At 44.6% G+C, this 144179-nt stretch overlaps 1 protein-coding gene and 2 long non-coding RNA genes across 7 annotated transcripts in view; 1 reads left to right on the top strand and 2 right to left on the bottom strand.

The window, feature by feature from the left end:
• LOC135980910 (uncharacterized) overlaps window positions 1–3191 on the bottom strand; it is a 9067-nt gene extending 5876 nt beyond the window's left edge. The window contains exon 1 of the long non-coding RNA XR_010597840.1: window positions 1–3191. This exon is cut by the window's left edge and continues 2438 nt beyond it. This is a non-coding gene — a long non-coding RNA (uncharacterized LOC135980910).
• A 76091-nt stretch (window positions 3192–79282) lies between these two features.
• On the bottom strand, window positions 79283–91287 carry LOC122174165 (uncharacterized). 2 transcript variants are annotated; one of them, XR_006175595.2, is made up of 3 exons: window positions 86467–91287; window positions 80887–81015; window positions 79283–80199 (listed from the first exon to the last, which is right to left on the bottom strand). It is a non-coding gene; the product is annotated as an uncharacterized LOC122174165 (long non-coding RNA). The 2 variants fall into 2 exon arrangements; XR_010597839.1 differs by having other exon boundaries at window positions 79283–81015.
• ZC3H12C (zinc finger CCCH-type containing 12C) lies at window positions 85069–143208 on the top strand. Of its 4 annotated transcripts, XM_042855101.2 has the most exons (8): window positions 85069–85363; window positions 86149–86280; window positions 98623–98749; window positions 113314–114077; window positions 126492–126631; window positions 131728–131962; window positions 133849–133955; window positions 135962–143208. In XM_042855101.2, the coding sequence occupies exons 4-8, from the start codon at window positions 113386–113388 to the stop codon at window positions 137356–137358; spliced, it is 2571 nt and encodes an 856-aa protein (XP_042711035.1). In that variant the 5' UTR covers window positions 85069–85363; window positions 86149–86280; window positions 98623–98749; window positions 113314–113385; the 3' UTR covers window positions 137359–143208. The 4 variants fall into 4 exon arrangements, with proteins under 4 accessions (XP_042711035.1, XP_042711032.1, XP_065437522.1 ...); XM_042855098.2 differs by lacking the exon at window positions 98623–98749; XM_065581450.1 differs by lacking the exons at window positions 85069–85363; window positions 86149–86280; window positions 98623–98749 and adding exons at window positions 101120–106325; window positions 106932–113210.
• Window positions 143209–144179: the final 971 nt, after the last annotated feature.

The raw sequence follows: 144179 nt of genomic DNA, 5'->3' as shown, positions 1-144179 counted from the left end.
TGTCGGCTCAGCCCCTGCACTGGAGGGCCTGAGCCTTAAATTAACTGTTGTCGGCTCAGCCCCTGCACTGGAGGGCCTGAGGCTTAAATTAACTGTTCTCAGCTCAGCCCCTGCACCGGAGGGCCTGAGCCCCGAACTAACTGTTGTCGGCTCAGCCCCTGCACCAGAGGGCCTGAGCCCCGAACTAACTGTTGTCGGCTCAGCCCCTGCACCGGAGGGCCTGAGCCCCGAACTAACTGTTGTCGGCTCAGCCCCTGCACCAGAGGGCCTGAGCCTTAAATTAACTGTTGTCGGCTCAGCCCCTGCACCGGAGGGCCTGAGCCCCGAACTAACTGTTGTCGGCTCAGCCCCTGCACCAGACGGCCTGAGCCCCGAACTAACTGTTGTCGGCTCAGCCCCTGCACTGGAGGGCCTGAGCCTTAAATTAACTGTTGTCGGCTCAGCCCCTGCACTGGAGGGCCTGAGGCTTAAATTAACTGTTCTCAGCTCAGCCCCTGCACCGGAGGGCCTGAGCCCCGAACTAACTGTTGTCGGCTCAGCCCCTGCACCAGAGGGCCTGAGCCCCGAACTAACTGTTGTCGGCTCAGCCCCTGCACCGGAGGGCCTGAGCCTTAAAATAACTGTTGTCAGCTCAGCCCCTGCACCGGAGGGCCTGAGCCCCGAACTAACTGTTGTCGGCTCAGCCCCTGCACCGGAGGGCCTGAGCCCCGAACTAACTGTTGTCGGCTCAGCCCCTGCACCAGAGGGCCTGAGCCCCGAACTAACTGTTGTCTGCTCAGCCCCTGCACCGGAGGGCCTGAGCCCCGAACTAACTGTTGTCGACTCAGCCCCTGCACCAGAGGGCCTGAGCCCCGAAATAACTGTTGTCGGCTCAGCCCCTGCACCAGAGGGCCTGAGCCTTAAATTAACTGTTGTCGGCTCAGCCCCTGCACCGGAGGGCCTGAGCCCCGAACTAACTGTTGTCGGCTCAGCCCCTGCACCAGAGGGCCTGAGCCTTAAATTAACTGTTGTCGGCTCAGCCCCTGCACCGGAGGGCCTGAGCCCCGAACTAACTGTTGTCAGCTCAGCCCCTGCACCAGAGGGCCTGAGCCCCGAACTAACTGTTGTCGGCTCAGCCCCTGCACCGGAGGGCCTGAGCCCCGAACTAACTGTTGTCGGCTCAGCCCCTGCACCAGAGGGCCTGAGCCTTAAATTAACTGTTGTCGGCTCAGCCCCTGCACCGGAGGGCCTGAGCCCCGAACTAACTGTTGTCGGCTCAGCCCCTGCACCAGACGGCCTGAGCCCCGAACTAACTGTTGTCGGCTCAGCCCCTGCACTGGAGGGCCTGAGCCTTAAATTAACTGTTGTCGGCTCAGCCCCTGCACTGGAGGGCCTGAGGCTTAAATTAACTGTTCTCAGCTCAGCCCCTGCACCGGAGGGCCTGAGCCCCGAACTAACTGTTGTCGGCTCAGCCCCTGCACCAGAGGGCCTGAGCCCCGAACTAACTGTTGTCGGCTCAGCCCCTGCACCGGAGGGCCTGAGCCCCGAACTAACTGTTGTCGGCTCAGCCCCTGCACCAGAGGGCCTGAGCCTTAAATTAACTGTTGTCGGCTCAGCCCCTGCACCGGAGGGCCTGAGCCCCGAACTAACTGTTGTCGGCTCAGCCCCTGCACTGGAGGGCCTGAGCCTTAAATTAACTGTTGTCGGCTCAGCCCCTGCACTGGAGGGCCTGAGGCTTAAATTAACTGTTCTCAGCTCAGCCCCTGCACCGGAGGGCCTGAGCCCCGAACTAACTGTTGTCGGCTCAGCCCCTGCACCAGAGGGCCTGAGCCCCGAACTAACTGTTGTCGGCTCAGCCCCTGCACCGGAGGGCCTGAGCCCCGAACTAACTGTTGTCGGCTCAGCCCCTGCACCAGAGGGCCTGAGCCTTAAATTAACTGTTGTCGGCTCAGCCCCTGCACCGGAGGGCCTGAGCCCCGAACTAACTGTTGTCGGCTCAGCCCCTGCACCAGACGGCCTGAGCCCCGAACTAACTGTTGTCGGCTCAGCCCCTGCACTGGAGGGCCTGAGCCTTAAATTAACTGTTGTCGGCTCAGCCCCTGCACTGGAGGGCCTGAGGCTTAAATTAACTGTTCTCAGCTCAGCCCCTGCACCGGAGGGCCTGAGCCCCGAACTAACTGTTGTCGGCTCAGCCCCTGCACCAGAGGGCCTGAGCCCCGAACTAACTGTTGTCGGCTCAGCCCCTGCACCGGAGGGCCTGAGCCTTAAAATAACTGTTGTCAGCTCAGCCCCTGCACCGGAGGGCCTGAGCCCCGAACTAACTGTTGTCGGCTCAGCCCCTGCACCGGAGGGCCTGAGCCCCGAACTAACTGTTGTCGGCTCAGCCCCTGCACCAGAGGGCCTGAGCCCCGAACTAACTGTTGTCTGCTCAGCCCCTGCACCGGAGGGCCTGAGCCCCGAACTAACTGTTGTCGACTCAGCCCCTGCACCAGAGGGCCTGAGCCCCGAAATAACTGTTGTCGGCTCAGCCCCTGCACCAGAGGGCCTGAGCCTTAAATTAACTGTTGTCGGCTCAGCCCCTGCACCGGAGGGCCTGAGCCCCGAACTAACTGTTGTCGGCTCAGCCCCTGCACCAGAGGGCCTGAGCCTTAAATTAACTGTTGTCGGCTCAGCCCCTGCACCGGAGGGCCTGAGCCCCGACCTAACTGTTTTCGGCTCAGCCCCTGCACCAGAGGGCCTGAGCCCTGAACTAACTGTTGTCTGCTCAGCCCCTGCACCGGAGGGCCTGAGCTCCGAACTAACTGTTGTCGGCTCAGCCCCTGCACCAGAGGGCCTGGGCCCCGAACTAACTGTTGTCGGCTCAGCCCCTGCACCGGAGGGCCTGAGCCTTAAATTAACTGTTGTCAGCTCAGTCCCTGCACCAGAGGGCCTGAGCCTTGAACTCACGGTCGCCTGCTCAGCCCCTGTCTGAGGGCCTGAGCCCTGAGCTAGCTGTCGGTTTTGCTCCTCCCCTGCACCGGAGGACCAGAGCTTCTAAACTAACTGGCTGTTTACTTCCAGCAGTAGTGAGTCGGTGTGGCTCCCCTCCCGCCCAGGAGGGTTGAGACCCGGCACGGACCTATTACACGGCGCTTCCTGGGGCAGCTCCTGGTGGCGTGCCTGCCCGCCGACAGGAGCCAGCAATGCGGGACAAGGGGATGGAGCCCTCGCGTGCCGCCGCCGCGCCTCAACCCCCCCCCGCCCCAAGTAGGACACGGAGCCCGCGCGCGCCGCTGCCCCTCCCCACTGCCCCAAGCGGGACACGGGCACGGAGCCCTCACTCCGTCCACCCCAGCGGGACACAGGGCTCTACCACCGCCCCCGTCCTGAGCGCTTTTTGGCCTACTCCCCGCCCCTGGGACTCCTTCCCCATCCAACCCCCCGCGTTCCTTGATGCCCCCCCCGGGATCCCTGCCCCATCCACCCCCTTGCCTGTCCCCTGACTGCCCTCCGCCGCCCCATCCACCTCCTCTCCTGATTCCCCATCCAACCACCCCTTCTCCCTGTCCCCTGACCACCCTTGGAACCCCTGCCCCTGACTGCCTCCCACCGCCCCATCCAACCCCTGCTCCTTCCTGACTGCCCCCCGGTACCCTTGCCCCCATTCAATCCCCCTGTTCCCTGCCATCTGACTGCCCCGACCCCTATCCAGCCCCCCACCACCCCTCTGAACTCCCCTGCCCTCTATCCAGCACCCCTCCCTGCTCCCTTACCGCGCTGCCTGGAGGTGGGTGGCAGCGCTACAGCCGCGCCGCTCGGCTGGAGCCGGGCCACGCTGCCACCGTGCAGTGCCTGGAACACCGGGTCAGTCTGAGCTTGCAGCCCCCCCGCTTCCCGCCAATCAGCTGTTCGCGCAGGAAGCCTGGGAGGGCTGAGAAGCAAGCGGCGGGTTCGTGCTCAGGCCCAGGGAGGCAGAGCGGAGGTGAGCTGGGGCGGGGAGCGGTTCCCCTGCGCGCCCCTCCCCCAGGGGTACCTGCTGTGGCGCGGACGGCTCCCCCCACCCGAGCTCACCTCCGCTCCGTCTCCGCCTCCCTGGGCTTGAGCACGAAGCCGCCGCCTGCTTCTCTGCCCTCCCAGGCTTCCCGCGCGAACAGCTGATTCGCGGGAAGCGGGGGGGAAGGGGGAGAAGCGGGGCAGAGTGTTCAGAGGCGGAGTGGAGGTGAGCTGGGGCCGGGGAGCGGGGCGGAGAGCTGGAGCACCCATGGGGTCGGCTCTTAAGGCACCACTTTTGCATAATGTGCTCAGGGGGATCAGCTGCTCCCTCTGCTCCCACCCAGCTATCGTCCTGGTCACTTCAACTTATCAGTTGTTAAATTTAGAAGACCTTTTAGAACCGGTCCCGCGCAGGACAACTGGTTCTAAAATGGCTTCTAAATTTAACAACCGGTTCCCACGAACCAGCTCCCGCTCACCACTGGAGACTCCCCTTGCCGCTCTCACCCTAGGAGCCAGAGACCTCCCAGCAGGGCTGGTGAGTGTGGCCAGGGAAGGGGGAAGGGTGTGGTGGAGTGAGTGTCTGGGAGGTTTGCGGGGGGTGCTGGGCTGTGAGGGTGTGGAGGCACTGGGCAGTGGGGGAGGTTTGTGTGTTTTGGGGTGCTAGGCAGTGGGGGCCTGTTGGGGGGTGCTGGGCAGTGAGGGAGATCTCATAGACTCATAGACTCTAAGGTCAGAAGGGACCATTATGATCATCTAGTCTGACCTCCCACATGATGCGGGCCACAAAACCTGACCCACCCACTCCTGGAAGAATTCTCTCCCTTGACTTAGCTGTTGAACTCCCCAAATCATTATTTAAAGACTTCAAGTCGCTGAGAATCCTCAAGCAAGCGACCCCTGCCCCATGCTGCGGAGGAAGGCGAAAAACCTTCAGGGCCTCTGCCAGTCTACCCTGGAGGAAAATTCCTTCCCGACCCCAAATATGGCCATCAGCTGAACCCCGAGCATGCGGGCAAGATTCTCTAGCCAGACCGCCTGGAAAAGTTCTCTGTAGTAACTTTTAATATCCCATCATTGACCATTGTTATTGACCTATTGACTAAAATCACTGTATCCCATCAAACCATCCCTTCCATAAACTTATCAAGCTTAATCTTAAAGCCAGAGAGGTCTTTCGCCCCCACTATTTCCCTTGAAAGGCTGTTCCAAAACTTCACCCCTCTGATGGTTAGAAACTGTCGTCTAATTTCGAGCCTAAACTTCCCGACGGCCAGTTTATATCCATTCGTTCTAGTGTCCACATTAGTACTGAGCTGAAATAATTCCTCTCCCTCCCTGGTATTTAAAGAGAGCAATCATATCCCCCCTCAGCCTTCTTTTGGTTAAGGTAAACAGACCTAGCTCCTCAAGTCTCCTTTCATACGGCAGATTTTCCATTCCTCGGATCATCCTAGTGGCCCTTCTCTGTACCCGTTCCAGTTTGATTTCATCCTTTTTAAACATGGGAGACCAGAACTGCACACAATACTCCAAATGAGGTCTCACCAGTGCCTTGTATAACGGAACCAGCACCTCTTTATCCCTACTAGAAATACCTCGCCTAATGCATCCCAAGACCGCATTAGGTTTTTTCACGGCCACGTCACATTGCCGACTCATAGTCATCCTGCGATCAACCAGGACTCCGAGGTCCTTCTCCTCTAATGCGTTACATCCAACTGATGCGTCCCCAGATTATAACTAAAATTCTTGTTAGTTATCCCTAAATGCATAACCTTACACTTCTCACTATTAAATTTCATCTTATTACTATTACTCCAGTTTACAAGGTCATCCAAATCTCCCTGGGGGATATCCCGATCCTTCTCCGAATTGGCAATACCTCCCAACTTTGTGTAATCCGCAAACTTTATCAGCCCACTCCTACATTTGGTTCCGAGGTCAGTAATGAATAGATTAAATAAAATCGGACCCAAAACCGAACCTTGAGGAACTCCACTGGTAACCTCCCTCCAACCTGACAGTTCATCTTTTAGTACGACCCGCTGCAGTCTCCCCTTTAACCAGTTCCTTATCCACCTATGGATTTTCATATCGATCCCCATCTTTTCCAATTTAACCAATAATTCCTCATGCGGTACCGTATCAAACGCTTTACTGAAATCGAGGTATATTAGATCCACCACATTTCCTTTATCTAAAAAATCTGTTACTTTCTCAAAGAAGGAGATCAGGTTGGTTTGGCACGATCTACCTTTCGTAAAACCGTGTTGTAATTTGTCCCAATTGGCATTGACCTCAAGGTCCTTAACTATTTTCTCCTTCAAAATGTTTTCCAAGACCTTGCATATTACAGATGTTAGACTAACCGGCCTGTAGTTACCCGGGTCACTTTTTTTCCCCTTCTTGAAAATAGGAACCACATTAGCTATTCTCCAGTCAAACGGTACCACCCCCGAGTTTATGGATTCATTAAAAATTATCGCTAACGGGCTTACAATTTCCCGTGCCAGTTCTTTTAATATTCTCGGATGAAGATCATCCGGTCTGCCCGATTTAGTCCCGTTAAGCTGTTCGAATTTGGCTTCTACCTCGGATACGGTAATGTCAATCCCCACTCCTTTATTCCCATCCGTCTCGCTTCTACTATTCCTCAGCCTTTCATTAGCCTCATTAATACCGATGCAAAATATTCATTTAGATATTGTGCCATGCCTAGATTATCCTTAATCTCCACTCCATCTACATTCTTAAGCGGTCCCACTTCTTCTTTCTTTGTTTTCTTCCTATTTATATGGCTATAAAAGCTCTTACTATTGGTTTTAATTCCCCTCACAAGGTCCAACTCTACTCAGCTTTTGGCTTTTCTCACTCCATCTCTACATGCTCTGACCTCAATAAGGTAGGTTTCTTTGCTGATCCCCCCCCCCTCTTCCACGCCCTGTACGCTTCCTGTTTTTTCTTAATGACCCCTCTGAGATGCTTGCTCATCCAGCTCAGTCTAAATCTCCTGCCTACGAACCGTTTTCCCTTTCTTGGGATACACGCCTCTGACAGCTCCTGCAACTTCAACTTGAAATAATCCCAGGCGCCTTCCGCCTTTAGATCCCTAAATATGTTAGTCCAATCCACTTCCCTAACCAGTCTCCTTAATGTATTAAAGTTAGCCCTTTTGAAATCGTAAACCTTAGTCTCCGATTTAATTCTGTTAATCTTTCCATTTAGTTTAAATGGAATTAGCTCATGATCACTTGAGCCAAGGTTGTCCCCTACAACCATTTCCTCAACGAGGTCCTCACTACTCACCAGCACCAAATCTAAAATGGCATCCCCCCTCGTCGGTTCAGCAACTACTTGATGAAGGAATTCATCAGCTATTACGTCTAGGAAAATCTGAGTCCTATTATTGTTATTAGCATTTGTTCCCTAATCTATATCTGGGAAGTTAAAGTCTCCCATGATTACACAGTTCCTATTAGTATTTACTTCCCTAAAAACGTTAATGAGTTCTCTGTCCCTATCCAGGCTAGATCCCGGCGGTCTATAGCACACCCCAAGCACTATCCAGGGGAGGCTCTAGTAGTTCTTTTACCCAATGTGAGTAATGCCCAGACAGATTCTGTCTTATCCATTCCATCGCTTATTATTTATTTACAGTTTACCTCATTATTGACATACAATGCTACTCCCCCACCTTTACCTTTGATCCGGTCTTTCCTAAACAGCACATACCCTTCCATACCTGTACTCCAGTCATGACTACTGTTCCACCACGTTTCAGTTATTCCTACGATATCCGGTTTCATTTCTCGGACCAGGAGCTCCAATTCCTCCATTTTGTTACCTAGGCTTCTCGCATTGGTGTATAAACATCTTAATTTATGCCTTTTGGCCTCTCTCACATTCTCCCATTTGATATGGACACCGTACTGCTAGTATGACCCATTAGTCTGGTATCCACGCCCCTCCTCCTTATGTCCAATCTCTTCCCCTTGGCTGTATCTGTTCTTATCTCATTGTCCTCCCTCTCAATGTTATCATCTGGTGTGGAGATTAACTGGACATCTCCCAACCGTCTCCCCCAAATTCCTAGTTTAAAGCTCTTTTGATGAGATGAGCCAGCCTCCCTCCCAGAAGTCTATTTCCTTCCCTACTCAGGTGAAGTCCGTCCCGTGAGAACAGTTTTCTGTCCCCGAAAGCCTCCCAGTGGCCATACATCCCAAAGCCCTCTTTATAGCACCACTCCCTTAGCCAACTATTTATCATCACAATCCTTTCACCCCTTTACTGCCCTTCTCTAGGAACAGGCAGAATCCCACTGAAGATGATCTGAGCCTCGAATTCCTTAAGCGTCTTCCCCAGCCTGGCATAATCTCCCTTGATTCTCTCTAGCGAGAACCTAGCCGTGTCATTTCTTCCTACGTGAAGGATGATCAAGGGGTTCTTACCTGCTCCTTTTAGGATCCTTTTCAGCTGCAAGTCCACATCCCGTATCTTAGCGCCCGGGAGACAGCACACCCTTCTGTTCTCTGGGTCCGCCCTGGTTACAGGCCTGTCCAACCTCCTCAGTAAGGAGTCCCCAATCACGTACACCTGCCTTTGCCTGGTGGCAGTGCGATCTACTAATCTATCCCCTGTTCACCTCTAGTTGCAACCCCTGTCCATTCCTATTTTCCCTTATAGTCCCCCTTACGTCATCCTGTATCCTCCCGGGGCCCAGAATTGGTGCTGTCTCCATCAACTCCTCCCCTCTTTCTATGGGACTAGCTGCTCGTCTCTTTTTCCTCACCCTGCCCCCTTCAGTTACCACCTGCTGCACCCCTTCCTCGTTCTCCAAACACCCAAACCTGTTCCTGAGCTCTATTTCTCCTTCACTGGCCCTCCTTTTCCTTTGCCTGCTTCTCACAGTCACATGCTTCCACTGCCCTTGTTCTCCCCCCGGCATTCCCCCCTCACAGGTCTTAGCCCCTGCTACCACCGTACCCCTGAGCATTCCCCTTCAGCCCCCACTTGCCTTTGCTCCATCAGATGCTCGAACCTCCTTCTAAACTCTATCAGGGTATCTACCTGCATCTCCAAGCCTCGGATCTTTTCTTCCAGCAGTTCCATTAGGCGGCAGTTCATGCACACATACCTCTGTTCAGGTACCGCTGCTAGGACCATGTACATACCGCAGCTGCCGCATGCAATCATCTGCATTGTGTCACCTGCGGCTTGGCTCATGGCTGCTGTTGCCTGGGCCCGCCTGCTCAGCTGTGCCCTCTGCACCAGGGGAAATACAGCACAAAGGGCACCACGCCCTCCTGCCTCCCCTTCCACCTCCTCCAATGGAACTCCCACTCAAACTCCCCTGTTAGCAGCCCTGTTCACTGCCTCCTGTGCCGCTGCTCGCAGCTGTTGCCGCTGCCTGGCTGGGTGGCCGCTTTTATAGGCCCTCTCCTCAGCCAAGCTCCGCCCCCAATCAGGGCTCAGCTGCCCGCCCAGCACGCTCCCCCTACAGGCCTCTACACATACAAGCAATACAAAGACAGATGCAAATACAGGTACTTTCTCCTCCAATGGAACTCCCACTCAAGGATCTGTGTGTGTCAGGGCACTGGGGGTCTGTGTGGGGCATTGTTTAGTTGTGGTGGTGGGGCTGTGGGGAAGGGCACTGGGAGGGAGGGAGGAGAAATCTGTGTGTATTGGGAAACTAGCGAGTGGGGGTTTCTATGTGGGGTGCTGATGTGTATTAAGAGTTACTAGCTGGATTGAGGACTGATAGATTTGGACAGAGTTTATATTGAATGGGCAAATGAAAAAGATTGCAGGGAAAAACAGTAAGGTTAGTTTAGCAGTCTTTGACATTTCGACCAATAAAGAAATTAAAATGCATTTGTAATTACATATCTTATTCTTGGCTGATAATCATTTATTGATATTTTTTAGGAAAATTTTCCATTTAAAACACAAACTTTTGTTTTTCTTTTTTTACTTATGATGTCTCTATCGGAAAACCCATATAAATTGACACAAATTGCAAATTAAAACTTTTTAAATGTATAAGCATTTTACTCACTTGGGCGCATTTGCCTCATGGCACACAAATTTGAACTCTGCTTCAAAAATTTGCACAGAAGAAATTTTTCTTTTACCTTAATTATACTATCTTAGGAGCCCGCTATAACATAGTACCAAGGTTCAATATAAAGTCATATAAAAGTTATACAAAAATCTCTGCATTATGCATTTATCTACAACTGCATTGACTGACTGCTGTGTGCAGTAATATAGTGACCTCTGGACCTACAGGCTTCCACACACCGTCAGTGCCTTGAAAATTTGCTGTTCTCTACTAAGGTTTTTCACTAAACTGGCTGCTTTAATTATTTTTTCATTTGGCCTCAATTTGGCGGGACTGGGATGCTTAGTTTCAAAGTGCCACCGAAGGTTGTATTCTTTCGGAACGGCTAACGTTTCGCGACACACGAGGCACAGTATTTTGTCTTTGGAAATAGTACATAAGTATTTATTCGTCCATTCAGTGTTGAAAACTCTGTGCTCTGATTCTATTTTTCTCTTTTTGTTTTCACTCATGGTATCCATTATGAAGCTCAAGATTTTGTTGAATAAATTCACACACAAGGGAAACAGTCACAGTCACACAGAAAGAGAAGAGATATCTCACGGTGCATGGCACACTAGCAAGGCACTGACAGTGTGTGGAAGCCTGTAGGTCCAGGGGTCACTATATTACTGCACACAGCAGTCAATCAATGCAGTTGTAGATAAATCTCTGCATTATGCATTTTTGTATAACTTTTATATGACTTTGTATTGAACTTTGGTACTATGTTCACATCAGCACATCTTAATACACATCAGCACCCCACTCGCTAGTTTCCCAATACACACAGATTTCTCCTCCCTCCCTCCCTCCCTCCCTCCCAGTGCCCTCCCCCACAGCCCCACCACCACAACTAAACAATGCCCCACACAGACCCCCAGTGCCCTGACACACACAGATCTCCCTCACTGCCCAGCACCCCCCAACAGGCCCCCACTGCCTAGAACCGCAAAACACACAAACCTCCCCCACTGCCCAGCGTCCTCCACACCCTCACAGCCCAGCACCCCCCGCACACCTCCCAGACACTCACTCCACCACACCCTTCCCCCTTCCCTGGCCACACTCACCAACCCTGCTGGGAGGTCTCTGGCTCCTAGGGTGAGAGCGGCAAGGGAAGTCTCCAGTAGTGAGCGGGAGCCGGTTCGCGGGAACCGGTTGTTAAATTTAGAAGCCCTTTTAGAACCAGTTTTCCTGCGCGGGACCGGTTCTAAAAGGGCTTCTAAATTTAACAACCGGTAAGTTGAAGTGACCAGGACCATAGCTGGGGGGGAGCAGAGGGAGCGGCTGCTCCCCCTGAGCACATTATCCAAAAGTGACGCCTTAGGAGCCGACCCCATGGGTGCTCCAGCTCTCCGCCCCGCTCCCCGGCCCCAGATCACCTCCGCTCCGCCTCCGCCTCTGAACACTCTGCCCCGCTTCTCCCCCTCTTCCCCCCGGCTTCCCGCAAATCAGCTGTTCGCGCGGGAAGCCTGGGAGGGCAGAGAAGCAAGCGGCAGCTTCGTGCTCAAGCCCAGGGAGGCGGAGACAGAGCGGAGGTGAGCTGGGGTGGGGGGAGCCGCCCGAGCCACAGCAGGTAACCCAGGGGGAGGGGCGCGCAGGGAAACTGCTCCCCGCCCCAGCTCACCTCCGCTCTGCCTCCCTGGTCCTGAGCATGAAGCCGCTGCTTGCTTCTCAGTCCTCCCAGGCTTCCTGCGCAAACAGCTGATTGGCGGGAAGCGGGGGGGTGCAAGCTCAGACTGACCCGGTGCTCCAGGCACTGCGCGGTGGCAGTATGGCCCGGCTCCAGCCGAGCGGCGCGGCTGTAGCGCCGCCAGCCACTTCCAGGCAGCGCAGTATGGGAGCAGGGACGGGATGTTGGATAGAGGGCAGGGGAGTTCAGGAGGGTGGTGGGGGGCTGGATAGAGGTCGGGGCGGTCAGATGGCAGGGAACACGGGGATTGAATGGGGGCAAGGGTACCGGGGGGCAGTCAGGAAGGAGCAGGGGTTGGATGGGGCGGTGGGAGGCAGTCAGGGGCAGGGGTTCCAAGCGTGGTCAGGGGACAGGGAGAAGGGGTGGTTGGATGGGGAATCAGGAGAGGAGTTGGATGGGGCAGCGGAGGGCAGTCAGGGGACAGGGAAGGAGGTGGATGGGGCAGGGGTCCCGGGGGGGGCATCAAGGAACGCGGGGGGTTGAATGGGGCAGGAGTCCCGGGGGGGGTGGGCCAAAAAGTGCTCAGGACGGGGGCAGTGTCCTGCTGGGGAGGGGGGGCGAGGGCTCCGTGCCCGTGTCCCGCTTGGGGCAGTGGGGAGGGAAGGTGGCGCGCGCGGGCGCCGGTATTGGGTCGGGGGGGGGCGCCTGAAAGCCCCGCCACCGCAGCTCTGATTGGGCTGGACTCAGCCGCCCGCATTGCTGGCTCCTGTCGGCGGGCAGGCACGCCACCGCGGACCGTATGTTGTGCAGGCCAGCTATATGGCATGAACCTGTTAGTCCCTCGTAGATTAGTCCACACTGCATCTACTTCTGCTGTCAAATCTTCTCGTGGCTCCATAGCATGAGAGGGCTAATGCACAGATTCCATCTCTTCCTACAAGGTCACAAAGAATGTATCAGAGATCGGAGGCTAATCAGAAGAAAGGGAAACGGTCAATAATGCCGTGGCTGATGTAATGAACCAGCTGTCTTGCAACTCATCCTGTTATGGAAGGAAAACAGAGATGTGAGAGAAATGAGGTTGCACGGTGCCCCAGACATATATATGGGGCACTGCCAGTTGTGAGAATATGGGACTGAGCAACACTTTGCAATCTCAGTTCAACAAGTCAACAAAACTTACCTCAGCAAAGAAGGCAACTGAGGTGAGCGTGACTACTGGGGCCATTGTCCGCAGATGGCGTCTTATGCTTTTCAGACATGTCGCGAGTATGCCACAAGAGGTTCCGGCGAACGCCGTTCTTTGAGTGGCTCGTAACATCCGAGAGACAATTTCACCAATCAAGGGGTGCAGGCAGCCCAAAGGGAGGCCCCCTATTACATGGGTGCCTCCAGTCTATTCTGACGTTGGGCTCTCGGCCCGTCAAGCACAGGAACGGATCAATGGTGAACAATTGCTATGGCCGACCGTTCGGCTAAGCGTTGAAGAAGAAGTATGGATTTAGGTACCTAACTTTTGACATCCATGTTTGAAAGTGCTGGCCCAAGTGTCTAAAGAAGAGTGAGGTTATATAATGTCAATGGATGGAGAGATAAAGGGTTTTCTTTAACTGTCCAAGGGGAACTAGAGGCCTGGATCATACGAACAGCCATATTGGATCAGACCAGTGGTCCATCTAGCCCAGCATTCCATCTTCTGACAGTGGCCAGTGCCAGATGCTTCAGCAGGAATGAACAGAACAGGGCAATTTATCAAGTGATCCATCCCCATCATCCAGATTCCATCTCTTCCTACAAGGTCACAAAGACTGTATCAGAGATCGGAGGCTAATCAGAAGAAAGGGAAAAGGTGGCTGATGTAATGAACCAGCTATCTTGCAACTCGTCCCATTATGGAAGGAAGACAGAGACGTGAGAGCAAATGCCCTTGGTTTTACACTAACAGTCTTGTCACCTTTTTGTTTCACTGGAGCCAGTAGCCGTCATTCTGCTGAGTACTGGGGTCACTTAAACTCATCCCCAGCTGCCCACATCTCATGGGGCACAATGCAGGTAATTACCACAGGATCATGCAGGCACTGGCTTTGGGGCTGGAGTGGTGGCTCAGCTGACCTCCTCCAGTCACCAACTTCTCTGTGGGAACTCAGGGCCCTCCTGAGTCCCATCGGTGGCTTTGGGAAGGGTCCGGGCCACTCAAGAGATCTCTGTCAGGAGCATTTTCCCTCTCCTCCTGGCCAGTCAAGCAGCAGAGCAGGTTCCTGAATCTAGCTCCTAGGGTCTGACGTGACTGGTTTCTGCCACCATCCCGAACTTGCTGAATGGCCCGTGAGACACTGACACGGACAGAAGAATCCGGATCTTGTTGCAGGCCACTGAGAGCTGAGACAGAGAGAGGAAGCTCAGGTCAAAACACATATCATATTAGCATGCCCTAGCCCCTGCATCATGGGCCTCTGTATCTTCCACAGGGACGGCTCTATGTTTTTTGCCACTCCAAGCACGGCAGTCAGGCGGCCTTTGTTGGCATGCCTGCGGGCGGTCCGCTGGTCACACGGATTCAGCGGCGTTTCTGTCGGTGATCTGCTGGTCCCGCGCCTTCAGCGTACCTGCCGCCGAATTGCCACCAAAGCTGCGGGACCGGCGGTCCTCCGGCAGGCATGCAGCTGAAGGCTGCCTGACTGCCACCCTCACGACGACCGGCACGCTGCCCCCCGTGGCCTGTCGTCCCAGGTACGCACTGGCTGCGCTGGTGCCTGGAGCTGCCCCTGATCTTCCACAGCAACTAACTCCTCCCAGATGCTCTGGACCCACCAGGGCTATCAGTGTCATCGCCATCTGATAACCCCTTAAATCCTCAGTGACATCTGCCCTTGGCAGCACCATCTTCCACTGCATTCTGGGGCATCCACCTCCTTAGCACCATCTCCCTGACACATGCCAGGGCCTCTCACCCTGCCTGGCATTTACTTTCTCCTTCTAAAACCTTCTGGCACCTGGAGATGGAAGTGACGCCTGACATCAGAGAAAACAAAGCTGGGACTGATGTCCAGGCTCTCTCAACAGCTACCTCTGGCCATGTCTAAATTGAACTCAATGCAGCAGCATGGCAGGGGAGTTGCACTTTTTCCTAGACTGGTTCACAAGTGGGAGGGATAGCTCAGTGGTTCAAGCATTGGCCTGATAAACCCAAGGTTGTGAGTTCAATTCTTACGGAGGCCATTTAGGGAACTGGGGTTTAAAAACAAACAAACACTATCTGGGGATTGGTCCTGCTTTGAGCAGGGGGTTGGATTAGATGATCTCCTGAGGTCCCTTCCATCCCTGATATTCCACAAGGAGCATGAGCTCTCCTTCCACATGCAAACACAGCCATGTGGCAACTACTTACACTGAAGTATCAGCTCCTTCTCTTGCCTGACCATGGCGGGCTCTGACCTTTGAACAGTGCAACCTGGAACGTACAATGGAAATGAATCTTGCAGGAGTTTTCACCTCACCTGGGGCTACCTTTTAAAAAATGGCAGTCTTTCCAACAAGCAAAACAGCTTTCAAGTGGTCCCTGGGATAATCAGACAAGTCCACAAGCTCCAAGACAAAGAGGCTCATGTCTTGGAAGACACAGAGAGCCTGATTGCCAATGACTGCAGTCCCACAGGGATTCCAGTGGGTGGAGCAGGAGGGTAGGGTTGTAATTTGCTCCAGGCCTTTTGATATAATCCCCAGCCCAACTGCCTCAAGGGCAGGAAATCTAGACACTAGGATCCCAGGGGGTTAATTCTTGCTGCTAGTGCCCTCCAAGCAGAACACGGGACAACCTCTCAGATAGAAGTTGCTTAAGAAAAGTAGTGGTTACCGATAAAGATGGCTGCTGCCCGTCGTATTGGAGCCTGGGGGCTTTGGAGGTGATCCAGACATTGGAGCAAGATGTCAGATACGTTCTTGAGCTTCAGCACCTAGGAATAGAAACCAAAGAAGCTTCTTGTTGCTGGGGCCGCAGGGTGAGAAGAAGAGAGATTTCATCTGCTTGGCTTGGAGGGGTGGGAAGAATGCAGCTCCCATCTCCATGTATCCTGGGGGCGACCATCTACATGCCAGGCAGTCATTAAATGACCATTTCAAAGTGTCACCAGACACATTGCTGGTGTCTGAGCTGCTGGCAATGCAGGGCTGGAGCCTGGCACTAGAGAACACTGAAGCCCGGTTGTATGGGCTTCATCTGGGGAGGACATTAGAGAGGGTGCAGAGCATAGGAAATACAGTGCAGAAGTGGCCAGTGGGCTGGGGTAAGGTGAAAAATGGGGACATCCAGTTTCCTGCAGGATTCAGAAAGCATTTTTGCCATCAACTGATTCTTTATGTTCTGAGCTTTCACCTCCGTACTGAACTCCTGGCCAGGTCTGCCTGTTCAGATTTGACAGGCACTGGGAGGAGTGGGGGAGCTGGGTGCTTCTAAGAGGAAGCCAGAGTGCAGTATGCTAGTACTAGACATGCAATCAGAGCAGTGAGTGAGGGAACACGTTTCCAGTCCCACATCTAGAAGCAGCACTCACAAGAAGCCGATTGTTCACTTACAGAGTGCTGGCAGATCTTGTCCACCACCTGGGGATGGGTGTGCCAAGCCTTCTTGCTGTTAATCTGCTTAGGACAAGACCATCCCAGGAGCTGAAAACACCCAGCCAAGGCTTTCTGACACCTCTGCAACACAAGATAGGACAAGGAGAGTTTGCATCATGAGAAGAGCTGGAATCTGTGGTCACTCTGCAGTGAAAAGCCAGCTGAAATGATCAATGAGGGAAAGGAATGTGGGGGTCACATGGTATCCTGCAGACCCTGGGTGTCTCTTTGTTCCTATTAGTGGAGGCTCCTGGAGTTTGATCTTCATGGTGGCTGCAGTTCAGTGACTTCGGAAGTGGCTGCTGAGAGACATAAAACATCTCCACTTGTGTGTCCATTGAAGGCCAGGGAACTTGCTTGGGTAAACGGGTAGGGCTGAGATTTTTCACTTTTGGGAGGCGGCTCTGGAGACAGATCTAGCAGGAGAGCTGGAGCAGTCAGGGCCTGCTGCACCAGGGAGCACATGGCAGCGGGACTCACCTTGCCCACGTCAGGGTCCTCGTCCTGTAAGTGAAGGAGCAGTGGGACCAGGCTGTGGGTCACTTCCTCCTGCAGCAGGGGCTTCTGCCTCCTCGTCACTGTCTTAAGCAACTTTGTAAAGAGCATGATGGCAGCAGAGCGCACCTGGGGTCTCACCTGTGATGGACACACAATCATGAGGGGATCTCACCGAGGGAGCTTCACACTCTCCTTACAGGGTGAGCTCGGCACAATGCAAACCACAGATAGGGGCCAGTCTGACTAATAACTCCATGGTCTGCCCACCAAGAGGGCACCCATTTGCAGAAAGGTTTGGGTGGAGGGGCAGACAACACAGGTTAGGACAGTAGTTCCTAAATTTCCCTGGAGGCCTCCTGTAAGTGCTGACTCCATCCACAGTGAAGGGCTCTTTGGAGGGTTTCTTTAATGGGTTCAACACTTTCATAATTTCATAGCATTTAAGGGCCATTCATTCATCTAGACTCCAAAGCACAGGACATTACATTTCACCCCATGACCACTACATTGAGCATGTTAACTTGAGTTAGATTAAAGCATATCAGTCCTCAGGAGACCAAACGGTTGCATGCCACACACAGAGAACACGAGAGACCAAGGTGTCACCAATGCCTGAGGCCCAGGCAATGGCTCGGAACTGATCAGGTCAGATATGCCACCACTACGACTCCAGAGTCACAACACTGCCTGGCTGGGGATGGGCAGGTCAAGAGCCCCTGACTTACAGCATCGAGTAAGGGGATTAGCTTTCTGGCCACGCTGGTGCGCTCACTCCCATCCAGGCTCTGCAGAAGGTTCTGAACAGCTGAGATGGCCTCCAGAATACTCCCATCATCCATCTCATCCGAGCCCCAAAGGATGGCAGGCAGCAGGGCCTTGACTTGTTCCACCTACACACACACACACACACACACATGGGGGGGCTCATCAGATCTCCCAGCCCTCCAGTGAGTACAAGCCACAGTGCCAGGGCTGTGTTTATTCTACCCCGTGGCACCAAGTCAGAGAGAAGCTCCGTCTCCACAGTCAGAGGCGTGGTGCTTTAGAATCGATGGGGATGCCTGACGAGGCAATCAGTGAATCCTAACCCTGTCCCGGATCGTTCTGGTGTAGGGTGGGCAAAGCTGTGGTTTGCTTCGGGGCTTTTCTCTCTTTTCTACGTGCTATTCTTTATTATTATAGCAGATGCTGGCAGCAATCTCCATAGTTAAGGCTGGTACACAGTTTCCATTCTAGTTGCTCCTTTTGATACGCTCCTAAAAACATTCCCTTTTTGGATGGAAATGTTCCATGCTGTCTCCCAGTCAATTGTGATTTTTTCCTGGGGAGATTGCGTCTCTGAGCTGTAGGACAGTTTTTCCACTTACAAACAAACAAACGAAAACTTCTAGCCACCTTCTTTTCCCATGCAGACAATCCCCGAAATGGTGAAACTTGGGGAAAAAATCAAACCTGGCCCAGGGGGAGTCCTAAGTGAGAGCTGAACCCTCTGCAAAGTTTGAGAAACTTGGACCTGATAGTGCAAGGCATTGAAATATCATTTGGGGGCAGGGTCACAAACACTCTTTAAGAGAGTGCTCTGCCTCTCTCAGGGCCAGAGACCTTGGGGCCAGCCAGCCCCATGCATTAATCAGATGCAGCGGAGGAGGAGAGAACTATTTTGGGCTGTCAGGAAGGAAGGGGAAGCAGGAGCAGGGGGGAGTGGCTCCTAGAGTACCCTGGGAGGGAAGGCAGGGGGAATCTGATGGGGGGAAAGGGCCTCCAGGGAGGAAGCCTTGGGAAGCAGTCCTCCTCCAAGAGAACAAAGAACTCCGCAGAGCCTGGGGGCAAAGAGCTTGCAGAAGGGGTGCCCTGGAAGGGGGCCAAAGTTAAGTTTTCTTATGTTTACTAAGGACAGGGTGGAACCTTTGTTGAGTGAGCTCAGAAGAGGAGATGTGGTAATGGCAGAAGATCCTGTTTCTGATTTTTAGTCTGTTGGACATTGTCAGGTTTGATTCTGAGGGTTTTATCTTTGGCCTTCAAAGGCTTGTTTGTCTTAATAAATGAGCCTGAATAAGGGTGTTATTGAACGAGGTATTTGTCAAGTCAAGCCGAGGAGGGGAAAACTGAGGCAGTGCTGCAATGTTGGGTCTTGCCACTGGAGGGGGCTATGAGACAGGGCCTTGTGTGCTTGCTAAGGTCTTTAGACCAATCAAGGTCTTCCTTTGTGACAGCACCAGGAATGGTCTCTCCAAGAAGGAACAGGAATGCTGCTGGGGTAATTTGCATGGGGGAGAATTAGGGTTACCATATCTGAACTTTCAAAGAGAGGACACTCCATTGGGGGGGGTAGCCCCGCCCCCTAGCCACTCCCTTCCACTTCTCGCCCCCTGACAGCCCCCCCAGAACCCCCGACCCATCTAATCCCCCCGCTCCCTGTCCCTGACTGTCCCAACCCCTCTCCACACCCCTGCCCCCCTGACAGCCCCCCCCGAACTCCCGACCCATCCAACCCCGCCCCGCTCCCTGTCCCCTGACTGCCCCCCTTCTCCAACTCCCCGGCCCCCTTACCGTGCCACTCAGCTTAGAGCAGGTGTCTGGCTCCGCGCCCCAAGGAGCGCCCCACCCCGCCCGAGTGCTGCCGAGCGGCGTGCTGAGGCTGTGGAGGAGGGGGGAAGCGGGGGAGGGGCTCTGGCCACCTCTGCCAGCCCCGCCGCCGCGTTCCCTCACAGGCGCACAGCCCCGCCCCCCAGCGCTGCCAGGCGGCGTGCTAAGGCTGCAGGGGATGGGGGGAGCTGGGAAGGGGCTTTGGCTGCCAAGGCCCCAATGCGAGTGGCGCTCGGCCGCCCTGTCACCCGCTTTTTTGTCGATAAATAGCCGACTGGGGGGAAATCCCGACATTTTTAGATTTTTAGAAATCCCCCCGGACGGCTATTTAAAGAGCGAAAAGCCGGACATGTCTGGGGAAACCCGGAGTGTGATAGCCCTAGGAGAATGATAATGTCCACCTGAAATCCAAGCAGTAAAAGCCCATCTAAAATACTCTCCGAGGAAAGATCTGCATTGAGGGGCCGTTGTGATCCCCGTTCCTGCTGGGGAAATGGAGGCACCGAGAGGGTCAGCAAGTCAGCAGCAGAGGTGAGCTCAGAACACTGTGCCTCACTGCCTGCCCAGAATTCAGTCCACTGGGTCACAGCCACCTCGTCGTTTTCCAGTTAACCAAGCCTGGGCTCTCACCTTCCCTGGTTGGGTTGCCAGGATGCCGAGTCCTCTTAGACCAAGTGAACGGAAAACTGGGCTGGGGTGTTTTGTCCACTCCTCGAGACGGTCCAAAGTGTCTGGATGTGGGAGCTTCTTGGCCTCTTTGTAACACAGAAGCTGAAAACAACACAGAGCGAATCAGCAGCAGGGTGCTTACCGGAAAACTTTGTGTGTCGGTTCTGTGGAGAGGCATCATAACCTCCATGTTGTACCGTCCATTGCTATACATCAGCCCCACTTTGTGTGTGACACCCAGTCCTCCCACTGACTTCCTGGGGCTTTGACTGGTCGTTAGCACTAGACTCAGCCATAGGCCTTAGCAGAGCTGCTCTACCCTCCAGGAGAACATGTAGGGCAACAAAATGTTCAGTGACCATTTGTATGGCGGACTCTTGTGCATCTGGGGGTTTGCCAAGAGCAGCCGAACCCCTTGTGGTGACCCTGTGAAGCACAACAAGCCGCTCTGAGATAACGCGAAAGCTGGGACTGAGAAATCAAACCCCTCAGTTGAAATCCTGACCCCACTGAAGTCAGTGAAAGTTTTGCCATTGATCTCAATGGGCCCAGGATTGGACTCTTGGTGAGGAGAGAATTAAACCCCATCCCTTAATGAGTTAGATGAGGAGACAATCCCTGAAAACTGTCAATAGGAACTAGCCAGACAGAAACCGTGGAAATGGGGAGGACAACCTAGCGATGGACTATAGAGCCACCTCATTCCTGGTGATGTGCCTCTAACTAACCCATCCAATAGAGAAGGCTAAAGATTGCTCACCACATTCAGAGCTAATGATCCTGCATCTGGGGGAGCTTTTACCATGATCCTCTCTCCTCCATACCCACTCTCAATGCCCTTCTTTGCTTTTCCTTAGTGACTTCGCAAGGAGGAACCTTTCATGGACCTGCAGAAAGGCTGATGCCGACAGGAGACCCAGCTGCCCTTCGGGAGAGTCCAGGCTGATGCTGTGCTACAGAACCTTAGTTTCTTGGATATTCCCATCAGGCTCCTAATTACAACTTTGGAGCAACCAATGATCCCCTAAAGGATCCATCTCAGATTTTACACTGAGCGTGCTGGGACAGGACTGGGGGAGCCTAGTCAGTGCTGCATGGACACCTCGCAATGTGGACATGACTAATAAAGCTCATCGTTTATGTAGCGCAATAATGAGTCTCAAAGGCTTGATTTAAGGAGTTGCTCACTAATCTAGGACACAAGACCCAATTGCTCTCATCAGCTAATGAAACTTACTTCTACAAAGAAGGCCATCATGGTCAGCCTGTGTTTCTTATCACCTCTGTCGAGGAGCTGGATTACTAGGTCCAGCAGCATCCTTGTGGTCTCAGGGCAAGCATAGTGCACCACAGCTCTGTGACACAAAGCAGAAATACCTTTGTTAGTAAGGGAAGAAGCACATTCTGCAACAAGGGGGTGAGGGGTCAGCTTGGGGCCACATGGCAGCCCAGAAGTGAGGACTGTTTTATTCTGGAATTGCCCCCACTAGCAGGACTGACTGCATGGAAAACGCTTGTGTATTACCTGGCCAGCAGGGTCACCCCACGGAGGTGATCTTGGGGGCTTTGTAGGAGGATCCAGCCTTGCTCCTTCTCCATAACAGTCAGCTCGGAACGGCAGCCAACACAGAGAAGCAGCATCTTTATAGCCTCCACTGCAGAGCTAGATTCAAACAACACACCAGCATGACTGAGTGCCAGGAGCCCCCTCATGGTAGGTCTGTCAGGGAGTGACGGATTCACTTGTGTGTGGAAAGACACACCAATGGTTTAAATAGAGCTTAGGAAGGCACAGGGTCGTGACTGGGGTTCCTAGGCACTATAGTAATACAATTTAATAATATGAAGAAAGAGAAAGAGTTCTGAGCAAATTCTACAGACAATTGCACATCAGCACTAGGGCATGTCAGTGTCACAGAACAGGAGAACTTCAGCCCTTTAATGTCGGACCCACATTCCTTTGACACACTGGCAAATTGGCTCCCACTAATTTCTCCCCATAGCTGCTGGGATAGTCTTTTTACTTCCTCTGCAGTGCATTGGTCGGTATGTCATTTACCACTGAGAGACACCCTTGCAACCTAAGCCCTGCCTGCTAACTCCCTCAGAATTTTATATCACTTATTCCTAATACACAAAGCAGTGGTTATTTCCTACAGGATATCTAAACAATTAGTACTGTAGAGGTGCAACTCAGACTTAAGGCTACGTTTATGTCGCGGAGGTCATGGAAGTCACGGAATCTGTGACTTCCAGAGACCTCCCTGATATTTTCTGCTTCAGCCCCTGGGGCTGTGGGACTGGAGCTGGCAGCCAGTGGGGCCCCGGCAGGGTTCCAGCGACAGGCGAGGGGCTCCTCAGGGTCCCCCTGAAGGTTTCCAGCGATAGGCGACAGACTCCTCAGGGGCTCTCCTCAAGGTCACCGGGGACAGCCTTGCAGGGAGGGGCAGGAAAGAACCCTGAAGCTCCCAGCCACCACAGCAAAAATCACAGACAGCTCACAGCGTCTGTGAATTTTTGTTTATTTCCCATGATGTGCCCATAACTTTTACTAAAAATAACCATGACAAAATCTTAGCCTTACTCATACTCACTGCATAGAGAGGAAAAGATGCTCAGATATCAGGGAAATGAGTGCAGTATAAAAATGACTAGACAGACTTTGGAAAATTGCACAATGAAAGACACTACAAAAAAGTATAAAATATTGTTCACAGTGTTGCTGTAGCCATATTGGTCCCAGGATATGAGAGATATAAGGTGGATGAGGTAATATCTTTTATTGGACCAGCTTCTGTTGGTGGAGGGGACCAGTTTTTTAGCTTCACAGAGCTCTTCTTCAGAGGAAGCTTATCAGTTTGGCCCCTCTACCACCAGAAGTTGGTTCAGTAAAAGATATTACCTCTCTCACCTTGCTTCTGAGATAGTTTTATAATATAAAGTTTCATGGCTTTGCATGCCACACCATGGCATCACTCCTCACCACACCTCCAACTCAGCAAAGCAGATATTATGAGCTACATCCTCAACTGGTGTAAACTGGCATTATGCAGTTTGCTTCAGTGGCACTATGCTGATTTACATCAGCTGAGAATCTAGCCCTGCATATTTTGCCAAAAAAAAAAAAAAAAAGCAATGCCATGTTACATTCGCCCTTGCACAAGAACAACCACATGCACTCTCTGAATTACTTTTATTTTAGATTGAGTGAAATAACAAAAACAAGTAAAATCTCTACTGAGAGAGCAGCATGAGTGTGTGGGCCAGACTGCTCTGTAACAGCAGTTGTTTTGAACTGAACCTTCTCTCCAAAAGGGAAGGCCTCGTCTCAGACACACAAACAGGCTCCTTTGGCATTTAAAGGTGCAGTAAAAAAAAAAAAAAAAAACAGAGATAGCAATTGTCTGGCTACATACACAATACTATGCATAGGCCTGAAAAAAAAGAATTTGACAAAACCCTGGAAGCATCTGTACCTATTACGCCCGCCCACTGCTAAAGGGCCCCCCCAGCCCTTCCCCAGCCTAAGGGGAGGATCCATAGGGCCTGAAACTCAAATGATTACGAGGGACAACTAATGTAAAAACAGGGACAGGAATGCAGTCAAAGGGAACCTGACGGGGACACCAAACAGAGAACCCCGGATAGCGCACATTGCTCCTCAAAGGTGTCAAGGGAGCCAGTGAACGCCGCCCAGAGGAACTCTGCCCGGATACGTGAACGGACAGAGGACCAGAAACAGGCCCCACAGTCACAGGAGCCTCCAACGGCCACTGGAAGCATCTGTAGCGGGGTGGTTACCCCGCTCCTGCACTGAAGGGCTTAAAACAGCCCTGGGAGAGAGCTGTGGCAGGGGAAAGGCTGGGCTGATTGGAAAGCAGCCAGAGCTGTGGCTGGCTTAATGAGGGCCCAGCTGACCCTTATAAGAGGGCTGGGGCCAGAAGCCAACACACACTCTCTCTAGCTACATGGAAAGAGGAGGACCTGGCTACCTGGGAAGCTGAGGAGGGTGCCTAGGGCAGAGTAGTGCTGGGGAGCTCCAGCCTAGCAGAGCTCCAGGCTGCAGGCTGAGGTGAGGGCCCACAAAAGGGTACTAGGGCTGCAGAGGGGCAGCCCAGACATAGGCAGAGGCAGCTGCTCCAACCCCCCTTGCCGATGATGAGTGGTACAGACTGCCGTCTGCCCCAGTGAGAGGGGGCTAGATGATGACTGACAGTTGCCCCTGAAGCAAGGGAGGGATGGGGGTGGGGGTTCCCCAGGGAGGGGAGACCCAGACTAAGGGGATACTGCCAGGGGGCAGAACCCTCATCTAGAAGGGCACTGGGGTCCGGGAGGGACATAGGGCCAGCGGCAGGCGAGACAGCAGCCGGCAGAGGGTGCTCCTGGCTGAAAAGAGCTAATTCCCTGGACAACCAGCAGGAGGCGCCACACTGGTGAGTTGTTGTCCCACCACAGCATCTATTAAAATTATGGCTTCTGTAGTACAGGTAGAGCTGAATGGACAGTATGGGATGTTGGTAGTCCTACCGGCCCACCCTGGTGAATCATAAGCATGTTTGGACAGGAGTTGAATATTGGAAAGCCATCCTAAAAGTGCTGAGAACTTGTTAAATGTTCTTGTCTTCAGGAGCAGGGAAGAGTTTCTTCAAACCAATTGCCACAAGCCAGCCTGTGTGTTATTGTACCAAAGAAGTGGTGGGAGAAACACTGTTTTTGTAAAATGTTGTGAAAGTGAATAGAATTAATTTACCCCCGGTCTCATGAGCAAACAGACATTGGCCAGCTATACTCTAAAGAGGATGCCAGTGTATTTTCAGCTCAGGATGTTCAGTTCCAGATTCAAAACCGCAAACAAGAAAGCTAATGGAGCATCTCCATTCACATGTAACATAAGTATGTAGGGACAAAATTAGAAAGGCCAAGGCACAAAACGAGATCAAACTAGCTAGAGGCATAAAAGGTAACAAGAAAACATTCTACAAATGCATTAGAAGCAAGAGGAAGACCAAGAGAGGGTAGGCCAATTAGTCAGTGAGGGGCGGGGGAAATAATAACACAAAATGTGGAAATGGCAGAGATGCTTAATGACTTCTTTGTTTTGATTTTCACCAAGAAGGTTGGTGGTGATTGGACATCTAACATAGTGAATGCCAGTGAAAATGAGGTAGGATCAGAAGATGCTAAAATAGGGAAAGAACAAATCCAGTCCTATGAGTCTATGTCTACTAGACAGGCTGTGTTGGAGTGTATAAACCCCCTAACTAGGACTGAAGGGGTTAAAGAGCAATTCTGGGCCTAGACAACCCTGCTCATCTGCACCTGCAGAGCATGCGCCAGATGGCACTTTAAAGGAAAGCCAGACAGCTCAGAAGGGGACTGACAAGGCAGGGAAAAGGACTTGCCCAGCAAGCTCCTGATACAGGACTCCGCAGCAGCAGCCTCTCTGGGAAGATAGACTGAAGGTGCAGTTGATACCTTTCCTTCATTACCTTTTTGCTACAGACTGCAAAACTTGGACAATAGAGTGGGAGGTAGGAAGTGGGTCAGCGAGGGCACCGTTAAGGTACTCTTGGGTGCTGGAACTTTGGTAACCCTCACAGGGCCCTGGTCCAGAGGCTGGTAGAGTGGGAAGGTCCAGGCTCCTCTATCAACCCCCCTCCGCATTAAGAAGGGACTAATCCCTAATCACTAGGCAATGCTTCCAACAAGTGTCACCTGATGTAGATGAGGAGAACTTTATATTTCAGTAGTGGGCAAGGATACACATGCTTACCAGTGCATGAGGGGCCCAACCTAACACTCACAGAAGTCAGAGGCAGTCTTTCCAGTGACTTTAGTTATCGGGCCATCGGCTCCTAATCAGCACATATGAAGGCTGAATCTATAAATAACTGAATGTCTGCTATTCTGCATAGACTCCTTCATGTGATTAAAAAAGCTATCATTGCAGCAGATAGAAAATTGGTTACAATTACCTGTGAATGGCAGGTATTCTCCCACTCAATGTGGGAGGAAGAAGGTATAGGATATGGTAGCTGGCTCACTTGTCACAGGATTTATTATGCACCGTTTTTGGAGTGCTTGAACAGACATGGGGCAGGTTTATTCAAATCTTCGCTACTCAACAGCATTAAGCACAAATTGATAAAACTGAAGGACATGGTAACTACCAGAAAGCATGTTGTAATAGATTGGTTATACTCTTTATTTAAGTTATCCAAAGGCACTGACACTGGGATCTCTCTCACACATGTTCTAACTCCCGCCAGTTTAGTTCTGAAAGTTTTGTTTAATTCAGAGATATTCATATGAGTCAGTTACTTCACCTCCTCACAGGGAATGTTCCTATTGCAGTTGCTCCCAGGAGCCAACCATTATCCAAAACACTGACTCAGATTCCACAACTGTGAAGTTAAAATGCAAGACTCACCAAAATGATGAGCCATTTGTGGACTTCAGTATTTATTTCTCTTTTGTTAAATCTTTGAGATGTGTGCTCCCTGATCCCAATAGGCAGCATATGGAACATTTCAACATATGTACTTGCCTACGTTTTCAACAGTGACTAGTGATTTTTGGGTACCTTCGTTTGCGTGCCCAACTTGAGGAGATCATAAAAGGTGTCTGCTTAGCAAACAGTACTGACCCGCATCCTCTGAAAGTCAGGCAAGTGCCTCTAGAATATGAGACAGCAGAACATTCATTTCACAAGAAGTCCTATTGCGTCTAACTATTTTTCCATTGCAGTGAGTCAGTTACGGGAAAGGCTAACTATGATATTAGACGTGGTGATTTGTTGACTCTTTCCTGTCACACATTTTTTTAGAGGATATTAAAACAGGGAAAGAAAACAAAATCCAACAAGAAGACATAATGATAATATAAAACTCCGGATGAGATTGTGGCATAGTATCAGGCACCATGTTTCTCAAACCCAGGCCCACAGGGTTGCTGAACAAGCGCCTCACCCTCTGTGCAACTTTGATACAGGGTCAGAGGAGGGAACTGCAGCTAGTGCCCAACCACCAGAGGCTATACTCACTGACTCAGCAGGGTCAGGTGACTAGCAGCAGACTGCTGAGTGGACACCACCAGGTATAAAGTTTCCTGTTCTTTATCCCACCCTTGTCTGACCAACTAGTTACTAGGCCTGTTGCTGACTAGACTCTGAGCTCAGCTTCCTGTCTCCTTGCCTGGTTCCTGTTCCTTGCTTTTGTTACCACATCTTCTTTCTTTTTCTTGCCCTGACTCTGCTCTAGCCCTTGACGTGGTTCCTGGCTCTGACTCTTTGTTGTGACTTCTGACCATAATTCTGGCTCCACTGGTGGCTCTGACCACTAGGTTAACTGCAACTTTAACACAAGACAATAACTGATAAGTGATTAGCAAAGAACTATGTGATGGTGATACCAAGAACGGTCCAGTCATCTTGCTTCCTAGCAGAATACAAGGGAGTGTCTCCCATGCTAAGCAGAGATAAGACACCCTAGAGAGGTGGTTAAGTAATGGCCAAAAGCAAAGTTCTTTTTGGATTGAAACAGGAAGATGTGATAAAATAGGAGGGAAGAGGGTGATTAACCCTCGGACTTACTATAAATCAAAATAAGAAAACAAAATGATTGACCTTAAGTCTCTGAAATGAGAAGTTGTGTTAAGAGATACCTTTGGATGTTGGGTTCTTCAAGTGAAATATCCCTTATACCCTGATTATAAGATTAGATTGGTTTTCAGTCAGCTGTATTTTCTTTCATATAAACAGACTTACTCAGGTCAATAGCAAAATAGGTTTCTCTGAATCTGATAATACGAAGCTTGTGAAGAATAAGAAGTTTTGCTCATTCCCTAACTTCTAGTTCAATGCAAACTTCTGAACAGAATATTCCACTTGGAAAGTTGGCATTTTCTCTCAATTTATAAGTGCCAAATTATTTCACTATTTGGGGAGGGGGGAATGGAGGAGAGGATATTGGAAACATGTCCTTGAGAAGTAAGAGATTTTATTTGACTGTTACATTGGAAAGATTTTTCAAAATATTCCACTGTAAAAGCTCTTTTGGCTTCAAATAAAAAGGACACAAAATACTGTATTTTCTGGCGTATAAGACTACTTTTTAACCCAGGAAAATCTTCTCAAAAGTCGGGGGTCGTCTTATACGCCGGGTGTCGTCTTATAGGGCGGGTGCTGAAACTTCCGAGCCGGACTGGAGAATCTGCGGTCGCCGCATATGGTGGGGGGAGCTCAAAAACGGCCACGGCCGCATCCCCGCCCGATGACGAGGTGAAGGGGCGCCTCACCGGGAAGGTGTAAGTGAAGGGCGGAGCAAGCTGCAGGCGTCCGGGACGCCCGGGGTATGGAAAAAAGAGAGAGCGGCGCTGTGCCCAGAAAAACACGCCTCTTTCACCCGTCTGGCCCGCCCTTGTATCCTATTACCGTACCTCCTTCTCTGCCTCTCAGATCTCGCTCCTGAGGACTGCAGTGAAGCGGCGCAGGCGCGCATGTGCGAGATCTGAGAGGCAGAGAAGGAGGTAATAGGATACAAGGGCAGGCCAGACGGGTGAAAGAAGCGTGTTTGCGCTACCGCTCTGATAGTCTTGGAGACAGGGAGGACTGGGCAGGCAGGGAGAGCTGACCAATCCAAGCAGGCTTTGTATACAACAACCAGCCAATCGCCGGTAAGGTACATCGCTTGCCGTGATTGGCTGGTTGTTGTATACTGGGTACCACATACAGTACAGCACCAGTATCTGTACCTGTTCATACAGTATAGCACCAGTACATACAGTACAGTATACAAATGTCCAACAGTCAAAACCCCATCATGGCTCCACCAGCAAGAAGAAAGAAATATGAAGCCAGTTTCAAACTTAAAGTTGTAAACTTTGCCATGGAACATAATAACTGCGCTGCTGCAAGACAATATGGAGTAACAGAAAAGATGGTTCGGGACTGGAAAGCAAATGAAAAAGCATTAAAGAGTATGCCAAGGGGTAAGTGTGCATTAAGAAGAGGCACTCCACATTGGCCAGAACTCGAAAAACATGTAGCAGACATGGTGAATGAGCATCGCCAAAACGGTTATGTAGTGACACGAAATAAAATACATTTGTTTGCACTTCAGTGGGCCAAATCTAACCCAGATCACAGCAACAGATTTAAGGCCACTGTATCCTGGTGTACTAGATTCATGGGAAGGCATAATATGGTACTGAGGCAAAAGATGAAAATTGCCCCAAAATTACCTGCAGATCTTGATAGCAAAGTAAATAGTTTCCATCGATACGTAATACAACAGCGCACTAAACATGGCTATGCGTTAAGTAGTATTGGAAATATGGATGGAACTCCAATGAATTTTGATATGGTTGGAAATAAAACTGTCCATCAAAAAGGTGAAAAAACAATTTTAATTAAAACAACAGGACATGAGAAGTCCAGTTTTACAGTGGTACTAGGATGCACAGCTGATGGCGCCAAACTGAGACCAATGATTATTTTTAAAAGAAAAACAATGCCGAAATTCAAGTTCCCTGTTGGTTGTTTTGTACATGTGAATGAAAAAGGCTGGATGGATGAAGAAGGGGTAAAGCTATGGCTTCATAATGTATGGAGCAGGCGACCAGGTGGACTTATTCAAAAATGTAGTCTACTGGTGTGGGATATGTTCAGGGCTCATTTAACTCCCAGCACCAAGCAAATGCTTGCAAGACTAAACACAGATGCAGCAGTTATTCCTGCAGGATTGACATCGTTGGTACAGCCACTGGATGTGTGCCTAAACAAGCCATTTAAAGATCGCATTCAAGAACAGTGGAATGAATGGATGGTTAGCGGCAAAAAGTCATTCACAAAAGGAGGAAACATGCGTGCTCCACAGTTGGATGTTTTGTGCAAGTTTGTCATAAAAGCCTGGAATGATATTGATGCAGAAACAGTCATCAAGTCTTTCAAGAAGTGTGGCATATCAAATTCATTAGATGGTATGGAGGACGACTACTTGTGGCAAGATGAAGAGGAAGCCGAAGCTGAGACCACACCATCTGATACGGAATTCGATCCATACGATGACTGCCTTACAAATGTATCACAAGATGTCATTGATGTACTTATATCAGATGACGAACAGGAGGTTTTGAAGGCTTTTAAAGGGAAACTGTCACGCCAGCAAAACCTGTAAAAATACCGTAGCTTGCAGTTATGATGGGCGTTGCTAACTCGCCAGGGACTTGCCCGGCACTTGCTCTCTCTCTCGTTTGTTATCTTCCTCCTATCATCATCAGTTCCAGTTTGGTTGACAGCTTAGAAAACAAACAGCATCGCAGCTCCCATGGGTTTATTGTCTTATCCTTCCTTTCAGCTTTAGAGTGAATTAGGAAAAGTTTAATCCACTTGCACTGTTTTATGTTTACATGTTTGATGACAAACAGCCTTATGTTTATAAGTGACAGTTTTCCTGCTAAGTACCTGCATGTCATAAGCATTTGAATTAAAATTACCATATTGAAATCAAATCTGATGTTTTTTTAATTTTTTTTTGGTGTGCGTTGGAAGAGGGGTAGTCTTATACGGCGAGTATATCCCAAACTCTATATTTTAACTGGAAAAGTTGGGGGTCGTCTTATACACTCAGTCGTCTTATACGCCGGAAAATACGGTATATATACAAACATTAAAAACCCAGTAGCATGTATATAAATTCTACTTACATTACTTGTCAAAGCCATATTTAACCTTTTAAAGACAATAAAAGATTCATACCAATAAGTGATTCTCCGTGTATGCTTGTGTTGCCTACTAATTTGAAAGAGAAATAAAATGGGAAGGAAGGAGCAAGAATTTTTGGGTATGTCTACACTGCAATGAAAAATCTGAGTCTGGCCCGTGCCAGCTGACATGGGCTCACAGGCCTCGAGCTGTGGGGCTGTTTCACTGAAGTGTAAACTTCCAGGCTCGGGGTTGGGCACTAGGACCCTCCACCAATAGAATGGTACATAATATTTTGCAGTGTAACAGTTTTTGAAGTCCGAAATCAAGTGATGCCTTTTTAAAATAGCTCCTTAAGCACATCCCTATAAATTCTGGTTGGTATCTCTCTCTGAAGAAGACCCAGAGCTTGATCCTGTGAAGTCATGAGCACTTTCTGTAAGACACTGAACACCCCCAATTACAGTGAAATTAAAAGAAGGACTTAGTATGAGCAGGCCTCTATATTAAATTTTATCAAGGGAGGAGCATATAACAGGAGTGGCCAAATTTACTAACCCTCCAAGCCGAATCTTCAGAAGTTTGAGAGCCTCAAGACATGCACAAGCTGCCCCACAGGGCGGCACTTGCTGGGGCGTGGGGCTAAAGCCCTTAGATACCTCCTCCCTGCAGGGAAGAAGCCTCTAGTCCCACCACTCCGCTGCAGGGCAGAAGCCCCAAGCTCCCACCCCCAGTCTATAGGTGGAGAATGGGGGAGATAGCTGGGAGTCTCTGGGGGCCACACTTTAACTGTAAAAGAGCTGCATGTGGCTCATGAGCCACAGTTTAGCCATGCCTGACATATAAGATGGTCCTACCACATGAGGACAGTAAGGGCCGTATCCGCTGGTGCAAATCAGCATAGCTTCATTCACAGGGGTGGTGGATCAGTGGAAAGAGTGCAGATGAGGTGGTTAAAGATGCAGGACAGATGTAATGTATCGCATGACTCTGCAATATATGTGGCTATTGCCACATTTGCAGTGTATAGGCAGTGGTTGCCATTCAAAATTCAGCATTTGTCAGATACTACACAGTTACCACATTTATTTCCTATTCTAAGTATGGGGAACATGGGGCATCTCAGATAATACTGTGATGGCACATGCTGACTTTTTAGTTGTAGCTAGTGTATGTCTAAAGAATAGGTAGAGCTAGCGGAGTCATAAAAATGTTTTATTTGTGAATAATTATTTGAAAGAAAAGACCAAAATTCATAATTAATATAATTCACCATGAATTATTCAACCAGATTAGACAGAAGATATAGGTAATCAATGAAGCAAACTATTATCTACCAAAATAATGCCACTACAACCTCAGCTCTTCAAACAGTCATCATAACCAAATCAGTAATTGTCAGCCAATTTATCCTTGTCACTGTGATTACACACTAGTTTCTGAAAAATTATTGCAATAATTTAACTTGATTAAACTAAAATAAATTATTCTGCTTGAACCAGCACTCATTACTTAGGCAAAACTCCCAGCAGTTTTAATGGGAGTCTTTCCTGAGCAAGGCGTGAAAGATCAGGCCCATAGCAATTTTATTGTGATAGCCTCCTGTATTTGGCAATCATAGATTCATACATTCCAAGGCCAGAAGGAACCATTGCGATCATCTAGTCTGATCTCCTGTATAACATGGGCCATAGGACTTCCCTAAAAAAAAATTTCTTGAGCATATTTTATATTTGTTCCCCATGTACTTATAGATCAGGGATCGGCAACCTACGGCACGTGTGCCAAAGGTGGCATGTGAGCCGATTTTGCCTGGCATGCGGCTGCCAGCTGGGGTCCCGCCGCTGGCCCCACTCAGCCTGCTGCCGGCTGAGTGAACGGAACCCCAGGCCGTCAGGAGGCTGAGCAGCTCCCGGGGGTGTGAGCTGCTGTCGCCACTGCCCTTCCTGGAGCTCCCTGCCTCCCACTGCCTCAGCACTCTGCGGGGGAGGGGCTGTGCGTGCGGCAGCCCGGCAGCGTGTTTTGCCTCCACGTGGAGCCAGCATCTGACCGGCATAGGCATGGTAAGGGGAGTCCTGGGGGGCAGTCAGGGAGCAGGGGGAGGGTTGGATGGGTCAGGAGTTCTGGGGGTCCTGTCAGGGGGCAGGGAGTGGTTGGATGGGGCGTGGGAGTCCCGGGCGCCGCTGCCTTTGCAGGGCTGCTGCCCCCCTGCACTGCACCAGCTCCTCCGTGGCTGGGACTTACTGCTGCCGCAAGCAGGACGCTCTGGCTCTCCAGTGCCTCTGGAAGGCGGCTCCTCCCTGCCGAGCTGCTGCAGCAGCCCAAGCCTGGCAAAGCCAGTGAGTGGACTCGGGGTGGGAGCCACCAGGGTGGGGTGGGGAGGGCTCGCGGGGGGGGGGGGGGCTGTGCACCTTCCAGGGGAGTTCAGGGGGCGGGGAGGGGGGAACCTGGTCTGGGGAGCAGCCCCTGGGCACGGCTGGCCCCTGGGCACGGCTGGCCCCTGGGGTCTATAAAGGCTCGTTGGGATTTGCCCCTCAATGAACTGATGTGCAAGGGGCTAGGGGCGCAAGGTGGAAGTTTCGCCTAGAGCGCAAAATATCCTTGCACTGGCCCTGCCCCAGGGGGTGCGTGCATCCCAGGTTAAGAACCACTGCACTAAACTGATAAGATCTGCACTTTAATTTAATTTTAAATTAAGCTTCTTAAACATTTTTAAAAACTTGTTTATTTTACATACAACAATAGTTTATAGACTTATAGAGAGAGACCTTCTAAAAACATTAAATTGTATTACCAGCACGCAAAACCTTAAATTAGAGTGAATAAATGAAGACTCGGCACACCACTTCTGAAAGGTTGCCTACCCCTGTTATAGATGGTAATCAAGTCACCCCTTAACTTTTTCTTTGGTAAGTTAAATAGATTGAGCTTGAGTCTATCACTATGAGGCATGTTTTCTGACACTTTAATCATTCTCGTGGTTCTTCTCTGAACTCTCCAATTTAGCAACATCCTTCTTGAATTGTGGGCACCAGAACTGGACACAGTATTCCAGCAGTGGTTGCACTGGTTCCAAATCCAGAGGTAAAGTAACCTCTCTCCTCCTACTCGAGATTCCCCTCTTTAAGGTGAGCATTAGCTCTTTTGGCCATGACATCGCACTGGGTGATCACGTTCATCTGATTATGAACCTACAAATCTTTTTCAGAGTCATTGTTTCCCAGAATAGAGACCCCATCCTGTAAGTATGGCCTACATTTTTCATTTCTAGATGTATACATTTACATTTAATCCTATTAAAAAGCATATTATTTGTTTGCACCCAGTTTACCCAGTGATGCTGATCAGTCTTAATCAGTGACCTGTCCTTTTCACTATTTGCCATTCCCCCAGTTTGAGTAATTGTCAAACTTTATTAGTGATGATTTTGTTTTAATTGATGAAAATGTTAAATAGCATAGGACCAAGTACTGATCCCGCAGGACCCCACTAGAAACACATCTGCTTGATGATGATTCCCCTTTACAATTACATTTGGAGACTTAGTAGTCAGTCAGTTTTTAATCCATTTAATGAGTGCCATGTTTATTTTACAGTAGAACCTCAGACTTACAAACACCAGAGTTACGAATTGACTGGTCAGCCACACACCTCATTTGGAACTGAAAGCATGCAATAAGACATCAGCAGAGACAAAATAAAAAGAAAATACAGTACAGTACTGTGTTAAACGTAAACTACTAAAAAAAAATAAAGGGAAAGTTTAAAAAAAGTTGACAAGATAAGGAAATTGCCTCTGAACTTGCTTCATTTAAATTAAGATGGTTAAAAGCAACATTTTTCTTCTGCATAGTAAAGTTTCAAAACTTTCTTAAGTCAATGTTCAGTTGTAAACTTTTGAAAGAACAACATAACATTTTGTTCAGTTACAAACATTCAGAGTTACGAACAACCTCCATTCCCGAAATGTTCATAACTCTGAGGTTCTACTGAATGAGGTTCTACCAAAATGAGGTGCAGTACCGAGTCAAATGCCTGGCATAATTCTAAGTAGATTACATCAATACTATTACCTTTATCAACCAAATTTTTAATCTCTTCAAAAAAGATATCAAGTTAGTTTGACAGGATCTATTTTACATAAACCCATGTTGATAGCAGTGGCGTAGCCAGGTGGAGGGAACAGGGGGAGCAATAATAATAATTAAAAAAAAAGGCGCCACCCGCTGCGGCGCTTTTACTCACCTGGCGGTGCTCCGGGTCTTCGGTGGCGGGCCCTTCACTCGCTCCGGGTTTCTTCAGTGGCACTGACGGTCCCACCGTCAAATTGCCACTGAAGACCCGAAGCGAGTGAAGGTCCCGCCGCCGAATTGCCACCAAAGACCCGGAGTGCCACCGGGTGAGTACAAAGGCGCCAGGAAATCGACAAGGCGCCACTTGTGCTCAGTGGGGAAGCAGCCGTCCCCCCCCCCCAGCTATGCTACTGGTTGATAGGCATTAATTATATTACCCTTAGGGTTACCATACGTCCGGATTTCCCCGGACATGTCCGGCTTTTTGGTGCTCAAATCCCCGTCCGGGGGGAATTTCCAAAGAGCCGGACGTGTCCGGGGAAATAGGGAGGCATAAGCCAGGGTCCGCCCAGCACGATCCGCCGGGTCCGCAGCGCAGCCCAGCTGCCCCAGCTACAATGCTCAGGTGGGGAACGGGGGTGGGCTCGGGCTTCCCTTGTGGGCGGGGACCCCCCGGCCACTGGGGGACCCTTCCTGTGGCCCCGTTGCCCCGCTCAGCTTGGAACCTGGTACCACAGGAGCTGTTTCCGGCGGGGACAGACAGGCCAGGGAACGTGCTCAGCAGCAGGAAGGAAGCTGCGGCCGGGGCTGCAGGGACCCGCACTGCCGAGCGTCTGAAGCCCCCAGCAGGCAGAGGCTGCCGGGTGAGCGGGGGAGCAGGGCAGGCAGGGGCATAGAGGCTGCATGGCAAGTGGAGAGCAGGGGTCTCAGAGGCTGCAGGGGCGGGGGGTGCAGGGACAGGGCAGGCGGGGGGCGCAGAGGCTGCAGGGGCAGGGGGTGCAGGGGCTGCAGGACAAGTGGGGAGCATGGATCACAGAGGCTGCAGGGGCAGGGGGGTGCAGGAGCTGCAGGCAAGTGAGGAGCAGGGGTCACAGAGGCTGCAGGGGCAGGGCAGGCGGGGGCACAGAGGCTGCAGGGGCGGGGGGTGCAGGGGCTGCAGGGCGAGTGGGGAGCAGGGAAGCACTTAGCAACCCCCAACCAAGATCAGAGCGGGAGGGAGGAGGGGGAATGCAGGGTGCTCAGAGGAGGGGGCAGAGTTGGGGCAGGGGCTTTGGGGAAGGGGCGGGGCTGGGGCCGGGGGGTGGGGCGGGGCCGGGGGTGGGGCAGGGGCGGAGTTGGGGCAGGGCCAGGCCCCCGTGGAGTGTCCTCTTTTTTCAGTGTTGAAATATGGTAACCCTAATTACCCTCCTTTAATTATTTATTCACAAATCCTGTGTCAAGCTGTTTCATTAACCTAGCCAGGGATCAAAGTCAGACTGACAGATCTATAATTACCCGGAGCATCCCATTTAACATGTTAAAATATTTGCACAACATTAGCTTTCTTCCAATCTTCTGGAACTTCCCCAGCACAGGTGCTGGAACTAGGGGTGCTGGGGGTGCTGCTGCACCCCTTGGCTTGATGTGGTTTCCATCATATACAGGGTTTACAGTTTGTTTCAATGGCTCTCAGCACCCCCACTGTACAAATTGCTCCAGCACCTCTGTTTCCCCCGTGCTCCCAGAATTATTGAAAATCAACATTAATGGTCCAGTGAGCTCCTCAGTCAACTCTTTTAAACCTCTTGAATGCAAATTATCTAGCTGGGCTGATTTTAAAACATCTAACTTGAGTAGCTGCTGTTTAAAATCCTCCAGCGATTCTAGTGGAATGGAAAGAGTGCTATCATATGACATGACTACATCACCACTGACTTCAACGGACTAACTCCAGGGATGAATGTATTCCTATTCCATCTTTCTCTCATAATTGCTTTCTATGAGCCTGAACCAAAGCCCACAGAAGTCAATGGGTCTCTTTCTACTGACTTCAATGGGATTTGAATTAGGCTGTGTTGGCATCACTCCTCCCTCTTCCCATTTTTTCTTCCTTTGTCTTCTGTTGGTACAGATTTTTACTGCTTGAAATATATTGTGAATTATGGCTACCAATTGTGGAAGCCTGATTCTTTTAGTATTCTGTGTCATGTTCTGCCAACTACTCCATCTGCACTTTCAAGGTTGCAAACAAGAAATTAGCCCTGCTGGAATTATACTGGGACACAGAAAACTGTAAAAAATAATAATAATAATAATTGTAAAGTAGATCAACTGCTGTATTTTAAGATGTATTTATGTCACATACTAATTAGTGCCACATGCAATACTATACTGTGAATTACCGGTATATAGATTTCGCTTTTGTTTACGTGTGTGTGTGTGTGTGTGTGTGTGTGTGTGTGTAAATGTACTGCTTGTAGAGGGGATACCAGATTGACAGCCCCAAAGACTGAAATCCTTTATTTATCCATAGTGATAGTACAAGCTTCCATCTCATCTATGTATTTCAGACTTATGGTGGACAGATCCTCTCTAGGGGTAAGAGTAATTCACTCCCCATGCCCATTCTGTCCCTGGCCTCTCTGCTGAGCCTGACAACAAGATTCTAGTAGCGTTAGTTGTGGGACTAGTTTTTGAAGTGGTTTAGACACTGGGGAGCAGGATTAAGAGCACCAAATTCATGTCATCCAGGCCATCAAAGAGACATTTGATGATAACAGTTTTCAGTTAATATCAGTTGGAACTGGCTATGAACCAGCAACACAGAGATGAAAAACACTGTATTCTAAGTCATCACTCCCCTAAGTCATCAATTTCCCATTAGTTATTGTTCTATTTTTAAAAAAATCATCTACTAACTTATTTACCACTTACAGAAGTATAATTCTCAGGTTTCCAGAAACTACTCTTCCCAGGACTCATTCCAATACTGCCTCTCGTTAGAGACCGGGGTTTTATAAGGCAGAGAGAACTATGTCAGATTTTAAATTAAACTGTTTTTACTATTTTGTAAGAGAGACCTGGTTTTGGTTCTCTATCCTAATTTCTCTGTCAGGAAGCAGAGAGGGATGGCAGAGCCAGGAACTCAAAACACAAATTAAGAAGGGTCTAAAAGCAGAATTGGAATTCAGACCTGTAACAAAGGCCAGGAAAAGAACAGAAAGCATGGCACAAGCACTGGTCCATGATTTTAATAAGGGGATAAAGGCTGCTCTTTTATGAGCCTTTTGCTGTCTGACCAAGATGGGACCACAGGATGACCCCGAAGCCGTTCTGGTGACCTTCGAAAGAGTTCCGCACGTTGCCGGGTGGGCACCAGGCCAGTGGGCCACCCTCCTGGCACCATACCTGACGGGGACGGCGCAAACGGTCTACCAGGGGTTATCCATGGAGGATGCAAGAGACTATACCTGGGTAAAGGCGGCGATTTTAGACACCTTAGACATCAGCCTGGAAACCTTCCGGCAGCGATTCCGGAGTCTGTCCTACACCCCAGGCGCCCGACCCCGGTTGGTGGCCCAGGAGCTGAGAGACCTGTGTCGGCGATGGCTACAACCCGACAGGCGGAACCCCGAAGAGCTCACTGAGCAAATCCTGTTGGAACAGTTCATCCACATCCTCCCGTCACGGGGGAGGGCTTGGGTCCTCCGCCACCGGCCTCCAACTGTAGCGGCTGCCGTCACCCTCATGGAGGACTTCCTGGCGGCGGAAGCCCCCGTCGGGCCGGTTATGCAGGGCCTCCAGGGCTCGATCGCCCCAACCCCAAGAGACGGACGAGCACCCGAGTCGAACCACGGAATCCCCCGTGGAGTCAGGAGCCCCGGTATAGATGTCCTGAGGGTCCCCCTCGGCCTGCCCCCATGGGGCCCGAGACCAGGACTGGCCGCAGCCCGTGGAGTCCCTCTAGGAACCAGGAGGGAGGCTCAGCCCGACCCGGGCGACCCGAAATCGGGCCCTGTTTCTCCTGTGGGAAGCGTGGGCATCTCCAACGGGACTGCACTGAGATGGACTCCAGCTTTGGGCACGTTTGCGCCAGAGAGAACCATGCCCGACCGCCTCAGGCTGCCAAGGTCACCGTGCCCGTAGTTGTCGGAGACTGCCAGACGCAGGCCCTGGTTGACTCTGGCTGTGGACAGACCCTAGTCCGCCAAAGCCTGGGCTTCCTTGAAGACCTCCAGCTGGGGAACATTCTATTGCAGTGCATCCATGGTGACGTTCGACCTTACGCCAGTGCCCGAGTCCCACTGACCGTTGACGGAGTCACACGGACCATGGTGGTTGGTCTGGCCCTGCGACTCGCCTACCCCATGATCTTGGGGTGGGACTGGCCAGAGTTCCCGTGCGTCCTGGGTTCCCATGCGCAGGAGAGCCCCGATATCACCCCAGCCTTGGAGGGGGACTGCCATGAGGACCCTGCAGAGGAGGCTGAAGAGGCGGGACATCGGAGCCAGGAAGGCGTGCCTAAAGACCTCCCACTAACATCGGCAGATGACCCTCAGATCGGGACGGACTTCTGCTGAGACCAGAGGGAGGATCCCACCCTGAGTCAGGCATATGAACAGCTGGCAGCGGTAGACGACACTCTGATTGATCCCGCCCAGGCCAAGGTATGGCCCCGTTTTGAGCTACGATGTGACCGCCTCTATCGGGTGGACCAAGATTCCCGCACCAGGGAGGTCCAAAGACAACTGATGGTGTCTAGGTGCCACCGACGAGCGATGATGAAGCTTGCCCACGACGTCCCCGCGGCCGGACACCTGGGTCAGGAAAAGACCCTCGCCCGGATTCTGTCCCGGTTTTTCTGGCCTGGGGTGCACCAGGAGGTGCAAAATTACTGTAGCTCCTATCCGGAGTGCCAGCTCGCCGCTCCCCCACGGATGGCCCCGGCCCCACTAATCCCCATGCCCATTATGGAGACCCCATTCGAGCGGGTGGCCATGGATTTGGTGGGACCCCTCCCGAGGAGCCAGGTTGGGTTTCTATACATCCTGGTCATTGTGGACTACGCTACCCGCTTCCCTGAAGCCGTCCCACTCCGGAGCATCACCGCCAGGACCATTGCCGATGAACTTGTCAAGGTCTTTGCCCACGTGGGTTTGCCCCGGGAGATCCTCACCGGTTGCTGCGGCAGGTCTGCAGACTCCTTGGGATTAAGCAGCTATGCACCTCTGTGTACCACCCGCAAACCGATGGCCTGGTCGAGCGGTTCAACCGCACCCTGAAAGACATGCTGCGCAAGTTCTCCCCCAAGGACCTGCGCCGATGGGACCAGTTGATACCACCATTGCTCCTGGCTGTCCGTGAAGTACCCCAGGCCTCCACAAAATTCTCTCCCTTCGAGCTGTTGTGTGGCCGTCCTCCGAGGGGACTGCTGGATCTCATGAGAGAGACCTGGGAGCAAACCCCGTCACCCACTCAGGGCCTTCTCCAGTATGTCCTCTAGCTTCAGGGACGTCTAGCGCAAGCCGGAACTCTAGCTCGAGAAAATTTGAAGGCCACACAGGAAGCTCAGGCCCAAACATATAACCGAGAGGCCCGAGTCCGCGAATTCCAACCCGGCGACCGGGTTCTACTTCTCTTACCCTCCAGTGAGTCAAAACTACTGGCCCGGTGGCAGGGGCCATATGAGGTGATCTGGAAAATCGGGCCGGTCACCTATGAGATTAACCAGCCAGACCGCTGGAGAAAAGTCCAGCGGTACCACATTTACCTCCTAAAACCCTGGCGGGAACGGGAAGGCTTCTTAATTAATCCCTGTCCACCAGAGCCCGAGTTAGGGCCCTGGGTTATGCCGACCGAAGACGTCACAACGCCTCAGCTCAGAGAGTCCTTAATGATAGAACAACGAAAACAGACCGGGTGCCTCCTGCAGGCGTTCCATGGGACGTTCACCGCCCAGCTGGGCTACACAACCCTCGTGTACCATACCATTTAGACGGAGCCGGGGGTGGTGATCCGAGAGTCAACTAGACCCCTACCCTATCGTATGCAGCAGGTCATTGAGGAGGAAGTCCGAGCGATGCTAGAGCTGGGCATCATTGAACCATCACAAAGCGAGTGGCGCAGCCTAGTAGTCCTGGTTCCCAAACTGGACAGCACACAGCACTTTTGCATCGATTTCCACCGTGTTAATTCTATCTTGAAGTTCGACGCCTACCCAATGCCTTGGGTAGATGAGCTGCTGGACCGTTTAGGCAAGGCCCACTTCCTCACGACCCTTGACCTAAGCAAAGGGTACTGGCAGATTCCCCTTGATCCCACGTCACAGGAAAAAACTGCTTTCACCACCACCACGGGCCTCTACCAATTCACCCGGATGCCCTTCAGTCTCCATGGTGCCCCCGCGACGTTCCAGCGGCTCATGGACCACCTCCTTCTTCCTCATCGAGAGTACACGGCCGCGTACCTGGACGATGTTGTCATTTATAGCAACCGGTGGGAGAACCACCTGGAGCAGGTAGCGGCTGTCCTGAGGTCCTTACGAGCCGCAAGGTTAACTGCCAACCCAAAGAAATGCCGTATCGGGTGGCAGGAGACCACCTACCTGGGCTACACGATTGGAGGGGGACAAGTGAAACCGCTTGTGGGAAAGGTTCAAGCCCTAGTGGCATCCCCACCACCCACTACGAAGCACCACGTATGCCAATTTCTTGGACTTGTGGCTATTACCGGAGGTTCATTCCCGATTTTGCCTCCATCGTAGCCCCTTTAACGGAGCTTCTCACCAAAACCCGTCCCAGACAGGTGGAATGGACTCCGGAGTGTGATAGCGCCTTCCGGGCCCTCAAAGACTGTCTCTGCCATGAACCCGTCCTGTACAGCCCCGACTTTAACCGAGGGTTCGTCCTCCAGACCGATGCCTCGGAGGTAGGACTGGGGCGGTCCTGTCTCAGGAGGTGGATGGGGAGGAGCACCCAGTTATATATCTCAGCCGGAAATTATTCCCACGAGAAAGGCACTACGCCATAATAGAGAAGGAGGCCCTGGCAGTAAAATGGGCCTGTAACGCCCTGCGTTATTATATCCTAGGGGCCCCCTTCATACTGGTCACTGACCACGCCGCGCTTCGGTGGCTGGCCCAAATGAAGAACAATAATATGAGGCTAACTCGGTGGTACCTGGCACTACCACCCTATGCTTATACCGTCCGCCATAGGGCCGGTAAGGACCACGCGAACGCGAACTTCTTGTCCCACCTCGGAGAGTTGGACGGGTCTGGCCCCGAGGGACGGGAGCCAGCCTTGAGGGGGGGGGGGGGAGTGTAGCTAGGCGGTGGGATACCCCACAGCCCCGCTGAGGGCCAAACCTCCCCTAATACCAACGTGAGTGGAGCCACCGGGTCCGGCGCCTGTCCCTCAGAGGTCATGGTGCTGACCCAAAAGTATAAAAGCCCGCCTGCAGAGCTCAGTGGAGAATAAGCCGGCGGAGAGAGCAGACATCTGTGGCCGGGCTCCCGCTTGGGAGACAGCAGCAGGTCGCGACCGGCCTGCTGACTCACCAGGCCAGCCAAGCCTACCCCTCGCCCGTTACCCTGAGGAGGACTGGCCAAGCCTGCCCCTTTCCAGCTATCCCGAGGAGGGGCCGAGCCTGCCCCGTTCCTGCTATCCCGAGGAGGAGCCGAACCTACCCTTCACTACCTACCCGGAGGAACCGATGCTGGTGGAGAGCACCGAGGACAGTAGGACGACCCAGGTACCATACGAGGGAGAGTGTGGAAGTAGCCCGAGGGCAGCCGACCCCAGTCTGGCTGCAGCACTGCCAGAGCCGATGTCAGTGTGTTGCGGCCAGGATCCCCACTGACAGTAGCGAGTTTCCGCCACTGCTAGGGCCCCGGGCTGGGACGCAGTGGAGTGGGAGGGCCTGCGTCCCCCCTGCCACCCACTCCTTGGGTGGCAGACTCCCCCTTTTCCCTGGCCTAGAGAAGCTGGGTTCCTGATTGACTATTTAATTGCTGCCCCGCCCTGACCTAGGGCCTGGGTTGCTACAACCCATTGACTCAGCCCCTGCTTAAGGGCCTGGGTTCCTGAACTATTGGCTCAGCCCCTGCGTGAGGGCCTGAGCTCCAGACTGCGTTGTTGCTGCCCCGCCCTGATTGAGGGCCTGGGCTTTTTCTGACCTATTGGCTCAGCCCCTGCTTAAGGGCCTGAGCCCCTAACTGTGTGTTTGCTGTCCCACACTACCGCTGGACCAGGACTGACAGCAGACCAGAGCGAGGCGGTGGGATACCCCACAGCCAGCTGAGGGCCGAACCTCGGCTGAGTCTACTACACCCCACCTGTAAAATGGGGATAACTTTTCCCTACCTCGCAGAGGTGTTGAGAGGATAAATAAATTAAAGGTTGTGAAGTGTTTTGAGATCTTCTGATAAGCTCTGTATAAGAAAGAGGCATTATTATTATTCATTGCTCAGAGACCCATTGGCTTCAATGCAACTCCACATGGGCGTAACTAAATTCATGTAATGGTCTGTAGGATTGGGGTTCTACAGTCATAGCAGAACTTCAGGGATGGCAATGGGAGTCACACAGAAGGCTGAGGGCAACACATGGCCAGGTTTAGAGACATCTCCATAACACAGCAGTCTCCCCTTTGTGGTAATAAAATACACTCCTGATTACACTCATGCAGGACACAATATAGATTCCCAATCTTCCTGTTTAGCAGGAAACCTTCACTACCTTCTACTTCACCTTCCACTAGCCTAGCGCTCTCACACCAAATCAGGACCCATTATTTTCCACCCATCTCTGCCCACCTCCACACAGGTCTGGCATGGGATAAGGGGTTTGGAAGACGTTGGGGGCAAAGATACAATTACAAAATTAACCTTGAGGCTTAGGGATCAGGAAGCCCTACCAGAGAAGCCCAAATTTGCTACAACTGGCTTTGACAATCTAATAGCAGAATTTTGCCATTCGATTTGAATTTTAAAAAAAAATCACAATGAAACATTCAGCTGCCAACATTTTGAAAGCAAAAGAAAAGACAGTAACAACGCTACTACATCTGTTGGGGGACCAAATTCTGATAGTGCAGACTTCTCTGTTGCAGAATATAAGAGAAAAAATTATTTATTAAACAGGCCTTGGCGGTGAAAGAATTTTTATAAAAAGATGCTGCTGACTTCTACAGAACTTGGCACTGTCTGCAGATCCATTCACAGACTGATGCTGTTCTTCCCAGAAGTATTGACTTTGATCTTACCCTGCTGTACCTGCTTTCTTCCTGCTGCTGCTTCCTTTTTTCCTCCCTCTGCATCCAGTGCGATAGAACTGAGTCATTTGCAGAATGTTACCACAAAAACAGCAGCAGGTACTTACATTCTCTCATATCTATTTTTGTCTAGAAAAATACAAAAGGTTATACCACTTTTACAAGTTTGCCACTACAAAGATGAACATCCGTTTAAAAGGGTGCTAGATTGTTTCAGTTTGAAATAGATAATTGGTTTTATACAATATGTTTGTATAACCTAACAAGCAAGTGTTAAAGGGGCTTCTCTGGTAAAGGGGAAGGATAAAATTAGTAAAATGTTAGTCAATTTACAATGAGAGCTGTGAGAATGGAAGTGACAGATCACTATTATGCATTTCTAAAAAAGTTAGCAATAGCAGCTCCTATGGTAATTCAGTGAATCTAGAGATTAGAAAAAAACACCTGTTCTGCAGAATTTAAAGAGGCAGATTCTGATCTCTGCTACACCAGTGTAAATTCAGAGCAATTCTATTGATTTCAATGGAGTCTGAAGTCAATGGAGTTACTCCAGATTTAGGTCCTGATCCATAGCCTGTTGAAGTCAACTGGAGTCTTTTCATTGACTTCAATGGATTTTAGATTAACCGTTTATAGTGTAAATGAAATCAGAATCTGGTCCAGAGGATTTTATTCAGATTTATTCTATAGAATATAAAAATATTGTTTGTATGCAGTATGTGTTGAGCATGCTGGACAACAGCTAGGATGCAACTTCTAGTAAATCTCATTACCATGACAGCAAAAGCAATGACCTAACACTGACCTCCATAAAATGAAATTGAATCAACATTTAAGAAATTACTGTATTAAGACTATGAAACAGATATCAGCAAATAACTGGGGAGGAAAAAACCACCACTAAATCACATTTCATTGCTTGTAATACTTTTACTGCGTAGCATCTGGAAGTGTTTGAAAAGAACAATGTAACTGCAATAGAGAATAGCTGTGGTAAATGTATGCTATTTACTGGGGAGATCAGAGCATCGAAGTAACTGGTGACCTTGTGCTGTACATGTTGTAAGTGTTCAGTTGTACCAATAGGTATGTGGTTTCATTAAGCAGGGCAACTAATGTTCCTTTGCTTTATTGTAACCAACAACTTTCTGCTGCTTCAAAAATCATATAGGATTGTGACTAGTGCAGGCTAGTGAAGAAAACCAGTGAGGATTGTATTCAATGGAAGGTTCAAGTTAAATGGACTCTTAACTTTTAAAAGGCCAGTTTAAAGGCAGTCCCCTATAGCAGTGACAAAATCAAATAGGTTTTATATATGTCTAATGAATTTTCAATCTCAGTCACATTTTAATGGGAATTTATCCACAGTACAAAACCCACTACTTGCTGGCAGTCTGAGAAAGGCCAAGAACAGCACAGGCATGGAGCTCAAGCTCTTACTCCTCTAGGGCCTGGTCCACACTAACCCCCCACTTCGAACTAAGATACGCAACTTCAGCTACATGCATAACGTAGCTGAAGTCGAAGTACCTTAGTTTGAACTTACCGTGGGTCCAGACGTGGCAGGCAGGCTCCCCCGTCGATGCTGCGTACTCCTCTCGCCGAGCAGGAGTACCGGCATCGACGGTGATCACTTCCGGGATCGATCCAGGATCGATTTATCGCGTCTAGACAAGACGCAATAAATCGATCCCAGAAGATTGATTGCTTACCGCCAGACCCGGAGGTAAGTATAGACCTACCCAAAAAGCCAGCTGTGAAATGCAAATGAAGTACCGTGTATTATCCAGGTGGAGTGGAGAGGAGCTGTGAGATTAAACAGAAGACCTCATCATCCAAGACTGTCCTTCATGCACTCTTCAATACAATTTTAAAGAGAAGCACTTTTCCACTCAACAGCTAAGAGAACATTATACCTTGCAAACACAAGATTTCAGAGAATGAGTCCAGGTGACTAACATCCACAATAAATGTTTCACATCATTCGAAAGAAGGGGAAATCTGTAATCTCCATTTCTTAATAGCTAAGATTAAACAATCTATCTTGGGAGAAACGCTTAAAATAGCTTTTCAGTTAGCAAAAGAAAAACGAGGAAGTGAAGGTGAAATGTGCATCTCTCAAAATATGTATAATTCCTGCTCTATACATAAGAAGGAAGGAACTGCGGCCAGGGATTGAAGGAGTAAGGATCAAACTATGGATTGCTGAAGGTGGCTTCTAGAAACTCAAATGAAGAGAGTGCTAGATTCACAATTAATTACTAATGTACCAAATCAATGCACAAACTATCAAAATCCTACTCCAGAGCAGGGCTATTGAGGAAAACTGTTTCCCATTTGAGATTAGTTGAACAGAACTCACTTTCAATCAGTTTCCAAACCACGAAATACTGAGCTGTGCCAATTCCTATGGAGGAATGTCAAAGTGAAGGCTTTAATGGGGGTAGCGTATAGGAGAATGAGTGTTCCAAAGACACACAGTGGTTCTGTTCTGAAAAGTAACGGTAGCAATACCCTTGTGGAGTTTCATGTTCATTGTGTCAGCGGTTTCCACATCAAACTTGTTCAGGCTGATCTTTTTTCTTACCTGCTAGCCCTGCAGATTTGACTTGGGCTTTAAAAGTCAAGCTGTAATCTTGCTGGTTTATGCATCACCACCGGAAATAGAGACTCTACGGATGACTGCAGAGGTGCTAACTGAAGGTAGAATTTGGCCCTCCAACTGGAACTTGGTAAACATTAGAGCTGGTTTAAAAAAAAATCACTTTCAATTTTAAAAAAAATCACAAAAAGTTTGGTTTGCAGGACTTGAACAATTTTTCATTGTTTTACTTCCAAACAAAATAAAAAATGATATTCAGAATAGCCAAGATTTTCAACAGTGATTAGTGATTTTGGATGTCCAATTTGAGACATCTTAAAGGGGCCTGACTTTCCGAGGGCAAGCACTCAACACTGGCTCCACTCAGTGTTACAACAGGTGGAAGAGAAATAGCCTCCTGTTACCCCTTTCACAAGTCTCTGTCTCAGGACAAATCTGTTACATCACAGCATTATGACAACATTGCACTGGCTCCTAGATTGATTTTGGGACACTTTAACAGGCTTGCAACCCTTGCTGGCAAGGTGCGGTGTGACAACTGGAATCAGAGAAAACCTGTGCTGTACACTGACAAGGAGCAGGTGGAATATAAAGACTCGAGGCTCTGGAGGATATATTTTTTGCTACAGGCTGTCAGGCAGTTACAAGCAAAGACAATGGGCATCGTAAAAAATATTTACTTTTGTTCACCTTAATTATCTACCAAGGAGAAAACACAAGCCAAGGCAGGGTTAGTGGGGGGAGAATTTATTTCCCTGCAATGGATGCCACTGTGAGCCAGCTAGGAAATGGAAACAGAAACAGAAAGAGAGAGACACACACACACACACACACCCCTCTTCTGAGTCATTACCACCTTGTGCTAGCATAGAGATACAACAGGATCCTTTTGCCTCTGGTATCTCTCCCTGCTTCCACGGGCCAGCTCCTCACTGCCTCCTGCCAACCCCTCACTTCTTTCTGTTCCCCCAAAGGTTCTAAAGCTGTTCCTAGGCTACAATCTTTGCTCCCACATCTACCTGACAATAACTCTCTCTCCCTCCACACCTTCTACACTCTGAAACCAGTGCTGCAAGCTCCCATGATTTCATCACAAATCTTTATTTCTTGGCCCAGCCCTTGGAGGCTTGTGATTAGGCAAGAATCTCCCTTGGCTTACCTTTTTTTTTTTTTAAATGAAAGTTTCTAAATCTCATGGTTGCAGAGGAAAGCATGACCTGAGACACTAAATAAAACAAAAGACATGAAAAAGAAATAAAAAGTGTGTTTAAAAAAAAAATCTCATGATTTTTGGGACCTTTCATAATTTTACCACTTGTAACACTTAACACTTTTAACAATTAGGGAATTGTACCAATGAACCTTGGCAAGTAAATACTCGGGATATAGGAAAAATGGAACCCCCAGAATGAATCAAAGAAACCCAGGGCAGTAAATGTATTAAGAAGCAGACTAAAGTTCTTTTACAATATCAGCATCTCATCACTTTTTCATACTGTTCCTACCCAGTTAGGTAAATATACATGGCTAAGCATTTGGGTACAATTAAACTTTAAGGTATTCACAACTGAATCTGAAATATATAAAAAAACACAAGACAACACCCATTGAATGGACCACATGTGGTAAAATTGAATGATAGGGAACAAGTTATTGTAACACCAATAGGATCCCTAAAACAAACTGACTTAGACCTCACCAGGTAAATGTATCCAAGGTTGTATCTCAATCACACTCAATCAAACTCTCCATAAGGGATGGGGTACATTCCAATGGGTATATTGGAAACTGCTGTGGGTGGAACTGAATTAAGAGTTGAAATACTAGGTGCTACTACCAGTAGCTGTACTGGCCGCGATTGCCAGGGCAAATTAATCATTAATCATTAAACACGCTTGCTTTTAAACCATGTGCAATATTTACAAAGGTACACTCACCAGAGGTCTCCTGTGTGCCCTCAGGGTCTTGGGTGAGTTCGGGGGTTACTGGTTCCAGGTCCAGGGTGACAAACATATCCTGGCTATTGGGGAAACCGGTTTCTCCGCTTCCTTGCTGCTGTGAGCTACCTACATTACCTCCATCCTCATCTTCCTCGTTCCCCGAACCCTCTTCCCTGTGTGTTTCTCCATTGACGGAGTCATAGCACACGGTTGGGGTAGTGGTGGCTGCACCCCCTAGAATGGCATGCAGCTCCGCGTAGAAGCGGCAAGTTTGCGGCTCTGCCACGGACCTTCCATTTGCTTCTCTGGCTTTGTGGTAGGCTTGCCGTAGCAACTTAATTTTCACGCGGCACTGCTGTGTGTCCCTGTTATGGCCTCGGTCCTTCATGGCCTTGGAGACCTTTTCTAATACTTTGCCATTTCTTTTACTGCTACGGAGTTCAGCTAGCACTGATTCATCTCCCCATATGGCGAGCAGATCCCGTACCTCCCCTTCGGTCCATGCTGGAGCTCTTTTGCGATCCTGGGACTCCATCACAGTTACCTGTGCTGATGAGCTCTGCGTGGTTACCTGTGCACTCCACGCTGGGCAAACAGGAAATGAAATTCAAACGTTCGCGGGTCTTTTCCTGTCTACCTGGTCAGTGCATCTGAGTTGAGAGTGCTGTCCAGAGCGGTCACAATGAAGCACTGTGGGATAGCTCCCGGAGGCCAATAACGTCGAATTCCGTCCACACTACCCCAATTCTGACCCGCAAAGGCCGATTTTATCGCTAATCCCCTCGTCGAAGGTGGTGTAAAGAAACCGGATTAAAGGGCCCTTTAAGTCGAAAGAAAGGGCTTCGTCGTGTGAACATGTCCAGGCTTAATTCGATTTAACGCTGCTAAAGTCGACCTAAATCCGTAGTGTAGACCAGGACTAAGATAGAGGTATTGGCAAACAAACTAAGAATATGTCTACACTACAAAATTAGGTCAATTTAATAGAAATCGATTTTTTAGAAATTGATTTGATAGTCGATTGTGTGTGTCCCCACTAAGCGCATTAAGTCGGCAGTGTGTGTCTAGTAACGAGGCTAGCATCGACTTTTGGAGCATTGCACTATGATAGCTATCCCACAGTTCCCACAGTCTCCGCCGCCCATTGGAATTCTAGGTTGAGCTCCCAATGCCTGATGGGGCAAAAACATTGTTGTGGGTGGTTCTGGGTACATGTCATCAGGCCTCCCTCCTTCCGTGAAAGCAACGGCAAAAAATCGTTTCTCGCCTTTTTTCCTGGGTTACCCGTGCAGACAACATATCACGGCAAGCATGGAGCCTGCTCAGCTCACTGTCACCATATGTCTCCTGGGTGCTGCTGGCAGATGTGATACTGCAATGCTACACAGCAGCATCCCCTTGCCTTGCGGAAGGCAGACGGTACAATACGACTGCTAGCCGCCGTCGTCGTCGTCCCGTGGGTGCTCCTGGCTGACCTCAGTTAGGTTGGTCGGGGGCGCCTGGGCAGACATGGGAATGACTCCAGGTCATTCTCTTCTTTAAGTTTCGTCTAATGGAGATTCAGTCCTGCCTGGAATATCATGCCAGCTGGAGGCTTCTGCCTCAGGCTGCTCTCCTAGTCGGCAGCACCAAGCGGTCGCACCTACCCCAGCCTACCCCTTGCTCCCATGGCTCATGAAGCCTGGACAGTAGTAAGGAGCAACTATAGGCTGAGCAAGTGCATAATGGTGGTAGAATGTGCCTTTGGACGTTTAAAAGCTCGCTGGCGCAGTTTACTGACTCGGTTAGACCTCAGCGAAACCAATATTCCCATCGTTATTACTGCTTGCTGTGTGCTCCACAATATCTGTGAGAGTAAGGGGGAGACGCTTATGGCGGGGTGGGAGGTTGAGGCAAATCGCCTGGCCACTGATTCCGCGCAGCCAGACACCAGGGCGGTTAGAAGAGCACAGCAGGGCGCACTGTGCATCAGAGAAGCTTTGAAAACCAGTTTCATGACTGGCCAGGCTACGGTATGAAAGTCCTGTTTGTTTCTCCTTGATGAAAACCCGTCCCCTTGGTTCATTCTACTTCCCTGTAAGCCAACCGCCCTCCCCTCCCCACTTTGATCTCCGCTTGCAGCAGCAATAAAGTCATTGTTGTTTCAAATTCATGCATTCTTTATTAATTCGTCACACAAATGGGGGGATAACTGCCAAGGTAGCCCGGGAGGGGTGGGGAAGGAGGGAAGCACAAGGGTGGGGTAGTTGTAAGGGCACCCCCTAGAATGGCATGCAGTTCATCATAGAAGCAGCATGTCTGTGGCTCTGACATGAAGCGGTCGTTTGCCTCTCTAGTTCTTTGGTAGGCTTCACGCGGCACTGCTGCAGGTCCCTCTGTCCTTCATGCCCTTGGAGATTTTTTTCAAATGTTCCGGCATTTCGTCTTTTGGAACGGAGTTCAGATAGCACGGATTCGTCTCCCCATACAGCGATCAGATGCAGTACCTCCCATTCGGTCCATGCTGGAGCTCTTTTGCAATTCGGGGACTCCATGGTCACTTGTGCTGATGAACTCTGCATGGTCACCTGTGTTGATCAGCTCACTAGGCTGGCCAAACAGGAAATGAAATTCAAAAGGTCACAGAGCTTTTTCTATCTACCTGGCCAGTGCATCTGAGTTGAGAGTGCTATCCAGAGCAGTCACAATGGAGCACTCTGGGATAGCTCCTGGAGGCCAATACCGTTGAATTGCGTCCACACTACCGCAAATTCGACCAAGCAGGGTCGATTTCAGCGCTAATCCCCTTGTTGGGGAGGAGTACAGAAATCAATTTTAAGAGCCCTTTAAGTCGACAAAAAATGGTGTGCTGTGATACATATTTATGTCTGATTTTGTAAGCAAGTAGTTGTTAAGTGAGGTAAAATTTGGGGTTATGCAGGACAAATTAGTCTCCTGAAAGGAGTACAGTAGTCTGGAAAGGTTGAGAGCCACTGACCCAGATCTTAGATACGGTGGAAATAGCCATGACACATGCACTGAGCCAGGGTGGAGGACTGTGTTTGTGGGGAGAGAGAGAGAATTGGCTGCCAGAAGTCAGGTTACAGCAGCTAGGGGAACCCAGCTCCATCCTGAATTGCTGTCTGCTGCAGAGGACCCAAGACTGCATTTGGGCTTGTGGCAGGGCCTGCTTGCTCCTGCCTCTGCTCAAGTCCATAAACTACATAGAGATCTTTTGCCTAATAAAATACCCAGAGCAGTTTATTTACAATGATAGTTTACAGCACCCTTATACTCCATACAGGGCTGGATTTAGGGGCAGGCAACCTGCCTGGGGTGCTGTTTTTGTTGTTAGTGACAAATGGGAAAAATAGAATGTTTGAAGTAAAATGTTTCAGGTATTACGTATGTGGATTCATTTTTCACTAATCTCCTAGAATGTTCTGGACCTTTGTAGAATCTCATGGAACCTTCCAGATTTTGAGAACTACATTTTCCTTGAACCTCCTAGAATGTTGTTGGCTATGCCCTTGTGGCTATATAAGGAGCAGGGTGTTGCCAGTCAATGAGATATAAGAACGAAGTGAGAGCCCAGCTGCGATATTGTGAACCTTGTTTTATTGTTTAATTGTGAAAGTGTACTTGTGTTTTTAAGACTTGAAGAGTGCAAATAGTGACTAATAAAGGACATATTTAATGAGATGCCAGAGATATCTATCAAACAGAGAACAGGCAACTGGGCTTCCCAGCAAAGGGTACCATACTCTTTCTTCAAGCTCCAACTCCACCAATGAGCTATGTCCTGTTAAAAGATTCTGGAAGGCCATCCTCTTTATTTTTACTTGGCTGCTGGCTTTTGAAGGCGTGAGTGTTTAATTATTTTTTTGTGCAACTGATTGGTTACTCATTTATTTTATATCCTTTGTTCTTTTGTCTATTCCCTTTCCTTTAATTTTACCCCTATTTTTATTCCAGGGAAAGTGTTATTTATCCTTATCTGTTGGTCCAAGATTCCCTGTAACTACAATCTGTAAGATTTTAGAGGTCATAGCTGTTGTCTGTTAGTGTCTCCATCTAATGACCAGGTGAATAAAGTGAGTGCAAAGAACCCAGGGCTCATTGGTCCTAAGATGGGTCACTAAGCCCTGAGAAAGGAGGGATTCTACCACACTTGAGGACCATGCACAAGGAGGTGGCTATACAATGCTTCTCAGGCATAGACCTCAAAGTGCTTTACAAGGGAAGTAAGTACCAGTAGTCCCAGTTTACAGCTGGTGAAACTAAGGCACAGAGAGATGAAGTAACTTCCAAGATAGTCCAGCATGCCAGTGGTAGAGAGAGTAATAAGCCGTGGGTCTCCGGAGTCCTAGCCCGGTGCCTTATCCAGTAGGCCATATCTCCCTAACAAAAATTTTTTTTCCCTAAGCAAGGAATCTTAACTAGATAAATACAAGAACTGTAATTCTGTGAATGTCACCAACAATTTCAATTGCATCCAGAAGTGAAGAAGCAGCCAGCGCCTACATAGACCTCAGCATAGGTGTTATATTCAAGCCAGGCAGCACCACCCAGGAAGTGGAGAGCTGTTTTCCATTGGCTGGAGCTTCTAGATGGCTTTCAAGGATAGTCCTAAATTGAGAACATTAACCTGGCGATGATGCCTTAGAGAGGAAGTGCTGCACCCAGTTACAAAGGAAAGGTACCCTATGCCATGGATACTATCTAGGGTACCTGGAAGTCTGGGACATGCGTGGTTGGACTCCTGCCTGCATAATACAACACAGACTCTCCCCCCCTGCCCCTTGTGAGGTTCCAGAGCTCAGGCTTCAGCCTGAGCCTGAATATCTACACAGCAATTTTACAGCCCCGCAACCTGAGCCCAGCAAGCCCAAGTCAGTTGACCCAGCCCTGCTGTGGGTGTTTAGTTGCTGTGTAGATGTATCCTTAGTGTCTCTCAAGTATTTAAAAGCAGAAATAATCTCTTTTCCTTCCCCATCTGTGAGAGAAATGGCTTGATTCAGGTATAGAGTTTTTAATTTAGGGATGTGTGTGAATTCCTGTGAAGGTTCTGTCTCCCACATGTGTGAGCCTCCACAGTTGTTTGACCCCTACACTGTTCCAGTGGAATGTAGCTGCCATGGTAGGTCATGGTCACAGAGGGAAACATGTTATCTCAAGTAATTAAGGTCAATCCCATTAACGGGTTTCCTCCCTCCAGGGTGCCACCTGGAACTGGGGTACTACTGAGCCACCCTGACCCACCAGCCTGGGCTCCCTTTACACTGTACTGCTGTGACAAGCTGCCCGGCCCACATACAGGCCGGGACACACCCAGCTGCAGTTACATGCAGATGCTGTGATCAGCTCTGCATGGGAAGACACCAGCTAAGGAACTTCCCAGCTACTCAGTCATGCACCCCTCTCTGGAGTGTAAACCCAAAATTATACCATCTTGCCTGGCACAAGGAACTGTACAGCATAAGCTCATGAAATTTACTCCCTCCCTCAATGCGGAGAGGAATATACAACAGCTTTGTGCCCCACGTTATGACTGCCACACACTGGTTTTAAACAAAGCAAAAACAAGTTTATTAACTACAAAAGATAGATTTTAAGTGATTATAAGGGACAGCAAACAGATCAAAGCAGATTGCATTTTCATTTATTTGCTAGGTAATCTAAGCTTAATATACTAAAGAAATTGGATATGAATAGCAGATCCTCACCCTAAGTAATGATACAGGCAGGCTGCAGATTCTTAAGGGGCAAGCTGCACTGGCTTACAGTTTAAAAATCCCAGGTGTTGCATTCACAGACTAGAAATCCCTTTAGCCTGGGACCATCACTTCCCCCAGTTTAGTCTTTGTTCCTCAGGTGTTTCCAGGAGTCTTCTTGGGTGGGCGAGTCAGTGAAGAACCATGATGATGTCACTCCCCTGCCTTATATAGCTTTTGCAGATGATGGGAATCCTTTGTTTCAAAGCTTGGTTTCCACACCAGCCAGTGGAAAAACACCGACATCCCAAGATGGAGTCCAGCATCAGGTGACCTGGTCACATGTCCCTGTAGTGTCACAGCAGCCATTACTTGGAAGCGGTCTGTAGTGTCCTCAGGAAGGCACCCCAGGTGGGAAATAAGCTTCTTCTAAGTCCTATTGTTCTCCCTAATGGTTCAAAAACTCGAATGGGCCCTTCCCAGCCAGCCATCTAGACTGAGAGCCTTTTGTCTAGTGGGCGTTCCCCATGTGTAAACACATTTGTAATACAGATACATAGTCAATATTCCTAACTTCAAATACAAAAATGATACATGCATACAAATAGGATAATCATATTCAGTAAATCATAATCTTTTCAATGATCTCACATGACTTATCTTGCATAAAATATGTCATAAGAACGGCCATACTGGGTCAGACCAAGGGTTCATCTAGCCCAGTATCCTGTCTTCTGACAGTGGCCAATGCCAGGTGCCCCAGAGGGAATGAACAGGTAATCATCAAGTGATCCATTCTCTGTTGCTCATTTCCAGCTTCCAGCAAACAGAGGCTAGGGACACCATCCCTACCCATCCTGGCTAATAGCCATTGATGGACCTATCTTCCACGAATTTATCTAGTTCTTTGATAATTATGCCATAATCGTATTGTAATAATATCTCTATGAAAAATATGGGGTGCAGTGTCACATCCGTAAAGGGCTTTGACTATCAAGATAGAGTCCTTGAACTGGACACTATATTCAATGGCAAGCCAGTCCAGAAAGCAGAACAATGTACTGAAGCAGATAAGGGGATGGTATTTTGTACAAGCTAGCACTTCTAGCTGATTGAGACACAATGAATTGTCACAATCAAGCCTGCACCATGGCCAGGTTTGAGTATGAAGGCTAGGGTGCACCTTTCTATCCAGTCACATATGGAGGCATGTCGTTTTTGGCTACTATGACTATTTGGACATGCAGTACCTTCCAGGTGACCAAAAGAATCTCAAGGCTGCAGACTAAGAACAAAGTTTGGGACTGCAAGATACCATTTACAATTTTCCTTCTTCCCACTCAATCCAGGAAACAAAGGGGGAGAAACATTAGCTGTGGTGTGGCTGGCCTATTTGTCTTCACCTCTTTAGGTTTTTGCCTGAACTATTTATGCAATAACTTTCCAATTGGAAGAGAGATGTTGTTGATCAGTACATTTTTAGATATCTGTGACACTTAAATGGCCTCCCCATTAGCATAGTATCTGAGCACCCCAGTCTTTTCTTAAAGAATTTATCCTCACAACACCCGTGGGAGGGACATTCTATTATACCCATTTTACTGATCGGTAACCAAGGCACAGAAACTAAGTCCCAGATCAACAAATTCCTAATTTACACTGATTTCAGAGGATCTGGGACTAAGCAACTTGTCCAATGTCACAATCTGCGGCAATACAGAGAACTGAACCTGGATCTCTCAAGTCCTATGCTAGCACCTTAATCACTGGGCCATCTTTTTCCCCCCCAGAGTTTCAGTGGGAACTGGGCAACTAACTCCCTTAGCCACTTTTGAAAATTCCACCCCACATCCTTAGCTGCTGTAACTTGGCAAAGTTCCATTGACTTCAGAGCAACACCAAGTTACACCCAATAAGGATCTGACCCTCAGTCTTTAATCAAAAAGCAACATGTGCAAGAGTTCCTGCAATAGTCACTGGCTGACAGTTATCATAACTAGTTTCTGTTATTACAGCACCTCTGCTCATTGCAGAAAAATGACCTTAGCTGGTTTGCCAGTTACTGTAAATACAATAGGAGAAGTATGCAATGCTTTTGGTTTTAGATTACTGCAAAACCCATTAGCAGTTGCATTTGAAGAGAATAGGGATCTTCCTATAACCACTAGCACACAACCTCTGTGACGAATCATATTTCCTTTTAAATGTTAGACCCTACTTTTGAAAGCTTTCCTTGAACAGAAGAATACATCAGCATTTAACACAGCCCTTGCACAGTTTCACTGAGGAGAAAATAATCTCAATCAAAATGTTTTCTGATCAGAATCTATTCAGCAAACGAAAGGGGGAAAACTGGCAGGATACAAATGCATTTAAAGATGTGTGTGTACGTGAGCACACACACTTCCAGTGCTTGTGATGAATCAAGAGCAATATATAGCATGTCATGCTGTCTTAGACATTTATGTCATTCTTTTTGATAATGCACAGATGTTGGAAGCCAGTAGAAGTGAAAATTAGAAAAAATGCTTGAATAGAAAAATATTTAGAACAACTCATTGAATAAAAATGCAACTGCAAAGACAATGGGTATTGGAACACACTTATATTCAAACTTACAGTACAGTACATAAAAAGGGACCATCCCACAAACTCGCTTTACCTCTTAAAAATACACATGCAAACTTCACAGTTGCTCACATTACACCAGCAGCAACATTACTATAACAAAAATGTAATAAGCAGAGTCCCCCTCACACAACTCCCAACTTCCTGCCAGGAAGAAAAATTTACCCTTTGGTGGTGCTGGAAAAGGATGGGATCCACTTTACTGGGGGTTACGTTGCCTTTTTTAGACATTTTCATTCACAGTTCTGTCATTTTGACATGAGATGAGACATTTTCAAGAAGGCTGACGCCATTCCAGAGCTCTATTTTTGGTTGGGAAACAAGGGAATTCCTCCAATCAGTAAAAAGTTTGACTTAAATTATATTTATGTACATGTCACATGACTGGTATACTCCATCACCCTTTGGAGGAGAGGTGTTATGGCTTCGCAGCTTAGCTTGAACGACTGCCCCAATCTCGGGGCAGTGTGGCCTAATGTCCAGGGTAAACAAGATGGCCCTCCTGAGCTGGGCTGCCGGCTCAACAGTCAAAGTCAATGGGGTCACCCTCCCAGTCGGGGCTGTGTGGCCTAAAGGCCAGAGTCCATAAAGCTGCCCTTTTGGTAAGGGCTGCTGGGTCTAATGGTCAAGGTCCATATAGCTGCGCCCTCTGTCAGGTCTGTATAGCCTAGTGGCCAGTGTCAATAGAGTTGCCCTTTCTGTCAGGGCTGTATGGCCTAGTGGCCAGAGTCAATAGGGTTGGAGGGGTGCACCGCTGCCTCGTGGTGAGTAGATGCCCTGGTAGGGGGACCCAGGCCCTCCATACTCCACTGGGTACCAGCCCACGGCCCTGGCAATGGCAGGGTTGCCCACCACCAGCTCAGCAGAGATCCTGTTGAAACTAATCTCTGGTTCTACAATCGATTTCCCATTAAGTTCCCCTGGGTCACTTCCTACCCATTCCTCCGCAGCTTGCCGTCTAGGGGTTCCCACAGTCTCTTTCCTCTGTGGCATCAGGAACCTGGGAGTCATGGGTCGTCACTGTCTGGCTGGCCTCCACGTCCTGAAGTGCCGACGGTCCTTCCACAGGAGCCTGCGGTGCACCTCTGTTCCTTCCAGCAGTCAGCCCAGCCTGAGCTGAGTTGCTCCCTTTTATAGCCTGGTTCCAGCTGGGGCATGCCCAGCAAAGTCAAGGGTGCATGGCCTCTTCGACCCACAGGATAGGATTAACCCCAGCTGAAACCAGTGCAGAGCTGGGTACACCCGTCACAGTACAGTAATAAAAATGTGCTAATAGGGTGACATTTCCCCCTGCGTGGAGGGCTAATACAACGCCACTGCACCACCTAAATCCAACTTGTGCCGAGAGTCTCCAAACAGAATTCAAAGATGTCATTCTGAAATGTCAAAAACAAAATCTGTAGCTCAGTCTTGAACACCCGGAGCCAGACTATGGCTTTATGCCATGCTCCATGTTGTTCTTTACACCGTCCCTCTGTTTGTCCAGCCCACATGAGGGCTTCACACAATAGCAAACCCTGCTCACAGACCCAGTCCATGAGAGGGGCCAATGCACCAGAGAACAATGGAGCAAAAAAATTCATCCCTGTGAACCCTAATGAGGCACTTTTTCCCCCAGTGCTCCTCCTGGGCCTGGGTGCAAAATGCACACTATCTCCCAGAATTCCCTCAGGGCTCCCGGAGCACTGGTGTAGCAGCACTGAAACACTTTCAAAGTGTGTTTCGTTCCCTCAGCGACAGGCCAGGACTCAACCAGTTTACAGTTCCAAAAGATATACAACAGACTTGCCTTTTTCATGGCATTTGACAATCCAAACAACCATTCCTCCACTCAAGTCATCCCATAGCCCAATCCACTAATTCACCTAGTCCAAACAGGAAGAACTGTCCAAGGAAACAAAGTGGACATAAAGCAGATTCCAGACATCTAATACCTATACACTGCACAGGAACATTTCCTAGGCACAGGCCAGAAGGAGACAGTATGAACTAAAATTGATGCTGATTATCTGCCATCAATCAATCCACAAGCTCATGAGTGATGAAGCACCTGTAAAAGGGAAGCGGCAACTGCATTCATTTTCTAAAACATCAAAGCCAACAGAAGTGCCTCAGGGAAGACTATTTCATTCAAATGCATTCATCTGGCAGTAGAAACCAGAGCCAAAGATAACAGGTTTTATGCTCGTTTATGGACCACCGTAGGGTAAAAGATTCATAAAGGAGCTTGCTGATACCATGTCAGCAGTGGTGGCGAAATACCCCAGCCTTGTTGATATGCATGTTGAAATCGCCCAGGATGACAAGACCACAATGCACAAACTGGAAAAGTCATCATCTCCTCACTTGATTCCCTAGGACTTTCATAAGTCATCCCTGATCCAACCCACACAGACAGTCACACCCCTGATTGTCAGCTGAGATATCAGTATTGAGGACATCACAAACCAGACTCAGTCTTGAACAGACTATCATCTTACTAAGGCAGTGGTCAGAGACCTTCAAACTCCCATGCACCAAGAAAGGCCCATGATTCTGATTTGATCATGAAGACTGATGGACTTCAACAAATGCCAAAGCATGTTGAAGGACAACAAAACTACCCACAGGATGAGGAATCAAAGACTTGGTGAATCACCATTGTGCACTAGCCTCAACCATTAACACATTGGCCCCCAACTGACCCCTTCCTCCCTGTCACCCACACAGATCTCCTTGGTTTTCTGACACCCTGTGCCAGAGGAAGAGAGGAGGCAGAAATCTGAGCACTGGTGGAGGAAAACAAAGGCTGATACAAAGAGAATTAAACATAACTAATTCCTCCAAGCGTATGCTGTACTACTGATGAAGGGAACCTTCCTTTCAGCCTCCACTGAAGTTGCCAAATCCCACCCAAAAGAGCTATCCAGGGTAGTAAACTACTTCATCAATCCTGAGTGCCTAAAATCTTCATCAGAACCAAGCAGTGCAGAGAATTATCATCCGACTTCACACACATTCAGGAAGCCTTCTCAAACAACACGGATCGACCCCCACGCACCATCCAATAGCCTGCCTGCATTCACTCATCTAGGAGTTTGGACATGCTAACACAGAGGTTCTCAAACTGGGGGAGAGGGTTGAAAAATGTATTCTGGGGGTGCGTGAGCAGAGCAGCTATATATGTAGGCAGAGTGGCTGTATATGTAATTGTATGGCAGGAGCAGGGGGAGGTGGGAAGGACTACAGACACAAAGAAGGGGGACATAATCAAATAAGTTTGAAAGCCACTACCCTAAAGGAGTCCTGACACAAGACTTGTAAAGCTCACCCACGCCATTCCTGGCTCGTGAAAGAGAGTCATGAACAATTGGTGCCACCTCTTACTGAAACAGCCAACCCATCACTGAGAGAAGGAATCTTCCCTTCCTCCTTCAAACACACAACAGTCCCATCAACACTGAAGAAACCCACCCTGGATACATCAGTTCTAACTAACTACCGCCAAGTGTCAAACCTCCCATTCCTGAGCAAGATCATAGAGAAACTAGCCAAATGCCAACTTCTAGCTCATCTAATTGAAACTAATATCCTACACCCTGCACAGTGTGATTCAGGCCAGGACACTGAACCGCAAATGCATTAGTGGAACTGAAAGATGACCTCCTGCTGTCAATGGATAAAAGACAGACATCCATTCTCATCCTCCTGGCCTTGTATTCAGCATTCAACACTGTTGACTATAAGGTACATCTGTCTTGCCTGAGAGAGAGTGCAGGGGTCCAGGGTAATGCACTAAAATGGTCCGAGTCCTTCCTGGAGGGATGCAGCAAATCAGTAATGATGGGAAATTGCACCTCTGCCCCTGGCCCCCCCCTTGAGGGAGTCCAACAAGGATAATTTCTCTCTTCTGGACCTTTTCAAAATCTACTTGCAACTGCTAGGTAAACTGGTGAGATGACAGGGACTCAAGTGTAGGCAATATACAGAGGACACAGCTCAACTTATCCTTCACCACACATGATCACACCACTACCAAGATGGACCAGTGCTTGGAGAGAGTCAGCTCCTGGATGAAGAACAGCTGACTGAAACTGAACCCAAGCAAAAGAGGTGATGACACTGGGCAGAGGAAAGCCCTTTGAAGAGTTTGCAACCAGAGTGCAATCTCTGCTGGTTGCACATTCACACCCACAATTGGTCAATTCTGTCTGTAGCTTACGAGTTCTCCTGCATTCCTCACTGACGCTAAGCTCACACATAGTAGCATCCGTGAATAATGCTTTCTACCATCTCTGGTATGCTAGGAGACTCCATCCTACCATGGAAGATGATAACCTGCCTCTATTATTCATGCCTTTGTCACCTCTCATCTGGACTACAGCAATGCAATATACCTGGGCATGAAGTCTTTAGCACCTGGGAAATGTCAGCTGGTACAGAAAGCTGCCATGTATCTTCTCAGCAACACAGGCTACCATGAAATCATCAGACCTGACCTCCACTCCCTACAGTGGTTTCCCATAGAATATTGAGTCAATACTGACTAAAGTTCTGGGATAAAGACCATGGTCAACAATTTCAGGGCCTAAGTTTATTTAAATGAAAAGAATTTATAAATCTACTTTTCACCATGCAGGCTCATTGTTCACACTTTGGGGGGGGGGAGAATCCTATGAGCACTGTTACATAGGCTGTCAGACTAGATCAGCGATTCTCAAACTGTAGGTCGGGACCCCAAAGTAGGTCACAACCCCATTTTAATGGGGTCATCAGGGCCAGCATGAGACTTGCTGGGACCCAGGGCTGAACATGAAGCCTGAGCTCCACACCCACCTGGGGCAATGGAGCTTGGCCTGCGGCCCCCTTTCCCCCCATCCAAAGCGGCAGGACTTGGGCTCCACCCCCCCCCCGCCCCCGGGGTCATGTAGTAACCTTATTGTCAGAAGGGGGGATCATGGTGCAATGAAGTTTGAGAACCCCTGGACTAGATGATCCCAATGGTCCTTGCTGGGCTTGGAATCTATGAATTTCACTTCTGGCACAATGGAATTCCCCCTCCCTCACTGTCTCTTCATCTGAGCTTCACTCCATAGCTACCCTTCCTCCCCGACCTATCCTCCTCATCCCCTTTCCCTTCCATTGAGCTAATCCCCTCCTAAGTAAACCCATTTCACTAAAAAAAGGAACATGATGTTTGCCACCATCACATTGTTCACTTTGCTTTTGTGTTATAGCTCTTCCACTACCCTGTGCAATATTGTCTCATTGTTTCCTTGTACTCCACTGTCTGTCTTTATTCATCTGTTGTTGCTTGTCTTATTCTTAGACTGAAAGCTCTTTGGGGCAGGGACTGCCTTTTTGTTGTGTTTGTACAACAGCTAGCACAAGCACAATGGAGTCTTGGTCCATGACTGAGGCTCCTACACACTATTGTAATACAAACAAATAACAATAACGCTTATCTGTGCAGAAGACAGCTTTCTTGGGGGCCAGCCCAAGATTGTGGAATGAACTCGTATAGGAGCAAAGTACTCACGACCTGCCACTCTAAGTGCAAAGCCTTCTCTAACAACCATATGGGAACGTGGGTTTATTATTTTCAAAATGCCAAAACAAAAAACACTCCACTGCACGCACTTCACCCCTAGGGAAAGGATGAGAGAACAAACACATCCATGAGAGATGTTAGTCATGTTGCTGAATACATAACTGGAAGGCACTCACATACTACAGCGGTGAGCACAGGACAAGAACTTCTATAGACTAGAATATGGAATCCTCTTTCAAGGGATCCCCCAAGGGCAGTCATAACCATTGGAGCAATGCTCCTGGGAGGGGAGGAGAAAGAGCAGAGCTCCTGAGCTGGTACAGAGACACAGGGCCTCCTGAGGATCCCAGGGGTTTGTGGGGATTGAGGGCAGATCCACAGCTCATTCCACTGGGCGGGAAGAGAAGAGGCAGGGGGCAAACTCTTCCCCCTGACCCAAAAGAACAATATGGAAGAAATTCCACAAGCAGAACTTTATATCATTTACTAACCTTCCCGTGAGTTCCATTATATAAAGGGGACAGTCCAGCCCTGTGTTGTTGTTATTTCTCATTACCCCAGAATTCATTTGGCACATCACAGAAAGATGATAAGACATGGTCCCTACCTCGGAGAGCTTAAAATCTAGATACAGACAGGAAGGTTGTAAACAAACAAAAACTGGGGGTTGGGGGTCAGGGTGGAACAGACAAGGGTTACAACAATAAGGTTGCTTAGTAAGGCATGCTGCTAAAAATTTGTCTTCCCCTCCACCCCCAGGGCATTACTAAGAATAAAGTGTCATTAATAATTTACTTCCTTTTCTGGAATGTAGTGGGGGTTGCGGGTGGTAGCCAGTAGTACCTACACTTTACGACCTGTAGATTTATTTCATGGATGATCAGTGAGCAACTCATTGAGCTACATAGTCCTTTGAAGTAGTGGATATGCTTGCTAGTTAGACAGCGTTTTAGAGCACATCTAAGGTGTGTTGCTCTTAGGGCCTTCAGTGTAGTGGCAGTGGAGGACTCAGCACCCCAGGATAGAACTTTTAACAAGAGTTTATTTTAATTGGAACAGTTGCCACAGGCTTCCCCCACAGTGTGAATGTTTATGTATAAATGTAAATGACTACTGCCTTTCATCTGTGAAAACTGAAACCACGCCCAATGCCTTTGTTGATTTAAAATCCACAGAAAGGGAGCTCTTCCTCTTGTGCTTTACAGATGTTTCCAAAAATGCATTGCGCTCACAGGATTTTTATAAATCATTTTATATTGGTTTTATTTGCACAGGTGTAGCAATTGCCATTTATTTCAATTATTTTTACTGTATATACAGCAAATTTAAAGTTAAGTACAGGGAAACTCTGCTGACTTCCAGTCTCTCTAAATAATTACAGGTTTCAGAGTAGCAGCCGTGTTAGTCTGTATCCGCAAAAAGAACAGGAGTACTTGTGGCACCTTAGACTAACAAATTTATGCTCAAATACATTTGTTAATCTCTAAGGTGCCACAAGTACTCCTGTTCTTTCTTTAACTAATTAGTCCCACACTCTTTTTTTGGCAGGGGGAGGGGAGTGGAGGGGACACTTAGTACTGTATAAGCAAGTACCTGAGTCAAGCATATTCAGACAGTCATATGGCTCACCTCTGCCCAGGTTGTTGTCCTTTCTTAGCTGGTGCTGTAGTTGTGCAGCAATGCATTCACTCCTGCAATGATTTATTCACAACTCAAGTCAGAAATCATTATGCCTCTTATATACAAAAGTGTTAATCACCTAGCGTAGATGAAAATGAAATGGCCTAGCATAAATTAAATGCAAGCAATAGGATTTTCCAAAAAATGATCTGGCCTTCCTCAAGAAAAAAATGAAAACATCTATGTGAAGACCTCTTCTCCCCTCACTGGTCCTTGCATTTCCTGGAGCGCAAACACTGAGGCTGGAACTAGCAGCAGGAATAGGCCCTAGACTACAGCGTGCTCCACTTGAGCTCCATGAATGAAATGCTTCCCACACGTCCAGTCACATAGGCTGGTACTCTACTAGATGCCTGGATCTCGCAAGCTGCGGAGTAGTCCTGTGATATACTGCGTGCCTTTAACTCCCATTGATGACGAACACTCAGCATCTCGTTATTTAGTCCTATAGGCACAATATTGCCTTAAAGAGAACAGTTGTTTTGATTAGAGTGAAGTTGTTTCTGTATAAAAAACATTTGTCCAATACATATGAACTGAGAAAAAGGTCAGATCTTGGAAATGCTCTAGTGGAAAAAGTGGTAGGTCTTGGAAAAGTCCTAGATGGTGGAGCTAGAGAGGGAGGCATCACAGATGATGCTCAGGCTATGGGCCTGGTAGTGTCGTCAGTGCATTATAAAGATATTTACCTCCTTTGAAAAGTACTTGGTATTATTATTAGTTGTGATTTATGTAATGTATAAGAATAGGGTAGTATCCTTTTAAATAGTATGTGAGCCCCCTATTAGATCTCACTGTGTTCTATGTTTTAGAAGATGTTAGAAACCATTCAGAACAGAAGTATATAAGTTATTAGGCCTTGCAAGTTTGAGTATTTTCAGTTGTTTAGTAACCATAGTTATCTGGGACCCAACTGCATCCTTGTAGTTTCCACATATTGTTTTGCTCTTTAAAGAGCAAACCACAACCATTTATAAACACATTAAAAGGCACCACTCTGCTACTCTGGGCCTCTTGGACATTATCTAAAGAAACAATACAACAAAAAGAGAACCAGCAGCAAGACCCCAGGATAAACTCCAGCAACGCTATCCCCAACACAACCCAATAGGCAGTACTTTCCTCACCAACTTCCATCCCATTAGCCACATAAGCAAAAGGACAGTCCTTGCAGCATGTCCTGAAGATCAATGATCATTGACTATTTTGGACCAAAGGCAAAAGTTTGTTTTATAGTCGAGGGACATTGAGAACATGCCACTGCCAGCTCTGTCTGTCTTAAAATCAATGGTTTTCCAGTTTGTGCACCTCTGACTACAGCTGTGGCAGTAGTATGGCAAATGCCAAGCCAATTAGGGCTTTATTTCAAAACCAGCACCTGAAATATCACCCAGAGACACACATGCTCCTCGTATATTATGATCACCATACATATTTTCCAATCACTTTTACATTAAGGCCATATTAAGTAGCAGTAATCTAATATTTGTAGATTACTATACAAAAGATTTGTAAATAAATGATAGTGTGAGCACATTTGTAGTGAGGAGGCTTGGCCTCCCTCAGAGATAGACCAGGAGGAATCACAACCAACCCCTTGGGTTTTAGAGCCAGGAAAGTCCCGCCTGCCCCTCGCCTCTCCAGAAGCTGAGGGGCAAGACAGGAAGCAGAAGTATAAAAGGTGGGCCCTGCAGCTCAGTCGGGCTGGGGGCTCCTGAGGGAGGCAGACGCTTCTCTCCCGCTGCCGGAGCGGGACGCTGAGAAGGACAGCTGCTGCCCTGAGGACTTGCCTGAGCTTCCAGAGCGCCCTGTTACTCCTGACACTGAGAAGCTGCTCAGATCCTTCTCCCTCTTCCCAGGGAGTGACTGCATCCCACACACTCTGCAGTCTCCAAACACTCCTCCCCCTTCCACGGAGTGTCTGCCCTTTCCCAGAAGCCCATATTGCTTTCAATTTCCTGCCTTTATAAGTCCAGCCCAGCTCATTCCTCCACAGCTGGACTCCCTTACTCATTCATACTTGGCCATCTGATTCCCCTCAGCTGTGACCCACTGGGTTAACTAGCCTCTTTCTTTGCCTTCATTAACCCTTTTAGGGCAAGTGTGGGGTGAACACCCTATCACAACAGGCATCTTGCAACATCAATCATTACCGTAAGAGGCTAACCTTAAAGGCTCCAGTGCACATCTTGTGTCAAATCCACTTGGGATCTGGGTCAGATCTAATGAAAGTAGGGACATGGTTAGATCCATGACTCCAATCTGCACTGCCCCCTGAGGCTTGTAGGGGGGAAGGGCTCACATTTGAGGCTCTGATTCAGACTCATCTCTACTAGGAGCAAAGCTAGCAGGAAGGTGAAAAGCTACATCCAGGAGCGCTGCCAGCTTTTTTGCCGCCCTAGGCGGCGGAAGATCCCACCCCCGAAATACCTCCCCCGACAGAGGCGGCGGAAGGTCCCGCCCCCAAAATACTGACGACAACTGGGGCGGACGAAGATCTGGCCACTGCGGGCACTGCCCCCCAAATGTTAGCGCCGTAGGCGACCACCTAGGTCGCCTAATGGGTTGCGCTGGCCCTGGCTACATCATCAGATGTTTGCTGGGGGATGGGCCCACAGCTGCAACAGGGCAGAATCTGAACACGACACTTCTAGATGGGCAAACAGTTGTGACAATCCAAGAGACCAAAAAAAAAAAAAACAAGGACAAAACTAAAGGCTACCACTGAAACAATTGGCTTCAAACCCGTCATGCAAGAAACCTTGGCTTTCTGAGGACTTTATAGCAATAATGGCAGAAGCACACAAGCAGGGAGATGTCCAAGAATGTAACTGGTTGAAAGGTATTTTCCGGATCATGGCAAAACTTGACTCTGAGTTCTACATCAACTCCCTGGTTGATGAAGCAGAGGACAGCTTAAAGCACAACAATATGAATCCTGCTCTCACAGACCTGGCGGGCAGCCATAAACAACCTAATAGCATTCCCATCATGAAACCAGATGGCTCTCCTTGCTCATCAATAGACGTAGTCTTGGACAGATGGAAAATACATTATGAAAGCATGCAGATGACTGTCCAGAGCTATATGACCTGACAAACTGTACAGCCACAGACCCAGGGAGACACATTGATATTCCATCACTCAAGGAAGTATGAAAAGCCATCCAAAAGTTACAGAATGGACTTGTTGCTGGACCTGATGGAATTTCAGCTGAGCTATTGAAAGGTGCCTTGAAACCAGTGAGCACTGGCCTGCATGGATTGTTTTTAAAAGTGTGGGTATCAGGCAGGGTACCAGCAGAATGGAAAGATGGCATCATACAAGGGTAAAGGATCTCACACAAAGTGTCACAGCTATAGACTGATCTCATTGCTATCAGTCCCTGGAAAGGTCTTTGCTCATATTTAGTTTGATAGGATGCAATTTCGCCTTAACAGACATCATCATTCACAGCAATCAGGTTTCACTACCTGGCGGTCAACAACAGACACCAGGCTCAGCCTCTGGCTTGTGGCTGAGCTGCCCTGAGAATTTAACTGCCTGCTTCATGGGGCATATATCAACATCAAAGCGGCTTTGGAATCCGTTGACAGGTCAGCACTTTGGTTTGCAATGAAAAGAGTTGTCATTCCAGATGTTCTGCTAAATCTGGCGTGCCATCTTCACACTGATACTGTGGTGAGAGTGCATATTGGTTCATGGCTTTTGCCACATTTCTACACAAACTCAGATGTGCAACAGGAATATATTCTCGCCCTGGCACTATTCTGAGGGGCTATTAACTGGATATTAGGACTTACCATGCCAGACATCAGAATCAAGGATGGTCAAGAACTGTTCACTGACCAAGACTATACCAATGCTGCTGCTTTGCTTTTGGAGAAACTAGAGAATTTCTGCCCTGCCCCTCAAGGTTTCCAAGAGACCATCCACACCATAGAATTGAACATGGCAGAAGACCAAGATCCAGAACCTTGGAGCTGGGCCACCAGAACCTCTGGTACAGGTTGGGTTGAACATCATGAAGAGCACTGAAGCCTTCATCTACCTAGGCTGCAAGAAGAGTTCAAACTGTCACAGCAAACGAGATATCCTCCAATGAATAGGTCTCACCACCTCCTGCATGAAGTCTATGTCTCACCTATGGATATAAAAATGTCTCTGTTCTGAGACAAAGTCTGGGATCTATCAAACCTGTGTGCTGCCTGTATTGCTATACAGGTCAGAAACCTGGGGCCTCTTTCAGGCAGACTTGGAGCAGCTAGAGGAAATTTCATATGCACTGTCAGCGCCAAATCCTGAGCATAAAGTGGTTTGACTTTGTGCAAAATGTCACAATCTTGCAAAGATCTGGTCTTTTTCCAGTTGCTCACTACATTCAAAAGCAGCATTGCATGTTCTTTGGCTATGTTCTTTGGCTATGTCACCAGGAGGGACAAAGACACCCTAGCACATCATGCTCTCTTCATCAGCGTGTGAAGGGATTAATGCACTGATCCTATTTGACACTATTTTAAGCCTTGCTCTGTTATTTATACAAAGTTGTTCTGAGTTTTCTATAGACTGACACATTAAAATAATTAATTGGAAGTTTCAGATAAATTATCCTCCACCACAAAATGTATGATAGTAATAGAAAATAGGGTTTTTTTTAAAGAAACCATTATAAATCATTTAAATTGTTCATAAAAATAGACCTGAAAAGAGTAATATTTCTGAACAGTGAACCGCAATGAAGCATATTTTTAGAACATCTTGCATGATAATTATATGCAAAAGTCTTATTCATTTCCAGGATTACCTCCCACACAGCATCTTGAAAATTTACTCCAAAACACCAAGAATACAGGCAATACCTTCCTAAACCAGTAATTAAGATAATAAAACTCTTGGGACTACTTTTTGGCACCTTATTTTTCTGTGTATGTTTCAAGCATTGTAGCCACATTGGTTTGCACAAAAAGGAGTGCCTTTGTTGAGTTGCTTCTTGCAAATTTTGATACATTCCTACCATTGACAGTGGTTCTTTAATGTCCAACTTAAAAAGTTTAAATGTTCCAATATGCATTGAGTGAGGCTATTAATCTGACACAGCTGCCTGTACACTTCCCTTTTAAGTGATGAAACAGTGGGGTAGGTACTCACCCTTGGTTAAGTCCCTTCCCTTTTCCAGGGCCCTAAAAGGACAGATTGGGATGCTCTTTTGGTAGATTTTATGCCATCCACTCTTCCTCTCCCCTCCCTCCACTCCCACCGCCCCTACACACACAGACAGGAGACATGCCAGGGCAGGCTAAGGAGAGGGTGGGAGCATGAAGGGGTTGTTTCTGACTAATAGAATGAGCAGCATTCCAGAGTGGCCCAAGGATTGGATGAGACAGAAAGGTGGCTGCTTAAAGCCACCTTTGCCTATTGACCCACGTACAGCTAAGACTCAGACTCCATCATCTGGTTTATTGGATCAATATATTAGAAAGGAAAGGAAATAAATTCAGGGTGTGCGGCACTACAGAGGACTTGGAAGCTTGGTCACAGCTATCACAGTATTGTTAGTCCAAGCATTATATTTTTAAAAAATAGTGTTTATTTGCCTTCAGACATTTAAGTCTTTCAAACTTTTCTCACAACCGTTAGTGCTAGAAAAATGACAAAGCTGACCATCTATCATAATCACCTGACTCCAAGACCTGGAGTTTTAAGCAAAAACACCGAATATTGTGACAGTTGACAATACTGCTGTCACATTAATCACAGTCAGAGCCAATAAAGTAAATGATAGAGTCTTGACGTTAGTAGCTTTGAGCCAAATTGTGTAGTCCTAGACCAAACAGAATTCCCATTGAAGTCAATAGACATTTTGCTTATTTGAGGGTTGCAGTAACTGTTCCATTGTATTCACCAGAGAGACATCATGGAGTAGAATTATGTAAGAGAGAAACCTCCCTGGAAACAAGCTCAAAATGAATAGTTTTGCTGCACCAGGTCATGCTGTACAAAAATGAACGAAGCAAAAAAATATAACAAAGAGTCCTGTGGCACCTTATAGACTAACAGACATATTGGAGCATAAGCTTTCATGGGTGAATACCCACTTCGTCAGACGCACCTTACGCACCTGATGAAGTGGGTATTCACCCATGAAAGCTTATGCTCCAATATGTCTGTTAGTCTATAAGGTGCCACAGGACTCTTTGTTGCTTTTTACTGATCCAGACTAACACGGCTACCCCTCTGATGCAAAAAAATATGACACTTTCACCTTACAAAAACACAAATTATTTGAGACCAAGAGACAATTTTGCTCCAAAAGTTATAAAAGAAAGTATAGCCAGAAAAAAACCTAGAACAGGAATTAGGGAAACCCTATTGACCGTAGAAGATCAGGAAAGCACTGTAGTGCTGTGCCAATTGTTGGCAGCTGTCAAATGTTCCAATAGTCAAATTAATGTGTCTTTCAAAAGAGCTCCTTTAAAATCAATTTATTTTTTTAAAGTTACTAAATTTCAATTTTTTTATTATTCATTTTTCATTAGAAGAATTCAAGTACTATCCAGAGGTATCCATTAGGCTTGGGGCTCCATTAAGCTAAGCAATAGATGAACAGGGTTTCTATTCCATTCCAGCAATGCAAAGGAGACAAATGAGACCAGATGAGAATTCCCCTAATGGGGGCAAGCTCTCGGTTGGCATAAAGCCAGTATAGCCTGCTCCTACATTACCCCTGCCTCCAGGCCCCAGCATAGAGTATGTTGCTGGAGCAGTGCTGACCTCCAGCTATTCTCAGCTAATACACAGTCCATTTAGACCACTGCCAGATGACATAGGTTAGAACAGCCCCCAGGCTGCTCTAATTTGTGCTGGGGCCAAACTGAGCAGAGAACAGGTTGTTATAACTGGCTCTCTAGTGGCTCCCAACTCTGCTGTACCAATAGATCTTGGCCACAATGGAGAATTTGTCCTATAGTGAGAATCTCTGCCCTGAAGAGTTTTCAATTTAAGTGAAGCCATGATGCAAATACGTAGGTGTAGCAAACACTAGCAAACCAGGATGGAGGATGGAAAACAAATGTAACAGTAATAGGTAAACAGTTACATAGGCAAACCAAGTGCAGAATATGAGAGGTGTTTGGGTTTTTATAACTATAAGCAAACAGAAAATCTTAACAATTAAAGATTCATTAATGCAGTTACAGCTGCCAATTTACTATGGCCATTATGATAGAAGTGGACTTGGAGAAGGGATATGAAGGAGGATATGGTGGTTACTTTGTTAATTGTTAATTGGTTTGAGAAGGATGTGCTGGGCATAAGGAATGACCTGGAAGAAAGTGCCTGAGGGAAATAGACAAACACAAATTTTGGTTTGCTGTTTGGGAAGTTTGGATTGGTTGGTTTGCTGGGATAAGAGGATTGCATGCCTGAGCATTTACTACCAAGAAATTTGACTGAAGAACTATTTGTCTTCATGAGGCATCCACATCATGCCCAAGTTGCTGTGCTTCAGAAGGAAACGTCACTTAAAAATACATAAGTGTCAGTCATCATTCATTGGGTGACATTAAAGAGTCATCTAGTTAATTCTATTCATATCAAGTTTTACAAAAATATTTACAGCAAGTATTAGAGTAGCTTCCTGACCTTCTGTTAGCCCACGAGCACCCATAAATCAAAGTAATAATATCCTTATCAATTCTGAAAATGGTTAGGCCAGCAAGAGAATGGGTGATGAGTGACCACATAACTGTTACACAGAAAAGAAGTGCAGAGATGCTGAAGGGAGTGGGAAGCTCATACAAATGATCTTTCTGACCTCAGACTATACTTCTGCATATCCACTCTCTTCCCACCCTTTCTTTCCCATGGAGGCTACTGATGCCTTGGGGTTTCAACCCAGAAGAGCAACCAAGTGAGAAAGATGAGGGCCTGGGATGGGAGACAAAACTCATGGATGGGCTTGCGGAAGTTCTGTGCCACTCCCCTCACCACCACCACCCTGGGAATAGGATGATTTTCAGCTGTTTAGGAACCATCAGCCATCTCTTCAGACTTTAAGAAACATGGCACCTTCATTAGCTCTAGCTGCCACTAGGCTGAGGGAATCCTGCCACCAGACACTAAACCATTATAGGGGTAACTGCCTTTCCTAACACTGCCACTCCTCAAAGCCCCTACTGCCATATTAGCAGTCTGTGGTGAGGGAGCAGGGAATTCTTGAGTTCTGGCTCTTAGAATTTTGTTTCCCTTCCACAATCATGAAATATTCCTAAGAATTCTATCCTTACAAGAAAGCCAGCATCAGGATTTGGCCAAAGAGAAGCCTCAGGCCTGCTCCCCACAGCTGTGTAAAGGCCACGAGTCAGGCTCATCCTAGCTTGGACAAACTCATAGTGGGTTGCTGAACAGCAGGAGGAGTACATTGTTTTTAGCTTTGGTGCCATAACTCAGATGGGGAAGTTTAATTTGTTTGCACACAGTAGGGAAGCTGCCACATAGAGAACCAAGACAGCATGGATTCAGTTTGGAGCCTTGGGTTTGGCTGGCCTGCCCTCAGTTTGGAGTCAGTGAAAGTAGAGATGTCCAATGGCTGTTGTAGCCAGGAGATTCCTGCCACTCAGGGTGAAAGTGTCAGGCAGCAAGTCTTAGGGATGAATACAGTAATGCTGTACCTCCCTGCACAGCACCAGGTCCATGGGGTCCCTGAGTTCACTGGTGATGCAGACTGCAGGATAGACACAGAGGCCTGGATAAAAGATACAGAGTATCTGCTATCAGCCACTGGCATTCCTGAGCCTTTGAAATTCCCCACACAAGTACTGTATTGCAATCTCTTTATCATGAAAGTTGAACTTACAAAAGTAGAATTATGTACAAAAAAAAATAACTGCATTCAAAAATAAAACAATGTAAAACTTTAGAGCCCACAAGTCCACTCAATCCTACTTCTTGTTCAGCCAATCGCTCAGACAAACAGGTTTGTTTACATTTGCAGGAGACAATACTGCCCGCTTCTTGTTTGCAATGTCATCTGAAAGTGAGAACAGGCATTTGCATGGCACTGTTGTAGCCAGTTTGCAAGATATTTACGTGCCAGATGCGCTAAAGATTCATATGTCCCTTCATGCTTCAACCACCATTCCAGGGGACATGCTTCCATGCTGATGATGGGTTCTGATCAATAACGATCCAAAGCAGTTCATTCTCATCATCTGAGTCAAATGCCACCAGCAGAAGGTTGTGACGGATCACAGAAACCCCCTTCTGGATCACAGAAACCCCCTTGGGAGCTGCCACCCAATGTACCAAGACTACCCTTGCTTCTGTTTTCCCTGCCAGCTCAGGACTCCAGCACCCTGTCTTGCTGAGCCAGACTCTCCCGTCTGCTCCAACACAGACCCAGGATCTGAATCATTTGTCCCAGAGCTGCAAGTTTACCTGAAAACAGCTCACAGAAGTATCCTTGTCTTTAGCACTCAGATGGCCAACTCCCAATGGGGTCTAAACCCAGATAAATCCATTTTACCCTGTATAAAGCTTATGCAGGGCAAACTCATAAATTGTTTGCCCTCTATAACACTGATAGAGAGATATGCACAGTGTTTGCTCTCCCAGATATTAATACATACTCTGAGTAAATTAATAAGGAAAAAAGTGATTTTATTAAATACAAAAAATAGGATTTAAGAGGTTCCAAGTAGTAACAGACAGAACAAAGTAAGTCACCAAGCAAAATAAAATAAAATGCGCAGATCTATGCCTAATCAAACTGAATACAGATAATCTCACCCTCAGAGATGCTTCAGTAAGTTTTTTCTTAGACTGGATACCTTCCAGGCCTGGGCACAATTCTTTCCCCTGGTACAGCTCTTGTCCCAGCTTAGGTGATAGCTAGGGGATTCTTCATGATGGCTCCTGTGTCCCTTTGTTCTGTTCCACCCCTTTATATATCTTTTGAATAAGGCGGGAACCTTTGGCCCTCTGGGTTTCCACCCCCCCTCACTGGAAAAGCATCGGGTTAAAGATGGATTCCAGTTCAGGTGACATGATCACATGTCACTGCAAGACTTCATTACTCACTTGCCAGCACACACATATACGGGAAGACTCACAGGTAAACACAGCCATCTGCAGACAATGGGAGTCATCAAGATTCCAAACCATCATTAATGGCCCACACTTTACATAATTACAATAGGCCCTCAGAGTTATGTTTTATATTTCTAGTTTTAGATACAAGAGTAGTACATTTCTACAAATAGGATGATCACACTCAGTAGATTATGAGCTTTGCAATGATAACTTACAAGAGACCTTTTGCACGAAGCATATCCCAGTTGCATTATATTCACTTATTATCAAATCTTTATAAAACTATCCCAGTTACATTATATTCACTTATTATCATGTTTTTATAAAACCATATAGACTGCACAATGTCACAAAGGTTGTATTTTCTTTTTTGGTGGTTCGGGTTCTGTAGTTTCGGCATGGGAGTGTTGCTCTTTTAAGACTTCTGAAAGCATGCTCCACACCTCGTCCCAATCAGACTTTGGAAGGCACTTCAGATTCTTAGATCTTGGGTCGAGTACAGGTCTTCAGAAATCTCACATTGGGTTTTGTGTTTTGTCAAATCTGCAGTGAAAGTGTTCTTAAAACAAACAACATGTTGGGTCATCATCCAAGACTGCTATAACATGAAATATATGGCAGAATGTGAGTAAAACACAAAGGAGGAGACATACAATTCTCCCCCAAGGAGTTCATCCACAAATGTAATTCATGCATTATTTTTTTAACGAGCGTCATCAGCATGGTATGAGTGAGTTCTTACCAGCTAACTGATCTCGGTCACCCCTTACTGTACATGCTCAGTAGCCACCAATTTTGCACATGCTCACTCTTGTCCTTTACCTCAGAGCTGTGAGTCTGCTGATCCATGCCTCACATACTTGGCTCTTTGCCAGGACACTTTAAAAAAAAAGAATTCCTAAGTTTTTACTGAGCATGCTCAGGGTCCGCAGTGTCAATCTCAGCATGGAGTAACTTTTACTTATTTGAGAACAGAGATCATAGAATCATAGAATCATAGAATATCAGGGTTGGAAGGGACCTCAAGAGGTCATCTAGTCCAACCCCCTGCTCAAAGCAGGACCAATTCCCAGCTAAATCATCCCAGCCAGGGCTTTGTCAAGCCGGGCCTTAAAAACCACCACTTCCCTAGGTAACGCATTCCAGTGTTTCACCACCCTCCTAGTGAAATAGTTTTTCCTGATATCCAACCTGGACCTCCCCCACTGCAACTTGAGACCATTGCTCCTTGTTCTGTCATCTGCCACCACTGAGAACAGCCGAGCTCCATCTTCTTTGGAACCCCCCTTCAGGCAGTTGAAGGCTGCTATCAAATCCCCCCTCATTCTTCTCTTCTGGAGACTAAACAATCCCAGTTCCCTCAGCCTCTCCTCATAAGTCACGTGCTCCAGACCCCTAATCATTTTTGTTGCCCTCCGCTGGATTCTTTCCAATTTTTCCACATCCTTCTTGTAGTGTGGGGCCCAAAACTGGACACATTATTCCAGATGAGGCCTCACCAATGTCGAATAAAGGGGAACAATCACGTTCCTCGATCTGCTGGCAATGCCCCTACTTATACAGCCCAAAATGCCGTTAGCCTTCTTGGCAACAAGAGCACACTGTTGACTCATATCCAGCTTCTCGTCCACTGTGAGATCAGAAATACAAAGTAGAGACTGGAGAATTTTCTCTAGTAATAGTTCCTGATGGTTTGTCTGAGTGGGTCTGGTCTGAGGTGAACACACACTGACACACAATGCAGAGCACATTGATGACCCTCAGTCCTAGTTTCCCAAAGTTGTATAAAAGCCACAAGGCAGCCTTCCCCTATCTTGAATAACCTCATACTGGAATAGTGAGCAGAATGGGGGGGTTACACTTATTTTTAAAAAACAACAGGTTCATTCTATTTATATGTATTGGTGGAAGAAAACTCACTAACTGTTCAAATGTGAATTAAGTCTCACAAAATGGTGTGCAAGAATTCAGTATTGTTCCTTTCTTCCACCAGACAAAGAATAGCAGATTACATATGTCCCATAGCTTGTAATAAGCTATTTTTATTTTAACCATCATCATTTATTATTTGTATTACAGTAGCATCAAGGATCAGGGCCCCCATTGTGCTACTCACTGTATAGAGAAATAACAGCATGACCTTAGATTATTAAAACTAATTTAAAAATATTATTTACAACTACTTTCCCCCTCCACCCCATACTACAGTCAGTCTGGAAAATGAGACTAAACCGATCAGTTTTACTTCCTTGCTCTTATCTATTATTGTTGGAGATTCCACACTGTAGGGAAATGACCTTTTTTTCTGTAAAACTATTTCATGGAATGCTTAGGATGGAGCAATTCAACACACTTGAGTCAAATATCCAGGAAAACATGGATCTTGTAGTGTTTGAGAGGCTATTGTAGGGATCTCTTCAAAAAGAAGACATTGTCAAACAGTCACTACAGATAAAATCCATTGAGGCTACAGGTTTACTACAGAAAAGTTCATGCTGAAGTCTCTTGATACTTTAAGTAGTTTCAAAATTAATTCTATTCTATGGTTCTCTCCTGTTTTGAAAATTAACAGTCATCTTCTCCAGCACTGCAGTTGCTTTTAACTGACTCATCCATTGTTCAGTCTCTGGAATAGACTTCCAAAATAAAGCAATATCGTAGCAAGATGCATTGTCAGAGAATATTTAATTTTTTAAATCCTTTCACTGAATCTCTTTTTAAAACTGATACTTATATTTGATTTTGTACACCATTTCCAACGTTTTTAAAACATCACCACCACCACCAATCTGAGGCTAAAGAAACAAGCAGTCTTTGATCATAGAAGTCTGAGTCTCCTCTAATATAGCTGGCCAAATGAATAAGCTGGAGAGTAAACTACGCTCTTCCAACTTGAGATGGACCCTCCAAGCCTGGGCTGATACACATTGGTGGTGAAGTGTATTGAGAAGCTTGCAATGACAAACCATATGCTGGACTTGCTCAGTAGATAAATACAGGTCTCCAGTTTACACTGCCATCGGCCACTAAATTCGCTAAAAAACCGAGCAACTGGTGGATCATTGGCAACAAGTCTGACAAGTGAAGAAAGCAGTAATGACCGGCACAGATAATGGCTCTTAATGCTGTTTTTAAAAAGCAAAATAAGCAGAACCTTTAAATATTCTGTAGTTTGAGAACAGAAGTGAGCAGAGAATAAACTCTCCCAAATACAATTAGGATGTACTGTCAGGCCTCATATAAACTAGTGTCCCATCTCCTGGCATTGCCACCCCTTTTATGTCACCTGCTAATACTACTGTCACCTCCATTTTGCCACCACAGCCAGTACCATGTCTTGTCTTATCAACAGTACGATGTAAATGTACACTAAAATATGGTCATCAATGCAACTGAATATCACTATTCAACATCAATAATGAAGACCCTTTATCTGTACAACTATCACTGTGAAGACTCAAACTAAGACCAGAACTTGTATTACAATTGCCACCTATTGGTCCTCCCCACACTAGTTTCTGGGCTTGCGAAGTAACCCCTCTTCCTTTGCCTCTCTCTATAGTCTTGCTACCACTCATTCCAAGTACCCCATTTTGCTACTTATAATGTTATATGGACATCTGAAACTAAAGCTAGAGAGAAAGAATGGTCTTCTGTTTGAGGCTGTGACAGGGGGCCCAGTGCGGGATTGACACACCCTAACACTCAGTAGTCAGGATTCCCTGTTTGATCAGGTAACTGCAGTATGGTGGGCTCTGTTTATTTGCTCATCCCCACCAGGGGTCCAGTCAGTAGCCCCTGAGTCTCCAGGCTGGGGCAAACAAGAAGAGTTGAAGTTCTGTCCCTCTGGGTAGGATGGAACAATTGTCAGCCTGTAGCCCCAGGGCAGGGCTGGGCAAACAAATAGTCTATGACCCCCACAAGCCTTCTGGCTGGGACAGGCAGTTCTGGCCCATGGGCAGCAAGTATAATAGGCCCTTGGTTACGGGGTTTTGGGGGGAAGTTTGTTTTATTATGCCCCGTGCAGGTTCCAGGGAAGCTGAGGAAGCGGTGTGTGCTATTCAGCTTCCTGGGTTCATCGGTAGTTTCCCTGGACTCCAGAGAGATTACTGATAAACCCAGGAAGCTGAGTAGCAAATACTGCCTCTTCAGCCACCCCGGAACCTGCATGGGGCATATGAAAAGCTTCTTCAGACAAGAGTGAGAAGCTTTTCCCTGCAGCGACTTGGGGTCTTGGGCGGGGAGGAATGGCGCGGCTGGCTCGGGGCTCCTCCAAGCAGGTGGCGGGGGGAGGCTTGGGGCTTCTGCTGGCCCAGGACTCCTCCAGCCAAGGGGTGGGGGGTGCTCAGGACTTCTCCAGGTGGAGGAGGGCATGCTTGGGGCTCTGGCTTCAGGGGTGGGGCATGGATGGAAGGAGCAGACCCAGGAACTAGCCTCCCCTAGTGGGGGCTCCACACGCCCCCATGTTCTGGGCGTCTGGGTGAGAGGGCACAGCAATCAGTCTATAGCCACAGGGCGGTGCAGAGCAAACAGTCTATTGCCCCTAAGCCTCCTGGCTGGGGCAGACAGTAGCAATTGGGGAATCAGCCTCTGGAGCAGGGAAGAACAGCAATCAATCAGTCTATAGCCCCTGGGTGGGGCAGAACAAACACACAGTTTATGGTCCCTTAGCCCTCCGGCTGGGACCGAGAGCAAACAGCAGCCATGTCTAGTGGTCTGTGGTAGGGAAACCCAGCCCCTCCTGCTCTGCTGGGTTCCAACCTAAGGTCATATGTAGCCAGGGACTTCCCCACTAAGGGTTTTTAGGCATCGGCTTCTGCTACATCCCCTGGGTCACTTCCTGCCACAAGTTGCATCCCAGGCATCTCTTTGGCTAGCAGCATCTTGGCATCCCCATTGTTACATGTTCTCAGTAACAGTGGCCAGGTTCTAGGACTGGCGTTCTAGTATCTATCACCTGGGGAGTAAATAAATCCACCCACCTCCCGGCAAGTATGTAACAGATTTAAAGAAAGACAGAGAGAGGTGTATGCTTCAAAAACAAACAGGGAATTTATTAGGGAAAGCTAACAATGTTTGGGAAAGGGAAAGAATAAAACACGATAAACCATGAAAAAGCAATGTGGTTGCCCCAAAAGATGGGTGTGAAGCCCAGCCCCCCCTCCCCCCGACCTTGGCAATTAACTATAACTAAAAGGTAAAACAAAGAAAAAAACCCAGTAACTGTACTGTCTCTAGGAGTCTGGAAATCAGCAACTGATGTTGAGTATCTGTCATTGAAGCTAGAGATCGTAGGATCCTGGACCTACAATTCTCTCACCGGACTGGCGTGCCCAGAGATAGGAGGAGCTCAGGACCTTTTATGGCCGAACCAGGAACACAGCAGTGCTAGAGAACCGGGAACGGGTAGGTTGGCTCAGGTGTTTGATGCCTTTGCAGATCGATAATGTGGATCAGGAACCATAGAAGGAATCCTCCGAAGCCCACGCAAACAAGACAGGTATCTGGCTGCCTCTTCAATGGACAGCCTGGCTGACACGGAGCACTGTTCTTAAATAGCCTGCGTGGCGCGAAAGTTCCAGGCTGAGTTGGTTTGAACCAGTCTCTCGGTGACCATTGCTTTATGCATTCTATTACTAAATATTAAACATTATAACATAACCACTAATGTGTATTGAACGCAAACACAAACATAACACCTAGAAACCATGTTACACCATCAGTCTCTGCAGTCGGCGAGTTGTCCATAGCATAGTTCGGGTCCATGGGCTCTGGCACATGGAGCATCACTGGCTCCTCTGGAGAAGCCTGCAGTACACATCCTTCCTCCTCTGCAGGCAGCCCCGACTGACCTGGCTGCCTCCTTTTATCTCTCTCTTACATCTGGAGCACGCACAGCAGGGGAAAAGGGGCGTGGCCTCCTGGGCCCACAGTGCGGGATTGGTACACCCTGTCACAGAGGCACCAAACTAGGATCAGGAGACCAGGGTTAAATTCCTGACTATCACAGACTTCCTGTGAGATCTTAGGTAAATCACTTAATCTCTCTGTTCCTGAGCTCCTCATGTATAAAATGAGGATGATAACACTTCCTTTCTCCCACCCTTTGTCTGTCCTATTTATCTAGACTGTAAACTCTTCAGGATGGAGACTGTCTCTTAATGTGTGTATATATTATTCCTAAAACATTGGGGCCTCAATCTTGGTTGGGGCCCTCTATGCACTACTGCAATATAAGACAGTGAAATAACAGAACTGTGCTTCAGAGTTGCTATATTTTTTTCAGAACTACTCAAAATCCGCCTGTTAAGTATTCATGCTCTAATGGCCAAAACCCATTCTGTACATTCTGGCTTGTTTGTAATATTATCTCTGCCTATGCCACTACTTCCTCTGTTGTGCTTTATGGTTCTAGATAAATGATTAATAAAAATATGATAGATATCAATTTCCATAAGTGGAGAAACTATTTAGAAACAAAATTGACTGAGGAAGCTCATATTGAAAAAGGAAAAACCAAAAAAGGAAAAACAGAAAAGTCCTATAGAATACCTATACAAGTCCAACCTCAATGGAAAAATATTGCTTGTGGATTGGCAACAATTCAAGAGTAAGGCCTAACAATGCTGTTTTTTACCAGAGTGGTCCTCCTTTGTATTCATTCACTGAGGCTCTGCTACTGCAGCGATTTTCATGCAGGCAGTCCCCTGCATCCACACAGAGATCGTTGCTGGACTGGGACCTAACAAGAGCCAAGTTCTTCTCACTGTGGACAAAAGAATAATTAAAGTCATACTGGGAAATAAGAACAAGGGCTCTAATAAGACTGTATATGTGTTCATTTAATTACTCATGCCGCAAGTAACTCAAGGACGGAAAGTATTTACAACCCTTTAAGAACCATTGGCTCAATCTGTCTACTGCTGCCAGTTCTGCAGCATTTATATGGACTTCTCTACGAAGGCTAGGATTTTCAGAAGAGCCGAAGAAAGTTAGGTCTCTAAATCCCATTGTATCTGGGTACCTAACTCCTTTAAGCACCTTTAAAAATCTCAGACTGGGTTTAATTTGGCTTCTCCTGCTGAGGACTCCAAACCCTGAGGAAAGTTCTCATTTCTTCTCCCTCTTTCACGTAGCAGTGGCTCCTAGTAGAGACAGCTAAGCTAGTTCTCCTGCATTCCATCTGCTTTTACAGGCCTCTAATTCCTTATTTACAATTAATTAGCTCACAAGCAGCTGGAAAAAAGAAGACCCAAGATCCTGTGACCCACCAGCTCTCCAGGGACCAGCAGTGGTACAAGGGCAACAGACTGCAAACCTCTGAAATATAAATTTCATCATAATGCACTTTCCCCCCCAGTATGTTATCCATCATATGTATATGGCTGTGATAATGAAGACTGCAGCACTTGTGGAACATGTCATAAGAGGGAAAATGTATTTTACCATAGATATTGACTGGAGATAGATTGTGATCCATCCCAAGTCTTCATAGTACATAGTCTGTCACACTCCGGTGGCCAGACAAAAAAGATAAGGGCATTTTGTCAGGATGATAAAGATTTCACATTCCTACACAGGCATTTGGTAGAATAAGTTGAATTGTGGACAAAGTTTACAAGGTTAGCTTCGTCTCTGCTCGAAGTCTGACTATCTCTTCATAGTTTTTAATACTGAAATATTTGTCAGTGACAACCACATAAACATGTTAAAGGCTATGAGTGACAATAATTTATACCATATATTTTGCACATGCTCAGTCTAGTGGTGAGCTGTGATCTCAAAATTAAAGATTCATTCATACAATCTGACAGCCTTCCTGGCATTAAGCCACATCTAGCGACATTCAGGAGCAGACACAGTAGGATGGTGAAAAGGAACAGACTACTTTGTTGCCACAAATGCAAAAAGAAGGTGGGAGGAATAGTTGTCTAGTAATGAGAGCACGGGACTGGAGTCAGGATTTCTGGGCTCTGTTTCCAGCTCTCTCACAGACTCACTTTGTGATATTTGGCAAAATGCTTAAGATCTCAGAGCTTCATTCCCCATCTATACAAATAGACACAATGCTACTTACCTCCCTCACAGGAGTGTTGTGAAGCTTAATTAACACATACAAACACTGGAGATCTTCAAATGAAAATATTATTACCAGTCATAACATTTGGAAGGCAGTAGGGCAGCAGCTCTCAACCTTTTCCTTTCTGAGCCCCCCGCCCAACATGCTATAAAAATTCCACGGTCCACCTGTGCCACAACTGTTTTTCTGCATATCCAGTAGCTTACAAGCCAGGGCTGGCGTTAGGGTGCAGCAGGCAGGGCAATTGCCTGGGGCCCCACACCACAGGGCTCGGGCTTCGGTTTTCTGCCCTGCCAGCAAGTCTAATGGCGGCCCTGCTCTCTGATTTATTTTGGCAGACCCCTGGAAACCTGCTCGTGACCTCCCAAGGGCCTCTGGTTGAGAACTTCTACACTAGAAAATACCAGGAGAAACTTACTGATGGCAACTCATTTTGTAGGCTCAAAGTCGATGCGAAGTACTGATCTAATCACTTGTGGTTGAAGCGCCTAACCATCTAGTCCAAACTAGCTAAGGATACCACATATTAACTGGGATTAACTTCCACTTTGTTTTCAAAAATTTTCAGCACATTGCCTCATCCAACAGCAGGAGAGGTTTCTAAGAAGTTTAAGATTTTAGCATTTTATTTATTACAAGTCAGCTGTTCATATGGCTTTGGTGCTACCTAGCCCCACTTTCACCCTAGAATATGATTTTTTGAAATTATTAGTGATATTGTTGTCCCTTGAGTTAGTTCCTTTCCATAGCCAATTGATCAGCATTAAATTTCTGAATGAAACTATGTTGATATTTCTGGGTAAAAGTCATCTCAGAAGGCAGATATCATACTGGATCTGTTGGCTCCAAGTAACATGGACAGATGCACCATATTGTGCATCTACGTGCAGCAATGACACCATAATCAAAAACAAATGGAGCCCCCAGAAGAGTGTTGCTACTTCTTATCAGCATGTGGATCAATCCATCCCAATGATAAAATATCTCATTTCTTTAGTTGTTACCTGAGAGCTAACATTGGATCAAAGTTTATATTCCTGAGTGTTATTCAGTGTTGGAAGTCAGCGGCAACAACAAGAAACTAAATGAGAGTGAATCCTATGTTCCAGCTATCAGGTGAAAAGCTATGTTGTTGCTAGGTCTAGTCTAGTGGTTCTCAAACTTTTTTTTTTCGCAGACCACTTGAAAATTGATGAGGGTCTCAGCGGACCACTTAACGATCTTTCCAAATGTTGTTTGTACTGGTAGCTATCTATTGTAAAGCGCTTTGGATAAAAGTGCTATATAAAAAAACCTTAATAATAATTAATTAATAATAATTAACATGTTTTTGTTCTACAAATAAAAGCACACAACTCATATTTTAATATGAGTAGTCTTACTCATGGATGTGCCCTCTCTCCCCAGCCACGGCAGCCCCCGAGCTGGGGCTGGGAAGGAGGGCTGTCTGTCCCTGGCAGCCGCAGCCCTGGAGCTGGGGATAGTCACCTCTTTCTCTGGCCACTGCAGCCCTGCACATCCCAAATTCCCCCCACCCCCTCTTCTTACTACACTGCCCCCTCCCATCTACCCCCTATTCCCCCCAAGGCCACCACCTCACCTTACATGTGCGTCTTCTCCAGGGTCAAGGCACCTAATTAGTGTAGCCATGCCTGCATGGCTTCACTAATTAGGTGGGTGGCCCTTCATTCTCTCATGTGCGGCCACCCAGGCGCACACCTTAGAGGCAACTATCCACGGACCACCTGAATGGAGCTCGCAGACCACTGGTGGCCCATGGGCCACAGTTTGAGAACTTCTGGTCTAGTCAACATGTTAAGGCCCCACACAGTTAAAAATGGTTTAGTCTTGCAATATAGATCCTGACAAACCATTTTTACCATGTTTCAGAGTAGCAGCCGTGTTAGTCTGTATCCGCAAAAAGAACAGGAGTACTTGTGGCACCTTAGAGACTAACAAATTTATTAGAGCATAAGCTTTCATTTTTACCATATTCCTGAATTGTGGTATGCTCTTCTTTAGCCTTGGTACGCTAGGGATTTAACTCTCCCCCCCCCCCCCCCCACACACTTTTGCTACCACTAATTCGGTTATACTGACATTAGTAATGTTGGGAGCGCTACAGTAGATTTCTCACTGTTTTTTGGCAACTGTTTTAAACACTGTGCTAATCAGATTTGCTCAGAACTGGCAGTTGAACATGTGGTTGCAGCGGCTGGATTTTTTTTGTTAAAATGTCCCAGTATAGACAAGTCTGATTTAACAGTTCTGCTTCGTTTGTGCTACAAGCCTGAAGTGTCTGGGTACTGTGTTGTAATCAACACATTAACTTTTCACAATCTAAACTGTCTGGCTCTTTCCTGTACAACGGGGGCTACAGCCCTGGCATATTACCAGCACCGGTGTCGTTATTTCGGCACCAAACAAGTGTTTGCAGTCCTGTTTTTTTGCTGCTAGAGTTAAATTGGGCAAATGTGGTTCCATCACCTCCATGCCTATCCCAAGCTCAGCCTCTCTCCTTTAGCAGTTTTTTTTTTTTTTTAACGTAGACCGCTACTAGTTAACTTGTTGTATAGATAAGATTTCAGCAGAAAACCCGGGCTCTCTCTCATCAGGCGAGAGAGTTCCAGGGCAAGGGAGGGGAGCAGCAGCTCCCTAGGACGATCCCTGAGGGCTCCTCCTGTCTCCCCTTGGTTTCCAATTTCAATTTTTAGTGATCTCCAGCAGCAGGTGCTGGTTTCCAACCCAGCCTCCCTCCAGCAGGAGAAGGAGGCGGCGGCTTGCTTGGCGCTGCCAGAGGAGAGGAGCACTAAGCACAGGCTTCCTCTTTCAGCGCGTCTGTCTCCCAAGCAGCTCCTGCCATGAACAGGGGAGGAAGTGAAATGCAGCAGCCCCAGCGATGCTAGGGCAGAAGCAGGCGTCTCGCCCCAGGGTTACGTGAAGTCGGCTCCCCCAGCCAGCATCACAGCGAGCCGAGCCAAGGGGCCCCGAAGCGGTGGCTCGGGACGTGCTGCTGCAAGGAGCCTGCGAGCAGGTTGTGGAGCAACAGATTCGTTCCGTTGGGCAGCGGTGGGACGGAGCGGGAGGGATCCAGCTAGCTCCCGGGGCAGAGACCCGGGTAACGGAGCGGGCGGCGACCGCGGAGGGGTGGAGCTGGCGGGGGTAGGAATTAGGGGCGCAGGGAGCGTGTAGCCCGGACCGGGACCCGAGGGGGATCAGGGAGCTAGCGGGAGGGAGACGTAGCCGGGACAGGGCGCTGGGGTGGGGGCGTAGCCGGGGCAGAAGAAGAAGGAGGAGGGGGCAGGGAGATGGAAGGCACTAGGGGGCGTAGTCGGGGCAGGGCGCTGGGGTGGGAGCAGGCAGTGGGGTATAGCCAGGGCAGGGAGCTGGGGTATAGCCAGGGCCGCGGGAACTGGGGCACAGCAAGGGCAGGGGGAGCTAGGAGGAACTGGGGGACGTGGGCTGGACAGGGCGCTGGGGTGGGAGCAAGAGTTGGGGTTGTAGCCCGGCCGGGCAGGGAGCGGGGGGGGGGGGGTAGCCGGGGCAGGAGAAGCTGTGGGGTGTAGCTAGGCCAGGGAGTTCGGGGGGAATAAGGGGACGGCGGCAGCTGGGGGATGTAGCCAGGACCGGGGGCAGGGAGCTGGGCCGTGGTAACTGTGGCGCGGCGTGGGCGCCTCCCCGGCGTGTCCTGTGGCCATGGCGGCGGCCGGAGAGTTTCCGCTCCGCGCTGCGGGGTCTGGAGACGGAGGCAGCGGGGCCGGGTCGGGTCGGCGTGTGACCTAAAGGTGGCCCCGGGGCTGCTGCCCGCTTTGTTTCCAGGCCTTGGCTGCCGGTGGCTCCTCGAGGTCGCGTTGGTGAGATCACCGGGCTAGCGGCGCGCCGAGCGGCCGAGTTGAATGCCGGGCGGCTGCCGCTGTGAGGCGAGGCGGATGCTCCGTGGTTTCATGCGAGGTAAGAGACCCGGTACCTGCCGAGCCCCGCTGACACCGAGCCGCCCCCCCGAACAGCCCGGTCCCTCCTCTATCCCCTCTCCCCATTTCACCGGGCAGCCCCTCTAGCCTCCTATCCCTTCTCCCTGTCCCCTCTCGCCACATCCCGCAAGCACCCCGCTCCAATTAATCCCTTTCCCCAACACACCCTCTTGCCTCAATCCACCAAATGCCTCTTTCAGTCCAGCCAGTCACTCCAAGGTGGGGGAGGTAATATCTTTTATTGGACCAACTTCTGTTGGCGAAAGAGACACGCTTTCGAGTTACACAGACCTCTTCAGAAGCTGGTCCAGTAAAATATATTACCTCACCTACCTTGTCTCTCTGAGATCCTGGGACCCACAGGACTACAACACCACTCCAAAAACAAGCCGCTTCAAAGTCTTCTCCAGAGACATTCCAAATCCAGCCTCTTCCTTCCCCCCCCCCCCACCCAAAATAACATATTTTAGCTTTTGTTAATTATCTCTACTCTTGTCCATATTTATGAAGATAGCATGTGTAATCCAAGGGCTGGCGAGAGTTGTGCTGTGTTCTTTAGGAAAGGGTTGTATTTTAGGATTGGAAAGACTGTGATACCATAAAACTTCCACTGTTTCAGGGACACAGACCTATGGCTTGGGGAACAGGAGATCTGTGATGAGACAACTGTTCCCCTATTATGTTGACTTCTGAAAGACTTCCTCCATTTGCCTGTCCATTTTCCTTTTCCTTGCTTGTGATCGAACACCTCTTGCAGGGTGACTAGACAGCAAGTGTGAAAAATCGGGATGGGGGTGGGCGGTATATAGGAGCCTATATAAGAAAAAGACCCCAAAATCGGGACGGTCCCTATAAAATCAGGACATCTGGTCACCCTACCTCTTGTGACATGGGAAGAAGCCTTTTGACTCACTTGCATGCATAATGGTGTTTGATCAGTTCCTTTCAGGTAGTCAGTTTAAACTGCTTCACTTTCTTAGGTGTACCATGGTGGAAATATTTGTTTAAAGTCAAGAGCAGTTGACTTTGTGTAGCCAATAATTATTTACTATTCAGATAATTCTTTAAAACTGTTTCTGTAACTCTGTGTTCAGAGGTCATAGAAACAGTTATATTAAGGGGCATGTTTAACTTAATATATAGCCAATTTAAGGAGGAATTTAAAAATAGTTTCATGTGCAAAACTTGTCCTAGAGTTCCCCCTTTGCTGGTTATTATGGTTTTGAATACACTTCTCAGTATTTAACAGACAAAATAATTCATTCCCACATTGCTAGGTGAAAATGTCACAAATAGGGAAAACAAGGAAACTCCCTATACCAAAAACGCTATTACGTACACTAAACAAATTTTTTTTTTTTTTTTTGGGCCAATCATAGGTGTTATTTGTAACGGGTCTGAAAAATTTTCAACTAGCAAGTGTGGGGTTTTTTTTAGAAAATTGTTTGTACCTTTAATGTAAAAAGTTTTCATCCTCTTCTGTTGTCTAAATTTAGACTTAATTTTGCAAACACCTGTGAGAAATTTTATGCATATGCAACAATGTTTGTAGGATTTAAGTTCTAAATTGTGAACTCTTTGGGATAGGGGCCTGTTTTATGCTGTGTTTGTATAGCACCTAGCACAGTGGAGCCCGAATCCTATTTGGGGCCTTTGAGCACTTCTATACAAATAATTTTGGTACAATCCAAGAATATTTTGTTCAAGATCACTCCTGATTGTTAGTTTCAGCGGCGGGGGGGACGGGACCCACAGCTCTGAGTAGTGCCTCACATTTAGTGACCAGCGAAGGTCACTAATGTCAACTTTGACTGTATATTCTGAAGATGAGTGTTTAGAAGTTTAACACCGCCTTCTGATCTAGAAAGAAACTAAGCCATTCATGTACCTCTGGGTTTTCAAAGTAACATGTTGCTCCCTTTCCAATATATCTGTTAAACACTTACTGGCAGGGATTGTCTATATCAGTGGCTCTCAACCAGGTTCCATTCAGTTTACTGGAACATTAGTTAATACTTACTGAATTTAGTATATATAGCTGCAATGCAAGAGCACATTTCTCTAGATGTACTTGGTGAAGTCTTCCTTGAAGTGGATAGTAGTGAATGGATATTGAAAGCAATGCTATTTTATTACCAGTTTGCTATGTCAACATTCAGTAACTTTACAGCTGCTTTAGTTATGTAGGATAGTGGAAGCACTTCTTAAATTAGGCTAAAAGGACATCAGTCACATGGAAATTTCATAATTTGGCATGCATTGTCCCAGTATGCTATCAGTCTCCTGTATTCAGATTGCTTGTGAGTTTTTAGAAAAATACCACACATCTTGATTAAAAAAAAAAAAAAAAAAAATCAGATGGAATTTTCCTAGGGTGTAAAAGTTGGAGAATCAGATGGTATTTTAGGTATGTCATTTTCAAAAAACTGATTGAGCATAGGTATTATCCAGGACTTTGCTCATCTGTTTGTGGAGACTGGTGTTTATGCACAGATGGAGTCTCAGAATATTGGGCTGAGTATGGGGTGGGCCGTCATTACGCGCGGCTCATGAGACGCCTAATGGTCTCAGACACTATCCGTTGGTCCCGGGACATCTACATCGAGCACATCACCGGCCACCGCCAATACCGAGAGTGAGCCGGGGAGACCTCGTGCACCCACACACACCCCCTGCTGGACCCTATCCCCTGAGCCCTAGACCCACCAAACCTAGCTGAATCCCGCCACGTGAGGGTCACCCCATCCCCATTACCCAGCCCGCTTACTTATACCCATGACTGTCTCTACTTCCCGTATGGGTGTTAGACCCTCACCGCTTATCGACTGTTTCCTGATCCCGCCCACCGGTTACCCACCCCTCATTGGGGACATTGCAGTCTGTATATACTATGTGTGCTGCCCAGCCCCAAAACACCAACATACCCCTATACTCTGTATGTTACCCCCAATGACCAATAACTAATGCTTCAAATTTTCTGTATAGTTTATTTTTTTAAATATTCTCTAATAAAATTTAAATCTGTTGGAATGATTTAATTACTAACTTTACTGGATGGATCTGTGCTTTAAAAATATCAAGCAGTGATAGTCCAGAGACTCTTTTTGCTGCTCAAGGAGAACTAGATTTTTGATACTGGTTAACCTTGAAAGTGTTAGAGGTTCAGTTTGGTTCTGATGCGCACCCAACATTTTTTGTTTATTCAGAATGTAACTCTCTCAGTTACATAAACTTGAGTTGTAAATCTCATGAGACTAAGCTTTTTTTGAGAGAGATTTCTGGTAGTCCCTCTTCCAGTTGAAAATACACCTCTACCCCGATATAATGCTGTCCTCGGGAGCCAAAAAATCTTACCACATTATAGGTGAAACCGCGTTATATCAAACTTGTTTTGATCCACCTGAGTGCGCAGCCCCACCCCCCCTCACCCTGAGCACTGCTTTACCGCGTTATATTCGAATTTGTGTTATATCGGGTCGCGTTATATCGGGATAGAGATGTATCCCCAACAATGAAATGAAGACAAGCAATGCAAAAGCAATGAAAGTGAATTAAGAAAAAAATTTAAAAAAAAAATCAGACAAGAAGTTTAGTTTGGGTAAGATCTTTTTTTAGCCAACATAGCTTGCCTGTAAACAGCCCAGCAATTCATAGATTTAGGCCAAAAGGGATTTGGGTTCTAGTTTAACTTCCTGCATTACATAGATCATAGAACTTCACCCAGTAATTCTTCCATCAGGCCAATAACTTCTTGTTGAGTTAGAATTTCATCCTTTTTAGAAACATATCCAATCTTTATTTGAAGACTTCTAGTGATAGTTATTCCAATGCTCTGGCCATTGGATCTCATTAGGCCTTTGTCTTCTAGATTATAGAGTTCCTATTATTCATATCTCTTTAAGTATATTTTAGCTATTAAAAAATTCTTTGATATGCACTAGTGGGAACGGGAGAGAGATAATGGTTACTCAGAGAAATGCTAGTAAATTTAGGATATTTGGGCACAGGAGTCATTGTACACAGAGCCAGATTCAGGTTTGGGGCCTTAGATAAAGCAAATGCCTCATAGATTATCTTAAATACTCTTTTATGGGATAGTGTTGAACGCACTCTGAGATAACTTGATCTTCGGTGTTGAATATTCACTTGCTATATCTTTATACTTGTATTGTGGTAGCACTTAAAGACCCAGTCAGGATCAGGGTTTGTATACACGTTATACAAACACATAAAACATAGTCCTATCCCAGACAGTTTACAGTCCAGATAGACAAGACAGAACATAAGCAAACTGTCGAAAGGTATTTCTTGTTACCTGACCAGGTGCCCAGCACTACCCTCTTGGATCCCACTGAAACTTGAAGATCTTGCCAGTGAACAGTAACTTATAGTCATTGGGAACTAAAGTTGCTGATAGAGCTAGGAAAAGCAGCATATGGACGCCTAGCCATTGTCCATCATTAGGAGAGAGTAGACAATTATACAAACACTCAGTTCTGTACCCTTATATAAGGTTCAAGGTACAATAAGAGTTTTGAGTGTCATTTGTAAAAGAATAATGGAAGATGTTTAGTCTTTGAAAATTTTATTGACTAGTCATGCTTAAGATGCTTCCTGTCTACAATCATTCTAAGTATTTCATATAAATACATTGCTTTTACTATAGATCTGGAGCGAGAAACCCAGGATTTGTACCAGCCATTCTGGCTGTGTTATATGGTTTCAAAGAATTGGTATTTGTTTTCTCTGTTTATAAGTTGCATATTAAAAGTAGCATATGAACAGAATACTGTGGGAGACACAAGCAAAAAGTGAGGCAGTCTCTCAGACCTCCTCGCCCCAATCCTCAATTGCTTTCATTAACTAAGAATAATTGATTCTTAAAGAGAAGTCCACTCTTTCTAGGGTAACAAAAATGCAAAATAAAAAACATTTTAAACAAGCACTTCCTTTGCATAGTATTCCATACTGGGTCATTGGCTCTTTCAAAGGGTGCCCAAAACAAACAAACAACACTTAAAATTCTCAGTATTGGGTTGTGGAGGGAAGCATCCTCCCAAAATGCCACCCTTGGGCCCCAGATAAGTACCAGTTCCCAAACCCTGTATATCTTCTTGGCCGATGCTGTCTCTTCTATTTGATCCCAAGGTTCTTCATTCTCTCCAGATCCCCTCACAAACAATATCAGATTCTACGCTTTCCCTTCTCTGGCCAGGTATCTATGTTGATTTTTCCACAGTCCTTACCTAGCATACCTACTCTTTCCACAACTTCCACCTTGTGAAATATGATAGCTACTTGTATATGCTGCTTCATTCTCCCTGGAATTCTTTGCTGTAGAGCAGGGATTGGCAATCTTTGGCACATGGCCCACCAGGGAAATCCTCTGGTGGGCTGGGATGGTTTGTTTACCTGCAGCGTCTGCAGGGTTGGCTGATTGCAGCTCCCACTGGCCGTGGTTCGCCGTTCCAGGCCAATGGGGGCTGCAGGAAGTGGCATGGGCCAAAGGATGTGCTGGCCACTGCTTCCTGCAGCCCCCATTGGCCTGTAACAGTGAACCGCGGCCAGTGGGAGCTGCAACCCCGCGGACGTTGCAGGTAAACAAACCGTCCCGGCCCACCAGTGGATTTCCCTGACTGTCCACATGCCAAAGGTTGCCGATCCCTGCTGTAGAGGCTTAGAGCTCACATGCCCTAGAAAATACAGCTCCCAGAATGCCCGTGTTTTGGGCTGACATAGTGACGACAATTTTTAACATAAGAATGGCCATATTGGGTTCATACCAAAGGTTCATCTAGCCCAGTATCCTGTCTTCCAACAGTGGGCAATGCCAGGTGCTTCAGAGGCAATGAACAGAACAGATAATCATCAAGCAATCCATCCCCTGTCGCCCATTCCCAGCTTTTGGATCTGGACCCATTTTAAAGGGCCAGCATATCCTGATACAACTTCTGGAAGATATTGCAAACTTAATAGAATATGTTCCTTCTCCAAACTGTTATTTTTTTCTTGAGGTAGGATAGAGAGGAAATTAAATCAATTGTAAACAGCAAATGTGATGAGTTCAAAAGCGAATAGAGTTGGGGCAGGCATTATAGAGGTAGGTTTGTTTTGTTTTGTTTTCGTTTGTTTTGTGGACAGTATTTTGAGGGGAATCAGCTAGAAGAAAGTCATACCCAAGGAGATATGTCAATCCTTATTGAAATATACAGCAATGTCTTGTGCTTTGAAGGGAAGGGTTTAGGATGGAATTGAAAGTCACAAATAAGTGCTGGGGATTGTAGGAGTTAGTGAAGTTGGAGACATGGTGCTGCCTGACAAAGGAATATGGCATAAGTTATTGTAAATATGTGAAAAGAATTCCACATGGAAGCTCTACAGATGTCATAGGTAGACAGAGATCAGAGGCTGGCTAAACTCCATTAGCCTTTTTGACATGTTAGCCGAGGCCAAAATTGGTTGTCAGTATGGTGGTTCTGAAATATCTGTTCTCCTATGCCATCCTCCCAGATCACTTTAGTTCACATATGAACTGTGATTGATGAGGTGCAAGGGTTGGAAGTTAAAGCACCAGCAATAGGTCACACACGATCTCACTGCTCGTGAGATAATATTTTGAAACTTTGATTTGGTGAAAACTTTTATTTTACGGTAGCATTACCCAAATCCCAAACTGATGAACTTTGCAGTGGCAAACCTATGTTGGGTCTGACAAAAATAGTGTCTTCTCTGGCCAGTTCCTCTTGATGAGGTAGAAGGAATGTTGACCTTTCACCTCAACCCATGTACCTCAAGGCTAACAAAATCTAGCAGAGAAGAACTGGATTCATTTTTGGTTGAGATGCTAGCTTCTACCATAGGAGTTGTCATATGCCTTTTGTTGCACTACTTCTGCTAGCATAGACAGCTGGTATCAACACATCCATTCTTTCACTCTGCCAGGCAGCTAATCTTGCTCTAGGAACTAGCAGTTCCTTGACTGTCTGTAAATATCACTCTTGAGCCATCAAGTTGTCCAGCCTGTCAAACGCCAAGCATAGTTGCATGGCTGCATCTCCAAGGAAAAGAGATCCCTGAAAACCACTTTGAGTATTTTCTCAGAGATCCCCAACTTGTCTAGGATGGCAGATCTGATCATCCTCATAGTTGTGGTAGCATCCTCTCCCAGGGCCTGATATGCCATCTCTCCTTCTCCCCTCAAAAAGGAATTGATTGAATACCTAAGATGATGATGACTCCTGCCCTGCAATAGCCACCTTCTGTAAATGACCAAATATGCCTCTGGAAATAGTTCCATCTCTGACTAGGAAACAGTTGAGATTTACAAACACCCAGGGCACTGCACCTTGTTTTGCAAGTCTATATAGCAGCTGCTCCTGGAATTGCTGCTGCCATTCTTGTTGAACTGCCAACTGGGCTTTTGCCATTGTTGCTGAACTGTAAGTTGGATGACTTACTGTTTCTGGGACTGCCATTGCTGTTCCTGGTAAACTGCAGTCTGGACTTCTTGAAAATGCTTCTGGGCAAAGCCTATGCTTGTTGCTCAGAGACTGAAATCTGAGCTTTCTGCTTCAGCTGTTGTTCCACCAGCCACTTATCTTTTTTTTTTTTTCTCTTTATACATTTTATTGTGGAGGTTGTGTGAAAAATTCCACAACTTCTGGTACTAGATGTAAGCTGATGGATTCCTCACCCTGCTCCAACAAAATGCTGCACACAACTTGTACAAAGTCAAGAGTTATCTGCTAGCTGGTATTTTGATTTGTAACCAAAAGCAATTCAAATTAAACAACCTAAACCGTCTCCTCAAATTTGGCTGCTGTAGCTTTCCTTCCTTATGGCTGACCCCAGCTTTCTTTTGAAAGGGGAAGTCCTATGTCTCTTACTCAGGGTGGAATTTGACAAACCACACCTGCTCAGTGAATTAAGGAATTAACCTGCAGGGTTCTAATGCCTGCCTACAGTGTGGGACTGTAGGAGAATCCTACCACCCTTCTACAAGACCTATCCAAAAATAGTTACACCCTTGCTTTTGTAAGGTAATAAATACTTAGTTCCAGACTGCAGGCCTCAAGACTGCACAGACTTTTAGGGTCAGTTTTCTTAAAGCTGTTTACTTCTTCTAGGCAATGGCTTTAGCGAGGCTTTGTTAGTGGCTGGACTATCTCATTAAATTCCAGATACCAACATGGTACAGATTGGGCATATTGTGTTTCCCTGGTCTGTAGAGCAAGAAGAAACCTTGTATAAGCCACTGGTGCTACAAGTAGTTTAACTTCATCTATTTATCCTTCTTCCTGTTCACTTAGCACTTGCACAGGCTGTTAAATTGTTTACCTGCAGCTAGGTGAACTCAGCAAGGTGCTAACATTTTTCATTTCTTCGAGATTGTAAAAGAAAACAATTTTCATTCTGATCTTTAAACCAAAAAGTTTCCACTGAACACTGTAAGTAAGTATTGATACATCAACTAAAATGAGAGCAGTTATGTGGAAAGTAATCTTGCATTTAATGATAGATATTAAAATTTTATGTTGCTAAGAACGTTAATATATCTGAATGTTAATAACTTTGCAGTTTCTGAACTGCAAATTCAGACATGTCACGTGCATTTGTCATTGTCAGAAGATTTAACTGCATGACAAGTTTGAACTTTTAAAAGTAAGACATTTGAGTTTAGAGCAAAAAAGTGTGAAATATTATTCTTAAGGAGAAACATACTCTGTTCACAGCCCTAGAACTCAATCTGCTTGTCCATTTTTTTAAAATAAAAATTCTCATTAGGCTGAGACTGACTAATCATAAGAAAATTCAACCCTAAAAGAATCTGAGAATTTTAAAGTTGGAAAAAAATAGAGCAATCAGGTGGTGGTGGTAGGGTTTCTTATGATGTACTAGATTATTTTCAAAAATAAAAGAATAAAATTCTTTATCTTAGAAATATCAGGAATGTCAAGTCTGATCCTGACTTACTTTCCTTGAGGACTTCTTGGAGGTCTCTTTGTATTCTATGGATATAGTAAATCCAAACAAAATCTGTAGCTAAATGATGGCTAGATACATTGTCAAATGTATTTTTAAAGGCTCAGTATACTTATTTCTTTATTTTGATTTAGAACTAAGTGGTGGGGAGCAGGGAGGGAGGTGAAGAGAAACCCACTTAATACCAGATCTAGGTGCCTGCCATACTTTTAAAGTTACATTAACAAGTCCCAGCACCTTCCCAAAAATAATGAACCAGAGAAAACAATCAAAATTAGACATCCTGACAGTACCTTACCACACCCCCAAATTTCCATTTGATTGGGCTTCTCTCTCTCCCCAAAAGTCTGGGTAAAAAGATGAACTTTGCTGCACGCTCTGGCTATTTCACTCCAAGGGAGGGAGTAAATTTCAAAGTTGGAAGCCTCTCATGGAGAATCCATTGCTGGAAGCTGTCTCTGAGGAAACTCCAGCCCAAGCTGACAACTGTGACAGTATGACTTGGGCAGAAAGGTGGTGTCTCAAAGAGGCAGGACCAAAGCCATTTAGGACATTATAAGGGCAAACCAATACTTTAATCTCCAACCAGAAACCCTGGAGCACTGGTGTCATGTACTTCTGGCAAGACGCATCACCTAGTAAGCAGGTGGCTGCATTAGAACCAAAAGACTCTGGAACTTTCCGCACGCTGCAGCAGCATCCACATAGAAGTTATTGCATGGCATTCTGGTGTGCTGTAGAGTTACATCCTGGCATGTTGTGCAGTAGCTTGCTGTGTAGACAAGCCCTAATATTTTCTGTCACATTCATTTCTGGCTTTTTTTAAAGGGATAGTTCTCCAGCACAGATGAGCCCGGTAGCCGTAATATAGTATAATGGATGTTATGTAGGGCAATGGTTCTCAAAGCCGGTCCACCACTTGTTCAGGGAAAGCCCCTGGCGGGCCGGGTCGGTTTGTTTACCTGCCGCGTCCGCAGGTTCAGCCAATCGCAGCTCCCACTGGCCGCGGTTCGCCTCTCCAGGCCAATGGGGGCTGCAGGAAGGGCAACCAGCACATCCCTCAGCCTGCGCCACTTCCCGCAGCCCCCATTGGCCTGGAGCGGCGAACTGCAGCCAGTGGGAGCTGTGATTGGCCAAACCTGCGGACACGGCAGGTAAACAAACCGGCCCGGCCCGCCAGGGGCTTTCCCTGAACAAGCGGGGGACTGGCTTGGATACCCTACATCAGTGGTTCTTAAGCTCTTTTAAATTGTTGTTTAAATAATGAGAATGCTCTCTCACATAACCATGTTGATTTTTCTTCTGACAGAACAGTTTGAATAAAAGCATTCTGTTAAGCATGTCAGTTATACTCTATACAGTTGTAGATATTGGCTAGTCGCCCAATATTGTCACAAGGAAAGTTAATTACAGACACTTCATGTGGAGAAAGTATACAGATTGTCCATGTGATTCATTCTGAACAAAGGAAAAGATCAGCATCTAACATTCATCAATGAAAATACATTTTCTAGTACGAGTGGTGTTTTGAAGTGTAAAAAGACACTTACTCTTAAGCAGTAAGGCCAATTGTAAAGCAGCACAACAATAAACAATTTCTTTAACCAAATATATTCGGGCAGTGCTCTGATACACACCTTTCTATGTGATGATCTTCAAATACATAGAGAAGTTTGCTCTACTGTTAGCTATTGAGTGACGATTCTCTCAGATATCTGGATTAGTGTTTTGTTAAATTTTGTGTTGGAAAATAACCAGTTAAAATATGGGAATCTGAATAAATATTTATTTTTATGAAGTGTAACAATGAGGTGTTGTGTGCCATTTAGTTTATTTTTGTCCTTCAAGGGGACGTATTAGTTTGAAATTTGATCAATTAAAAACAATGAGTTAAAAGTTGTTTTACCTGCCTTTGAGTCCCACTGACAACTTTTAAGTTTCACTGTAACATTTGCCTGTGTTTAAAAAAAAAAAAAAAAAAAAAAAAAAAAACCTCTCCCTTGCCATTGTGTGAAAGACTCATACAAGCAGGGGATGCTGCCTGATCAGGCCCGGATACTCACAGGTGGACTCTTGTGCCCACACGAAGCCCTACTGTAGTTAAGAGAGCTCTCTGTGGGCACAAGGATCTACCTGTGCAGGTTCAATTACAGGCTCAAGACCTAAATAACTAAACAGTGGAAATGGTAAAACCAACTATACACCAAGAGTACAAAGTAAACTAAAAGGGAGAACTTTTTCCTCTAATCTCTTTCAGTTATTGTAATTTAGGCATTATTCCTATAAATAGGAGGTAAGAATTTTCAGGCTGCGGTTTTTAAAAGTTGACTGTGTCCCTTTAAATAAATACAGTGGTTGTGGAGGATTATTTTTTCTAACGATTAAAACAACGTACTTTGGTTCAGTTGAAATGAAATCCCTTGTTTCAGAGGTTATGTTCCGTTTCACTTCAATATGGCTACTGTTACTTAGTGGTTTCATTGCAACATTTTGGGTGAAATTCTGGCCCCATTGTGGTCATTGGGAGTTTTGCCATTAGGTATGTCTGAGCCGGAGCTGAAATTGTAATTTCCAACCTGGGTAGACACACATATGATAGCTTTAATTGAGCTATCCTGCTAAAAATAGCAGTGGTGGGACAGGCTAGCTGCCCTGAGTACAATCCCATCTGAGACTCTAGGAACATACTTGGATGTTTAGCTTGTCCAATTGCCTGTGCTGCTGCGGCTGTTTTTAGCAGGCTAGCTTGATCAGACCTAGCATGTATCTGTCTACCACAGCTGGAAATTAAATCTCCAGCTGCAGTGTAGATTTACCCATGGATTTCAGTGGAGCTGGATTTCACCATTTAATTCTTATTCTGAATCTTTTTCATGCCGTCAGATATTGCTTAGGGCATGAGCAAGCCTCTGCCGTTCCTTCCTATCTTGGGCCACTCTTTGCATGTCCTCTATGTTAAGTCCCATGATTTTTCCCTCTGTGAATAGTGTTTGATGGGGGAATTTTTTTCAGTCAGATCCTTGTGCATATTCCTTTAGTTGCTGTGACTCAGCTGGGAAGGGGGATTACAGGAATGCACATGGTGGTTCAACAGTGAATATCATGGGAGGTCTTAAATGAAAGCCAGGGTCATAATGGTCATTAATATCATTGTGAAGTATATGTACAGATACTATGTAAGGAGGGGTGTGTGTGTGTGTGTGTTAAAGTTTATATCAAGGCAGAGTTGACAAGCATCTAGGATGAGTGCAGATGAAGGATTATAAAAATTTCAGAAAGGAACTAAGAGAGATAGAAACACAATAGGGGAGGAGAACCTTATTTTGGATATACTTCAAAGGTTTGCTGGACTGTGTTTGGGGAACAAAGATGACATCCCATCATCCTGCACCTAGCCAGTAAGCAGGCAATGCGTTTACATTCATCGCACACAGCCTTGGTTGAAACACTGCAGAGGACATTTTGGGGTGAGATACATTTCTTAATTTAACAGGCTAACCTCCATCTTAAGTTTAGTCTCTAGAAAGTGTTATATTTGTATATGTAACTTTTTTGTTTCCATTATCATCACCCACTATCTCTTGAATCTTTGATGATAACCTTGTTGTTTTCACTATAAATCAGTGGTTATTTACCTTTACTGCAGCCTGCACCCCTTTGGTTCTCAAAATATGTTCTCACACCCTTTATCAAAAATCGTTGAAGTAGGTCAGTTCTTTAAACCTAGATATATTTTTGTTTGTATATTACACTAATCATTAAAAAATGTATAATGTTAATAAATACATAGGTTTGATGAAACAAAGTAGTTGTACTTACGTGCCTGTGCTTAATTTGGCATGTCTTGCACCCCCAGAAAGGGCATCTCGCACCCCCAGGGGGTGCATGCACCCCAGGTTAAGAATCACTGCTATAAATAGATCTTGGTGCTGGGTATTAAGCCAGATGCTGATCCTGAGTTGAATCATACAAGCTGGTGTGTACACTGTTCCCTTGGGGACAGCACGCCTGACATTTCTGTGAATGTTCAGTGGATAAGGGGCTAGACACTAAAGGGAAACTCTTCAAAGGGGCTCAGGGACGGGTGCATTTATTGTTAACCTACAAAGCAAAGTGAGGGTAGGTCTACACTTACCGCCGGGTCCGCCGGTAAGCAGTCGATCTTCTGGGATCGATTTATCGTGTCTTGTCTAGACGCGATAAATCAATCCCGGAAGTGCTCGCCGTTGATGCCGGTACTCCAGCTCGGCGAGAGGAGTACGCGGCATCGACGGGGGAGCCTGCCTGCCGCGTCTGGACCCGCGGTAAGTTCAAACTAAGGTACTTCGAATTCAGCTACGTTATTAACGTAGCTGAATTTGTGTACCTTAGTTCGAAATGGGGGGTTAGTGTGGACCAGGCCTAAGAGCTGACAGTCCTGAGGAGAGTGCTTGGCTGGCGAACAGGCTGGTGGTGTGCGAGCTGACACCCAGTTAAGCAAAGGCAAATCTCCCTCTCACTGGAGGCAGGGCAATAACAAGGTGACTCAGTCCTGGATACCCGCAGAGCCATCACAGCTGCCCAACAGAATGTCTGCCATGGCAAACGCTGGCTTCATTCTTCATATATGTCCCAGATGTTTTCGTCGTCTTTTCTGGATATCTTTAGAAATAAGGGGTTGTAGAACTCTGACAATTCTTGGGCATTTTCTGCAAACTATTCCATTTAATACCTAGTATTTTCCTGTGGCATTTGCTTTTTGAAGGCATTCATACATGCTTAAGTATATCTTTGGATTTTCAGCTTTCAAATTCATATATTAAGATGGAAATAAAATGCGAATTAAAGATGTGTAGTTTTGTCTTCAGATTGGTCATTTAAAATTTTTTACAAATCTTGTTTAAACGGGTGAATGCAGCTGCCACCTTGCCAATTCATGACATAATTTCTTTCTGGATATCTCCATTGGTTTGTACATTACTGCCAATGTACTCACTCCTTGTAATGTTTGAGTTTGGGAGCTATTGGGATTCTCATTAGATTTGTTTTTTCATAACTCATTATTAATCCTGTCTTTTTTGCAATGCTGGACTGTCTTTTGGTCTTTGTTTTCTTGTTAGTTTAGATGTCATTTAGAAAGCAGCAAAATCTATATCTTTCAGTGTTCTATTGTGGAACCAAGTGACGTCTGTGTTGTATTGTTCTACACTTTTTCACATAGTGAAATCAATGACATTGCCAAACAGGAGCGGTGAGAGAATGCATCCTTGTTTGACACGAATATCTCTAATAAATGATTCACACAAGTCTATATAACTGTGCAAGGTGCACCTTGATATAAAGCCTTGATGATGTTAATTATTTTTGTTGGCAAAACTTCAAGATGTTCCAGAGTGATGTAGGCTGTCAAATGCTTTCTTAACATTTTCTTACCACAGAGTGCTTACTTAGGGATGACTAGGCAGGTATTTTAGGCCCTGATACTGCTGGCAGCTCTGTGTGGACAGGCCATTTACTTTGATGGGTCCGCACATGGGCATAGCATTGCTCCTACAACGAGCAGCTTGCATGGTTAGGGCCTTAGTCAGCAAACATCCAAGAAAAGGTCAGAGCTATATTTATACCCACAAAACATTGTGAGAATAAATGCTATTATGTTAACATTTTTAATTTTCTGTCCTCATTAATACAAATATTATATCATACCATCAACAACAATGCAACTGTTTGGGTGTCTTAGTCTATGTCTGCACTGCAATTAAAAACCCATGGCTGGCCCATGCTAGCTGACTCGGACTCCTGAGGCTCGGGCTATAGGTATGCTTAATTGCAGTGTAGACTTCCAGGCTCGGACTGCAGCCTGAGCTCTGGGACCCTCCCACCTCATTGGGTCCTAGAGCCTGAGCTCAAGTCCAAGCCCGACAGTCTATGTTACAGTTAAATAACCCCTTAGCCCAAGCCCCATGAGCGTGAGTCAGCTAGCACAAGCCAGCAGTGGGTGTCTTAATTGCAGATATACCCATAGATCACAAATATTTAGTGTGCTTTAACAGGTTTTTCCTGGAACCCAATGGTCTCTCAATATTTGAGGACTCTTTCATACAGAGGGCCTACAGTGATACATATCCATATCTTACCAAGTTATATGGATGTATAGAAACGGATGAGTCTCCTCTCCAAAGCCAAAATATTCCTTGCCATTTGGTTTTAATTCAAGCTATAGTTATTTTAGATTGTTTAAAGAACTTTAATATTTTTACCACAAGTAAGAGAAGTGGCTCTGAATTTAGAAATAAGCAACTAAGACTATTTAGATGAAATTTTAAAGAAAGACTGAATAGCAAAGAGAGGGTAAATTGAGTGCTCCCATTGCCTGTGAATCTTGCTGCCTTATTGAGGCATTTTGCATTAGCCATTGTAAGATTGAGAATATTAGAACTGGTGGTTCTGGTATTTCAGTTCTTATAAGAATTGTTCTTTCTTACAAAATAGCTTGGAAGTTACAATTTCACTTCCTCCTTGCCTAGGGAAAACTATTGCTCATCTTTGTCATAAAAGTGTGTAGTTATCTTGATTGGCAGGGACCTTTCCGCTATTTAGTTCATCCCACAGCATAATTGTAGGATTCATTTTGTAGTGCAGATCTGCATTTGGATTTAGTCTATACAGAAGTTTGCTCAGTTTTGAAGGTGATGCTTTAAGGTGCTGTATTTTGAATGTTTTGCACCTGCTAAGATATTGATTAGTGATCAACAAACACTGAGAAGATTGCCAACTCCTAATTTTAGGAATAAAAGGTTCTTTTCTGGAGCTGCCAAGTGCAACATTAAATATATGGATATTTTTGTAATGCAATAATAGTCAGATTTGTCTGAAGTATGAATGCTAAAATCAAAATCTTTCTACTTGTCTCTGTTTATAATGATATGTGCTTAACTTGTCTTCTAAAATGTATTCTTGCAGAAATAAAATTCTATTTTTGTGGATTATAGTGGCCTTCGTACAAGGTTGTACAACAAGGAAACATGTTGTTGGGATAAATCGCATTGTTTCTAGTATTTTTCTGCAGCAATACTTTTTAGCAGGTTGAAATTACTGGAGGACTGTGACTTCTGTACATTTTAAATTAATATAATTTTGTTTTAAGTAAGCTTTTGTTTTCAGCATGTTTTGGAATAACAAGAGTTTGCTAGCACTAGAGGATTGTGCTGGACATTTTCTATAGACGTGATATCCTGATAACTTTGCCTTACCTCCATTTGGCCATTCTGTTCAAGTTTCCCTGCTGCTCCAGCTCTCCCTCTGTGGGTCTTTTGCCTCTTCCCATGCAGTTCCTCCTCCTTCCCCTGGCTGTGTTTCCTCCAGGACTCTAGTATTCTCCCCCCTGTCTTTTTGTGTGCAACCCTGAAATGTCCTTTCATCCTGATGTCCTCCAAAGTTAGTCAGGGCTAGTTGTCTGTAACCATCTTATGTTCTTTGCGTGGTAGTCTATTTAATGTTTTAATAAAATAGTGCTAGGAACTTAATGATGAGCTTTGATGCAATTTCTGGTCTCACTAAAGGGCAAGAAAATAGAATCATTAGCCTCTCCAGATGGGTAAGAGGCTAGAAGTCGGAGGACCCACTATGCATTCTGCATTTCAATGACCAGCTATAATCTTAATTTTCTGTATTGTATTTTAAATACAGCAGTGGGAAATGGCTAGACTGGTCAGTTTGCTGGATCTGAATGTTTTAGCTGCAGAAGTAGAGTTTTCTTTGTTCATCTGCTGTGTGTACTTTCTAGTAATGCCATTATAGCCTGTCACAAATGTGACAGAGATCCTCATTGTTTCCTGCTAAGGTTTCTTTGTTGCCCTCATTGTTCCCAGTAGGAAATCTAGTTACTGGTTAAAACCCTAATATGAATGTTCTTCTGTCAGCCATGAGCATGATTTGATAAAATGGTTCTGACGTCTCTTAAATCTTGAGCATTTCCAATTTATTTTAAGGAAGTGCTGAGAAAATTATTCAGGGGAGAAAACTATTGAGACTGATTTGAACAATTGACTAATGTTTTTACATAATGTTAAATTGTATTTAAATTTAATGTAATTATATTTTTTAAAAGTAGTTTACACTGGCTTACTTAAAATATAACCTACTGACCTGTTTGATATCTTAAACACCTAATTTGATATTGGTCTTTGTCAAAGTTGCACTACACCATTTCCCAGTAATGCTCGCATGGAGATGAACCAAAGGTAACTTAAAGTAGCTTTCTTTGTTTCAAAAAGGCATGGGATCTGGAAACTTTTTTAAACAAGAAAATAGTGAAGGGGTGACTTGTATCAAATGGTAACCTAATATTTAAAATAACATTTAAAGTCACGTCATCCACCTGCACTAATGTGCATTTGTGTTATAGAACAATAAATATACTACTTGTATTATACTACCAAAGTTCTCCTCAGTTCATCGTTCCTGTACTTTGACTACATCATATGTCCCTTTTGCCAAAATAAGCATTTCTGTCACCAGGTACAAAGCGTCTGTCTCAACTCTGACAGGGCTTGAACTAAAGGCTAGCAAAGTGATGCTGCTTGCGTTTAAGGTCAGTGCCTATCACTAGGTAAACCAGACTGGCTCCTTATTTCTCCTACAGATGTTTTAATATGCTTAACATTATCCAATACCAGCAACTGAGGTAGTCTAAATACCACAGCAGGGACTGATTAGCTTTTTCAGATCACTGCCTTTATTTGCTGTTTGCAAAGAAGCTTAATCCAGTGCTGGAGACCAGGCTTCCTGCTGTGCACTTGGGTAGCTTTCTCTCATTCTTTGTGTTCACAGTGGCAGAAATTAGTGAGAAGACTTCTCCTGCCTCAGAATTAAAAACTTCAAAATAGTAATGATAGTAGCTGTTCTTGTGGGTGTTTAATGGACAGTGTAAAGAGGTTGTATTTGGTTGGATTTTTGATTTGCAGTTTTCTAAATTCATCTGCTGCTATCTCCAGAAGGTTTAGGTGCAGAAATGCATGCAGCATTGGATTTTGCACTTGATAATATTTGCTCTATATCGGTAAATCTGGACATCTGATAAACTTTTGTCTTACAGTATGATGATGCGGGGATTCATTTGTTTTCCTGAAACATTTTAAAATTCAAATGCAAATTGGAAAATGCCTGAAATTAACAATCCTAATAATAAACTATTTGTATTCTGGGAGCCCTCTAAACCACAGCAAATGGTCTCAAATAGATTTCCTTGGCCTGTGAGAATAGACAAACAGATGCTTCAGCTTGATTTTCAATATTGCTTATCTGTTCATTGAATGGAACTGAAAGTCATTTAATATACTTGTGCCTCAGCCTTGTTTCATCTGAATTGAGCTTTCTTGTGTAAAGTTACTAAAAACAAAGGCCATGATTTGAAAGTCCGAGATTTGGTCTGCTTTCTTACCAAACACCAAAACTACACATTGGGCTGTTTGTAGGATCCAATTATTTGGGAAGGAAGAAGGGGACAAGTGGGTATTCTGGGGCCCATGCCCCCTGGATGTAGCTTAAAAAAAAAAAAAAAAAACACAGGTGACCCAGGTGCTTGTTAAACCCAGAGAAAATATTGGATTTTAGGAGTTTTAAAGAAGTATAATTGGGCTGCAGTATCAGTATTCACAGTGATTTATAATTTATATAAAGGATGAAGATTTTCCAATCTTCTTCTGTTCCATTGCATAACATTGGATGGCTTTGTACATATTTTGGCCTTTCTGACAATAACTTGAGGTCCCTTGAAGGTCGGGTGTGGGGGGGAGGGTGAATGTCCCCTTTGCCTCCCTGGTAGCAAATGGCTGTTGTCATGTTGCTAAATGTAGTAAATTGCAGGTCTTTTATTAATAAAAAATTTGTTTTGGACATTTTCTTTTAGCTTAGAGACATACTGTCTCCACAAGGAAGAAAAATTTTAAAACCTGCTTACCTAGTGACTTAACTTCCAAAATATATATTTAGATTATCTATACAAACTGCAGGAAACCAGGGAGATTTCTGCTTCAAGTGTAAATCTGTAGTATAAGTTTTTCTTCTTACAAAAGCCTGAACGTTGATGACTGCAACAAATAAATTTATTGTTGAAGTGGTGCTAGCACAGTTCCTCTTTCCTTTATATATGTTTATTAATGTTCTAATGCCATTAGTAAGAAAAATCCCATATTTTATGCTTAAAATTGATATTTTTGCAGTTTAATAATTTATCAAAACTTTTTCTATTGAAACTGAAATTCTTACTCTAAACATTGTATTTGGTTTTAGTTGTGTATAAGTACAAGTTCATCAGGCTTATTGGTACATAAATAAAAGTAAAGTTTCAGGAAATTCAGAGTGTGCTTTTGAATGTATTTATGTATAATATTGGCTTCTTAACAGACCTCCTGTTGCACTGCATCGATAAGGATTTATTTTATTAACAGGAAAAAGAAAATACACACAATCACTGCTGTGATATTTTCTATATATTTTTAATTTGCCAGCAAAAGCTACAAGGTTTTTGTAATAGACTTGGCTATATCCTTTAGGTTTTGGTTTTTATAGAAACTTTTACTACTTAAAAATAATTCCTTTCTTTGTTGCATGTATTAGAAACAATGAGGAAAAGCTGAAGTCTGCCCAAGCCAGGTGTTTCTTGCTGGCAGCCTGCTCCCTAATGACTCTGGCGCTCATACAGCAGCTGCCTGCTAGTCTCCTTTGTATGGCCTATTGTTGCTGCACACCCCTCGTTAATACACATGCTGCCTGGGGCAGACCCTGAGAATGACATCAACTTGCTTATCTTAGAAACCTACAAACCTGATACAGGGTGGGGAGGTTGCCTTGCATCTGCCTGGCCAACTAATTGTGAATTCTCTGGCCTATGATTGGCTGTTGTTCCACTCAGTAATAGGTTAAGCAAAGACATTGCCATTCCATCTGTTCAACCATTCATTGTTCTGCTTGCTTGCCTGGAAGTCTGCAGCTGAAATCGTGTTAAGGAGTTGCTTCTGGAACTGCTACAAGAAACCAATGTCTCTGTGTTTTCCAGCTAACGTAAGTATTTGGACTACTCTCTGCAGGGATTGAAAAGTTTCACCATTCTAACACTTCAGTACATCTTACCGCGTTCTCAACAAAATAAATAGCCATACACATCACAAAATCTCCAAATTTTGGGGGTGTTTAAAAAAAAAAAAATTTACATCTGAAAAATAATTGCATGAAAGGGTGATCTTTAACTTGATACATTCTGTAAGGAACTTGTAGGAGCAAATGTATTGCTGGGGGTGGAAATGACAGTCAGAACTCTTCAGGGGAACTAGATTTTCTGCACTCTTTGGGTGACTTCAACTTAAATTTCAATGTTTTATCCTTTGTAAATATGCTATAATATTTTATAGATTTGCCCATTTTACTAAATTATGGTGAAATTTGAAAAAATTAGCTAAGATTAGGAGGAACATCACTTGGGGACAATGTCTGAACTTAAAGGGATGGATTTAGGGCAGGATATAACATTAGTTCTTTGGAGCTACTCTCAGGTGGTAACATGATCTAGTCAAAGCTTCTGTGATTTCAAAGTCATTCTTACGTTTATAAAATTAGCCAACACATTATTGTGCAGTTTTTAATCTATTTTGTTTTATATTTTGGGTTCAGATATTAGGTTGAAGAACACATACAATGTATACTCCATGAACCAGTGTTCCAAGGATCCTCTAAAGAAAAAACACTACAAAGACCTTCATATACCAGTTGGGAGGGAAAGAGGGCACATAAAAGGGTTAAAAAGAGGTTTGCATTTCTACCACATGCCCTATTGTGTGAACATATGCATAAGTCTATTGAAAGTTTTCAGAAGATGGGCAGGCCACCAGTTGCTGGTCTCCTGCAGTTCCAGTAGACATCTGTTGCCCCAGAGCATTAACCAATCTGTTCAATGGGACATCCTTCCTTTGTTAGATAGAGTGATGCAGACAACAGTACTCCCTTGAAATACAATGGTAATTAAACATACAGAAACTACTGCAGGAGGTATTTATTACATATTCATTATTTTATTTGCATTGTTGCAATATCTTTGCCATTTGGGAAGCTAGGACATTTGTTTCTATATTGGTAGTCTGAAGTTCTATATGACAAACAGTTGTGTTTTTTTTTTAACAAGCTGTGGTCTAAATATTTACTGCTTGCTGTTTAGAAGATCTAGGAATAATTTAAGTATCCTTGTGTAAAAAACCAAACTCTTTCACTGTTGTAGGATTTGTCTTTAAAAATGTAAGCTCTTTTAAGGACACATGCAATTGCTATTATAAAAATTTTGTTATAACACGCTGTTTCACTTATTGCACCATGTAAAGTTTGCATTAAACTATTATGAATTTCAGCTGTAACTGGACAGCTTTCATAATATTAAAAGTTTGCACCTGACCTCTTGAAAAGTAGAACTGTCTAGTTCAAAATAAATTAATGCTGGTAGTTAGTGGAAAATAGTTTTGCTACTGAATTTGAAGAACAGTAGATGGAAAAAGGATGCAATTCTGTAACATAATGGCATCCACAGTGTTAAATGTAAACCCCTTACTTAACAAGTGTGTTTGATGATAAATGGACATAGTATTTGATGATGATAGTATAGTAATCCTATAATAATGGAGCCTGTTTAAATATGAAGCCACATTTGGTTGTATAGCTTTGAAGGGGGAGGGTTATGATTTGCAGGCTTTTTGGTGTAAAGAATATAAGTACGTATGCATTCATAAGTTAAGAACCCTTCCTTTTCTTTGTAATGACTGGATTGTTTATCACACAGAATAGCCAATGGAAGATTATATATTTTATATTTAAAAATTTTATAAATTCAAAACTATTGCTTAGTAGTTGTATTGAAAGCATAAGAACTAAGTACAATAATTTAGTTATTAGGTTTATTTCATTGGCTACTCATTTGTGGTGTTGATACACTTTTTATTTTAGATCTAGATATAAAATAAAAAGTGTATCAACACACACACATATATCAAAATAGTTCATAGCAAGTATTTTCATCTAGATTACATGGTATCTATAAAGTTGTACTGAGAACATGGTTGATAAGAAAAGAGTTTTATTGAAAATAAAGGACACAGAGAGCTTTTACGTTTTTATGTTACTCCTTGAATAAATTCATTCTCTTTATTTCTGGTGGGTTTCATTATGCTGTCAACAGGTGCATTAACATTTGACTGAAAGAAGCAAAAATAATTTAGGTTAGTTTGCTCAGGTAGAGTGACTGCCATTTCTCTCTTCACTCTCTAATAAACTCTATTAGGATTTAATTATGATATCTAATTTTCATCGTTCTAATCAATGAATATTGTATAGGACATTGTGTTGGGAGCTCCCAAGCCTAAAAAGGAGGTGCTGCAGCAGATTATTTGCTGCCTATCACAGATGATGTAGAATTTGTCTGAACATACATAGCACTTGCATGCAGGTCTGACAGCAGGAATAGTATGCTGCTTATGCAAAACTTAAAGGTAATATTTCAGAATCCTTATGCTTTGTGGTTGTAGTGGATTTTTGTATTAAAACACTAGTTAAAATAACAATAGTATGCTTAAGTCAATTAAATACTGTTTGTGTGGGCTTTGAAAGCTGCAACTACTGTAGTATCTCTTTGCAGAAGAGAAGGTTACTCACCCAGTGCAGTAACTGAGGTTCTTTGAGATACGTGTCATTTTGAAAGAATATTATGTTTATAGTTACGATAAAACTTTAATGAGAAACAATTAGAATATGACATCAGGAAATAACAATACATTAATCTTAACTAATTTAAATGCATGTCAAGATAGGTTTATCCTGTTCTGATAGTGTCAAAAAAGAAAAGTACTACATTTAGTTCAGTGCTAAAATGGCATTTCACAGTACATGGATTTGGGCAGTGACCCATTATCTTGGTGTATTCTATTAGGGCAATACATGAGCTGACCCAACTTTTCAGTCCAGCTTAAAAATGTTGCCCATTAAATATACTTCATCCAGTCAGAGCAGATTGTGGGGTTTATGGAACAATGATGTCGGAGCGTCCAGATTGGTTTGGCAGCTGCATTGTTCTCAGAGGGTAAACCAGACGCACTTAAGTCCCCGTCTTTTTCATAGGCTTTTGTTCATAGCAAATTATTCTTTCACTGTGCTAGCATTCATGATGGCATGTTAAAGGAGTGCATCCTAGCAACTAAAGGCTGGTTGCTAGGCAGCCTAGCTTCCAATAGGTTTTTCTTGTTTAAGATACTTTTTGGTGGCAGTTCTATGGAGGCCACAGTGTGGGTTTTTAACTGTATCCTTTTATTGAGATACTGTTGTGATTTGTTACTGGCACTAGGCTATCCAGTGTATTACAGTAGTTAATAAATCACCAAGTATAAAGGTTCACTTCCTAAATTCCCTTTGTATTTAATCTGCAGTATTGCTTGAACTCATAAAGATCCCTATAAAGAAAATGAACATTGACTGATATACTGCAAGAGACAGCATCACAATCACTCTGCCTTTTAACTAAATCAGATCTATACAGAAAAATATATTCTACTTTTAACTTCTATCAGTCTAAACTAGATTAAACTGCTGGAAAAAAATGCTCTTTGTTTTCAAATTAAAAATGGTAAGTTATCAAGTAGGACAATTTAGTTAATACAGCTATTTACTGAAAAACTGTACTGCTGTGGAGATGTCCTAACAATGCATTTAAAAACTTTTTTTTTAATTGAATCATGGTTGGCATTTTCACTTCTCTCACATTTGTCTCAAGAGAAGTCTTCATGAGTTGTCATGTGCATTCTGCATACTTTATTTTTTTTCCCAGCAAATGAACTAAAACTCCGCAAATGACTCAGTACTCTTAAATATATACTATTTATTTATCAGGTCGGGAGATTATTTATTCAAACGAAAGAAATTTTGTATCTTGGGTAAATTTAAACTATGGATAATTGTTAATGGAATGGAGACAATGGAGTTGTGTTTAATACAATGATTTTTCTCAGTGTGATTTCAATCTGGTTTGTGGCCACACTATATATGACATTCAAGCACTGCCTCCTGTGTATGTATCTTGCTTAATTTTTGTCCTGCATGAACTAGAAGAGCTGTTGTTTGTTTTTCTGTTTCATCCTTATCTAATTCATGTTATTGTTTTAATGTTAGTCCTGCAACATGAGCAATTTAGCCCATTTTTAACAATGAGAGAGAAGCAGATATTTTACTTTTTCATAACGGAAACAGTTCTGCTTTATGCCAGAATTCTCTTTCAAGAGAACAAAAAGTAAAGGAAGTAATAAGTTCCTTTTAAACAGATTATGGAGATAACTTTTATGAGGAAATAGATATATGAAAAATAGTTAATCTACAATAATGTGAACTCCTCCAGTAAACTTGGGTGGGTGGGGCTTTTATGAGGCACAGAAAACCACAATCTGCTTTATTCTAGATCTCCTATATACTTTCCATCTCTGCATTTAGGCCCTGATCCAGAAAAGTACTTATGCACATGCCTAAGCTTAAGCATGTAACTTTATTGAAATTAATATTTAAGTGCTTTGCTGGATTGCTCTCATTTACTTCAGTAGACTTTGAATCAGCCCATAGTTCCAAGTCTTGCTTTGTTTTAGTCAGAAGTGCTACTTTGAGAATATTCAAAGTGTTTCTTGATTTGCCTGGACTTAATAAAGGAATTTAGGAATGTGTAGTGATGTTTACCTGACTGAATTAATACTCTGTTTCAGGATTCATTGGACTATGTTTATTCTATCATTAACCCATTTCCCTGATTAGTGAAATATAAAGGGGAACAAAGGGGACCCAAGGAACTATAGACCAGTCAGCCTAATTTTGATATCTGCAAAGTTACAAATTATTAAACAATACATTTATAAGCACCTAAAGGATATTAAGTTAATAAGTAATAGCCAATATGGATTTGTCAAGAACAAATCATGCCAAACCAACCTAATTTCCTTGTTTGACAGGGTTACTGGCCAAGTGCATAGAAAGCAATCTGTAAACAATATATATCTTTATTTTTAGTAAGCCTTTTAACACAGTTCCACGTGACAGTCTTATAAGCAAACTAGGGAAAGTGGTCTAGATGAAATTATGATAGGGTGTATACAATACTGGTTGTTAGACTGTATTTAAAGAGTAATTATCAATTGTTTGCTGTCAAACCGGGGCAGGGGCAGAGGCAGAGGGGGGAGGAATATATCTAGTGGGATTCCACAGAGGTCTATCCTGGGTCTGATACAATTCAATATTTTCATTAATGACTTGATGGTGGAGTGGAGAGTATAATTATAAAATTTGCAGATAACACCAAGATGGGAGATGTTGCTAGCATGTTGGAGGACAGGGTTAGAATTCAAAATGACCTTGACAAATTGGAGAATTTGTCTGAAATCAGCATGTTGAAATTCAGTAAAGACACATGTGAAATACTACACTTAGGAAGGAAAAATCAAATGCAGAACTATAAAATGGGGTACAACTCAATATTGTAATACTTCAGAAGAGGATCTGGGGGTTATAGAGGACCACAAATTGAATATGAGCCAACAATGTGAAGCAGTTGCAAAAAAGGAAAATGTCATTCTGGTGTGTATTAACAGGAGTGCTGAACATAAGACACCAGTGGTATTATCCCACTCTACTCGGCATGGTGAGCTGGAGTTCTGTATCCAGTTCTGGGCACCACAATTGAAGAAAGATGTGGCTACATTGCAGTGAATCCAGAGGAGAGCAACAAAAATTATAAAAGGCTTAAAAAACAACATATGAGGAGAGGTTAAAAAAACTGGGTGTGTTTAGTCTTGAGAAAAGAAGACTGAGAAAGGACCTGATAAGTCAAAGATGTTAAGGGGTGTTATAAAGAGGATGGTGGGGTTGTTCCCCATGTCCACTGAAGGTAGGACAAGTAGGAACGGGCTTCAGCAAAGGAGATTTGTTTGATATTAAGGAAACCTTTCTAACTATAAGGGAAGTTAAATTCTAGACTAGGCTTCCAAGGGATATGGTGGAATCCCTGTCATCGGAGGCTTTTAAGAACGGGTTAGACAAACACCTGTCAAGGACGGTGTAGATGTACTTGGTCCTGCCTTGGTGAAGGAAGCTAGACTAGATGACCTCCTGAGGTCCCTTCTGACCCTACCTTTATATGATTCTGTGATAATATAGTAATATGCTAGTTCCCTTGTATTAAATGGAAGGTCTAAGCCACTTAGTATAAAAACTTTTCCATAGCAGTACTCATATGTTTTATAGCTGCACTTCTTATTTATTACACTGTTTAGTAATATTATCTTTGAGACTACATCCACACTGGAAAATAAAAAACCCACAGCAGCAAGTCTCAGAGCCAGGTCAACTGCCTCCAGCTCACAATAAGAGCCTAAAAATAGCAGTGTAGATATTCCTGCGTAGGCTGGATCCTGGGCTCTGAGACCCATCCCCCTTGCCTGAGCAGAAATATTTACACTGCTATATTTAGTCCCATAGGGCCAGTGTAAGTCAGCTGACCAAGGGTCAGAGACTTACAGCCACGTTTTGGGTGGGTTGGTTGGTTGATTGGTTTCTTTTGCAGTGTAGGTATACCCAGTGACAGAATATCACAGTTACTTTAACTCTGAACAAAAGACTCCTGTCCACACACTACTTTATTTTCAAACAACTTTTAAGGAAAACCAGTTTATATAAAAACTAATTTTTGAATGTATTCATCAGTTTAGATGTAAATACTTTTTGAAAACTGTTTAATAATACTCTGTTCATCAATCAAACAGGATTGATTTTATTGGAAAGTTCTCTCTGTTTGAAGAAGTGTATGAAACTTGCTGCACGTAAACACTAGTTTGTTTACAAATGCAACCAACTTTAAGTGAAGAGGGAATTTCCTCGAATGTGAAGGTATTTTTAAGTTGGCAAAGAAGCAGAGTCCCAAAGGAAACAACAAGAAAACCCAAAACAAAATAAGAGCTAACTAGTTACAACACTTTTATTTCTTCTGTAGGAATACGGGACACTTTATATTCAGGAATACAGGAAAAACAGCAAAGTGGAATCGAGTACATGCAGCAGCTTCATGGGCTTGAAGGATCATCTGGGGCATGACCTAGGCCATCTTTATGTGGAGCGCACTGACACACAAATAAATGCAGTTGGATCTTGGTCAATGGTGGAGAAACCAACAATGGATAAAGTTAACTCTAGGAAGGAAGATGCAGATAAGGAGGCATCTGAGGAGACTGGAAGCTCCAGTTGTGATTCAGAAGAGAGCACAAATTCTGATAACGAGTCAGAGAGACTGAATAACATTACAGCAGAATCACATCTGCTACCTAAGACTCACCGACAACTGTGCAGGTCTCCCTGCTTACAGCCTCATGTACGAAAACGTAACGAAATCTTACAAGACCTTAAGATAGAGGAGGCCCAGATAGTATCTAAGGAAGTAAAGAAGCCCCCTGATGTGGTGAAGGAATATCAAACCAAACTGGAGTTTGCACTTAAGTTAGGTTACTCTGAAGAACAGGTTCAACTTGTGCTAAATAAGCTTGGCACTGATGCTTTAATCAATGATATTTTGGGAGAACTTGTCAAACTTGGAAATAAAACTGAGACTGACCAGCCTGTAAATAATGTTAACACTAACATAATGCGTGAAGCATCTTCCATAGAGTCTCAGAGGTCTGAGTCTCCATTTCAGGAGGATGTGACTGAAGATGGAGATAACCTGAGGCCAATAGTTATTGATGGCAGCAATGTGGCAATGAGGTATGTGGCAACGAGGCATTGATTTACTGATACATTACGTTACCTATTATATGGAAATTGCATTATCTTGCGCAGTTAGAGCACTGATGTGCTGTATGATTACACATCTATAACAGTACATTGGTTCTCATTTGCATAATCACAGTATGCTTATTTTTCATCAATGCAATATGCAAACCCCTGTATTCAAAGGGCCATTAGCCAGTCAGAGTGCATTATCAGTAATTGCAACTATACATTAATTATGCAGATCTCTCTACTTTGGCTATTATTAAATTCTCTCCACTTTGATCAATATTAATTATAGATCTGGAAAAGTGAACAATGAGGGGGCACGTTTGATAAATGACATGAAATTACTATCATCTCTTGAAATCAGAGAAACCTGTGAGGAACTTAAGAGGGACCTAACAAAACTAGGTTTATGGGCAACAACATAATACAAGAACAAGGAAACATCCAGTGAAAGACAGTAAATTCAAACCTGATCAAAGAAAATTCTTTTACTCAATGCCACTAGGTATCACTGAAGCCAACTGTTTAGCAGGCACCATTTCTATGAATAGTTGCACCATCCAAAGTTACCTATGATAAGGTAAAATAGCTGGGGTATAACCCCTCACGCTTCAAGTCATAAATCAAACTCTAATGGATTGGCTTAGTAAAAAAATTATCCTATTGGGTAGGTTTATTCCACAATGAGGCATCTTTCCTCTGAAATAGCTGGTACTGGCCACTGTCAGAGATAGGATACTGGACTAGATGTTACAGCAATTCCTGAGACTGCAGTCTTCAGAATTTCAATGACATGCCCACAGAAGAACATATCTGCACACATCACACACCCATCTTCACCTGTAACTGTAGATAAGGAAATACTCCTGGGGCTTGTCTATATTACCCGCTGGATCGATGGTCAGCGATTGATCCAGCGGCGGTCGATTTATCGCGTCTAGTCTAGATGCGATAAATCAACCGCCAAGCGCTCTCCCATTGACTCCGGCACTCCACCAGGGCAAGAGGCACAGGAGGAGTCGACGGGAGAATGTCAGCAGTCGACTTATTGTAGTGAAGACACCACAGTAAGTAGATCGAAGTACGTCAACTTCAGCTACATTATTCACGTAGCTGAAGTTGCGTGACTTAGATCGATTTTCTCCTCCCCCCCCCCCCCACCCGCTCCCCCAGTGTAGACCAGGCCTTAGTTGTGTGTAGGAAGGAGCTGGCCTTCCTTAGGTCAAGGAAGGGTGGAGGAGGGAAGTATTGAAGATACTGGGATGAGCAACGTCAGAAATCAAGGTGACCATACTTTATGTGGGCGTATGGATAGGAAATTGTTTGGTAGCTAATTGGAGCACAGGGATTTATACTAGCAAATCCTACCATAGTATTTAGAAGGAAAAGCCATTTCAGCATAGTAATAATTTGTGGATACTTCTTGTTATCTTAGTAGTAAAACTTTATATAAGAAACTTCAGGGCTTGGGGCATCTGAGTTTATTTAGTTCATGATCGTAATTACATGGTAAACAGAGTATTGTCAAATGTAATTTAAGTATAGATAACTCTAGCAACTGGATAATTTCAGTAGATTTAAGTAAAAGCAATTAACCCATAAATGCAGGTTGCTACCTTCTTTCCAAACTCTGAATGCTAGTATTTCCTATCCACTCACCTTTTAATTTCTTCGGCCAAGTTGCACATCTGTTTAGTTTTCTCCTAATTCTTTCCATGTGATATGCTGTGTCTTGTTTTTTAGCTGTCTCTTACTATAAAAGAGCCTGATTGTAAATACTGAATATGTTCAAGTTAACATAACAAGTAGACAGTATCCTAATACTCTAACTAAAAGTGATCCAGAGACTTCTGAAATACATCCACATTTTGTAAAACTTAATTTTATGTGGTTACAGAACTGTTTTTATAAAATGTTTAGAGGTGTTCCTTTTAGCAAAAACAGATACACAGGTTTGGAAGACTGCCATTATAGTTTTGCTCATTGTTGGTTTATTCCTTCTTAGTTCTTTAACTGTTAAAGCCAAATCCTCCACTGCTCTATGACAGCTTTGTGCTAATCTGTTGATGCAAAGATGCCATAAAAATGGTTGAACCAATGTTAAGGATTACCTCTGTGTACAGGAATTCTTAGATGGGGCTTGACTGGGGGGAAAAGGGGACATTGGTTAAGGGATCGCAGTGCCCTGGGTTTCCCTAGCAGCAATTTCTGGAACCCAAATGGCCCCTAGGTGCCAGGAGCAGCATCTCTAATCTGGACCTGATTACTGACCCAGCACTAAAGCTGTTTGAGGGGAGCAATACTGGCACACTTTTTATAAGCCTCACTTCCCTACGTGTTACACCAGACACCCCTTGGAAGCAACTGAGAACTTGGCTATCCATTTTTAATAGACACTCAACTCTATATAAAGTCTGACATGCAGACTTTCCTATGTTCAGTTGTTGCCTTAACCACCTCTGTAAAATGAGTCAAAATTGAATGTGTGCTGTGCTACATAGAACCCAATTTGATTAAAACAAATATTTTTCTGCAGGAAGATGCTGCACCAAAAAGTCAGAAGCTCGCAGTATCTTTTGTGGGTTTTCATAGAATATAAAAGACACTCATGATAATTATAGGGCTAGATTCTGGTTTTTACAGCCAGAAGTATGTTGAACAAGGTGCAGAGAGGCTGGGCTGTTTTATAGTGTAGAATTTTGGATGACTTTGCCACAATTCCTCTGTCTAGATCAGTGGCCCCTAAACTGTGGGGCATCACCTCTTGGGGGACAGGGAGGGAGTGCCACCCAGTCCCACTCTGTCTGCTGCCTGGCCCCTCTCCCAGCCCCTGGCTCCAGCCATAGCTCTGCTCCAGCCCTTGCTCCAACCCCAGGCCAGCTCTGTCCTCATTCCCTCTCTGCCCCCATCCCCAGTTCTGCCACCAGCTTTGCCTTTAGCCCAAGATCCTCTGCTGAGCTACCTGTGCAGTAATGGAGTGGGGGTGTGGACAGATTGCATTCCTGGTAAGCGGGGGGCACTATCGGAGATGTTTGAGCACCGGTGATCTAGATGTTTCAGTGATGTGATGTGCATGAATGAGTGGTGAGTATCTGCATATGCTTAATTGGCTGTTCAACTATCATTGCAGTGCATGCTTTCCCCACTCCTCATTACACCTAGTTGATTGATGTTAAGGAGCCATGATACTTCTTGCCTATTTTTGAATAGCTAGCAGGAAACAATGACTGTATTCCTGAAAAATATTGTGCATAATTCCTGACTGGGAATGAAAGATCTGGGGAGGCATCCTCTTTCTCATCTTGCATAAACCCCCCCCCCCCCCCCCCCCCGACACACACACACACACACACGCTTCTCCAGGAATGGTCTGGTTTTGTTTCTGTACTCTTGTGTCCACAGGCAAGAAGAGATAGTCACTCGATATGATAGCATTTAGCTACTACAATGGTGGAACAGAATAAACCTAAATAGAAAGTGCTAATTTATCTGTAAAAAGCGACAGAGGGTCCTGTGGCACCTTTAAGACTAACAGAAGTATTGGGAGCATAAGCTTTCGTGGGTAAGAACCTCACTTCTTCAGGTGCAAGTAATGGAAATCTTCAGGTGCAAGTAATGGAGAAGTGAGGTTCTTACCCACGAAAGCTTATGCTCCCAATACTTCTGTTAGTCTTAAAGGTGCCACAGGACCCTCTGTTGCTTTTTACAGATTCAGACTAACACGGCTACCCCTCTGATACTAATTTATCTGAGAGATCTAATAGGTGTATTAGGGAAAATACACTGTGGATAGGTTCTGGACTAACAAATCACTAGAGACACGGAGAGACCTTGATGGTTTAAATAATGTTGATGCCTTCAATCCATCTAACTGATATTTTGACATGGCTTCTCCGGTAGTTTGTCCTCTAAAGTTTGTCCTGAAGACAGCAGATGAGTTGGTCCTCTTGTATTATCTTCAGATATTGGCCGAAGTAGTGAATTGGTTTGTTAAAACTTTTCTTTGGTACCTGGCAGAGAGGCTGCTGCCTGGTGAGTTGGTGGTTTGTAGTTTAGTACTACCTAATGAATGCTCATAGAACATTTACTGGGCCTCCTCAGGGTTTTTTTTTTTTTTTTTAATTCTCTTAGCTTTCATATTGCCATTGATTTTAGTTACTTGGTGTAAGAGAGAAGTTGACCATAAGCAGTTACACCTAACATGTGGGAAACTGTCATTGGAATGTTCTTACAGGTTCGATTTTTCTTTGTTTAAATTGTAAAACTTGTAAAAAGCAAGTCCGGCAGCTACCAAGAATGGATATTTTAAATTCCTTTGAGATTGTTGCTGCCCTCTCTGTCTGCTGTACATCTATACAAACTAACTGTAAGTGCCAAAATCCTCAAATGGCAAAAGATATTATAGTAAATAAAAGGCTTCTATGGCACTTGTGGTTCAATCCTGCTGTATCTAAGCAATGATACACATGGTCCTTTCAAAGTGCTATATAAAACTGATATTGCATACTGTGAGGTGTTATTTACATGTAGATGATTATATTACTATTTTGTATTACACACATCCGTACGCTTTGCCCACAGAATAAAACAAACATTTCTCAATTACTGAATAGCGCTACCAAAACCTGTGTCAATATTCTCTTACAATATGATTTGCAAATTGGTTGATTGTCACTCTCCCCAATGTGCCTACATCTTTTAATCAATCCCTGTTCTATATCCTTTAAAAAATTCAAATTGGAGTATCTCTGTAAGAAACGAGTATTCCATACTTCTCACAATATCAAAAAGTCTAAAACAATCCTAAAATGCCTTTTTATAAATAAATAAATGCATTGACAGATAATTGAGGCTAATATTTGACCTATCCCTTGAAAAACAAAATGTGTTAATCTAATGATAGTTGTTTATATTTTAAATATTTATTTCTAAAAATTATACTACTGCAATATTGCCAACTGCAAAAGTTAAAAAATTGAGTCTGGCCCCAACTCACAAGATTTTATTTTTTAATTAAACAATGAGATGTTTTTTCTGTTTTCTGGTAATTTTCTAACTCTCTGCTCAATCCCAATATGCATGTGAAAATGAGTGTTGCCAATTTATAATCAGAAATATGATTGACACCCCCTATCAATTTTGTGACTCAGCATACACATTAACTCTGCACCCTCAGCCCCACATCAACTCCACAACAATTCTGCACCTCCCAGCCCCCTATCTGCCTGTAGTAGTCTCGGCCGGGGTTCAGCCCTCAATAGGGCTGTGGGGTATCCCACCGCCTTGCTACACGGAGGCTGAGGCAATGTCTACAGCAGCCCAGGCCCTAGGTCAGGGTGGGGCAGTAATCAAATAGTCAGTCAGACACCCAGGCCCTTAAGCAGGGGCTGGGTCAGGGTTTATAGCAGCCTAGGCTCTCTAGGCCAGGGGAAAAGGGGGAGTCTGCCACCCAAGGAGTGGGTGGCAGGGGGGACGCAGGCCCTCCCACTCCACTGCGTCCCAGCCCGGGGCCTTAGCAGCGGCGGAAACTCACTGCAGTCAGTGGGGATCCTGGCCGCAACACACTGACATCGGCTCTGGCAGTGCAGCAGCCAGACTGGAGTCGGCTGCCCCCGGGCTACTTCCACACTCCCCCTCGTATGGTACCTGGGCCGTCCTACTGTCCTTGGTGCTCTCCACCAGCATCGGCTCCTCTGGGTAGGTGGCGAAGGGCAGGCTCGGCTCCTCCTCGGGGTAGCAGGGAAGAGGCAGACTTGGTTCCTCCTCAGGGTAGCCGGCACGGGGCAGGCTTGGCTCCTCCTCGGGGTAGCTGGCACGGGGCAGGCTTGGCCAGTCCTCCTCGGGGTACCGGGCAAGAGGTAGGCTTGGTAAGTCAGCAGGCCGGTCGCGGCCTGCGGCTGTCTCCCAAGCGGGAGCTCGGCCAAGGACGTCTGCTCTCTCCGCCAGCGTGGGCTCCACTGAGCTCTGCAGGCGGGCTTTTATACTTCCGGGTCGGTGCTGTGACCTCTGAGGGGCGGGCGCTGAACCCGGTGGCTCCGCCCACGTTGGTATTAGGGGAGGTTCGGCCCTCAGCAGGGCTGTGGGGTATCCCACCGCCTCGCTACACTGCCCCTTGCCCAATGTGCATCTTTGCTCTTCTTGCTGTTCCAGAGATTCTTCGTCCTTTCCTCCCAAGCCTCATGGAGAGGCAGCTTTAGGGGGTTCTCTTCTCCACCTTAACAGGACTGTGTTGCAGGATTAGAGGGGAGGAGAGAACGTCTGGCCCATTTTTCATAGAAGTTGGAGGTGGGAGCAGAAATTGGGCTTTTTCTGCTCTCTTCCCTTTCCTCCATTCAAACACTTCTCTCAGCTCCTAAAGAGGCAGGGGAGAGAGCTCTGCCTGTCTTCTGCAGCATATCACCAAGAAATAATGAATAGTTGTTGTTTGCATAGGACCTGTACACTGCATGTAGTGCTTCTGCAGAGCCAAAAGAAGCAGCACAATTCAAGACAAGTACTTAGCCACAGGTAGTTACTTTTAAAAAATAAGATAATTTATCTACATGTTGCTAGTTCTACACTTTTGTCCCATTTTATAGTCTGAAATTGCTTAAGTGAATGTTTTTGCTTGTTTCTTTAATAGAATTTCAGATTTTACAAAGATGTTTTTCTGTTAAGCAGTTCCACACTTAAAATGCTCATTTGTGCTGAAAAAGATAACTTCAGAGCTTCACTGAAATCTTCCTCTGAGAATAACACAAACTCAAACACAGAATAACCAAATAGCCTGTGGTATATTTGCCACCAACATCACTTCTGGGACTTCAGTGAGCTATTAGACACTATATTTTCTTCCTTCAGTTCCCAGCTTTGGCTTTTTAAAATATTCTCAATCACATTACCTCCTCCTATCTTCTTAAGCAAAACAAGTTAGAGCAACAAAAAGAACCACATTTGACAGATGCTAGACTCTCAAGTAACCATGGTTGAACAGAACAAAAAGTAATGTATAACAGCATAACATTTTATTTAAGCTTCCATATAACTGTGGTGACCTGCCGTTAACCAAAATTTTGGCTTCACTCATTTGAGCTAGATGTAATTTCCATCTAACTTTCCAAGTGCGTATTTCTATCAAACGTCAGCAAAGTTCCTCAAGCTCTGTGGCTTGGCTGTCCTTGCTTGGTGAGTTTGTGCTAAGGTAGTCGTGATATTTATCTTTCAATGACAGTTATCCATTGGCCAAATGTGGCAATTCCTATGTACCCAGCTGTCTTTCACTATCTTGAGTCCACTTCCAGGAATATGCAGTACTATTTTCCCAGCAAGAACTGTTCACATGGGTAGGATCTCACTAATAGCAAGTTACGGGTGAAACTTCTCTTTAAATCCTTTTAGAACTCTCCAAGTTGTAGATGGATGGTTCTTGCTTCAAGAGATGTCCCAGTGTGCTCTGTGCTGGTGACAGAACCCTCTCTGGAGTATGGAGTGAGCTTATGTAAGTGGTGTTTTAAAATATGCCAGTTTGCGAAGTTTGATTTTTTTTTTTAAGAGAGATTCCAAAGGATATTTAAAAATAAAATACCAACTGACATATATTTTAAAATTGTATATGCCTGTTATCACATGCTTCAGTGAGGCTCTATGACAGACATGTGGGTGCACCTAGCATAACACATTCTAGGACATCTCTGAAATTTTTCTGGTCCTAAAAAGAATAATGCCCTAAAAGCCTCCTTTATGTGTCGTACAACTGTGGGTCCCCTGGCTATTTGCGATATTTAGCATGTAACCATACATTGACTTTTTTTTTTTTTTAATGTAAGTATTTGTAGGACAGTAGCCTAACATGCTGTTCCCAGAGATATAGAAAAATGCTTATATACACAGAAGGAAGCAAACAAGGGAGAGCCAAATCCAGGAATGTTCATAGGGAAAATTTTTCCTTTGCCAAATGGGAAAAGGGCAGAATTAGTAAGTTGTGTTGTTTTTGTTTTTTCCTCCTCCATGTTTTTAAGAACTGTATTATACCAGAGTGGGTGTGTTTTTTGTTTTGTTGTGTTTTTTTTTTTTATGGAGAGGTTTTTGATGCACCAGAACATACGCAGCAAACTCCTTTGTTTTAAGTAAAAATGGATTTTTATACTTAGTAAAAATATAAATGTGCATCAAAAATTAAAATGTAGCAGCAAGTGACCTGAAGGAAAAAAATATTTAAAGAAAAACAGTTGAATTTAAACTTCCTGTGAACTTACCAAACACATTTATTTATATGCTACTATATCTTTCTTACAGAAATACCTATTTTCAGATGTCAAACATACAATCTAGTGTGCTAACTGGTTTCAGCTTTACAAACAACAGTGAGATTTGTGTGTGTGTATTTAAGATATTAAAATAGTAGAGCAGTTCTTTTCCACAATGATTATGTAAATATTATCTGGAAACTGTTTCTTCCCCCATGCAAACTCCACTAAAATATATGGATATGTGGCAAATTCAAAACTGTGCATTGTGTGAAAAATGTATGTTCGTTTATCAATTAGACTGTTCAACTCATTCTCACAAGTTACCATTCTGGATAAAAAAATTAGCAGGATTAAAAAAATCTGATACAGGAAAAGCAAGTTTACCCAGAGTAGTTATAGTAAATAAAGTTTTTGAAGGGACAGAAACCCTCCTGCTTCAGCTGGTAGTAGCTACTGTTAGAAATGAGGTACTGGACTATAAGGGCACTGGTCTTATCTAGCACAGCAATTTCTGGTGTGTGTGTGTGTGTGTGTGTGTGTGTGTGTGTGTGTGTGTGTAATATATATACACACACACACTATTTCTTACACAGTGTTCAAGGAAAAAAATTAGTGAGTCAATATGGAGAAGGAAAGAGTTTCCAGATAGTATTTTGTTCTCTTTACATTTTGTGGTTTGTCGTTTGATTTAAAAAAAATAAAAAAAATCATCTCTGAATAAAATGTTTGTGTGCAACAAATTTCAGTTAGCTAAGAACCTTTTTACAATAGAAGTGTTCGCAGGCCATCAGCTAGAAGGCCCAGTGCAATTATAAAATGTATGTGTGTATATATTATATAACTTCCAAAATATGGGACCTTCATGGCTACCTGAATATTGCAGCATGGCACCATTGAAGTCGTGCATTCATTGTATATGGTCATCTTTTTAGAAGTATACCATAACTACACCTCTACCCGGATATAACGCAGTGAAGCAGCGCTCTGGGGCGGGCGGGGCTGTGTGCTCCGGCAGATCAAAGCAAGTTCGATATAACGCAGTTTCACCTATAACCCGGTAAGATTTTTTGGCTCCCGAGGACAGCATTATATCTGGGTAGAGGTGTATTTTTGACAATTTGTAGATTTAGTGTCGTAGTTAAAATATGTAGCCGCTATTTAAATTTTAGCCTGAGGGCTAAGAAAGTAATGTGAAAATGTTCTCATCACATATTCTCACAAGCTCTTTAACTGTGCTAGTCCATAGGTAACACTTCAGAGAGTTTTTGTTCAGAAAAATATCACTGTCTTATTGCTTTTCTATTTTTTTAAATTAAAACACCACCTACCACTTGAATGAGTATATGCAATTGTAAAAAGACACCGGAGGGATAAATATATGAGAGAGTCATTCATACCCACAGTGTAAAGGACAAATAGACACTTTTCCTCAAATCCACTAAGTACACTAGATCAAGTTGGTTCAGCAAACAAAACCAAAGCAGAACACCGCAGCTGGCTCCGACATTTTGTCTTTCAATACTACTCCCAGTCTGCACCTTCGTTTACATTTTTAAAGCCTGCTGCTCATCTTTGAATAGATTTCTAGACTTGAAAAATCATCTTCCCTGACACAGAAATACAAGCACTACTTTACTTTCCAAATATTGACAAGCAGGCAGCAGAAAAATAAAATTTTCTATCTCCTGTCCTCTCACCTACATGAAATACAGCTAACGGAAGCACACAGCCAAAAGCAGAGGCAAAGCTGCACATGACAGCAGTATTCAAGAGCACTACACATTTTAGTCACACTGATATTTTCCTCACAAATATTGTAGTCAATCATCTTATGAATTCCTGTTGGATAAGTATTACCTATATAATAATAGTGTTGGCCAAACTTCTGAGGGAGAGCTATGAAAGCTGAAACCTCGAGTGAGTTATGATCTCCTGTGTAGTCAGCAGAGCATCTAAAATTGGTGTACTGTGGCCACCATTCCAGAACCTGTACTTTATATATAAATTCATAATATCAAACTCTTCTGACCCACAACAGAAATTCTATGGCGTGTTATTCAGGAAGTCAAAGATAGTCCTAATGGATGGTCTTCTGGCCTTAAAATATATGGGAGAAATCCTGGCCTCATTGAAATCAATAGCAAAACTCCCATTGCCTTCAGTGAGGCCAGTATTTCATCCTGTGAATCTGAGAAATGAAGCCATTTCTGATGTGAAACATAAAAGCTCTTTAACAGAGCATGACAATATTACACAACTGTATACTGTAGGAAGTGAAAAATACCTTTATCCAGTTGGAAAAAAGGGTCAGTTTGGGGTTACCACCAGGAATTTGGGCTGGTTGCTGGAACATACACACAACTCTTTTTGAAAAGTGCTATAGGATCTTTAATGACTACACATCATGATGATGTCTAGCTTTTATATCATGCTTTACAAAAGATCTCAGTATCATTATCCCCATTTTACAGATGTGGAAACTGAGGCACAGAAACTGGGGAAGTGACTTGCCTAAAGTCACCCAGCAAACCTGGGTACTATTCCTGGGTCCTGAAGTCCTGACTCCAAGTCCAGTGTTCTGTGTCCTAGGCCATAAAACTTCATTTGTCTCCCATCCAAGTATGGACTAGGCCCACCCATCCTGAACATGTGAAATCTGACCGCATCTTAGTGGAAGGTGGGATGACTGGACATACTGTTGGCTTTTTGCTTTGTGTTTCTCTTTAAATCACGGTATCTTCACCTTTATGCATATTAATCTGCTTACCATTTCTGGGGAGTTGTAAAGAACTTTAATAAGCCACATTATTCTCTTTCGGCCAATTAGAATCAAGAATAAGTGTAAGCTACAGTATTTCTTATTTAAAAAGCTGTTATACTGGCATATTGTGCATGTCACAATGGCAGTATGCTCATTGTTTCATAGACTGCAGTACCCAAAGCTATAAGGGACGTCAAGTTACATAATCAGACTTAAGTCCAGAGTTCCAGACGAGTACTAATGAAGCTCTAAAAGTAGGGAAGAGGTATTTAGAGGATCCGCCCCTCAGAATTTGTAATGAGGATACATGAGAATCAACAAGAGCATTATTATTACACTCAAATACACAAAAATGACTGTTATACACTGGTTTAGTGTGTGATCCTGTCTGTCTCTAGGGGCTGGCCCTGGCAATAATAAATCAAATGGGGCTTTTTTTTCTTTTGGTGTTGAAAGTCCCAGATCAGGTCTCTGTTGATAACAGTTGTATTTGTCTGATTGTGGCCATAATTCTTTACAATGAAACCCCACACACACTAGCATGGATTACACCCTGTCCCTGTTTTGCCCATATGTAGGTTAGTGTTGCCAAAGTGTTGGACGTACTCTTGGCAGTTTCATCACATGACATAATCTTTACTTAAAGATTAATCTTTAATTCCTGGAGACTCCAGGGCAATCCTAGAGGGTTGGCAACCCTAATGTAGGGACGTGGTTTGATGCGGCTCAATACTTCATCTTGGGAATCTTGAGACACTAGCTCCTCAGTTCACTCTACGACAACCAGTGGGAGAGCCTGTGTAACAAGGGAGACCAAAAGCCACGTCATCGCTCTAAACAGACTTTTTCAACCTGTACTCCCTTTTCCCTTGTTCCTGCCAGTGTTCTGCCACCACCTCCCTCCCTGCATTATTTCCTAAACTTCCCCAAAATGACTCTGTGTGGGTAAACAGTACAATATTTTAGGGGGCTGGAAATGTACTTTAAAACAGTACAAATGAAAAGTGTGTAAAAACAGAAATAAAATCTTTTTAAAACTTTGTGTACTGTCTTTTTTTCATATACATTTGAAATAACTCTATCTCTCCCTTTAAATAAATGTGTGCATTATAAATACCATATATCAACAATACTGCATAACAAACACTCATTTGGTTTAACAGCAGCTCTTTACTTCTATCTTCCTCTACCTCCTCTTTTTGGTTGTTTTCCCCCTTTGAAGGGGGAAGAGGCACTATTGGGAAGGGAATTCAGATTGACCCCAAATTTGCCAATAGAAATCCTGGATTAAGTTAATAACATTATTAAGAATAATCAGCTGTGTTTGCTGTGCTCTGCTTGATTCATGATCACATGGAAAGTAATGGTTGTAAAACAGGAAATTAAGTGTTTCTGTGATGTCTGTTTCAGCCATGGGAACAAAGAAGTATTTTCTTGTAGAGGAATAAAATTGGCAGTAGACTGGTTTTTGGAAAGACGCCACAAAGATGTTACAGTGTTTGTGCCAGCATGGAGAAAAGAACAGTCAAGACCTGACGCTCTTATCACAGGTAAACTCTGTTCTGACATCACTGCCTTAAGTTTTGTTTTGTATAAAGTAAGAGATTCCTAATGACTAATTGTGAGCATTAACTGAACAAACCATTTGAAATTATTTTTTTTTTATACAGTAAGACATCTTTGGTCTAAGACCTTTTCAGTGAACTCCAAGTGGGGAGGAAAAAGGCAAGGGAATGTATAGCCAGTACACAGCAAGACCCCATTGTTTTGTGTGCTTGCCAGATGAGCTTTCCCTGAAAGTTTCTAGTTAAATCTCTAAGGTTGTGGATTTTTTTTTTATCCATCTGCTGTATATCATTAAAATGAAATTTTTTGAAAGAATTGTAGTGAGTATGTAGATGATCGTAGCTGCTCAGAAACAAATTCCTTTTAATGATCGGGAAGAATGTCTTTTTTTGTTGTAAGGTAGTTCCAGTAATACATACTGTACTGATGGGCAACAGTAGTACCAATGGGCTGCATCTGAGAGGAGAAAGGCGTACCCCCTTGCTCTGTTGTTTTTTTTCATATACTAAATTTAGTCTTAGAAAGTCTTGAGTGAAAACTCAAAAGTCTTGAGTCAGCCAGTGCACAGAAATCCACCCAATAATGTCTTCTAGAGAAGATGGACTTCTAGGTGACTGCTTTGAGTGGAGTTCAAATTGAAGAAATCTGTTTACAGGGATAAGAGGCTCTTACAGAAGCTACTTTCTTTTGTGGCCAGAAAGTCCCGTCCCTTTTGGGTAACAAATGGAACCCCTCTTGGAAGTGTGATTCAGGGGAAGCTGAATGACTCCATTGAGAAACTGGTGTTATGCTTTGCCTTTTTGGTGCTCCAAAACATAGAAAAAGAAAACAATTTGATCTGAATGTGCTTGTTCTTCCCAGGTAAAAATGAAGGACTTGCACCAGGGCAGGATCCTTTCTCTTTATCACATTTTGGATTATGGCAGAAGAGAGGGAGGGCAATTTCTTGATTCAATGTGAAAGCTAGAATTTTTCTTTCAAGTTAAGCTGAATAGAGTTCTCAAGACCACTCGTTCAAGGCAAAAGATAATGAAACAAACTCTGCAATAAAAGCTGCAATTTGTCCTTGCCTTCTGGTTGAAGAAATGGCTCCTAAAAATGCCACCTAAAATGAAAGAAAGTTCAAATGAATAGTCACCGTAGTTTCTAAAGAAAAGTAGCAGAGTATTTTGAGCACCAGACTTCACTACCAAAATGGAGTGATCTTTGCAGAATTAGAGTTTTTATTTGCTCAATTACTTTTAGAACATGCCTTATTAAGGACGAGCTACCACCTGGAAACATTTGTTACATCCCACCATAGCATTAAATGGAGGATCTGTCTCTCTGAAGTACTAAGAGACTGATTTTATGATAGGCTGCATTGAAGATAAGAAAATAAGATATTTGTAACTCAGAGGAAATATTCCTATAAGCATGTCATAAAGGGCAGGCTCAGTTGTGCTGGTCAGTAGTTACTTGTGTTGGAGATTTGGGAAGGACATCAGTCAGACAGCTTTTGACCTTCAGACTTAATTCATCCCAAGCTATGGCTGTAGATGATGATGGTGGAGTGGGCCCTGCAACAGAGGGTTTTGAAGACGAGGCCAAGCCTAGAGTCAGTAGGTTTTTCTGGAGCTATAAGAATCCATTTTACCTTGTCCAATTGTCTCTCTGTCAGCACCTTGGCAATGAGAGGAAAAGTAAGAAGTGGAGAAAACACGGAAGTCTATTGCTAGCATATTCTTGCATCTTCTGTAGAACAGAGGCACTTCACAGTTATCTTTTGCAACAAGTCTATGGGGAGTTCCCTTATTCAGAGTCATAGATTCCAAGGGCAGAAAGAACCATTGTGAACATCTAGCTTGACCTCTTGTATAACACAGGCCGTAGAACTTCCCCCAGATAAATCCTAGAGCATATATTTTAGAAAAACATCTAATCTCGATTGAAAAATTGTCAGTGATAGAAAATCCACTACTATCCTTTGTAAATTTTTCTAATGGTTAATTATTCTAGCCATTAAAAATGTACACCTTATTTCCAGTCTGAATTTGTCTAGCTTCAACTTCCATCCAGTGGATCATGTTATACCTTACTCTGCTAGATTGAAGAACCCATTACTAAATATTTGTTTGTCGTGTAGGTACTTGTAGGCTGTAATCAAGTCACCCCTTAACCACCTACTCTTTGTTAGATTCAAAGAGCTCATTATATTTAGTTTATCACTATAAGCCAGGGGTGGGCAAACTACAGCCCATGGGCCATGTCCGACCTGTCAGACGTTTTAATTTGGCCCTTGAACTCCCACTGGGAAGCGAGCTCTGGGGCTTGCCCTGCTCCGGTGCTCCAGCTGCAGAGCAGGATTGGGAACTTGCCCCGCTCTGCGCATGCCGTGGCTCCACATGGCTCCCGGAAGCAGCAGCATGTCCCCCCTCCAGCTTCTATGCAAGGGGGCAGCCAGGGGGCTTTGCATGCTGTCCCTGCCCTAAGTGCTGTCCCTGCAGCTCCCATTGGCCTGGAACCGTGGCCAATGGGAACTGCAGGGGTGGTGCCTGCAGCTGGGGCAGCACACACAGCTGCCTGGCCAGCTCCATGTAGGAGCCGGAGGGGGGAAATGCTGCTGCTTCCACAAGCTGTGGGGGGTGGTGCCTGCGGACGGGGCAGCGCGCAGAGCTGCCTGGACACACCTCTGCTTCGGAGCTGGAGGGGGGACATGCCGCTGCTTCTGGGAGCTGCTTGAGGTAAATGCTGCCCAGAGCTTGCTCCCTTGACCTCCTTCTGTGCCCATGCCCCAGCCCTGATCTCCCTCCCCCTGCCCTCCGGAGCACCCTCCTCCACCCCAAGCCCATCATCCCCACCCCAGAGCCGTCACCCCCTCCCGCACCTCAACTCCCAATTTTGTGAGCATTCATGGCCCACCATACAATTTCCATACCCAGATGTGGCCCTTGGGCCAAAGAGTTTGCCCACCCCTGCTATAAGCCATGTTTTCTATTCCTTGAATCATTTTTGTGGCTCTTCTGTGAACCCTCTCCAATTTATCAACATCTTTCTTGAATTGTGGGCATCAGAACTGGACACAGTATTCTAGCAGCTGTGGCACCAGTGCCAAATATAGAGGTAAAAGAACCTCTCTACTCCTACTCAAGATTCCTGTTTATGCATCTCAGGATCGCATTAGCTCTTTTGGCCACAGCATCACATTGGAAGCTCATGTTCAGCTGGAACACTCAAGCCTTTTTCAGGGCCACTGCTTCCTATGATAGTGTCCCATTAAGTAAGTGTAACCTACATTCTTTGTTCCTAGATGTATACATTTACGTTTAGCCATATTAAAACCTGTGTTGTTCGCTTATGCACAGTTTATCTAGCGATCCAGATCACTCTGTATCACTGACCTGTCCTCTTCATTATTTACCACTCCCCAATTTTTGTGTCATCTGCAAACTTTAGCAGTGATGATTTTGTTTTCTTTCAGGTCATTGATAAAAATGTTAAATAGCATGGGGCCAAGAACTGATCCCCACTGGAAACAAAACCACTTAATCACAGTTTCCCTTTGACAATTACATTTTGAGATCTGCATCCTGAAAAATCTGGTGAAATAATTTGTGTATTCAGACTCAACTGAAACATGTGGCGTTCCTGAGTTTTGAAGAGGTGTTAGATGGAATAGGTGTAAAAATGGTGGTGATTGAAGAACAGGACATAATCTTTGAAGCACAGCCTTTTTGCTTTATCAGTGGTCATCTAAATATGACAGAACTTGAATCCTGTCATAATGAAGAACAGCTACTATTCCATTCAAAATTTTAATAAGTCATTGGGCAATAGGAAGATTGAAAGGAAGGACTGGGTACTGAAAACACTGGTCTTTGAATCTTAAGTATTTCTAATGAGTAGAACACTTGATACACCAAATACAAATCTTACAGATCTGTTAATGCTAACATTTCTTCCTATGACATTTTTGTTCCAGGCAGAAGAGATTCTGTCATGAGTTTTTTGTACTCCAAAAAGCAGTTTAGCTATCTGAGGTCAAAAATTGCTTGTAAGCCTATCGAGCACGTCAACACAGGGAACAGAGAGAAAATGCCTTTGTGATCCAACGGGACCCATGAAATGGCATTTCTCCAAGGTGTTAAATACCCTTGTTTAACAGGATCAAGGAGCTTCTGTGGTTTTGATTTGGCCTGTTTTTGTGGGTTGAAAGGAAATGAGACATTTGACCTTTAGAGAAGGGAAACAAATTCTATATCATTATTCATTTGTCTGACAATACGGATGGAAACTTGAATTTGTTCTGAAACTTAGTGACGCAGCTGTGAAGCCAGCTTTTTTGTGGGCCCTGTCAGAAGGTAGTTTAGAGTGTGCACGTTTGTGAGAAATGGAGGCAATGTAATGTCCACAATACCAGACTTCGCAACCGGCTGGAAAATGGGTTCCTGTGTGCAATAGTACCAGTGCCTCCTTGTGGGGGAGAGTCCTCTTTCTGCTGATTTTTTTTTTCTCCCTATCTGTCTGTCAATCACTTGTGGAGAGAGGAGGCCCCATTAATATGGACTACTGGGACAATTTCAGAAGCTTAACCTCCGTGAGTACCAAGTGAGGATGAAGAGATCTATCTTTACTTAAGAATGCGGTCATTGGACAACCTTGATTACAGTCAGGATACAATAGGACATGGCCACACAGTAGCGGGTGGAGTGGGGAGCTCCTATGCCTCGTGTGAGCTCTCCTCCTGCCATCAGAGCAGTTTGGGATTTTTACTCTTCTAACAACCAAACTTGGGAAATAGTGTATCTGTTAACCGCTGCAGAGCTAGCAAAGAGAGCGCAAAACGCAGGCTTCTCTGTTGATCTGATAAAAATGGTATAGAATGAATTTGTTTTTTTAAACGTATTGGTTGATTGCTGAATGTAAATTTAAAATAATATATATCAGATGCTTTCTACTGAATTATAACTATTTTAAGGTGAGGCATATTTTGGCACTAAAAATTTTGACCTTCCGCCGCAACCTTAAGATCTGTCAAGATGAACGAATTCCTGGTTTCACTTCAGACATTAAATCTTTGACTATTTCTTAATACTTCTAGATCAAGAAATCCTGCGCAAGTTAGAAAAAGAGAAAATTCTGGTGTTTACACCATCCCGTCGTGTGCAGGGGAGAAGGGTGGTATGCTATGATGACAGATTCATAGTGAAGCTGGCCTTTGAGTCAGATGGTATCATTGTGTCTAATGATAACTACAGGGATCTAGCTAATGAAAAGCCAGAATGGAAAAAGTTCATAGATGAGCGATTGTTGATGTATTCATTTGTCAATGACAAGTAAGTAATCTTGATTTTGTACCTCTTGTTAGAAAACTAATGGCAAAAAGGGCATTTTGAGGGCTTCCATTAACATGTTGGATTCCATCAAAATTATTAGCTACACATGAGAAAATAAAAGGATGTTGTAGTTCCAGGCTCTGCTCCTAATCTTCTAAACCTTCAAACTCTGCTTTTTGCCAATGCTCTCCATAATGGTAATAACCACTATCAAAATGTATTATTTACCTTTCCCACCTGTCCTGGAAAGAACCCAAAGATTGAAAAAGGATTAGACTACTTACTGGGCTCATGTAATTCCCATGATGCTCAGATACTTTGTATATTGAGTGTATTCCATAGTATAAAATACCTAGGTGATAGTTTTGCTTTGGCTGTTCTGTGAACAACAAAGAATCTTCAGTCATTTCTAAGACCAGCAAGCCTGACTTCAGTACCGGGGCAAACTAGTTGAAATCATATTAAGAACAGAATTGTTGGACACATAGATGAATATAATTTGTTGGGAAAGAGTCAACATGGTTTCTGTAAAGGGAAATCATGCCTCCCCAATCTACTAGAATTCTTTCAGGGGGTCAATAAGCATGTGGATATAGTGTACTTAGATTTTCAGAAAGCCTTTGACAAGGTCCCTCACCAAAGGCTCTTGAGCAAAGTAAGCTGTCATGGGATAAGAGGGAAGGTCCTCTCAAGGATTGGTAACTGGTTAAAAGATAGGAAACAAAGGGTAGAAATAAATGGTCAGGTTTCAGAATGGAGAGGGGTAAACAGTGGTGTCCCCCAGGGGTCTATACTGGGACCAGTCCTATTCAACATATTCATAAATGATCTGGGAAAAGGGGTAAACAGTGAAGTGGCAAAATTTTGCAGATTATATAAAATGTCTTAAGGTTCAAAAAAGACCTAGATAAGTTCATGGCAGAAGATCCATCAATTGCTATTAGCTAGGATGGGCAGGGATGGTGTCCCTAGCCTCTGTTTGCCAGAAGCTGGGAATGGGCAATGGGGGATGTATCACTTGATGATTACCTGTTCTGTTCATTCCCTCTGGGGCACCTGGCATTGGCCACTGTCGGAAGACAGGATACTGGACTAGATGGACCTTTGGTATGACCCAGTATAGCCTCTCTTATGTTTAAGACAAAAATTTTAACCCTTTAATTTTTAAATTAGGGCATTTCAACACATGAAGGTTAATCCTGAACAAGGTAGGGTGTGAATTTAAAATAGGTTAACTGTTTCTGATTAACTCCATGAGTGGAGACTCTTTTTCCAGAATAAAGGTGCCACTTTGAGTTAATCAGGACTATCTCTTCTGGAATAACTCCCCTTAGCCACCTAAATAGAAGTGGCATAAACTTAAAATATGCTTATCACCTACAGCTCCTGTTGACCCCAGTGGAAGTGTAGGGGTTGCTCAGCACCTCGAACAATCAGGCCACTTCTGTTACGTGTGTAAATATTGATGTAGGCACTCGGTTTTAAAAATTGTGGCCTGTACTTCTGGCTATAGGGCAGTGCTGTGATATGTTGCATAGTTCTGCAGATTGTAAAACAGCTTGCAGGACAGCCAGGGAGTATATTTTGGGATATTTTTTTTTTCTGGCAAGCAGATGCTGGAGTGCAGAAGCAGTCTTTCAAAACTACACTTTGGAGCTAAATCATTTGACGAATAGTCCTGATTTGACAACTTCCTCTTAGTTGCAAAATGTGGGTTTTCTTTGTTAAACCTTTTCCTGGAAAATGTTTACTACTTTAGAATAAAGCTGACATAACGTATGACAGATAAATTGTAACGGGTAGTCCATAGCTATAATTGGTTGCAACAGGAACATGAAAATGAAATGTGGTGGTCAGTTCTCTTATGCGTTTGTTGTATGTTATAGGTTCATGCCTCCTGATGATCCTCTTGGCCGTCATGGCCCAAGCCTTGACAATTTTCTAAGGAAGAAACCTATTGTACCGGAACATAAGAAGCAACCATGTCCATATGGTAACTTGATTTAAATGCAGAATTTATTGTATGGTTAGGGATAAAGGCCAAACTGCTTCCTTTCTTTATAGCTGTGCCAATGAAAGTAAGACATTTTTACAGAGCTATCTTATATTGACAAGGACTGAAATCCTGACTCTGTTGAAGTCCATGGGAGTTTTCCCATGGATTTCAGTGGAGCCAAGATTTCTGCTGACACATCTTATTCATTTATCAGTTGGAAAAGAATGTGTTAGTATTTGTATCTACCACTTAAACTAAAGAAATAACTTCATTAGCCATCAGTAAGTACCAGGAGGTTAGTTACTGGGGCCCGCCACTACAAAGAGCTTTGTTCACATTGACTAAGCCAGTATATTACATGCTCCTCCTGCAAGGCAAGCTAGACTTGGTCATCTAAGGTGCAGAAGAGATTTTAGTCTGATTTGGGGTACCATCATGTCTAATGTGTGTGGCCACAGTGCATTATAAAGTGATACCCCAGATGGAACTTGAACTCCTTTGGCCTTCAGACACTCAGGACAAGCTAGTCGAATGTGGAAGTATATAATACATTAGCTTTTTGGCTGTGATCATGACCCCACTGTTGCGGATCCATAGGATCGGAGCTATGCCCACAACTATAGAACAGTCTTTTGGAGGAACCCCTTTGATGGGCCAGACTCCCCAGGGGTCTCATTCTTCTTTCAAGGTAGGCCATACAGCCTCACCACCTCCTTAGGCTGAAACTCTGGGCTTCAGCACTCCTCCTTCACACCATGTGCTTTGTTCAGTGTGTTCAACTGAGACAGACTGCTGTCAGAAACTTGTATGCTGTTCTTGGGATTAAAGCACCTCACCAAGCATTTACAGGGAGACTCAAGCAGTGTTTTCAAAACAGTAAGATTTACTAGTCAACTGGAACACAGCACAGAAAATCCTTAGGTCAGCCAAGCTGTAGTGAACTCCATTTTCAGGCTCTGTTTGTCTGTCCAACCTCCTCAGTTAGTTCCCAAGTGAGAACTCCCAAACTTCTTTCAGAGCTCATGCTTATCTTCCACCTCACATCTTCCTGTCCTTTGTTCTTGAGCTGGGGTCTCTACTCACCTTTGCAGCTGAGAATGTTACATTGTCTCTCTAGACCCCTTGTTGATCTAGGTTGGTTTCAGCAAGTTCTTTAATGACTCTCTTCATTCCACCCAGACAGGGAGGTGACACATAAGAGACACCAATGTCTCTTAGCCTTCCCTGAGAGTAAACTTAGTGTTGTCGTGTGTGTCATCCCCCATTCTCCACCCACCCGCCCACCCACTAGGTAGCTATGCAACTTACAGGGGAAACTGAGGCACACATGGGGATGGGGAATTACAAAAAATTCCCACTCCAAGAACAGCCTCCTACATGATAAAAAATTACTCCTTCAGCTCAAATGTTAGTAGCTTATGCTTCTGGTGCCAGGGGTTACTGGTTTGATCACACTGACAACCATGAGGTCTATATGCATGAAAACTGATTATTACACATGCATAATATTTAGTTCATCTCACTGGCTTTACTTCAAGGAAGACTTTTCCTTTAAATTAAATGAATAAAATATGTAAAGGTTGTGGATATTACTTAAAAGTAGGCAGAAAATTACATTTTGGAGGGGTAGGAAGGGTGGAGTTCAAAACCATAGATCTCAAATGAAAGCAAGATTCGACTCCACATGATGCTCAGTTTAGGAGAGCAGTGGAAGCATGGGAAGGATGTTTCAGGACAGAATTGAGATACATTGGCAGTCTAGTGAATATTTCCTGCTTGCACTGTCTCAAGCTAGTGCTATATAGGTCCTTTACCTTCTTGAACATTACCACAATCTTTTCCATAGAGCAAGAAAGTAGGTTTCAAGGCCTCACTTCGGTGACACACAGTTCAAAAATCTTTTCAATTCACTCACAAATTTTAAAAAATTGAGAGCTTCCAATTCAAATGGCTAAATAACTTTTTCTTTTCTTTTTTACCTCAAATTGTATGACTTTTAATAGGAAAGAAATGTACCTATGGACACAAATGCAAATACTACCACCCAGAAAGAGGAAATCAGCCTCAGCGGTCTGTTGCTGATGAACTTCGAGCCCTGTCTAGAAGCACAGCTGCCAAAGCTGCAAGTGAAGGAGGACTGGTAAAAAGCAACAGTGTTCCTTGTAGCACTAAGAATGATGGCACTTCTGATCTCAAACGTGCTGCTCCAAAGAGGCAATCAGATCCTAGTATAAGGACTCAAGTCTACCAAGACTTGGAGGAAAAGCTTCCCACCAAAAACAAATTGGAAACCAGGTCTGTTCCTTCTTTAGTTAGTATACCGAATTCTTCAGTTGTAAAACCCCAAAGTACTGCACCTTTAAGCAATGGCCTTCCATCCGGGGTTCATTTCCCACCTCAAGATCAAAGACCACAGGGACAATATCCTCCAATGATGATGGCAACCAAAAATCATGGAACGCCAATGCCTTATGAGCAGTACCCAAAATGTGAGTCTCCTGTGGACGTAGGCTACTACTCTATGCTGAACGCTTATTCGAATCTAAGTATTTCTGGTCCACGCAGTCCTGAAAGGCGTTTCTCCTTAGACACCGATTATAGGATTAGCTCTGTAGCTTCTGATTGTAGCAGTGAAGGTAGTATGAGCTGTGGTAGTAGCGATTCCTATGTGGGTTACAATGATCGGTCTTACATGAGTTCACCTGACCCGCAATTAGAAGAGAACTTAAAATGCCAACATGTGCATCCACATAGCCGCCTTAATTCACAGCCCTTCCTGCAGAGTTACCATGATCCTTTAACAAGAGTGCAAAGTTACAGTCATGAAGAACCAAAGCATCATCACAAACCTCCTACTCCATACATGTCTGTACATCTACAGCATCCTACAGTTGGTGCTCGTTCTAGTTGCCCTAATGACTACTCTGCTCTTCAAAGTTTGCAACATTCAAAGACCATGCATCTGGGGAGGGCCCTTGTATCCACAAGAATAGATAGCATTTCAGACTCACGTTTATATGATAATTCTCCATTAAGACAAAGAAAGCCTTATTCCAGCCAAGATGGGCTTGGAAGTTGGGATAGGCAGAGTTATGGGATTGATGCGTACGGCTATCGTCAGACTTACTCCTTGCCTAGTAACCCCACTCAGCCATGTTACGAGCAGTTCGCCTTCCAAAGTTTACCTGAGCAGCAAGACCAGACTTGGTGCATACCTTACTGTGGAATTCCTCAAGATCCTCCAAGGTATCAAGACACACGGGAGAAGGTTTATATAAACTTATGCAACATCTTCCCTCCTGATCTTGTGAGAATTGTTATGAAAAGGAATCCTCACATGACAGATGCTCAGCAACTTGCTGCAGCCATTTTAGTGGAAAAATCCCAGCTAGGTTATTGAAAGATGATGCATCTTTGTGGTGTCTAGTAGTTTTCAGTTCAGCTCTAATGCTGAGGGAGGTTTGCTACAATAGCATATGTGATCTCCTTCTCAGCAAGGAGGTTATATAGTAATCCATTTATGTGAAAATACAGTATCATGGAATCTGTATGTATAGCCCCATGCATTGGAAGTAACAGGTTGGTTTTACATTCTAACTTGAAATTTTTAAATGGTTTTAAGCTATGTTCATGACTGAAATCTTTCCAGTCTAAGTTTAATATATGTGTGTATGTTATCTGTGGTCTCCGGTAATAATCTTTGGTGCATCAGGGGTTTATATGCAGCACTTTCTATCTTTTTGTTATATGTTTTATTAACTTACTGGATGTTTGTCCTTCAGCTGCAAGGCATTAAAAGAATCTGCAGAAAATTGAAAGAATTTTAATAGACCTGGCAAACAATTTTCAAGCCAAGCTTAATTTGAACTTTTAACAGCAATTAATTTATTATTATTTATTTATTTTGTGGGCTTCTTTGTGCTATAATCATTTATTTATAGAAAACAAAGATTTACTATGGCACTGACTTTATTTTTTAAATAAACTATTAAGTTACCAGTTAAAGTTGAAATGGGTAACGATATATTAGTAATTTACAGTATGGCACTTTTCATTGCTCTTTTAAGAATAGTTTTTAATGATTTGATTCGGTTGATTTAGTAAGAGCAGATGCAATCAAAAGTAAACGAACTCATTTCCGTTACTTTTTGGATAAGGCAAAGCCTGGTGGTCTGATTTGCAAAGATTCTGAGCATATGCAACTCCCTTTAAATCCAATAAAAGCTGCAGCTGCTCAGAACTGCCTAAAATCAGGCCATGAATGTTTCAGTTCAGATACATTGTTGTCCAGCTCTTCTGTGCTTCTGGTCAGTAGAAATGGAACTGAAAGTTTAGGATTCCATTAAATTGTTTTATATTCATCTTTTTTTTTTAATTTGTATTTGTGCACAGGTGTACTGGATAAAATATGCTTTTTCATAAAATATTTACCTGTTTTTAAATGAATCTAAGTATTCTCAATGCAAGTTTTGTATTTAAGATACTGTTCAATTTTCTTGCTATTTATTAAGGCTGGCCTGAGACGGTTTTGTGTGTTGAGGATATGCAACATTTATTAACTGCACTATGGTAATAGTATTGTAGCTGAAAATGATAACTTAAACCTTTTTGTAAGATACTGTATATGTTCCAGAAGTTAGTTTTTGGCCTGTTGTATTATGTAGGCCTAATTCTTGCCACAAATAGTATAGCTGTAGAAACAGATTAAAATAGTCTGTTCTAGTATTAGTAAGGGATATTTCTGGTTTTAAGTTATGGGTTTTACTATTGCTTCAAACTTTTTTTTTATACAGGGTTTGCAATCATTGGCAGAGGGTTGTATTTACATGATGTAGTCAGTTGCCTATAGTTTTAGGATTCCATATAAAGTAACATTGTTCAGTGTTGTTAATTCACTGGTTTACAATGTAATTGATGATAATTTTGATATACTTGCTGCAATTTAAAGTAAGGCCCTGAAGAACCAGAAAGTACCTATACTGTTGATACAAATTGTATCTTTTTAACTGAGAACTATATTGATTTGTAGATCTAGTTAAAACACAAATGTGTAACTATAATTAGAATTTTGGGCAACATTTTATCCCTTATTTAAAATAATAGATTTCAATCTAGAATAGAGTTAGACAAATAAAAATACAGTAATTTATTTAGATAAGTGTCTGTCTCAATTTTATATTTTAATAATTTTGTTTTTAAAAAAGCTATTGGCATTTTCTTCCTTCTAAAACATACCTAGTGTGAACTTACTAAAATAAAGGTAAAATGCTGCCTGAAAATAATGTCCAAGCACCTTTTGAATAGGAAAACATTTTCACTACTTGTGTGACACTGTGTGTTGCAAGAAGTAGGATTAGGGTATACAGTAAATGCTTCTAAAAAGCATTGAGCTTATAGACGTATTCAATAATCTGAACCATGTTCAGCAAACTTAATTCAGGAAGTGTTCTTCTCTACAGCTTTTACAGTTGATTTTTTGAGGTGGGATCTGCATTCATCTGTCCCTTGTAACACAATACAGGTGGTGCTGTACATAAGCTATCCTGAGTTGTTTAGGGGGAGAACCTGTTCACCTGTGACAATATTTTTTCCCTTGATTTTCTTGGTCACTATCTGTAGAACATGTTTTAATGTAGAAGCTAGTAAAGTGCGACTCTGAGGTTATAAACAGTAAGTGAGTCTTGTCTTAGTTGTACACTAAGATTTTTTTAATCAAATTACACTTTTAAGTAGTACACCATAGTGTAGGTGCATCTGTTTTAATAATTATATTAGTGTTTTGTCTCTAATGCATTTCTACATTTATATTTGTATGTATGAATTAACTTCTACCAAAAGCTGAATTCCTTTAAACGTCTGAAGAGATGTGTATGTAATAGATGCATTTCATTTTTTTTCAGTCAGGATGTCTCCTAATAATGTAGCAATTTGATATATAATATTAAATCATTAGTCTTGTCTACATTATTAAAATGGTGAGAGGAGTAACAGGGCACTGTAGGCTGCAGTGCACAGATAAGAGCTATCAGCATTGGATGCTTTCTTGTATATGTAATACAGTATTGAATCATTTAAAGCAAGTTGATTGCTAGAAGCATTCTTATACCATGTCAAATTGTGCTTTGTCCTAAAGCACTAAAATTGCTTTACAAAATGTAAGAACAGGAGTTATTTGGCAGCTTTTAATATTGTGCAATGATATGCTAGTTCAATTCCAGCTTTGTTATATATATATATATATATATATAAATGTACTGCTGACAAAATATTCCCCGTTGGTATTTCTCTCTTTGTGATTAATAAAAGCAAATGAGCAATACCTTCCATGAGCTCGTCATCCTGGAAGAGTTCACTCTAGATATTTAATAGCTTAGAGAAATGACACACCAGTATGTATAGGACAGTGATAATACTGGTGAAACTTTACATTTGATTTATGTTAAATGCATTGATGCAAATAATATAACTGTAAAATAAGGTGTGATTAATATATATATATATAAGAAGTCAAACTGGGATATTGACTGCTTGCCTTTACTCTGTTTGAATAATATGGCTTTCATGTGTGGATAAAGTATTCAGAGCGAAGCCTTACGCCATCATTGAAAAGAGGAGAACATTTTACTTTGTCTGCAGTATTTTTAGGAGAATTATTTTGATACATTTACCATAAATTATGTATTATAAAAATAAAACTCTGCTTTTATAGATGTACAATATTTTATATGGTACACGTATTTCCATAATACATCCACTCACAACTTTTATTTTTCTAGCTAGATTGTCAATATTAGCTTTTTAAACACATCTCAAAGATACCTTTTTTAATTAGTTAAATGTGCATGGGCAATTCTTTTCTTGCTAGTGTTTTAACTTCAGTGAAATAACACCAAGACTGAGTTTGGCCCATATTTTATATCAAAGCCAGTCTTAACGACTGTTCCCACTGTGTAGGATTTTTAAAGAATTCTTCCTTTTATCTTTAAATCTCAGTTACCACCAACTACTATTCTTCTGAGGTAAGATATTGTCTTTGCAGGTAATCTCTTTTGTCCAGTATGTCTAAATTAAAAAATCAAACCAAACTAAACCCTAGCAATTGGGATGGCAGAGCTGAAAGTTTCACATTCAGCCTAATAAAATATTGTTCAGGCTTAGGGTGACTACAGGTGGCGTTCACATTTGAAGGTCAGGAAGTGAACTGTTGCTGTGTTTTTGGCCCTTCTTGGAAGGTGTATGTGAATATACAAAGAGAAGAGGAGAGTTTGGCCTTAGGGGTAGGAGGAGAATATCATCTAAAAATAAAGATGTGGATGAAAACCAGAGTATCTTATTTAGTCAAACCTAAAACTCTGCAGCCTTTACCTCAGGAAAGTGACAGACTTATGAAGAAACATTCTTGGCTGGGATGGTGGATGTGAAGGTTTTCAAGTCTAGGCACCACTATCGCCACAGTAAGCAATTACCAAAACATTTGTCAGGTGAAGATTTGAGCAAGAGGCTTTTGGTATGTTAGGACTGAAATACTGACACACGGCTATCATAATATCAGAATGTTTAAAAAATATCCAATTGACTTAACATTGTTATCGGACAGGTATAATACTGTGCAATTAAGAGACCATTTTTAAAAATAAAACATAGTTTAGAAGTTATTTTTGATTTACAATGTAAGTTATTCTTGTTAATTTATTACTTGCATTATAAAGATGAGGTGGAATATCTTTAAATCTAACTTTTAATTACTATAGAAGAAAAATATCAAAACAAAGCAAATTATTGATTAAAGCAAAGATATCCTTAATGGCCATGTTTTGTTTTAAAAAGTTAGGGTTTTTTAAATGTCTGATCTCACATTTTATGTATTTTGTAAATTAGAAAAAAATGGAAGCCATAGTATAGTTTAAGAATGTTATTTGAATTATATAAAATACATGTAGACGTTGTTTAGCTTGGATATGTAAATAATTCTGTAGTAATCCATTTTAAATAACTGTTCTAACTAAAACTTTTCTAGACAACTACACTTGTATCTAGACATTACATTCACGTCTGTGGGAAAAGTTTCACTTATGCTCATCCTAAGACTTAATCAGCAACTGGTGTTCTGATGATCTAATCGTGTATATCACTGGGCAGTCTGTGCACATGTGAAACTTACTCCTGTATGTACTTTTTTGCAGTGCATTACAAACCTTTATTTTTAAATATAAAATACACAGTAGCAGCATATAAAGGTTTCTACCAAATTATAGTGAATTCAGTTAGTAACTGTAGAATGCTATACATAGTTTTGCTGGCTCCGAAATTCAGTTCTTAGAGTGTTCAGTTTTTTAATTGTATTCTACTATATCTATGTGTTAATGATCTAAGTTAAAATTGTTATGCCCTCTTTTTAAAGTGTGAAAAGTTTGGCCTTTGTTCTCAAGAGATTTTTTTCATTCCTTATTTAGTCTTTGTAATAATTTGAAACCCCCATCCTGCAAAAATGTATTCATATGTCTAATCTTAAACACATGAGTAGTCTCATTAACTTCAATGGGACTACTCCCAGGTTTACAGCTAGGCATGGGCATAAGTGTTTGCAAGATTGGGGCCTGAGTCTGGGTATATTTTAGACTGGAACCTGGTGAACATTTTAATGTGTAGGATCAAATTCTCTGCTTTTATAAATGGGTGAAATGGCACTAACACCAGCAGAGAATTTGGCCAGCACTGCACATGTTCTAGTGATTAAAATGCAGACAGATATTTCCATCTAACAATTTGTCCAGATTCTGATTCACCCCACATAATCTATTTTTCATTTTGTAAGGCAACTTTTTTCTCAGGTGAAGTATAATTTAGCATTTGAAAAAAATTGAGTGGAATTCTTAATGAGACTGACATTTAAAAAAAAAAATCTCACCAACAAAATACTAAAATGCATACCTGGTGGCACGAGTCATGGTCTGTTTTGTTTTGTTGTCTCTCTCTCACACACACACGCACACCGTAACTTGTATTGATTAGGTGGGATTTTAGTGTTTGTCCTGACGTCCCCTCTGGCAGAAAAAGCTTGTCAGAGAACAGTTTGGACCACCTGATAAACTTAAACTTACTCTCTGCCTTCGCTGGCTGTTGTGTACTATTTCTGTGATGTGACTGTTCACATCTGTTAGCAGTATTTTCGAGCTTAAGAAAAACCATTGCAAAACATGTACATGGAATTCTTCTATTAGAGAAAAAATAAAGATACCTTTTCTCACGATTGGATTGTTTTTGTTTCATATAAGACAACCTTGCCAGAGCAACACAAACGCTAGCAATGAAATTATAAGTGTCATTCATAACTACACAATAAAAACTTTTTGCTTGAACTTGGTACAGCTAATATAATTCAGTATAGCTAAAGAAAGCATTTTAAATGCATAATAGGTTCATGGACTGTCAGTTCATTCTTAGAAGTAATTTGTGTTTCATTGATTTAACTCTTGTCCCCATGGCATATATTTTTAATTTCCCTAATACAGAAAATACAGGCAGTTAAATAGGATTGTCAGTAATTTAGCAGCAGAATTTGTATTAGAGGCTCTGTGTATGAACAGACCTTGACTTCTTTCAAATACTGCCATCAATCTGTTTTTTAATTGCATAATCCTGGTAGTTTGTACGGAAAAGGATTGTGTGGTAACAAATAACTCTAAGTCAAGGACAGTACAAACTACCAGCCTTTGGAAAGAGCTCTCAAAAACAGGGATCTCTGCTTCAATGGCCACTGACGATAATGTGGGTGAACAGACAAGGGTGAGTGTTAAGAATGACAATGTAAATAGCACTCCACTGCGGAAACAATCCTATACTGCTACCAGTGCGTTTTGAGTGCTGATAAATTACAGGCCTAAGACCAATGTTTTGCACAGGTGTGAGCTCTTGCTGTGATGTTACATACATCCTTGTCATTTCATTGGCTGTTCAGTGACATTGCATCATCACAGGGCTTCTAAAATAGAGACAGTGGATTGAAAATACAAGTTTCCTGCTAACAAGGAAGTCTGACAAGACTACAGCAATGCATCTCTGAGAGTGCTGCTCACAACGCTCATTTCTCATATGCTTTGTCCAATGTCTCTCCCTTTCGTAGTAGGGGAAGAGCAATTGGTATGAAACTTGCTTCCATAAAATGCTACTAACCGTTAGGCAGAAAGCACTTACCAAACTCATGCTTGAATGTGGTGCTTT

Source organism: Chrysemys picta, chromosome 1, assembly GCF_011386835.1.
Source record: "Chrysemys picta bellii isolate R12L10 chromosome 1, ASM1138683v2, whole genome shotgun sequence".
In the NCBI taxonomy this organism is placed as follows: Eukaryota; Metazoa; Chordata; order Testudines; family Emydidae; genus Chrysemys; species Chrysemys picta.
Note: the sequence above shows the minus strand (reverse complement) of the source record. Positions and strands in the feature narration are given on the sequence as shown.

Bases quoted from the DNA above. Each gene is read 5' to 3' on its own strand.
- ZC3H12C (XM_065581450.1), top strand. From the start codon at position 113,166: ATGCAACCAACTTTAAGTGAAGAGGGAATTTCCTCGAATGTGAAG. The intron at 113,211-113,313 runs GTATTTTTAAGT...TTTCTTCTGTAG, and splicing joins GAATTTCCTCGAATGTGAAG to GAATACGGGACACTTTATAT. The intron at 131,963-133,848 runs GTAAGTAATCTT...TGTATGTTATAG, and splicing joins TATTCATTTGTCAATGACAA to GTTCATGCCTCCTGATGATC.